At 53.2% G+C, this 140672-nt stretch overlaps 5 protein-coding genes and 1 non-coding gene across 12 annotated transcripts; 2 read left to right on the top strand and 4 right to left on the bottom strand.

Moving 5' to 3' along the window:
- Nucleotides 1-31872: 31872 nt before the first annotated feature.
- On the top strand, nt 31873-36548 carry LOC106737966 (bone marrow proteoglycan). Its single transcript, XM_059722440.1, has 4 exons — nt 31873-31949; nt 33893-34077; nt 35576-35687; nt 36263-36548. Exons 2-4 carry the CDS (start codon nt 33997-33999, stop codon nt 36319-36321), a joined length of 252 nt encoding a protein of 83 aa, XP_059578423.1. The 5' UTR covers nt 31873-31949; nt 33893-33996; the 3' UTR covers nt 36322-36548.
- A 1459-nt stretch (nt 36549-38007) lies between these two features.
- Nucleotides 38008-78182, bottom strand: SLC43A3 (solute carrier family 43 member 3). 4 transcript variants are annotated; one of them, XM_059722439.1, is made up of 13 exons: nt 78096-78182; nt 54140-54358; nt 53368-53497; nt 51079-51125; nt 50533-50609; nt 47760-47852; nt 43024-43163; nt 42594-42730; nt 41230-41391; nt 40619-40738; nt 40248-40434; nt 39869-39992; nt 38008-38577 (listed from the first exon to the last, which is right to left on the bottom strand). In XM_059722439.1, exons 2-13 carry the CDS (start codon nt 54327-54329, stop codon nt 38422-38424), a joined length of 1563 nt encoding a protein of 520 aa, XP_059578422.1. In that variant the 5' UTR covers nt 54330-54358; nt 78096-78182; the 3' UTR covers nt 38008-38421. The 4 variants fall into 4 exon arrangements, with proteins under 4 accessions (XP_059578422.1, XP_014452637.1, XP_019341341.1 ...); XM_014597151.3 differs by having other exon boundaries at nt 78013-78100; XM_019485796.2 differs by lacking the exon at nt 78096-78182 and adding an exon at nt 60667-63815.
- LOC132248966 (U1 spliceosomal RNA) lies at nt 74195-74358 on the bottom strand. Its single transcript, XR_009460434.1, has one exon. It is a non-coding gene; the product is annotated as a U1 spliceosomal RNA (small nuclear RNA).
- A 2999-nt stretch (nt 78183-81181) lies between the features above and the next one.
- Nucleotides 81182-88055, top strand: RTN4RL2 (reticulon 4 receptor like 2). Its single transcript, XM_006260338.4, has 3 exons — nt 81182-81436; nt 84967-85454; nt 86340-88055. The coding sequence occupies exons 1-3, from the start codon at nt 81406-81408 to the stop codon at nt 87135-87137; spliced, it is 1317 nt and encodes a 438-aa protein (XP_006260400.1). The 5' UTR covers nt 81182-81405; the 3' UTR covers nt 87138-88055.
- A 16173-nt stretch (nt 88056-104228) lies between these two features.
- On the bottom strand, nt 104229-119261 carry SLC43A1 (solute carrier family 43 member 1). Of its 4 annotated transcripts, XM_014597147.3 has the most exons (15): nt 119114-119229; nt 116566-116731; nt 115381-115585; nt 114182-114237; nt 113838-113914; nt 110733-110825; nt 110398-110531; nt 109992-110170; nt 108865-109011; nt 108535-108564; nt 107863-107998; nt 107586-107727; nt 107411-107484; nt 106863-106986; nt 104229-105896 (listed from the first exon to the last, which is right to left on the bottom strand). In XM_014597147.3, the coding sequence occupies exons 2-15, from the start codon at nt 116717-116719 to the stop codon at nt 105702-105704; spliced, it is 1746 nt and encodes a 581-aa protein (XP_014452633.1). In that variant the 5' UTR covers nt 116720-116731; nt 119114-119229; the 3' UTR covers nt 104229-105701. The 4 variants fall into 4 exon arrangements, with proteins under 4 accessions (XP_014452633.1, XP_059578420.1, XP_059578421.1 ...); XM_059722437.1 differs by lacking the exon at nt 116566-116731 and having other exon boundaries at nt 119114-119261; XM_059722436.1 differs by lacking the exon at nt 107411-107484 and having other exon boundaries at nt 105729-105896; nt 119114-119231.
- A 14121-nt stretch (nt 119262-133382) lies between these two features.
- On the bottom strand, nt 133383-137028 carry TIMM10 (translocase of inner mitochondrial membrane 10). The gene is made up of 3 exons (XM_006260340.4): nt 136950-137028; nt 136557-136673; nt 133383-136033 (listed from the first exon to the last, which is right to left on the bottom strand). The coding sequence occupies exons 2-3, from the start codon at nt 136625-136627 to the stop codon at nt 135832-135834; spliced, it is 273 nt and encodes a 90-aa protein (XP_006260402.1). The 5' UTR covers nt 136628-136673; nt 136950-137028; the 3' UTR covers nt 133383-135831.
- Between the last annotated feature and the right edge of the window lie 3644 nt (nt 137029-140672).

Here is a 140672-nt window from a genome sequence, read left to right as displayed (position 1 = left end):
CACCAAACTCCTCTGGGCAACACACAGGGTTTCTATTACCCTGCTGCGCACACCCAGAGTCCCCACGAGATGGATGCGGAGTCCTCTTCCGCTTGGGCGGAAACTGCTCAAGCCTCTTATACGGCTAGCAGGCCAATCGCTAGCCGCCACGTGTGAATAATTTAGCACTAGAATTGCGGGGCACGAATTTACATGCGAAGAGCGGGAACTCCTTTGCACCGTGCATTTCTGTGTTGCAAAGGAAATGCACCCTGCAAAGACTGCTGCAAAGTGGCGGGAACACTCCTCCCTGCACGCGGGTTCTCTGTGCAGCAGAACTCCTCCGTGCAATGAAGCTGTAAACCCACGGGGATAATACTTAGTGCCGAAGCACACACAAAAAATCAGACCTTTGGGTCATGACAGTAGGAAGCTGGACCCGGGCTCCATGCCAGTAAGTAGGGGTGGCTGGAAGAGGGGAAGGAGGTTATGGGGGGACCCCCACTGAACCCCTCCCTCCCACTCTGTAAGCTTGGCCCCATCCCCCACTGGCTCCTGCAGCCCGCCCCGTATAGCTGCCCCACCTGGCCCCATCGCCCGCCAGCTGCCTCCACTCCCTGTCCCCGGCCCCAGCATCCTAGCACTTAAAAGAAAAGCCCCCCAAAAATAAAGACCCGCACTCATCAGCTGTAGCAGCAGCCCTTGGGGCCTGGCAGAGACCCCCCATGCAGCACAGGGCAGCAGGAGGCAGCGGGGACTGGCCCCAGCCACCTGGCACCAACGGCGCCACTGTCAGATCCCTTGGGTGCTGTGTGCCTCAGCAGCATGCTGCATGGTGCCCCGTGCTGACAGCTCAGGTCCACTTTGGCTGCACGGGGGGCTCTGCCATGAGGCCCCTACAGCTGGTGAATGTGGGCCTGAATGCCACCCCTCCTGAGCAGCCACCCATAGTCCCCCACCCATGATCCACCACACCTACTCACACACCCCATGGCCCCCCACATCCCTCCACAGCCACCCACATCCCTCCACCCCGCTTCCTAAACCCGTCCTGCAAATCCCACATCCCCCCAGCACACACCCTGCATGCCCAGCTGCCAGACAGGATGAGACCTACTGGCAGGAGCTGTGGCTGCAGGGCCACCTGTCCCCACATCCTGGTGAGTGAAGGGGTCACAGGGAGCACTAACTGCTCTATAGTAAGAAAACCATAGGCAAAGAGCAAAACATATAGATATTTAGAAATCATTTTATTATGATGATAGAGACACTGGTAGGCTTCCAGATTGCTTCAACACTCTAGATATATCAATAAAACGTTGCCCAATGGATCACCGTCTGTTTCTGTCTCTCTCACTCTCTCTCTTTATCATAGTGGCCTTTCTTTTTAATTGTGGAGGAACTTGGATTTCGGGGTATTTTACAGAGTGACTTTGGGATTTTTTTCTCAGGGATTTTTCAGTTCTCAAATAGGGACCACCAGAATTCCTGCTAGGGAAGCCAGTGGCAGGACCCAGGCAGATGAGCCTGTTCAGAGCTGGCACCTTGGAGACAGCTGGAGGTGGCTGACCTCCTGGCCAATTGGGGCCAAGAGGACATGCTTTGACAGTTCAAAGCAGGCCTCCACACCGGGAACATCCTCAGGGCAATAGCTGCCCAGATGGCCAGACAGGGGCACACATGGCAGTAGTGCCACACAAAGGCCAACTCTGCAGCCACAGCCCACTGGCAGCTGGCACAGAGGGGCAGATGCCTCTACTGGCTCTGCAGTCCCCATCCAGGTATGGCTGGCATGCAGCCTTGGGGCACATGCTGTCGCAAGTGGCAGCAGGTCACAGCCAGGCAGCAGCCCCCACTGCCAGACAGCCACAGTGGGTAGAGGGTGTAGGTAACTCTCAGGGCTGCTTCAGCAGTTCAGCTGGCACAAGGGGTAGTGTCCCCAGGTACCAATTGGCCTGGCTGCAAAAGCTCCTGAAAGCGAGTATCCCTGAGCTACTTCCCAGGGCAGCTTTTTGTACTGATGGCGCCAGGACAGGGTGGCTTTTTACACTGCTGGGCCCAGCACAGGTGCTGGCCCCAGGCTCCAGCTCACCAGGCTGCAGATCCAGGAGGAGCCAGGCAGGGTTATTTTGCCCCAACTGGAACAACTTGCACCACACCAAAGTGCATGTCTGGGTACATGTGCTGAGGCAAAAAGCCCCTGCTCAAATTTGTTCCGCTTCCATTTGAGCTTCTGAAAACACAAGTGTCTGCATGGGTTGACGCGCCATTGTGGCTTTTCAGGAGCTCCCCAACCCTGTCCCCAACCAGTTTATCTGCCAACAGCCAGGTGTCCCTACATTCAGGCAGTATGAAAATGCCTCTCTGTGGGCCAAACACCAGAACCCATCCAAGCTCCTCTCAGCCTTAGTCACTCCCTGCCAGATCATGAGCACACTTCTGGGCCCAGCAAGCAAGGCTAATCCTCAGGCACCAACCCGCCATTCCCCCATCAGCCACTGAAACATCAGGAGCAAATAAACCACTCCCCTACCCACCACAAGATCCTCTGGACCAAACGCTACCCCCTCCCCAAAACAACGTGGAACCGTGGGCTCAGACTTTACACCCCCGATCAGCCACCACACAGTTCTTGGGCCCCAATATTCAAGTCTCCAACTACCATCAACTCAGACTCCAACAGATGACCACCTGAACATCTATGCAATCCCTGGACTCTGTAGTCCACCCCGCAAAACCATGGGTGCTTGGGTGGAAACAGTCACAGAACTCCATCTACCATGAAACCTCCTGGGTAATGATGGGCTCAGGGAGGCAGGAGAAGGAAGGAAGGGCAGAGAGAGGGATGAGCCTCTCACAGGGGTGGTGCAGGCACCTGGTTGAGAACAGCAGAGGTATAAGTGGCCATTGCTACAGTGCCCTGAGCAGTACTGTGTGCACCTCCGCACCCTGCACCTTCCCTGCTCCAGCTCCAGCAGTGGGAAGGGCAGAGAAATGCTGGCAGCATGAGGTGCAAGAGCAGCCGGGGGCTGGGAGAGTAGCTGTGTTCACTGCTGCTAGGGCAGAGGTCACCTCTTTTTTTTGGTGCAGACATGCTTGTCAAGTGACCAAAAAACACCAGGACTCCTAGTTCAAACTAGCAATTTGCATGAAATGTGAGGTGCATGACCATGCTGGGGTCCTGAAGGTCTGTGCCGGAGTAGGCAGGCAGAGAGCTGTAGAAGAAAGGAGGGCCTGCCAAATATGGCAGTCAGGGACTGGCTCTGACATGATCCTGCCTGGGGAAAGCAGGAGGCCTCTTGGGCCAAACGCAGGGCCTGGAAAGGAGAGAAAAAGTGAGTGGGCAAGAAAGGCTGGTCCCAGGTCTCTCAGGGGCCCAGACGCGAGCAAATGCCAGTAACGAGGGGAGCTGTGCCCCAGGCACTCAGAGGGCTCCTGGCCCCAGGGTCTGGTAGCCGTTGCCCAGTTGCTCAGGGCAGGGTGATAAGCATTGTGGGCAGTGGTGAAAGAGCCGGCAAGTTATCAAGATGTTCCAGTAATCGGGGTGCCTGCACAGTTGCTGCTATGTAATAACTGCGTTGTGAAAGCAGCCCTGAGCCGGGCAGGGAGGTCTTATCTGCCACAGAGGTGCCAAACCAGTGCCAAGAGAGAGAGCCAAGGCCAGGGCTGGACCAAGTTGGGGACCTGGGGCTGTGCATGCAGACATAATAGCGAGGCCCCTCGGGCTAGGCCCTCCGCCCTGCTAGTGCCCCTCAGTCCTAACCCACGGCCCAGCTGCCAGTCCAATCCTGCCAGTCCAACTGGGAGGATACAGCAGTGCCCAGGAAGCAGGGCCTGGCAGGGGGAGAGGGGCTGTGCTGGGGGCTCTAGAATTGTCCCATCCCGAATTGCATCAGCTTTGGAGGGGCAACGTCAGCTTCCTAGCCCCCACCCGGCAGTACAGAGGCAACGGTGACCTGGCGCCAATAGGTGAGACCCATAGCTGGGGGAATTTGACCATGGCTCCTTTGGATTGAATGGGTAAGATGCTTAAGTCAGGTAAAGCAGCATTGGTTGATTGAATGCTTGCCCATAAGTAGTGGAAGTGACCTAAGTAATATAACCTCAGCCTAGCAGCCTGAGACACAGTCACCCACCCACTTCACAGAGACATTTCTGAGCCCCCACAGACACATGGTAAGAGTGGCTGGCCCACCTTATGACTGGCGGTATTGAGGATTGGGAGATTGAGGACTGGGATTATTCATGTTCAGCCTCCCCTTGTAACTCAAATTCACAGCCTTGGGTTTTCCTGGATCCTCTGCTGCACTTGGATCTTCAGGTGGCAGCAGTGTCCTGGAGAACTTTTAACCCACTTCATGTGATGAAGAGGTGGTGAACTTTTTATTTTGGTTTGGTTCTGGCCACCATCATCCATGGCTTCACAACCTGAAGGCTACACTACTATAATGAACCCTGGGTGGAGTTGCGCGCGATGACTATTCAGAAGCTGCAGCTGGAAGGGAATTCAGCAGCTTGTCTTCTGACAGGGATGGGTCATCCAAAGCACAGAGCTCCAGTGTCTGCTCTGGTCCCAATAGCTTTCTGGCCAAAGTCAAGGTGCTGGTTTTGATCGATAACGCCCAAACTAGCCTGGGTCCTACATACCTGAGGGACCACCTTCTTCTTTATGTTCCGTCTAGATCCCTAAATTCAGCGGGGAGCAACTCCCTGAAAGTACTTCTGAGCACCTACACACGAGCTCTGAGGCTGCTCCGATGCACTGGAATTCCAGCATGTCAGAGCAGACCCGATTAATCAAGTCTGCCAGAGCGTAGCCATTGCCACGCTCCATCAGCCTCCTGAGTCTCGGTTATCAACGTCCCCATGCCCAAATAAGTTTTAGGTGAAGCACGCCCACTGCCATTTTCAAGCACGGGGACACTGGTACAGGAGCTGTGGCGGTGCTTTAATGAGAAGGGCTCTTGGACCACTCTAATTAAAGTGTCTCCCCACCCCCCGCACCTCCCGAGCACGTGTAAAAGTGCCCTCTGTGCCAAGTTTGCTTTGTGGGAGCGCTGCAAGGTAGTTCTCAGTAGATATTCCTCAGCATTGGAGCTCCCTCTCCCCTGAGGCCCACCAGACCCTGAGATTGGACATCTTCTGGAAGGTCTGTAGGGCCCTTTCATTTGGACAGGTTTTTCACAGCCAGGGTTAAGTTCTGGTACATTGTTTGGGGAGTTTCTATCATTATGTTCTATTTTGCCTTAAATATCTTACCTACTCCATCTTTCTTATTGTAAGCCGCCTTGAGCCTTTAGGGGAGAGCAGCATATACATTTAATCAATAAATATAGACTCATAGAAAATTAGGGTTGAAAGAGAACTCAGGAGGTCATCTAATCCACCAACCTGCTCAAAACAGGACTAGCTTCAACTACATCAGTGCAGCCCAGGATTTGTCTCACTGGGTTTTATAAACTTCTAAGGATGAAGATTCCACATCTCTCTGGGTAACCCTCCTAGTGTGAAAGTTTTTCCTAATACGTAACCTAAACTTCCCTTGCTGCAACTTGAAACTATGCTTCTTGTTCTCTCATCTGCCACTCCTGAGAACAGTCTAGCTCCATCCTCTTTGGACCCCCCCGCCATCAGGTAGTTGAAGGCTGCTATTAAATCCCACTTCAGTCTTCTCTTCTGCAGACTATATGAGCCCAGTTCCCTTGGCATCTCCTCAGAAGTCATGGTCCTCCGATATCTAATTATTTTTGTGGCCCCCTGTTAGACTCTATTTTGCCTACGTCCCCTTCTGTAGTGGGGAGCCCAAAACTGGACACAGTGCTCCCGATATGCCCTTGCCAGTGCTGAATTGAAAGGAATAATCACTTCACTTGACCTGCTGACAACACGCCTACCAATGCAGCCCAGTATGCCATTAGCCTTCTTGGCAACGATGGCACACTGCTGGCTCATATTCAGTTTACAGTCCACTGTAACCCCTAGGTCCTTTTCTGCAGAGCTGCTTCCCAACCAGTTGGCACCCAGCCTGTACCAGTGCATGGTTCTGTTCTCCTAGACTTTCCATTTGTCCCTGTTGAACCCCTTGGGATTTTGGGGGGGTCCAATCCTCCAATTTGTCAGGGTCTTGCTGAATCCCAGCTCTACCCTCCAGTGTATCTACTACTCCCCTCAGCTTGGTGTCATCTGCAAAGTTGCTGATGGTGCACTCCATCCCATAAACCTTCTGCCAAGCACTGGGCTGCAGTAACAAGGGCCAGGTTCAAATTTAGGGGCTTAACATCAACTTTTAAAATTTGGCTTAAGCCCCCACCCAGAAACCTAGGAAAATAGATTATAACTGTGTGTTTTGAAGAAACTACCCCATTCATAAGCAACATTAAATAAAAACAGGTTTATTACAGGGGAAAGGGAGACAAATACACAACTTTAAAGAAAACCATAACTATTAAACATTAACTGAAACCCCAAACATTTAGCAGTCTCTCTCAGTCACTGGCAAACCAAGACAGAGGAACTGCCAGCTAAACCTAGTACACTGAGAAGGGAGACTTACCCAGGGCTGTCATCCCAGGGCCACTTCCAACAACACCTGCCAACAGTGGCAGATGCTGGGTAGGGAAGCCCCCGCCTTTGAAAGACCCTGCTGCCAGGGGTTTTTGCTCCAGGGGTTCTGCCACCTATGCCAGATGAAGCAGCAAGTGCTAGGTAGGGAGGCCCAGACTGGAGTGATAGCCACTCTACTTCTAGGGATTGCTGCTAGGGATCACTGCTCCGGCAGGAGTCTCCATCGCTCTACCACTGCCAGGGGTGCTGCCAAGCCACTCTCAAGGGTCACTACCTCTTCAGGTTGTCTATGCAACCCCAGCTCTTGTAGACCCTGATCAACAGCAGGATCAGGGATTTCAGCTCTTTTAGATGTAGCAAGTATCAGATTTCTTGCTAAACCTAGTACAGGGATTTGTGCTCATAAGCACTTTATCTTTGAGGAATTGATGGCTCACAATGCTGTCTAGAAAAATAACTCCTGTCCAGGGTCCCTGCTGTTCCTCACACACTGTCTATGGGCTGGAATGGAGTCACCCCACTGCAGACACTTTCCACTTGCAACATTTGTGCCTACAAACTTCACAGTTTTGAAAGCATGGGCCTGTGGACACAAAGATCTGATAAACTGTGTATTTGTAAAGGCAGGTGTATCTACAAACAGTACAATATACCTCTAAACAGTAAAAAGAGGTATGAGTGGCCCCATAGGCGGCGGAAGGCTGGGGCTAACAGGGCTTAGCCCCCCTGAAACTACTTCTGCGGGGGCTAAGGTAGATGGCGCCAGCTGCTTCCCAGTGTGGGGAGAGTGGGGGCTGGGCTAGGGATGGGCTCAGAGCGGATGGGAGTGAGGCAAGCTCAGCTGCATGGGGCAGGCACATGGCAGTTGCAGCGCTAGGAGGGGTGGAGCCTCCCAGCCCAGCCGAGACCAGCCTCTCTACTGGGATAAGACTGGTGCCGCTTCGGAGTAGCCCCCACATCTCTAACATGTATACTAAGGAGCGTATGCAGAAAAAGACTACACAAAGTCACTGTAACACATAACCTTAGCAGAACATGCCTAACATAAGCAAGTTTAAAAATAAATATCCAGAGTCTATGTAATGGATGGCTGCCCCATGGATGTGGGGGCATTCAATGCAGTAGCATGAGTCCTGAGCTGCCTGGCCCTTGGGCTGAGAGCAGAGTTAAGGTGATTTGGGTGGCACCAAGCATGCCTTTTCAGTGGGGGAGGGGGAACAGGATGTTTACATAGCAACGTTTTCCTGGAAGTGTGGCAGAAGCAACATGTTAATGCCTTGGAAACCAAATAAATGTCTGACCCTTGACCTTTGATCCTAGCAAGGTTCATGGCAATGAGGGTGTGCATCCTAGTCTGCATCGGGGAATCTCTCACACTACGCTCATCTGCACTCAGTCTACCCAGGCACTCCTACTTCTGCCTGTGGAGTGACCATAAAGTCCTGGTCTCCCACATCCACTAGAGAAGCCAGATTACAACATTCACTGTGGCTGCATCGCTTCCATTACATGCTATCAGAAGTCTGATATCTCTCCCTAAGAACAAAATGGAAGTGAGAAGAGTTCTCAAATTGTCAGAGGGCAGACAGTCAGGGGAAAGATTATGTGCATTGCAGTAGGAAAGAGACAGGCTGAAATTTGTGGGGAGACATGGGAGGCCATAATGTAGATGGTGCTGCTAGAGAAGTGTCATTGTGGGAATGCAGACAGCTGGCCTCTCTGGATCAGGTTTGAGGAGTTCCAGATGGCAATGTCAGGCTTATCGTGGAAAATACAAGAATACCAGGGAAATGCCCTCATCTAAGATACAATGTAAACACAGAGCAAAAACAAGGCGTAGAAGGTCAAGAAATTTTAATAGTCCAGGAAGTGAAAGTTGTAGGCATAGCAATACATCAAGCCACCACTGGCAATATTGATAAATGTAGCATGTCGGAGATGCCACAAAAAGCGCATGTTGCAAGAGTGCATAAATCACTCAAGTAAGTGGAAATAATTCAGGAAGGGGAAGTAGCATGAGATGAAAATGAGTCTATGCTTCTAGGAACTGTATCTGTAATAGAAGTGATAACATTTTGTTACACAAATATAAATCTCAAGGGTTGAATTATTAAATTTAAAATAGATAATGGAGTTGCAGTTATTACAACCCCTGCATTATTTTACAATTGTTCCTGAGACAGCGATCTAAGAGGTCAGATAAAATTCTATGAAGGCAAATAATATTACATTACAAGTTCGTGGCCAATTCAAGTGGAAATTGGAGAGAAGAGAAAATTCTGTTACAGCCTATATATGTGATACAGGTGTTAACAGTTCCCCTACTGAGATTGCCAGGAATACAATGACTCTCTCCACCTGAACTGCTCATGGGAAGATGACTTAGGACATTATTACCTATTGCACCAATATAACTTAAACCTACATAGCCCGACCTGAAGCAATTTAAGAAACAAGATGATGAACTAAGAACTTCAGCACTAAAAATAATTTGGTACTGCACACAGAGGAAAACCACTATGGGATCTGCTGCCAGGGGGAAAGAAAATGGCTCAAAAGGTCCCGTATGTTTGGAACAGTTCAAAATATGGCAAACGCTCCTAGATCCTATTTAGTGGAGACTCCAAAGGCTTTTTCCAGAGAGATAGGATTTATCTTCAATATATTTCACCTCAACAAAAAAAACCCAAAAAACCAACATGGACAGGGTCAGAAAATGAAAATAAATCCCCTTCTCAAGGATATTTGTAGGAAAGCTCCATTAGAGAGGGTTTAGGTTGTAGCCATGTTGGTCTAAGGATATAGGCAGACAAGGTTCCTTGGGTGAATTTGATATCTTTTTTTTTTTTATATCTTTTATTAGACCAACCTAAATGGTTGGAGAATAGTTATTAAGCAAGCTTTCGGGTTCAAAAACCCTTCGTCAGGCTAAGGAAGCTGCAGCAGTTGGTGTGTGCTCTTCCATTAGAGAGGGACGTGTTACAGAATCTAGAACTGTCGGGAAAACTGAGCAGACCTTAGAGCAGGGGTAGGCAACTCCCGGCATGGGTGCCAGGCAGCAGCATACAAAGACATTTTGCTTAGCACGCACATCTCAGGGTGGACAGCAGGGAAGGGGCTGGGGGCTGCACTGCCACAACAAGGATCAGGCCCCTTGCAACTCTCCCCCCCCCGGCATACCAACCTCTAACAAGCCAAGTTTGCGGGTGTTTTCAGCACTTTGTCCAAAAACATTGCCAACCCCTGCCTTAGAGGCTTGGCTTCTAGACGTTCCATTTATACAAACGTGTATGTATTTATGCATGTATGTGGATGTGTATACATACACACACACCGTGTATGCCATATTTTCTTGCATACCACATGCCCTGGAATAAAATATCCACCTTACTTTTCAAAGGCAGAATGAATGAAATAACCATTTTTCCAGAGTTATGGCTGCATAGATCAGGGATAGAGCCTATTCTTCAGCTGACTCACCCTCCTTTTTCTGCTTGATTAAAAGCTGAAACCCTAGGGGTGCTGCTGAAGACTGGTCTCCATGGATGGACTGATGATTTTGAAAAGAGCTAATGAATCTCCAGAGCTATGAAATAGAAGAGAAACCAGGAACAGCTGCAGACAACAAAATTGCCCTAAGAAAGGTTATATTGATAGTGAAACATCAGGATCCTTAAAAAGGAGAGTGGATAGTTAACACCTGTGGAGTGAAGAACAATGACCCATTAAGTCAACTGACTCCCTCAGCTGTCTGAATAGTAATACCACAGCTGCTGCACTGTGGAGCAGGAATCAAAGTAGGTTGCTTCTATTCCTGGTAGAAAATCAGTATGCTTACCTCAGCATTGAAATATCCCCCAAAAGCCTTGCCGTACTTCAGCTGCCCCACAGCACTGCTATCAGAGGGAGAGTCTCTCATGTACGATTAATTGGGCTTAGATGCTACCCCTGCCTCTGCCCCAGATGCAGAGATAGCAGGGGGCTGCTGCTGATGGCAGAGGCACTGACAGAGCTGGGTAGAACCCAGGGCTGGACTGGCAGGGGGCTGCAGGTTGGAGAAGATAGGCACTAGCAGGGCTGTAGAGGGATCCCTGGGTCATACTGACAGTGAGAGGGGTTTGGATAGGAGTTAAGATCATTGTCCTTGGCACGGGGATCCCTATCCTGGTTCTCTCATGAACGGGCTGTCTCCCCAGGGCAGCCTGGCCAGGTGTTCTGGGCAGCTGCAGGCGCAGCAAGGTGGAACTGGCATGTTTGAAACCCTGACCTGCTTTGGGCACGTGAGAACCTGACCAGGAAAGCCATGCAGGGACCATGATAGCATCTCCAGGGTGGACGACAGCAGTGAGGAACAAGGCCCATAGGCAACTTAGCCCCACCAGCTGCAATGCCCATGCCACCACTGTTTAGGCTGCCCACTTAGCCTTTAGTCAAATTACCCCAGCTAGGGTCTGTCTCACTGATCCCAGGGCACTGCTGCCCCCATGCTGCCTGGGGTGGGACAGTTTCAGAGCCTCCAAGCCTGGGTCCCCCACGCTGTGCTCCCTGGGGACTGCTGTATATGTTCCTCATCAGGTAGCTACCTATTCCAGGGGCAGACCACTGCCCTGTTGTTCAGGGGTGGGGACTGGGCACCAACAGAGACAAGACACTGGGCTGGATGGATCTAAATGAGCTTCTATTGGGTCCTTCCCCAGCTCTTAGCATCCTTCCTCAAGTGCTGCATTCCAGAAAGGGGTCACTAATTGAGATATGAGCATCAGCAGAGCTGGGAGGGGAGAGTCCTGGCCTTGGCTGAAAGATGGTTGTGGATTAAGCATCAGGGGCACTGGTAGACAGTGGGTCTGCCCAAAGGGGCCTTGCTGTCATATCTGCTGCACAGCTCCTACTCCCCAACCTGCTCCAGCCCTAGCCCAAGCTCTTTCTTAGGCTGCACTGGTTTGGCGCCTCGATGATGATAAAGTCTCCCTGCCCGCTCAGGGCCAGTTTCACAAGGCAGATTTCACATAACAACAGCTGCATAGGAACTCCCATGCCTGAGATGTACTGATAACCTGCAGGCTCTTTCACCACTGCTCACTATGGTTATCATCACCCTGCCCGCTATGCAATGGGGCAACAACCGCCAGGCCCTGAGGCCATGGACACCCTGACTGGGGCACCCCTCACCAGTGATGGGTCCCCCTCACCACTGGCATTCGCTGGGGTGTGGGGCCTCCCATCTCCTGCTACAGCAGTCAGTGCACTGCCCAGAAGGGCTGGGATTAGAGCTAAGGGATTCCCAGTGTCAGTCCCAGACCATCTTGGGGTGCCCTCCACCGCCAGCACCTCAGAGTCAGCCAGTTGCGTGGATGCAGTATGTACCAAGTCCTTTCCCCCCTTTCACAGCTTTTTCAGGGGGCTCCCCAGCCCTGTCATTATGTAGCTGGAGTGCAGACTGGGGAGTCCAGTGAGCACCAGGCCAGGACCAATTCTAAATCAGAGGCCAGCTCAGCAAACCACCTGCCTTGCTTAGGCAAGGACTCTTGAGGTTCCTCTCCCCAGTGACCCCATGTATCTCCATGGCCTGGGCTTTCAATCAGCAGTAGTTTGGTCACACACACATTCAGGAACAAGTGCACGTGCATCTGATTTGGGTGCTTTTACGTGAACACCATCCAATTCTGGGCTCTACAATTTAAAAAGGATGTGGAAAAGCTTGAGGGAGTCCGGAGGAGAGCCACACGCATGATCAGAGGGCAGGAGAACAGGCCTTATGATGAGGGGCTGAGAGCCATGGGACTCTTCAGCCTGGAAAAGCGCAGGATCAGGGGTGACCTGGTGGCTGCATATAAGTATTTAAGGGGTGTACATCAGGATCTGGGGGAACACCTGTTCACCAGAGCGCCCCAAGGGATGACAATGCCCAACGGTCACAAACTCCTGCAAGACCATTTTAGGCTGGACATAAGGAAAAACTTCTCTACTGTCTGAGCCCCCAAGGCCTGGAATAGACTCCCTCCAGAGGTGGTGCAAGCACCTACTCTGGACTCTTTTAAGAAACAATTGGACACTTATCTTGCTGGGATCCTTTGACCCTAGCTGACTTCCTGCCCCTGGGGCAGGGGGCTGGACTTGATAATCTTCCGAGGTCCCTTCCAGCCCTAACGTCTATGAAATCTATGAAAAAATAATAATGGGTCTCACATGGAGCTCTGTCTCCTACCACGTTCATTCCCCCACCACGGCCCCCGCAGACCCTGTGTACCCACCAAGACTCATATGGGTCATGTACCAGGTCTCATTCCCCTCCTGACCTCAGGAAATTACCTTTCTCACACCTGAAGGTGGCAGCCCAGAGCAAGCCCATCACCTGAGTCCTACCTATATCCCCCTAAAAATCATTACAAATATCTCTCCAGACTCCCTGCCCCCATCCCAACAAGTAGGCTTACCTGTCTCCATAAGCCCCTCTCCCCATGGCCCCAGTAACAGGAGAGGCTTCAGGTAATCCTCACCCAGAACCCCAGGCTGAGCTAATATGGAGCTTCTGGAAATGTCCCCTTTGGTCTGAAAAGGTCCATGGATCATTGAATCCACCACATCCCTCAGGGAGGTTTCTGAGAGCCAAACCTGCTCCCTGTCACAAATTTGTACCTTTTCTCCTCAGTCTACATTGACCCAGATTCATTTTCCAGGTGCTGGGTCCTCTGCCAACTCCCAGAGGTGTCTTCTTATATGTCCTAGCATGACGTCCTTCCTCTTTTGGCCAAACACCAGAAACTATCCGAGCTCAGCTCCTCCTCAGTCTTTCCCTGAAGGATGGGGAGGGCACTTGCTGTACCCAGAGAGGCATGTTGGGTGACCCAGAGCCCACTGCTCTGGGTGAGGAAGGATAGAGGGGAAAGAGGAGGCAGGAGAAGGAAAGGAGGGCAGAAAGAGAGATGGACCTGGTGCATAGATAGTGCAGGCAACTGGTGGGGACAAGGCCTCTAAGAAAACCCCTTCCTTGGGAGTTGGATGGCTGGAGGGGTGAGGGTGGGGAATGCTGGGCACCCTGGTTCCCATCCCTAGCCTAGCCTTAGTCCTGGCCTCAGTCCTGACACTGCAGGGAGCCAGTTGCCTCCATAGGAACACAGACTGGAGGGGCCCTGTAAGCCCATTCCTGAGCTGATCAAGCTGTAGCTGAACAGGTCGGGGTTTCCCCCTACACACCCAACCTAACTGGAGGGGCACAGTGGCAGATCAGCATGCCAGAGGTGTGAATTCAAGTCTTGGTCTGGGCCTGTACCAAAGGCTACAGCCAGTTGTTGCCTGAAAGCTCAGCACCCCCCTTTCACTCCTCCCATCCCTTTGTGGGTAGCCAATGCCAGCTACATGGTGACACTAGCTGCAGAAAGCAGTATGTCTTCATTGAAGCTGGGTTCACAGCCTGTGGGCTTAGGCAGATGCCTGCCCTTGTCAGGCTGCTCCAGAGCCCAAGGGCTGGAAACCTATTTCTGTACATACATGAACCCAGCCAGCTGACCCTGGGCCAACATTGTCTTTAGAGAACTCCTCCTCCCCAGAACCAGGGCCCAGCATCAGCACTGAGGTCAGGAGCCAGGACTGCCATAAAGAAGAGGAAGAACACTGTTTTTTTCCCTATTGTTGAAGAGAGCAGGACACAAGCTATAGCTTGAAACTGGAACAAAGTGGATTTAAATTGGATACCAGAAAATACTTTTTCACTGTTAGAGCAGTGAGGCAGTGGAACAGGCTGCGTAGGGAAGCTGTGGACTCTCCGTTATTGGAGATGTTCAAGAGGTTGGATAAGCATTGGTCAGGGGTGATATATGGTAGCTATGCCTGGAATGCAATGTGAAGCGCAACAGTTGGAAGCCCAGCATCCCCCCCTCCCCCCCTTCACCCTTCATGGGGGAGCTCTCCCTGAAGCCTAGAGGGACATGCTCAGCAGCAGGGGAATGAAGCAGAGCTCTGAAACTAGCCAAGTTATATGAAAGCAGATTAAAGCAGCTGGGATAAGATTATGAAGGGGATACAGGAAGGGGAATTCTGGCTGACCAGTTCGAGGGTGTGATGTCTGCAGTTATGCTTGCTAGCCCCTGGATGCAGAGAAGAATAAAGGTAGTTTGGGTTTTTTGCCCATGCTTCTGGGTTTTGCTGGTTGCTACGTGAGGTTGTGAAGGGATTTTCCTCCCCCACTTTGCTACAGGTGGGTGGGAGTTGCCTTCAGCATTGTGTGTTGGCTACAGCCAAGGCAGGGGGGTTTTGACTGGGGTGTGCCAGTGCTCCTGCTAGGACTAAAACCTGGAGATTCCTGCTTAGAGGTTCTTGCCTCTCAGGGTCAGAACAATCACCGTATTTAATTTTGCCCTATGGTCATATTAGTGCAGATTGTGGGTGGCTTTGCCTTCGTGGGGGGAGAAGGGTGTGACCCTCTTCCTTGGCTCTTAAGTGCATTTTAACAACCTCTGAAGCTATAGGACACTGGCAGCCCTTGTCCCCTGGTTTACTTGTGCAGGTAAATATACCCTGTAGCTGTACAACAGGGTTGATTGTATAGTTTTAGGAATAGGTTAGGCAAGGACTTTGGATGGGATGATTTGGATAGGGATGATCCTGCCTCAAGCAGGGAGTTGGACTAGATGACCTCTGGAGGTCCCTTCCACCCTACTTCTCTATGATTCTATGGCGGAGATCAGAGGCAGGAATTCAGGGCTTGGCCAGGCTCGGGTAACAGGGCTGCACAGGCAGAGATGACAGCAAGGACCCTCAGTGCATACCCACAGTTCTGCCATTGCCTCTCACTCCTGAAGCACAACCTGCCAGGCCAGCCCTGAGCTCCCCACAAGATCTCCCAGTGCTCTCACACCCAACCCAAAGGCCCAGGGGAGCAATAAGGACTCAGCCAAAGCAGGGAGACAGGGCTTGGCAGCAGCCAGAGACACAAGAGGAGCCAGAGACTGCATGGCCTTGAGCCACCAACACATCATCGAGCTTGTCTCCTGAGCCCAGATGCCTGCAGCCCACTGAGCAGTCAAATCCCCTGGCACAAGGCCAGTGAAGCAGCCCTTCTGGGCTGGGTACAGGCCCTTAGCTCTCATGGGGAGTACTGTTCTGCTGCAGATCCAGCTCAGAGCTTGTTAGAAGGGGACAAAAAGTCTGTTCTTCACTATGGCCCAGGCTACAGTACCTTGCCCAGAAGTGCCTGCTCCCAACTGAACAAGAGCACAGCTGCCCCAAGGGAAGACAAGGCCTGGAGTGAGTCCTGGGGTGGGGATCCCTGCAGGGATCTGCTGCTCCTTGGGTAGCAGCTATTAGCCACTTTTTGAGCCTATCTGGATAGTTTCCATCAGGATGCGGCAGATATGGCGCTGACTCAGCCCTGTTCATTTTTTAGTGTTGTGGTATCACAGAGCATGTTCTGCCTCTGCTCCCTACAGCACTTCTAGAAACACAAGAGGGCATCTCATACATAACCCACCCTGGCCTGAGCTGGAGTCAGTCACCCTTGGGCTGTGCCAGAGGGAAGCTTGTCTAACCGGCTCTTCCCCACCCAGTAATGGGGACTCTGCAGCCTTCTTGCTCCAGGGTTGAAATGTCCTCAGGCTTGGCAAGCTTCCCTGACATCTATTTAATAAATATTTCCTGGTGAAAAATAAACCATTTGGGACAGGATCCTGTGTCACTTGGGCTACGGACAGACATTACACATAAACCGGTTTAAGTGATCAGAAACTGGTTTAAACCTGTAACAGAACAGATGTTCAGTGCATATAAACCAGTTTGAAAATGGCTGAAACTAGTTTGAGATAAACCTGGTTGAATGTAGTATCAGACTTAACTGATTTGGGTCAAACTGCTTTATGCAATGTCTGTCCCAGACCCCTTGCTGGTTTAAGATAAACCAGACACCCGCAGCATCTCGGCATGCTCTCTGGGCTGGGCAGGGCTCTCTGTTCCACAGCAGAGCTGGCCCCTCTCCTCTGCTTCCTGGCTGCAGCTCTGGCAGAGACTAGCAGGCTGCTCCCCCCCAGCTCCCCACTCCCTGCTAAGCAGGAATTCCCCACTCCACCCTGCCTTGATGAGAGGTATCTGTGTATTAGCCAGCAGACCACATGCTGGCTCCCATCCATCCGTGCTGTGACAAAGGCAGAATCAACAGGTAGCTGGTAATGTTTCATAGTTTCATAGTTGGTAGGGTCCGAAGGGACCTGAGCAGATCATCAAGTCCAACCCCCTGCCATGGCAGGAAAGAGTACTGGGGTCAAACGAGCCCGGTGAGGTGTTCATCCAGCCTCCTCTTAAAGACCCCCAGGGTAGGAGCCAGCACCACTTCTCTTGGAAGTTGGTTCCAGATCCTAGCCGCCCTGACAGTGAAGTAGCACCTCCTGATATCTAGCCTAAATCTACCCTCTGCCAGCTTGTGACCATTATTTCTTGTCACTCCTGGTAGTGCTCAGGAGAACAGGGACTCCCCCAATGCCTGCTGGTCCCCCCTGACTAGTTTGTAAACGGCCACTAGATCCTCCCTCAGCCTTCTCTTGTGGAGGCTGAACAGGTTCAGGTCCCTCAGCCTCTCCTTGTAGGGCCTACCCTGCTGACTCCTGACCATGCGGGTGGCCCTCCTCTGGACCCTCTCATGTTGTCCACATCCCTCCTGAAGTGTGGCGCCCAGAACTGGATGCAGTACTCCAACTGCAGGCCGACCAGTGTCGCATAGAGGGGGAGGATCACCTCCTTGGATCCACTTGAGATGCATCTGTGGATACATGACAAGGTGCGGTTGGCCTTCCTGACCACTTCCCCACACTGTCGGCCCATGTTCATTTTGGCATCAATAATAACTCTAAGATCCTTCTCTGCCTCTGTACTGACGAGAAGGGAGTTCCCCAGCCTGTAGGTATGCTGCTGGTTCTTCCTCCCCAGGTGCAGCACCTTGCACTTGTCAGTGTTGAAACCCATCCTGTTCTCATCCGCCCACCCCTGTAACCTGTCTAGGTCCGATTGCAGCCTATTCCTCCTTTCTAGCATACCCACTTCTCCCCACATCTTAGTGTCGTCTGCGAATTTGAACAGGGTGCTTTTTACACCCTCGTCCAAGTCACTGATGAAGATGTTGAACAGTGCGGGCCCGAGGACCGAGCCCTGCAGAACTCCACTGCCCACATCCCTCCAGGTCAAAAATGACCCATCCACCACCACTCTCTGGGTGCAGCCCTCCAACCAACTAGTGACCCATTTGACTGTGTAGGTGTTGACGCCACAGTCTCCTAGTTTTTTTAATGAGAATGGGGTGAGAGACAGTGTCGAAGGCCTTCCTAAAGTCCAGAAAGACTACGTCTACTGCTACCCCTGCGTCTAAGGATTTTGTGACCTGGTCATAGAAGGCCACCAGGTTGGTCTGGCAGGACCTGCCTCTAATGAACCCATGTCCCTCTGCTGTCTTCTTAATGGGGTAATAAACACTGAGTTGGGGGTGATAAACACTGTTATCAATTCCCTGCTGGGCTAATCAGAGTGTTGTGTTGGGGCCTGGCCATGCCCCACACCCCTCACCCCCAGCTCAGTATTGTGGAAAGGCAGGGCTGCTCTAGCACCACCCCCACCCCCACCCCAGCTTCTAGCCTGAGCCACTGCAGGCATGTGCCTGCATTTCTGGAATAAAAAGGAAATGTCTATCCACCTCCAAATTGAGTCAAACTTTGCAGGTTAGACTAACCTGCAAAGGTTAGATTAATTCAGGATCAGGCTTTTTGAAAGTTTATCCCTAGCCTTGAGGAGCCCAAATAACTGTTTTCCACCTGCATAACTGCTGGCTTTGGCAATCCTCCTCATCCATGTGCTCTGCAGCCATTATGCACTGAACAGGCACAGTAGGCTGCTCTTGGGCTGGTCAGGAGTACAGCTCTGCACATGTGCACTTGTGTAAGCACTAGCCCTGACCATGACTAGTTGGGTCTTAGACAAAGGAAGACTTGTCCATTTTTTCCTAATAGCCTTGTGCTTAAAGCACTTAGGAAGTGGAAAATCTGTTTTAGGCACCCCTACCTTGCCTAGAAAGGGTTTAACCTGTATCTTTCCTGTGTAAGTAGCATAGGCATCAACTTTTATTTTTTGCCGGGGGGCCTAAGATGATGCCCCCACCAGGGGCATGGCCAGAGCAGAGCCAAGCAAAGGCCAGGGTGGGGGGAGCAGGGGTGGGAGAAGTGTGGATATGGGCTGCCTGCTGCAGGCTCGGGGTCCCTGCCCTGCTCCCCTCCCCCTGGGAGCTCCGCACCAGCCACACTGCCATGGCAAGGTGCCCCCTGCCTGCCTGGCATCAGCAGGGGGCACAACTTTGCACCGCTGCCCTGATGCTGCTGGGCAGGCAGAGGGCACTTTGCCATGGCAGCACAGCTGGCGCAGGGCTCCCAGAGGGAAGACAGCAGGGTGGGGAGCCCCAAAGCCCACAGTGGGCAGCCTGCATCTACCCCCACCAACATGACAAACCTTGGAGGTGTCCGCCTAGTGGGGAGTGCACCACAGAAGCAACCCTCTATGGCTCTGTTATCCCACCAGTTGTTCAGCTGCTTTAGGACATTTTCATCTGAACCTTGTTTCCCTCATTGGCAAATGCCAGATCAGGCAGCATCAAACACCTTGCTGAAATCAAGATATATGGCACCAACAGTCACAGTCACCGCCACCTCTTCCTCCTCCTGCACACACCTTGCTGCCCTGCCATCAGAGGAAATTAGCTTGGCTTCTTCTCTGACAAACCCATGTAGCCTTTTCTTCCGCTTAATCTCTGAGGTGCTAATAGGTCCATGTTTTGACCTGTTCCAGGAAGTCAGGAAGACTTTTCTATAATCCTCCAGGCCCTCTGCCGTCCCCTTTTCACATATAAATGCTCTGTTTGCTTTTCTCAAATCCTTAAAACCAGTCCTACCTTACATAAGGTTGGAAAGATAACTGTCAATTGTTCAGAGGCCTTTCCAGCTGTGGGGTGAGGGAAAGTAAATTCCACCAGGACTCCACCTCATTAGCTCCTGTTCTTTAACTTGTTCTTTCCTTATCCTTTGTTGCAGTGAATGGAGGCAAGTATCCAGTCACAATTAACCTTTTAATGAAGGCAAGGCACAATAACTTTCTTCTACCCTCCTCTGAGTCACCACTTTCTGCCCAGCAAGTGATGCCCCTGCCCTTTCTCTGTTCTCCCTCTCACATCTGATGTATTTATAGAGCTGTCTCTTGCTGCATTTTGCCTCCCTATCTCCTGTCTCACTGTGACTCATTTTGTGTCCCAGCTTTTCAAATTCCCATTCCTCTATGTACTCACTGCTCCTTCAAACTCTGTTCTGCTCACCACATACATGATTTTCCTGCCCTTAAAGAAGCCCTAGTGATGCTACCCCAGGCCTGCCTTATACATTCTGCCTCTCCCCCAACCATGCATCTACGAAGGTTGCTGCTGTGCCTTTAATCATGTCTTCTGGGAAGGACAGTTCATTTGTCATGGGTGTGTACATGGCTTGCTTGGCCTTGGCAGCTCCATGTCTCACCAGCAAGTCCAAAGCAGGGGCTTTGGCCTGATCAGTACCCAGGCAGCATTTGGAGCAGCACCTGACAGTCTTTGCAAAATGAGCCAGCAATGGTGAGTCAGCCAGACTAATAACCGGGGTGAGGTTGTGCAGAGCCCCAGAAACTCACCAACCTGCTGATGCAAAGCAATTTTATTCCCCTTTGATCTGCATGTAACTATGCCAGGCCCTGATATCTGATATAGAATTTGTTCTTGTTGGCTACTGTCACAGCATCTCGGCTGCTTACTAGGTAAACCTCAGGACACTCCGTACACTAACCCAGGGGTTGTCACTAGCGCAGGTGGGTACTTGAGAAGGCCCAAGGGGGTATGCACTGGCAGGCAGGGATGGAGCACAGCCACACACCATCCTGCACTACTGCTGCCTGCCCAGCTGGATGTGGGGGTGAGGGAAGCTCGCATGCGACGGCTGCCACTCTGCGTTCAGCCATGCGACACCTCCCTCTCCTCCCCCTCCGCTCCGTGTCTGGCCACCAGGGGTACACTGCTCCATGTCTGGCTGCTGGGGATACGCTGATCCAAAAAGGTCGAAAACCCCTGCACTAGCCCTTAGCTACTAAAGGAGATTACCTGTCTTGAGCAACAGCCCAAGCATGTCCACTGCATTGTGTTTGGTCACTGTTTCCCAGTCCTCCCAGGCACTGCTGTCAAAGGGGGGGCTTCTTTGCAATACAAGGATCCCATTTCCTGCACCAACTCTGTACCTCTTACTAGAGGAAGAAGAAAGAGAGGCTTGGGTCTGTCAGGGATGGTGAGAGTTTGCTAGGCAACAAGGGCAGTATATGTTGAGGGAAGCTAAGACCCATATTTTCTCTTCCCATGTGTGTGCTGGGTGCCCACCCTTCAAAGGGGCCTCAGTTGTTTTCTTGTCCACCATGCAGATCTAGGGAAGCCTTACCTCTCTGGGAGTGGTAACCCTTCTTCCTGCCTCCCCTGGTAGCTGGGACCAGGAAGCCCTGCTGCTCTTAGGTCTGTGAAACTGCTCTTCCTGGCCCCGGTGTGGAAGCTAGCATGTGGGCAGCCTTTTCACCATGATGGGTTCACACCTCTTTCCCTGCTTCTTCATGTGATCTGACCTCTGTTTCACATACAGAGCTCTAAGCAATAATAAAGGGATTCCATCTGGGCTGTAAGAACGGGGATCTTCATTTGAAGTGCCATGTGCTCTGAGATGCTGAGCCAGGAGGCGCAGTGTGTGCACCAAACTATTATACATGGAGCTTCCTGGTGTCAACCTCCAAATCATCCCCTCTACAACATTTGCTCCAACCTGCAGGGAACTTTTCCTTGTAATAAACAAAAGAAAAAAACTAAATACAACAATTTTAAAAAAAGAAAGAAAGAAAAGAGTGGAAAAAAAGAAATGTGTATGGTTTGGTATGTGTTAGTCTTTAACTGTTTGAGGCCAGAGGTTTCTAGCATGTGGCCCACTCTGGGGGCATAGCCTTCACCACCAGTCCAATATGTGGCCTTCTGATCTCATAGTCATTCAGGTGTAATGGTAGTCAAACCACCTCCCATTCGTTGTTTGGTATACTGCTCTAGGGCCAGGATCTGGTTCCCTTCTGTTATGGCCTTCCTGTCAGTGATTGTCTTCCTGGTGGCCACAGGACAACCACCTTTTCAAAATGGAAAGGTGGTACACATGCCTGTCTCTCCCTCCCACCCCTGCACTCCCCCAGTGGCATGGCCGGAACTGAGTGGAGCAGGGGTGGATGCAGGCTGCCCACTGTGGGTTCAGGGCTCTCCACCCTGCTGCCTTTCCTCCAGGAGCCCTGTGTGGCAGGCCAGTAGGGGGTGCTCCTGCAGTGAGCCACTCACCTCACTACACCTGGCCACCTTCCAGGCTCTGAGTGCCTCCCTGGGGGCACCTCACATCTGGCTGACCCCCTTCCTGGAGCACACCTGCTAGCCTGGGGGGCAAGAATTACTGCTCTGATACCTTTAAGCAAGATTCTATTTTGTGTGCCGCCACCACCCAGGGTCTGGACTGTTCCTGGCCCTGTGCTCCCTGGGAAACATGGGCCTAGTAGTCTTCATGAGTGCTTGACTCACCGTAAGAACTTGGGGTGAAGCACAAATAGTGGTCTCCCTTAGCTGAACCAAGGGGACCCCAAGGCATAATTTAGCCCCTCTCCCAGTAAGTCTCCCACGCTGGGTACAAAGGAGAATTTTATTGGTTACAAGTTTAGGTTTGGAATAAGGTACAGGGTAGAGCAATATCAGAGAAATCCCATAGAGCAAACAGGGTGGCTGGGTAGCCTTTGATCATGCATCTGAGTTACTGCAAGCTATATATCTAGTTAGATCTCAGGTAGCTTACTCATAAATATCATCCAGAGGCAGGTGGAGATTCCCTCTGGAGGCAGGCAGTTCATTGACCATGAGTTTCAAGAGAGAGAGAAAGTTTCAGAAGGTCCAGCTTCTCTCTCTGAGTTTTCATCATGGCTACTGCTCCTCCTCCTGGGCAGTCCTTAACTTATATAGGCCTTATGACTTCATTTACCTGGTCCAATGGAGGCCAGCAACTGTTGGCTGCCAGCCAACCAATTTGAAATGCATCACTGGTTGCCAGGTAGACTGGCATTGCTCAGAACAATAGGAAGACTAAGCCCCTCACCCAGGTATGTGATGCCAGTCAGGTAGACAGAGGGAGCAGGTTACCCCCCTCCCTGAGAAATGTATCCAGCTCAGGTTACAACTCAGGCTCACATGAAGAGATGGGGCAGAGGAGTAACCATGGTAACCAAAGTGTCAGGTAACAGAGTTTTGGAGAGAGACAGGGATGGTATTCTACCACAACCTGTGCTTGCCGCACGCCCCCTGTCTGCCCTGCAGCAGCAGGGGACACAATTTCACACCGCTGTCACCCCCACTGCTGCCTGGTGGGCAGGGAGCACCTCACCATGGTGGCACAGCCAGCATGGAGCTCCCATGGGGAGGCCAGCAGGGCGGGGAGCCTCAAGGCAGCAATGGGCAGCCCACATCCATGCCTGCCTCGTGCACAAATCTGGGAGTCACGTGTCCCACATATCGCCCCAGGAATGTACACAATAGCAGGGAGCCACCCCTCCTGCCCCCTGGATGAGCCACTTGTGGCTCCATCCTGCTCCCTGCCCCAGCCCCAGACCCCATGCACTGCCCCAGCTGGGCAATACCCCAGCTTCTGCCCCATTCCCTCCCTCATCATAAGGGCCTCAATCTGCCCCCTCTTCCTCACCATGCCCCTCCCCCCAGTAGACTTACCTGCAGGGAGCTGCTCTCCATGCTGCCCAGCTGTATTCCAGACCACATGCTTGTGTAAGGGCATGCACATGCATGTGGCATCCCCTGCATCCTGCTCCCAGCAGCCCCAAGCAACCCCTTCCAGGCTGGAATGCTGTCAGCCTGCAAGGGGAAACCCGCCATTTCCTGATCCCTGCATAACACTGTGAATCTGGGACAAATGCTGTCCCAGTCACGCAGCCCAGGACCAAGACTTGATGTTCCCATTCCAGAACTGTCCCATTCAATTAGGGGCAAGTGGTCACCCTAGGTAGCCGCTCATATTCCTTGCTACATCTGACCTCTGGCCAACCGATGGTTGGAGCCCAATCAAAGTAATCTGGGAGCTGATGTCTTCTCTCTCTGATGTCTTCTGTCTCTGTTCCCTGATATTGCTACTCTGCAAGTGTCTATGATTTATTCTCAACCACTGAACCTCAGTGCTAACTATTTCATAGGATCTTGGCCCAACAAAAGCTTGAACAGCAGCCTGTTGTCATTGGTTTTTGTGGCTGCTGGATGGCTAAACCCACACTGTCTCCCCTACATGGAAAGGCTTCATGTTTCTAGCTCCTCTATTGTAATATGTTGCCTGTCTCTCTTAAACTTTTCTGAGCATCCTCTGTATGTTGTCTGCTTTCTCTCCGTCAAATTGCAGTAGACTGCCTCTTACAGGAACTAGTTTCCTAGTTCTTTGCCCCTCCTGAGAGGGGGGCATTTTAAGTCAAGTAAGGATTGTATCTAGCCTTTTTTGCCCTTTCCATGGGTCTTTTGGCTGCCTTGACAGTTGATTCTGCCTTTCCATTGCTCTGGGGGTATACAGGGGAAGAAGTTTTGTGCTTGAATTTCCATTTTGTGCTAAAATCTTTTGAATTTCTCTACTGTATATTGTGGCCGATTTTCTGCATATAAGGTACTAGGTATGCCATACATGGTAAAGTGTGCCTTTACGTTCCTGATTACTGTTCTTGTTTGAGTGTCCTCTAAGTAGTCCACTTCCCAAAAACTGGAGTACTAATCTACTGTGACCATATCACTTCTATCATTGAACAAACAGGTCTGTCCCAATCTTTTCCTGAGGTCATATTGGGATCTCATGCAGCTGCAGCATCTCCTTCTGTTGCCTGTCTCCATGCTCTTTACTTACCTCACACTGCTCCATTTTTGTTCTTATCTGGGAATTCATGCCTGGCCAGAAGACATGCTACTGAGCTAACTACAAGCATGCCTCTGTTCCCAGGTGTGAAGCATGTATTCCTTTCATGATTTCATTCCTGTCTCAGATTGGCAGGGATTACTGCTCTGATACCTTTAAACAAGATTCTATTTTGTGTGCATAGTTTATCTCTAACCTGCCAGTAGGGAATGGCTTTCTGGGGCATTTGTTCCTTGGGGTCTGGCCAGTTCTGGAATATAATTCATATCACAGTCTCTAGCCATTCACTCAGTTGTCTCTCATATTGTCTAGAGATTCCCACTGGAGATAAGGAGGTCTTGTAGTGCATTGATAGATTTGACATCCTGTTCTACAAACCCATATGTAGTATATTTCGGAAGGTAGGCCCTGCTTACATCATAGCGCTGAAGTCTTAATAGCATGTGTTATAGTTGCTTTTGTGCACTCAGGGGTGACTTCTTCACAATGCTTCATAATGCTTTCCAGTGGCTTGTGATAAGACTGCACAGTCACCTTTTGCCCAAAGGTGAACTGGTGAAGTCTCTCCATTTCAAAGAGCACAGATTTCCTTTTTCTATTTCTGCATATCCTTTTTCTGTATCTGTCAGGGCTTGGCTGGCAAAATCTATGGGTTGCTGGTTCTTCACTAATGTTTCCAGGCCTCCTTCTGAGGCATCACATTGTAGTTGTAGTTGCTTTGCTGGACTGTAATACATCAAGACTGCTTGGTGCCTCACTTATGAGTTTCTTTATCCTTTCCAATGCCTGTCCTGGGCTTCTGCCCAGTCCCAGAAAAGGTAACGGAAAAGGTTTACCTTCATTTTCTCATCCTTGTCTGCCATGGTCAGCTGGGTGTACAAGGTCAGCTCTTCCTTCCACTGCTTCCATGCTGCTGCCAGGCTCTTTGACTGTAAATCCAAATGCATAAGAGGTCTGAGTCCCTCCATGCTGCTTGCTCTCTTTGCTGTGTAGGTGACACTTTAAATCACATGCTCTTCACTGTAGTTCTCAGCTGCTGCCACCATGTTTCATGCACAGAGTTCTGTATAATAGTAAAAGGACTCCATTTGGACTGCAAAAATTTGGATTTTTATTTGAAGTGCCGTGTGTTCCATGCTGTTGCTTGCAGCCTCTGCCTGCTCCACATTGCTCCAAATACCTACAGCCTGGGAGATGGTACACTGGGCTGGGAATTAGTAGCCCTGGGTTCAGTTCCTGGATGCTACTGTTATGATGGATTACCTTGAGCATGTCACCTTACCTCTATGTGCTTTTTCCCCCATTTGTACAATAGGCCTAACATTACTGTTTCCTTTGAGATAAAAGGATGAAAAGCACTGTGTGAGAGCCAAGCTGTTTTAAGCACATGGCATACCATTATCAGTCACTTACCCATCTTTAAACCTACAGGCTAATTGTGACTGAAAATCCTTATGGGGAGCCAACCCCTGTGCTTTGGTAACAGCCCAGTGCTGGCATGAGGCATGCTTCATTTCCCATAGAGTACATGGCCCGCTTTCCTTAGACCTCCCAAACAGGAGCTGGAGCAGAGGATGAGATCTAATCTCCTGTGTCCCAGTATCTGCTCTGCCTAATTCCTCTCTCATCGGCTCCACATAACAGGTGAACATGACTAAGTCCCTACAGATCACACCTCAGTGGTTACTATTAGCTACAGAGGGCAGAGCTGAAGGTACACGTTTGCTCTGAGCTCTTTATTTCCTGGCTGGTAGAGCAGTGCGTTCTGCCTGACATTCCAGGTCACAAGACACCTGCAGGCAGAGCTCTGCATTAACTGAATCTGGGCATTGCATTAACTGAATCTTTTTTGGCCTTTGTACAGCACAGCAGAGTCATCAGCCGTGACTGTCTTAAAAACCATTCTGTGGCAAGCAAGAGAGCAGCAAGGTGAAGGGAAATTGCTTCTCCTAGCTAGATCCTTCTGCTCCGACCTCACCCAGGAACTGACCCAATGGATGGGACAGAGCTCACTGCAAGGGCAAGATAAATCCACTCTCACTATCAACAGCTGATGTGGACTACAAGGGGCAGAGGCCGTATACCTTCTGCCATGGATGCACTGACATAGAAGGCAAAGGCAGCCCAAGGGAAAGCTTTCAGGCTTTGGCTGTTTTGCCTAGTTTTGTAACTTGTACATGCTTTGAGAATAAACATCCTGGTGGGTATACAAGCATCTGTGCAAAATGCATATGCCATATGTTGCCTGCCACCTGGTCCTGAAGGAGTTAAGCTATAAAGCAGGGTTGTCAAACTCACCTGGTGCCCCAACTTAGATCCACCCCAAGGTATGAGGGCTGTCACAGTGGCCACCATGGCCGTGGATGCACAGGGTCTGGTGGCAGCAGGGGCAGTGCAGGGTCCAGTGTGGGTGGCAGGAGCACAAGGTCCAGCAGCAGGGAGCCAGGCTCACTGCCAACAGCCAAAGGGCCCAACTTCCAGTGCCTTCCCATAATCCAGTGGGCTGGATTAGGAGGTTCCATTGGCTGAATTTGGCATGGGCTATATGTTCCCCTGCTATAAAGCAAAGTGCTCATGGATAAAGGAGGAGCATGCCTGAATGGCTGGGGAGATGCTTGGGGGGTCCCAGAAGTGCTATCAGGTAAGATGCAGGGTTCTACATCCCTAGGGAGGGGGCAAGTTGAAGTTTGTGCCAGGAAGTATGCTATAGAGCAGCGTTTCTCAACTCATGTGTTGCGACCCAAAAGTGGGTCACAAGAATGTATGAAAGGGTTATGAACAAACTTTAAAAATGGATCAACAAGCTTTAATAATGGATTCTCCTTTAGGGAGAATAATGTGGGGAACCGCAGCTTTTCTCTTGCAGGCTGTCAGAGTTCCAGCCTGCAAGGGGCTGCTTGGGACCCTCCCATGCCCCACACACACACTCACACTGTGCCACACACCCATCTCCTGCCCCACACACTGGGGGGCTAGGACAGTGGGTTGGGAGTGAGGGACACTGGGTCAGGACTGCCCATCAAAGCTTACAAATGGGCCCTGGTACAAAAAAGATTGAGAACCACTGCTATAGAGGCCTTGCCACATATGAGAGCTAAGGCCTGAGTCCAGTTGCAGTACATGGGTGACAAGCTCCAAGAGGAAGATGTAGTTAGCCATGTTAGTCTGAAGTCTTTATATATATAAAATGAGAGTGAGAGAGAGCACAAGCTGTCATGATCTGCAGCTCACATTATCAAGTGTTGATGAAGACAGACTCAGTCAGTCCTGTTTCACCAGATCTTTCTGAAAACTGACTGAACATCACCCCCTGCTGTGGATGTCTGACCTTTATTTCCCTTCTTAAAATGACTTTTTCAGCTCCTTAAGCCCTTGCTGCAACTTCTCTCTGTTAGCAATTTCTGAATTGGCCAATACTTTCTTTGTCTCCCTGGGTAGAGAGAAACCTTCTGGTTCACAGTAGTCAGGTTGTTGGTCACTACATTGACTAAGCTGGCCTGCCAGACTAGGAATTTTGTAGATGTAGGCCATCTCTTAGTTCCTGAACACAGTGCATGCAAAGAGCAAGCAGCTGTCTCACTCAGAAATCCCCACCTCTGGCATTTCAGTGAGCTTTGTGCTCAAGAAGCTCTGTCTCTCTGCTCTCTCTCTCAAGGTCATGTTCATAGCAGCTTCTCCAGGGTCTTCTACATTTAAACCAGATGTGATGCAAAACCAGTATCCTAGCCACATCTGTATTCATAGGAACCCGTTCTTCATATCCCTACATTATTGCTGCTCCATCCTCCTCTATGGCCCATTGTTTTGGGCAGTAGCCTCTTCTCTAACCAAGTTTCTACCTAAACTAAAAGTCTTAATTGTCCCTTCTGTTGGGCATAATCTGAAGGCATATTTGGTTGCGCCCTTCTGATTTCAATCAGGCATGTGATTCAAAGACTCATCAGATGTCAGTCATCATTAGCTACTTCTGGTTTATTTCACCCTGAAAGACATAGCAGTTCCACTCAATGGAACCAGAAAGATTTGCAATCATTTATCAACACTGCAAGTTCATCTGCTGGGATGTTTACTGTACAAACGCTAGAGGGAAAGAAGACAGTGGCTGAGGATAAGCCACCCCTTGGTAAATACTTGAGGGAAAGGACAAAGCCCAGACATCAATTCTGAAGATTTCTACATTTACAACGCTGGTTTGGACCCCCAGAGTTAAAGCCAGCCAAGGAAATCATAAGAATAAAGGGACTCCAATCAGGTTTAAAAGGGGCCCTATCTCAAGAGAAGAGAGAGATGTTTGGAGAAACGAGATACAATCCAACAGGGATAGGTTAGAGACGTCTGAAGAAATTAGGCCTTGATTACCATCAGGGGATGACAAAACACTCTGTAAGACTGATGTGTCATTTTTCTGCCAGGTGTTGCCAGTGGCAAAAGTGGCTGGGTTCAGTTACTTAAGGATACTTACTGTCTACAAATTTAAACAGCACTCACTGGATCCCACGCTCAAAAGCCAGAGTAACTGAATTATCCCCCAGGGTATCCTGGAAAGGCAATATTTCCCCACGTAAAAGCATTTACAATCTTTCAAGTCCAAATATTTGAAACAAAGGGAACTTTATTAGTGGGAGGAGGAGGAGGAAAGGAACACCACAATAAGTTTCTGGAGAATGCCAATGAATAAATTGCCTTGTTCTCAGGGAGCATTTATAGATGTGCTCCAGGAGGGCCAGGGGGCGTTAATTAGTGAGTTGTGCTAATTTAAAGCGCCAGAGCATCATATATATCAGTGTCCCCACACTGAAAAAATAGCAGTGGAGCATTTTGAACTCTTGCTCAACTGGCCTTAGTTCAAAGCACCTCACCGCCATTTTTCAGCACAGGGATGCTGATACATGTGATGCTGGAGGCTGCTGGATCGCATTTATTTCTGCACTCCAGCAGACCCAATTAATCGAGTCTGCTCCACCACTCTGGATTTACAATGTGTTGGAGCATCCTCCCTGTATGTGTGTAAGTGCCCAGGGTGTCTTGAGAATAGCTCTAACCTTTTCCTTTCCTGAGAGTTTGGGGTGGCTAATACCTTTCAGCAATAGCCAGGTCCTTTCTCTGCTACCTCTGTTCACAGTCTGCTGCCTGAGGTTGACAGAAGCCAAAAGGTGTGCAAGTCCATCACTCACACCATAGGACAGGCTGCTTGCTTTAGCTGGGCCAGAAGCTTTTCTCAGAGCTCATCAGCCCAGTTGCTGCTTTCTTCTCTTCCTGAGAAAGCCCCTCAAGCCTGCATCTTCACTTTGTCTGCTGCCTCATGTCTATGTTTTTCAAAGGGAAAGAGTTGTATTCAGAAAGTTTGCTGTTGTCTATACCAATGTTTCTCAACCCATGGGTCACGACCCAAAAGTGGGTCACAAGAATTTAAGAAAAGGTTGTGGACAAACTTTAAAAATGGATCAACAAACTTTTCAAATGGTTTCTCCTTTAAAGGAGAAAAACGTGGGAAAGTGTGGCTTTTCCCTTGCAGGCTAGCACAGATCCAGCCTGCAAGGGGCTGCATGGGGCCCCCCTGCCTCACACGCACCCATCTCCTGCCCCACACACTGGTGGGGCTGGGGCCTGGCGGTGTGGGGCATCAGGTCAGGAGTGAGGGGCACTTGGTCAGGACTGGCCATCAACGTTTACAAATGGGTCCTGGTACAAAAAAGGTTGAGAACCACTGGTCTATACCGCCAGGGGTGAGGAGGAGGCAGAGGGCACTCCTCGGTGGAATAAGATGATGCCATCAGCTGTTTGTTTCCCCTTCACTCTCCATCTTGGCCAAGGCTCCCTCAACAGACATTGTCAAACTGTAGTTACTCAAGCCATCTCATTACTTGACAGGGACCACGGCACTTCATTACAACCAAACACAAAACCATAACTGTTTTAACCAAAATGCCCTAAACCAGGGGACTCGCTAACTAAATGCAGCCCACCAAGTGGTTGAATCCAGCTGGAACATCAGCACCAATTCTGCCGGAAGGGGGAAGCGTCACAGTAGCTCACCCCTTGGCCCCCAAACAGGTTCCCCACAGTGTCCCCCACTGCCGCTCCAGCACTCCCTGCTCTCTCTTGTGCATCACCTGGCTGCAGCGGTCACTCCTCTCACTGCTGAGAGAGCAGCAGCAACCGGGTCACAAGCAGCAGCCCCGCTTCAGACCCAGCTGCCTTATTTCAGCTCTCTGTTCCTTAAAGCTTGCCAACCCTTTCCCTAAGCAGTTACATAACAGAAATACAAATGAGGCCCAGTCCCCTCTATCAGTTTCTCTTGCTTGTCAACATCTGGGGGAGCATCCTGTCCCCTAAGAGGTCTTGGACTCTTCCATGGCTCTGGGCTGGACTTCTCCCTGCTCAGTAAGAGGCATCAGCAGTGACCTGCTTTCTAAGGCTTCAAGCTTTATCTGGCTGTGTAAACTGCTGGGTTTACACTCCTTTCTCTCTGATATGCCTTGGGCATACTGGGAAACCAGGCTACTGACTTCAGGAGTCTGTCTGGTCACTGTGCACAGCACTGGTCACAGGCTTCTAAAAGGAAGAACAGCAGACAGGTGCTGCACTCAGACCTGCCGGGTTAGCATTGTAGACCTCTTAGGGGAGACACTGCTCCCCCAGGGAACCCTAGTCTGCAGTCCGGTCTGAGAGTAGGAGAGTTATGAATTTCTGCCCTTTGATAGGGGCACAAGAGGTCTGACAGCAAAGGGGTAAGTGAGAGACCAGAGATGGGATAGGCCTGCAGTATTATCCCCATCAGCACAGCCCCTAGGAGCTGGCTCACTTGGTTCCTTTGAAAGCAGACACAACTCCTCTTCCTAAAGTACACCACTGACAGCTCTGCTGATGCTTCCTGGTTCTGCTCTCTTCCCCTCCTTCTTCCCACCCCATGCACTGTAGTGCTAGCGTCCTGAGACAGCTCTACTAATGCCCCTCAGGCCTGACTTGTAGTCCCCTGCTCCCCAGGCTTATTTCCCTGCAAGCACCCCCGTTAATGCTCCTTAATCCCAACCTACAGTCCCTGCTACCCCAGCCCTGTGCTCTGCCAGTGCCCCTCAATTGCAGCTCATAGCCTCCTCTTGCTACTATCTTCCAAACTAAAAGCCTGGCCCTGCCTTAAAAGGAGGCACCAAACAGATGAGAGCTTTGACAGGATGCTTTCAAGTTCTGCTTTACGGACATCAGGTTCAGGGACTCTCCACATGCAAGGGCGGAAAGACAGTTGATTGCTGCACAGGCTGGGGATAGATGTTGAAAGCCCTGGGGTAGCATATGAGTGCCGGGGGCTGGTAATAGCTCTTTCTCCACTGCTGACTTCTTACTCCAGTTCAGTGCAAGATGCTGCGCAGTCTGGAAAGGTCTGTCAGAGGATCCTGGCTCCCCACATTTGGAAGAGAGGTGAGAGCTGGGGATACTTCAGGGTCACCAAAAATCGGGGATGAGAGGGAAGACTTGCCCCAGAGCAGTGCTGGAGCCTTGGCTATCAGAACAGCAAGTGGTGGGTGCATTGTTGAGGGGAACACCCCTAATGCAGCTCTCTGGCTCAGGGAGAGACTCCTGCCTGGCCCCAGAGACCACTCAGCTCCTACCCTGGCACCTGCAGATCCTAGGCCAGGCCATAGGGCTGCAGAGACTGTTTCGAACCTCCCCCCCCAAACACCCTGTGGGAGGGAGTTGCACAGGCCAAAGCTATGTGCCGGGCTGTCCCACCCCCCTCTGTACCCATGCAGTGGGTGCCCTGGGCCACCTTGTCCCTGTGTGAGTGCATAGTGGCCCTGGTGCCCCCAGCCCAGCTATAGCCCTGGGTTTCTAACCACCTCTCCCTTTTCTCCTCTGAGCAAGGAGCCCCTGGGAAAGGCCCCCAGCTGAGGGTGTGATTTGGAGGGTCAGGAACTGGCAAGCAGAGCAATTATGGGCTCTAATTCTTGCAGGGATCTGTGCCTAATAATAGCAAAGAAAGGAAGGTCTGCCTTGATAGGATGGTTGGGAAACTCAGGCTAGAGGAGCTGAGGGGAGAGTCAGGGTTTGCTGGGGGAGCTCCGGTCTTGGCTGTGTGGGAATTTTGGGGTCTGCAGATAAGGAGCTGGTTTGGGCTGCGGGAGGGGTCTCCAGGCTATGGGGGTGCCAGAGCTATGCTCCCAAGAATTCTCTCCCCTAGGTCTGACTGAGATGAAGCTGCCTGTGGTCCTGGTGCGTGCCCTGCTGGGCACTGCCTCAGCCCATAGGCTCTGTAAGTCTGTCCCTCCCCAGGCCTCACCCCAGGCCCCCCCTCTAGAGAAAGAATCTCCCCACACTTTCCCTGGCTGTGTCCAAAACATACCAACCCCAGCAGGGAGCCCATATGCAGCCACTCCATGGATCTCAGTAGCATAACTGGGAGTGGGCAAAAGGGGCATCTGCCCCAGGCACCAAATTAGGAGGGGTGGCAGAATTGAACCCTCCTCTCCCCCTGCAGACTCTGCACCTCAGCAGCATTGCCCTGTTGGGAACCCCAAAACAGTGTCCAGCTGCTGATGCTTTAAGGGCAACAGAGCTGGGGTAGGGTTAGGGTTTAAAGCTCCCAACTGAGTAAGGCAGATGCACCTCCCGCCCCAGCTCTCAGAAGCATGTGCCCCCTCCTGCACTCTCCCACTGGGTTTGTCTTGGGCACCAGTTCAGCTTGTTGGACCCGGTGGACATGGAAACGGGTGCCATGCCAGAATGGGGATCATTGGGCTCCACTCCCTCAAGCCAGTGCTCCCCTCTGATCTCAGTCCAGTTCCATCCTGCGGAGTGGGGATAACCCACATAGCCAGCAGTCTCCAGTTTGCCCAGGGGAACGGCCAGTACAGGACCAGCATCCCATCCAGCTCCCAGTGGCCCCTGGCCTGCGCTGGACCCCAGACACTGCCTCAGTCTGATACCTGAAGCAGCTCCAGGAACTAGGGCTGTCCCCTTGCTGCACAGAGGTATATGGTTCTACTGGGAAGGACCTAGAACTGCTTGCTTTAAGTCTCAGTGCAAAGCCCCAGCTCCTGGAGTCCTGGGATTGGCGACAATCTCAGCAATGGGAAACCTTCTCCCCACAAATCCCCATGGGCAGTAAAAGATGGAGGAGTTTAGACCATGTCCTGAATCCCCAGCTGAGGTGCTGTGAACCCTGTAGAAGGTGCAGCATCTCCAGCTGGATAGGGTGAGGGGCCATTGAGGAGCAGAAGGACAGGCACGCAGACATGGAGGGAAGGTGACTGTCTCCTGCCCACTGCTGCTGTGCCTCCACCCGTGCAGAGCAGTCTTTCCTCCCTTGGGCCTGGGCTGTCTCCTAGTGCTGAAATGGCCCATCATTGTTTCTCCCTACCCAGTAAAAACCCTAGAGCCAGTGGTGCTGGAAGGCTCTGCTCTGGAGGAGGAAACAGAGCTGGAGCTTGGGGACCCAGAACTACAGTGCCCCTTGGAGCAGAAGAACATGATGACGGTGACAGATGAGTCTGGCAAGAAGTTTTACTATAAAATAGTGCCCAAGCCTCAGACCTTTGAAAGGGCCCAGGTAAGCACTGGCAGGAGAGTGGGGGGGCTGATGCTCCACCCCCATCCTCCAACACACAGATTCCCAGGTGGGGCATACATGAGGCCTGCTTGCTGGTACATGATGCCAGGCCTTCAGAGGAGCCTCCCCTGACCTCTGGCTGTTTGGTGCCCTACCCAGAGCTAGGTGATATGCATGGAGGTGGGAAGGAACATGAGGCACATGCTTGTGGCAGTGGCCAGCAAGCATGGCCTGGACATGGCTGGTAAGTGTGATGTCCTGGGCAGGTGTCGGGACCATGGCTGGTACCCATTGTGGTGAATGGCAGGCATGGTGTGGTGTGGCTTGGATGATACACATTGCAGGAGCCAGTGGGTACAACCATAGGTAGTTAGACCCTATGGCAGTGGATAGAAAGTATATTGTGGCTGATGGACTTGGAGAAGGATGCAGGATGCTGTGTGGATGGTTCTTATGGCAGTGGCTAGCACTGATGGCCATTGCCTGGCTAGTGGCAGCAGCCTGTGGATGCAGTTAGGCAGAGGGCTGTTGGGTACAATGTGACTTGTACTTGTGACAGTGCCTGGTGGATGTACCGTGACAGAGGGCTGTGGTGGTGACCCATGGGGGTAATGTGGCCAGACCCTGTGGCACTAGCTGGTGTATGTATTGGGACCGGTGGCTGGGGGATATAATGTGGCAGTGCCTGACAGGGCATTTCATGGTAGGCTGCTGTGGCAGTCACTCTTGAGTTTGGTGTGACCACTCCTTGATAGTGGGTATAGGCACAGGTCAGGGTGTAGTGGGTGCTGCCATCCCATGTGCCTAGGTTGCAGCTAGGATGTTGTTTCCTTACAGGAGGGCATTACATTCCCCCAACCCGTCTGACCCTCCTTTGCTGACTCCTGGTTAGAGACCTAGCTCCATGCTAGCTGGGGATCCGGGCCCCTTCCCCATCTCAGCTACGTGCCTATTCACCCCAGGCCCTCTCCCACCTGCTGGCAATTTTTGACACTGCTCTCTCCCCACGGACAGGGTGCAAGAGCTTGTACAATGGCCAGCTGGCCTCCATCCACAGCGCTGCCCTCAATAAACAGCTGTACAACCTCAGCAGAACCCATACCTTGAGGAAGGTGTGGATTGGTGGCATCACTTCTTCCTCAGTAAGGCAGACCCTGTCCCCATCACTCAGCCCAGACCTCCTGCCAAAGCATCCTCCCCAGGGCAGAGCAAGGCTGAGAAATAAGGGGAAGGGTGGGGTGGGTGGTGACTCAGCCCCTACCCCCATCCCCCTGGTCCTTTGGACCCTCCATGGCCAGGAACTGAGCATCTTCTTGTGTGCCCTAACTCAGGAAGCCTGCCAGGATGGTGCCTACTCCAGTACCACAGCAGGTCACTGGTCCCAGCAGATGCTAGATGCATTTAGAGCCTTCCCCCTCCACCCCCCTTTCTCCATATTCCCAGCAGCCCCTTGCAGACCAAGCATCACTGATCCTACCCTCACCCCCTTGCTCCACAGGGCGGGAAAATGACCTCCCACTGGGTAGATGGCACCACCTGGAATTTCTCCAACTGGGACTTTGGAAACCCCACTAAGCTTTGGAAAACATGTTCCGCCTTGAGCCCCATAGGTGAGGAGCCCCTAAGAGGCTGGGAGTCTGTGGGAGTGTGGGAGGCAGCGGGCTTGTAGAAATGTGAGACCCACGGCCCCTTTGCAACCCCACAGTTGTATCAGTGCCCCCCAGGCACGCCTAGGGTGGAGACATTTGCTACTCCCTGTCCTGCACCCCGTGCTTGTGAGGGCATAGTGGGAGATGTGCTGGTTGTGTCTGGTTTGGTGACAGGTAAAATGCATTGGAACCATTTAGGTTGGTCTAATAAAAGATATCAAATTCACCCAAGGAACCTTGTCTGCCTATATCCTTAGACCAACACAGCTACAACCTAAACCCTTGGAACCCTACTGGTCCCCAAGGAGAGGGGGCAGGTACTTGGTGAGCCCCACACCAAAACCCTCCCATCGTGCCGTGGGATAGAATGGAGCACACACAGCAGTGGGGCCTGGAGGACATGGTGGGAGCAGTGGGGTCTAAGGCAGGGGCATTTGGGCTCTGTGGGGTCTGGGGCAGGGACTTCAGGGCTACAGGGGTCTGGAGTGCCAGGCACTGACCAGGTGGATACTGATCCCTCTCCCTATTTCTGCCAGATGGTCAATGGACTGGTCTCACCTGCTACCACCTTCAGCCCTTCATCTGCAAGTACTGAGGTGGCTACTTCCAGCCATGGGGCCCACATCCACTCCACTGCCTCCACCCTCCCAAGCTCTGCTGGATGTCCCTGCTCCTAGTGCCTCCCCCCGCCCCCGGCAGTAGGTCCTGGCCCTGCCCCATCTCCTGGGTAAGGACAACGCCTCCATCCCCCTCACTCTCTCCCTTTCCCTGCCCACATAGTAATTGCCTGATGTTCCTGCAATAAAATGATGTGTCACTGGACACCTCCAGCCTCACATTGCTCCTTCTTGTCTGGAGCTGGGCACAGCAACCCCAAGGGTTCCCCATGAGTCACAGGGCCTGGGTAAGGCAGCGTAGGGGTAGTGGCCAGGCTGGGGTGGGGGATCTGGGTCCCTATAGGCTCTGGACCCACATCCCAGCACCAGTTCCAGCTGTTTCTCCACAGGCATGTGCTGATAGCACCCCGATGAGCAGGGGGTCCTGGAGCTGCAGCTTTTCCCCAGCCAGGGGTGTAGGGACAGCATAGAACACACAAGGAAGGGTGGGAGTGGGGTTACCGGACAGATGTGTAGCAGGGGCATGGGGTGGGACATGACAGATTAGGTGTTCTGAATATCAGAGCATAGGGTGTGTGAGGCTGCTCAGGCACAAGGAGTGTATGAGTGTGGACTGCAGTTGTGTGGGTCTGTAAGGGTATGTAGCTGGGCAGATTATGCCATGGGGGCTGTGGGCTGTAAGAAGTGTTGGGGGATGTATAGATTTGGGAAGATAAGAGTGTAGGTTTGGGCTGCAGGAATGGGTGTCCAGGATGGCACTGTAAAGGTGTGAGGGAGTGCAGTTATGTGGAGATGAATGGGGTGCAGGATATGTATGTGTGGGATAAGGCTCTAGGTTTGTGGGAGGATGAAAGGAAGGGGATAGGTGAGTCTGAGGGTGAAAAAGGTGTGTGAGGGGGCAGACAGAGGTGATCATCTCCCTGGGGACTCCTGGATCCTGGCATCCTCTCATGAGAGATCCAAAAGGCACTCAGAGGAAATGCATTAATGAATCAGAGCCCAGGAGTTGTTACTCTGCCCTGAAGCCTCTGGTTTCTAGGTTTCTCATTCAAATCCTGCCTGGCCAGGTAGACTTGAACTGTTACCACATGGGGGCTCTGTGGGAGCTGCTGTACGTGTGTACCTCGGCCGTGGTGGGAAGTTGGCTAGGGTGGGCTGCTCAGACACTTCTTATACCAGGCTAGAGAATCTTGTTCAAGGTCAAACTGATCTCCAGATCTGGGGTCAGGAGGGGTGTCCCCCCACCTCCCTTGGTCACATTGGTATGGATTGAGGGGGGCTTGCGTTCCTCTATTGCTGGGAGCACAGTTTTCCTCCTAGAACTCTCTGGGCATCTACTAACATAATGTATTCCCTGCCAGGGCATGGGAAGTACTCCCACCTTCTCCTCTCTTCACTCACGGTGTACTGTGTACTGTTTTCCCTTTGGTTGCTCTGTGGCTCTGGCAGGCAAGAGGGGCTGGAATGGATGAATAGTTGTCCGACAACGTAAGAGACTGAAGCATCCTGGAAATTGGGGATCAGTGTAGGAGTTATGGGGTCAAAGTCCATGTCCTGTAATTGGCAGCATATCAGACAAGAAGGTCCTTAGCAGCCTTAAATGAAACCCAGGAACCTTGGAAAAGCCCAGATGTGAGGCCAACAGGCAACAGGGCTAGGGCATATTGGGATCTCTCCATTAGTATTTATTGGGTTTCAAGTAGGAAGGAGCAAGCTAGCACTTTTACCTCCATAATTATTATGAACACACCCAACTATAGAACTGTAGTCAAGCAGAACAATACATGTAAATACAGTTAGTGCATCTTCCTAATTGTCCTGTGTGAGAACAGGGAAGAGGGAGATAAAGGACTCAGACCAACAGGGCTATAAAAATAACTATAAAATTAAGTATCTGTAAAAATAAATATCTCTCTAATACTCCTCTTTTAAATGAGTCTGAGAATGGCTTGAGATGGTAGTAAACATTCTGAGTTGGGCAAACATAGATGAAGAGGTACTAGGGGCTGGAGCACCCTGAAATTCCCTTTTCTCCTTCCCTTTTCCATGAAAAACAGTCCCCAGACAGCCCTGTGGTTTCAGATGGGAGACTCAACATCAGCCTTCTTCGGTGATGAGGACAAGGAACTGTTCCCTTCCGTGGCTCGTTCCTTCTCCCTACGTTGGCATTCCCAAAACACCATCAAGGGGTTGACGAAGCCCAGAAGGATGATGACGGTGAGGCCAATGTTCACCTGGGGATAGGACAATGAAACTGTGAACCTCATATGCACCAAGGTGTTAAACAAAATGTCCCTTGCCCCTTAGGGGCACTCCCTGTCCCTCAGTTCAGGGTGTAAATAATGTTCTTCCACAGCCTGAAGAGCCCTGTGTGGGGCACCTGCTAACTCACCTCAACAGGGTTGAAATGTTGTAGCTGTGGTGGTTCAGGAAATATGCAAGAAGCAAGGCTTTTTGATGATATCTTTTATTGGACCAACTGTATAGCTGGGAGAGATGTTAGATAAGCTTTAAGGCATAAAGTGTGCTTCCTCAGGTCTGGAGAGCTCTCCCAGCTATATAGTTGGCTTAATAAAAGACATCATCAAAAAAATCCTTGCTTCCTGCATCATTTCAGTGGTTCAATAAAGTAAAACCCCCAGCCTGGCCCTGAGGGGGACACTCCCTATCTCTCACTGTAAGAGACAAGTAGTTAATAAAGCTCACATGACCCAGACCCAGAATAGGGCCCCCTCTGTCCCTGATGCTAAGGTATAGCTAAAGGTCCCCCCAAGCCTCTCCCACCTCCAGCACTGTATGGGGCATTCCTACCTCTCACATCACAGTCCTGTGTGCAGCACTGCCCCCATCTCACTTTAGGAGTTGGTACAAATTCTCCATAAAGCCCCTGTCTAGGCCATTCCCTGGCTGTCACTCAGGAAGTCCAAACAATCCCTTTCCTTAACAATACTATACATTCATCTCTCACTCAGTGGTGTCAAAAAGCTCCACAGACCCCCAGACCCCTCTACGTCTCTCACTCTGGCCTATATGACACACTCTGTTCCTCCCTCCAGGATGTCTACCAGAGCCTCCTGCCATGAAGTCCCCACATGGACAAACTTCTGCAGAACTGTGGATAAGACTCTCCCTGACCCTCACTCTCATGGGTCAATAAACATCCCCAGGCCTTCTCTGTGGCACCCCATGCTCACTGGAGAGGATATGGAAAGCTCTCTCCTCAAGGACTACTTGTCTTCCACTCTAGAGTATCAAAAAAGTTCCTCTAGATCCATCTATGCATAATTCCTGTCTGCTTCTCTGGAGTGTCAATAAAGTTCTCCCCAAAAGACACCCGCTTCGGGGTGTCAATAAAGTTTCCCCCTCAAGAACATGCATAGCGCACTCCATTTGACCCTCAGATGTTGCAAACATGCCCCCTCGAACCAACATGGGTATCCCATGTCTCTTCCGCCAGGGTATCAATAAAGCACTCTACCGCCTGCCCAACCCTGGATGATGCTCCCTGCCAAACTGAACACTCACATAGAAAGGGTTTCCATTGAGGGGTCCCTTGACGAGTGCAAAGCAGGGATACTGAAGGAGCGATACCAAAGCTGACAGACCCATCACAAGCCCATAGAGCTTCCCAAAGTGCTCCAGGGGGAAGCTGCAGAGAGAATACATACAGGAAGTGGGGTACAACTTGGGGGGGGGGCAGGGAGGGTGCTGGGGACACTAGTGTAAGAGGGGCCAGAGGTGAACCCTCCTCCTGCCCCGACCACCACCAGGCATCTCTCAGCCCTGCTCCCCTCCCGTCCACCATTGCCTCTGCCCCCACTGCTTCTGCCCTGCCCCTTCCCAATCCTGGACCGTCTCCTTCGCCCACCCTCTGGAGCCCTGTGAACCCCATCAGATGACTCACGCAATGGCCAGAAATGCAGCGTTGCCTCCATAGAGGAAGGAACGACTCAGCACCTGCAGGATAAAGGTGGCGTACTGCACAGGCAGCACAGGCACAGTGGCACACACTGAGAACCCCACGCTCTGCACCACCGTCACTGCCAGCGACAGCACGCAGGAGCGCAGGTCAGTCAGGGAGTCTGAGGCACCTGGGACAGAAGGGAGACACAGAACTCAGCCCAGGATCAGCATAGCAGAGTCTACAGCATGGCACAGCCATAGGGAAGTCCACAGCACCAGGGGCCAGCCAGGCATTGCTGTGGAGAAGGTCACAGTATCAGGCCAGCTTGGCTCTGAGAAAGAGGATGCATCAGATTACATGGGAACTGTTACCGTGGGTGCTGCCATCCTTGCCCCTCCTGCGCTTGTGCCGATCCAAGATGAGGCCATTCCAGGGGGCACACAGAACCCCACAGAGCTGAGTGAAGGCAAAGGCGTTGGTGTAGGTGCTCACTGGGAAAAGAGGGTACAGCGGTGTGAAAGGACAGGACTGTCCAAGGGGCCTCATACCCACCCCCATCTCTGACCCCCCAGGGCTGGAGGGTTGAGCCAGATGAAACCTAGAGCAGATGATTCTTATGTTCTGCACCCCTGCCTGCCAGCAACCCACCCCCTACTTCAGTTTCCCTTCTACACACTAAGTTAACAATAAGCAAACCACCTTCATCCAGGCCTCTGAGGCTTTGAGGGTAAAGCTCCACAGCTATAGATATGCCCACCACTTCCCCATTGACACTCACCCCCCTCCCTCCATCCATCCCTGTCCCCTTCCTCCACCTTGATTCCCTCCTCTCACCTTCCACCCCCTCCTGCAAGGTCTGCCCCATTCCCTCCTCCTTCATACTCCCACCCCAGGCCACGTATACAGGGAAACCCTCGTCCCAATCCCTCCTCCCATTCTCTTGGATCACCTCTTCCGCTTCTCCCTCTATCCCATCCCATACCCAGTGCAGTGTTTTTCTCAGCCAGGTGCTCCAGCATGGGGTTGAGGGTGCCAATGAAGAAATAGTGCCGCAGCTGTATCACTGACAGCCACACCAGGTGCCAGAAAAAGAGCTTGGAGATGACACAGGACTGGAAGGACCGGACAGGAGGCTCCTTGTGGCCTGCAATGGCACCCAGGTCAGCTGGTGGGGGACTGAGTGCACAATGGCATTAGCCCCTTGGTCATGCTGGGAGGGGGGATGTAGGGGAAATCCAAGGGGCCATAATTCCCAGTTCTCATGATATCTAAACACACAGAGGTGCTATAGGGAGGGGTGACCAGAGGCCACAAAGGGCGAGGAAGGCCAGACAGAGCAAGGGAAATCAGCTCCTGCCTTCTTCATGTCCAGGAAATAATGAGACCCAAGGCCAAGTGCCAAGCCCACTGGCTTGCCCATCAGTGCTGGTGCCCAAGCCTCCCCACTCTGGGACTCTCCTGGGGCACAAGCCCTAGGCACAATCCACACGGGCCCCTCCCCCAGCAGCTCCCCTACATGGTCCACACTCTAGGGAACATGCTACTCTAGGCACAGCTCTGTGCTACCTGTGCATCCCCCAGTGCCTAAGGGGCAACATGTCCACAGGGAAAAGCAGAGCAGCCCTGGGGTGGCTGGCATATCCACCAGGCTGCAACACTCCCCCACAGAGGAAGCCTGACAGGAGGGATCCAGTCACACCCTACCCCTGGCCATGTCCCTCTATCCCCAACACATCTCCCTTTGACCACGCCCCTTCCCTGACAAAACAACCATGTGGCCATCCTACCTCCCTCCCTTTGGCTAGGCCCAGCCTCTTGACACAGCCCCACTGAGACACTTCTCCTTTGGCCATGCCTCCTCCTCTGGCCACACCCCTGCCTATACAGCAGTCATCAACCGTGCTTTCCCCGACACCTACTCCCCTTCACCAGCCATGCCCCCCACAAAACCCTCCATCTGGCCCCACGCCTGTCCCCAGTGTCCATGGGGATAGTTCTGACCTGCTTTTCTGGCCCTAGGTCAGGGAAGTCATTCCCTCTGTGTGTGGCAGGTCTCTGCTGGGGATGCCTGGTACCACCCAAACCCAGGGCAATGGCTCATTCAGGCTTGTGGAGGAGTCTCTTCAGTGGGTCCTCAGCCCACCCAGACTGGGAAGGGTATACCAGGATGCCCTGATGGGGCTCCTCTACTTCCTCTCATAGGGGCAGGCAGGGCTCCAGGGACTACCGGTGCATTGTCCTGTCCCTTGGATGGGCAGAGGGTCCCCCCCAAACCAACAAGGCAGAAGCAAGGGCCTTGGAAAGGGCCTGGGGATATGGAGCAGAGGAAGCAGGCCAAGCCCCTACCTTTGCTCAGGAAGTCGTTGGGGCTGCGGTCAGCCTCTGCAAGAACAGGCTCCGACTGCAGGTCATTGCTTCCGCCTCTGTGGGCTGGCTGCCTCTCCTCATAGGTGCGGTAGGACTGAGATTTCCTACAGGTCATACTGTGGACAGGCAGCCAGTCAGGCCCCACCCCAGGCTGGGGGACAAGACCATGCAGTTCCCACCCGGCCCCCACAGCAGGCAGGGGGTGGGGGAACCACTCTTCAGGCAGGGTCCCAGGCACCAGCCCAAGCTGAACCAACCTGCCTGCACCAGGTGTAGATGACCCCATGAGGTCCCTCCCAGCCCTGCTTCTATATGATTCTAAGCTTCTAAGGAGGTCTGAGGTTCGGGTTCAAGGGGAGAGGAAGGAGGAGCAGGAAGATTCCCACAGGAGCAGTGGAGGGGGCCTTACCCATAACTGTATCCTGGAGGCAGTGGGTAGGGGATGTGCTGCTTAGGCATCAGAAAGAAGGTGCGGATCAGGTGCCAGGCACTGCAAGCAGTGATGAAGAGGAACATGTCCCTCAAGATCAGGCCTTTCTCATACAACAGCTGTGGGCAAAAGCACGGGAAGTATAAGGGGCAAGCTAGACTTTGTGGAACATGTTAGGAGTGGAAGAGACATGTACAGAACCTGCCTGGAATCAGGGCCCCTATTGTACCAGGCACTGCACAGACCTTGCGATCAAGGCTCTGTTATACTGGGCGTTGCACAGGCCCCAGCAGAAATTAGGGCGCTAAGTACTGCACAGAAACACTGAGGAATGGGTAGCTTCTGTGTCCTGAGGAGGTCCAGACAGGTAAGGGAAAACTGAGATATGGATAAGGGAGATGACTCATCCAAGGCCACACAGTGAGTCAGTGCCAAAGCCAGGCACAGCACTCACAAGACTCCCTCTGCCATGTCTTGCTTTGCCTGTAAAACCACACTTCCTCCTACTCCTGACCACAGGAGCATGCTACCCTGATGCAGCTGGGCTCCTCTGGGCATGACAGCACAGGGCTGAGACCTCACAGCTGGTCCACCATGCTCCCTGCCAGGCAGTGCTCAAACCCCTTGATGTGAGAGGACTGATGGGCAAAGGCTGTGGGTGTGACAACTGGGGAACCTGCACAGCACCAAGCACAGCAAGGTCCTGAGCTTAGAGCCTCAAGGCAATATAGGTCCTTGGCAACAATGATGATTTGCATGCTTAGCACACTCCCTTGAGAAACTGGGCAGGGGGTCATCTCTCTACATCCCTGGGACAGATGGGGACAAAGCCAGGGGCGGCAGCACATTCACTAATGGATGTCAGGGCCCTGCAATTCAAAGGGTTTCCAGCAACAGCAGCAGGCAGTGCTGTACTGAAAGGAACAGGAGGAGGTGCTGTCTCCCCAGAAGGCAGGGCTGGCACCAATGCCCCAGCCTGGCAATAGGGGGTGCTAGTCTGCAGGGGCAAGGTGGGGGTGAGTGGGAAGCATTCTTGCCCTGGTGTCTGGGCTGACTTCAATACCCTAGTGTGGCACTAGGAGGCTCTGCACTGCAAGTGATGCCCCCCCATTTGAGCTCAATTGAAAAACTGGGGTCCTGGCAAGTGGAGTTTATGGGTTCAATAGGGACCTTCCAGTATGGCCCAACATAAAGCTTGGCAGCCCCAAAGCAAAGCAACTGACATCCTACAACCCAAGCCTGCTCCCCAGCCCATGGTGGGGACCTTTACTGGTACCAATAGCTGGCCATGTTCTGTGCTGCTGCACTCTATACCTTTTTCTCAGAGATGGCTATATTTAAGCACTGAGTTCAGCCTGACTGAACCTTCTCATGGGCAGGTATTACCAATCCCACGAGTCCAAACATCACCCCCTCCCCAAAGCTAGAGGGTTGAGCATGAGATGGTGAGTCAGGACATCCAGCCTGGGTTCTATTCCTGGCTGGGGGGCAAGGGGCATTGGGATGGGTGGGTAGAGCCCTGTGCCCTGCCCTTTGCCACCTTAACTCCACCTTTTGGGAAAGGCCAACTTGGGAGCCAGAACACAGTGCCCCAGCAGTGCAGGCACAGTATGGGCTGCCATGTGGCTTCATGCTGAAAGTGAGCCCAGGAACTAACACTCTTATCCCTCAGGGACCAGACCTCCCCAGTTGGGACCAGGCAGCACTAATGCCCTTGCCCACCCTTGCCTTCCAGGACACTCCTCATTTGCTGAGCTCTCTGACAAAGCCAGCTAGTCTGACAGATGCCAAGCTCTGAGCACGTGGGGAAATCCTGGACCCGGAGAGGAGGGGAAGAGGGATCCCCTGATTTTGCAAGTCAGGAGAGGGACACAAGCCTTAGGACTGCGCAGGTCTCTTTGCTGCTGTGGGTTCTGTTTGGTGGCCTACCCGGCTGGCCAGGAAGGCACTACTCCATTAGGCTATATTTGCTGCAGGCTTATTAACGTCTGTCCCAATCAATACCAGGCACTCATGAATGAGCATTCAGCTGCCAAGTGCAATGAGACGCTCCCTGCCCTTCTGCTGAGCTGCAAACCAAACTCTCAGCAGGTCTAACTCCTGCCAAGCTGACACCAAAATCTAGACATTCTTGCACTAACTGGGGGGCCCTACAGATATGCAGCAGGCATGTGCTGGGTACCAGCACCCAGCCAGAACTGAAGAGCTGAGCTTGGCTCAGTACTACCTAAGAAAGGGGCAGCTTCAGGCTTGCAGAGTCAATGCCTGGAAAATGATGCAGGTAAATTAACTGCAAACCAGCAGGGGGCACCGACACACCACCTGGCACAAGGCTGAGCAAGGGGCAGCAGGGGGCACTGCTCCACAGCAGGAGGCCAGACTATATCCCTAGTTGCAGACTGGTGGGCAAAGGCTGTAGGTGTGCCAGCTGAGGAACCTGCATAGCACCAAGCACAGCAAGGTCCTGTACTTAGAGCCTCAAGGCAATACAGGTCCTTGGCAACAATGATGATTCTCGTGCTTAGCACACTCCCTTGAGAAACCAGGCAGGAGGCTGTTTTTCTACATCCCTGGGACAGATAGGGACAAAGTCAGGGGTGGCAGCACATTCACTAACGGATGCCAGGGCCCTGAGATTCAAAGGGTTTCTAGCAACAGCAGCAGGCAGTGCTGTACTGAAAGGAACAGGAGGAGGTGCTCTACCCAGAAGGCAGGGCTGGCACCAATGCCCCAGCCTGGCAATAGGGGGTGCTAATCTGCAGGGGCAAGGTGGTGGTGCATGAGAAGCATTCTTGCCCTGGAGTCTTACACCTGCCAGGACCTGCCTACTCTCCTCAGCAATGGTAATGCACAGCAATACATTGCCAATACAAGGGCCAATACACAGCAAGCAGGGGCCTGCCTGACTGGGGGAAGGGGCAAGGACTGGGAGGGTCTAACAGGTATGAATCATGCCCTGGGCTGACCCCAGGGAGACAGTCCAGCCCCAGACCCAGAAGCAAGGGAAAGTCACTCTCATGTACACAAGTGAATGGAGATCCCAGGGGACAGAGGCTAAGGATGGACTGAAGGGGCCCCTACAGCCACACCAGGTGAGCTCAGCCCCTCCAGGTGGGGTTATACTGAGGTTACCATAACATCTCAGAGGCTCATAGAGATAACATCAAAAACTGCACATAGCCAATGGGATAGTGCCTACCTCAGAAAGCATGCACAAAGGGAAACTGAGGCACACAAGGGTGTAGGTGCCTTCTCCAGGTCCTCAGCAGGATGGGGATATCCCCCAGATCTAACTCAGCCCTGCTCTCAGCCACACTGCCTCCCTACAACCTCCTAATAGCCACAGCTTGGCCAGCATCAGCACAGAGTAAAGGTTGCTGGGTACAGAATTCTATCTATCCAGGCACCAGTTGTACCTGTACTTTGTTCTCTGGAACCTTTTCCTACAAAGGTTCAGCCTCCCAGGGGAGACCCTGCCAGCAAATCCTAGATGCTATGTACTCTGCAGGTCTGCCAAGGGCTCCCAAGCAGGGTGACCTCCACTCCTGAGCACAGCACTGTGCCCTACACTGTTTGGCTGGCCATACAGCTGCAGATGATGCTGATGAGAAGAGTAGAGCATACACTCTTGCAGGTGGGGACAGGCTAAGGGTCTAACTCGTCACATGTCCCATCACCAACAGGGGCAAAGAAAAGATGCTCCAGGGCAGTGATTCTCAAACAAGGCCCCACAGCACCTTAGATGCCATGAGATCCTTGCAGGGGTGCCATGGAGTCTACGTAATGTTAGCACTGTTAGGTGCACGAACATGATTCACAAGATAAACTCCAAAATTTCAAATAGGAATCCATGATGTTAAAACCATTCCACCCTGTTATGGGCATTCTGAGTTCTTAGCAACAGAAAAACATTTCTATTATTTTTCCATAATCAAAAGATAAGTGAAAACTAAGCACAAGAATTTTTTGAGGGGTGCCTCAGATCTAACAAGGTTGAGAACCACTGCTCTGAAGAAGGAATCAGGATGTGTACAGAACCATCCACCCCTGTCAGATCTTCCTTGCTGCCTCCACCATGGGGTGGGTGGGGGTGTCCTGGGCCTGAGATGACACCCCTGACATGGTGAGCTCCCAAATGCCAGTCCCCACTTGATCTACCAAACCGTTTGCTGAAGCTGGATGAACTGCCCTGTGGTGGGGTGTCCCCCAGGTGAATCGTGCTCTATGCATGGCCTGCATTTCAAAGGAGCTTTTCCATGTGGGCCAGGAGGGCTGAACAACTACCAAGACCAATCCCAAAAGGGGGTGCCTGTTTGGGGAGGAGCCCTAGATGTCAGAATAATATTTCAATGCAGATGTCACCTGATGGGGAGGAAGGAGGCGTATCCTGGGGACTTTTGCTGAAAGTTCACACCTTCACACTCTCCCTGGAGCCCCCAAATAGGGCAGCATGCTTCAGGGCACTAAAGTAGCCTTAGTGACTGCTGAGCTGTGGAGGCCTGGGACTCCAGTACAGAGGGACCTTGAGAGGCCCTGCCAGAATCCCAGGGGCTCAGAATCCTGTGAATGCCAAGCCCTGAGGGACATGTGTCCTCAGAGGAGCTGAGCAGGGTCTGTACCAGGGCAACATCTCCACTGGCAGGGACAAATCATGCCTGGATTAGTGGGTGTTTGGCCCATGTCCCTGCCCCTTCTCCCACCCTGACGGAGCTCACCTTGATGATGAGGAACACAGCAGAGGAGGAGTCGAAGGCCCCATTGTACAAAGTGATGATAGTTGACCGGTGCTTCCCAAACAGGTTCCCCACCTGCAAGAACAAGAACCCCAGTCCATGATCATTAACCCCATCAGCACTGCCCAGGGCTCAGATGACAAAAATCACAAAAAACAGGGCTGTAAAGGATGTCAAGGGGCCCCCTTGCCCAAGCCCGACCCCAGATAGACCATCCTTGAGGGAACTCTGTCCAACCTACTCTCAAAAGCCTCACAACCTCCCCAGCAATCTCACCCTGCACCATCTTTGCAGCTGGAAAGCTCTTCCTAATCTCCACCCCCAACCTTCCCTGCTGCAATCAAAGCCTGTTGCTTCTTGTTCTGCCCCTGGAAGTCATGGAGAACCTTTTATGCCCTTCATTTCTGCAGAAATGTCTGACATATTTGAGGACTGCTCTCCCAAACTCCTCGTGCTTCTCTCCTATTGACTAAGTGCACCCAGTTCTTTCAGTCTAGCCTCAGAGGTCCTGGTTTCTAGACTTTGGGTGATTCTAGTTGCTCTCTTCTGGATTCTCTACTACTTCCTGGATGTCCAACTGGCCACAGACTCTGGCCTCACCAGAGCCAAGCAGAGGGGAAGGATGATTTTCCATGCCATCGAGACAGCACTCCTGCTCCTACATTCCAACAGCGTGCTGGCTTTTTTCGCAACAGCATGAGAGCATTTGCTCATATTCAGTCCACGTGTTTCTGAGCCCTAAAATCCTTTCCTGCAGAACAGCAGCCTGGCTGGTCGTTCCCCATTTTATATTTGTACAGCTTGCGGTTCCAGCTAGCTCAGAATACCATGTCTGTCCTTACTGCATTTCCTCCCGTTCATTTCAGACCTCTTCTCCAATGGCGTTAGATTAAGCTGGACTCTAACCTAGTCCTCCAAAGTTCTCGTGACATCTTTCAACTACACTCATTGCAAATTTTCTCTGGTAGTATAAATACTGAATGGTACCAGGTCAGACCCTTGGGGACCCCACTTAATACAACCTTCCAGCCTGATGGCTGAGCCACTTATAGCTACTCTGTGAAGATAGTTTTCCTGTTAGCCATGTATCAGCTTTACAGGGGTGTCTACTAGACTGCATTTCCCTGGTTTGCCTCAGAGGATGTCAAGTGAAACAGGGTCAAAAGTTTTACTGAAGTCCAGCTGTACCACATCTGGCATCTCTCTCCTACCTACAAGACCTGTTCCTTGGTCACAGAAGGAAAGGCCTGATTGGTCCTTGATCTGGACCAATCCTGCTGGTTGGTCCATGACACTGTATTAGCTTCCAGGTACTCACAGAGAGTTTGGTTCCACGTTCCAGTGTCTTTCAAGGAATCAAGGCTCGACCGTCTGAGTTGTAATTCCCTGGGTCCTCCCTTCCCAGCCAGGGGAGCCTCGTCTGACCTCCAAGAGTCCTCACAATCTCTCAAGCATAGGTGACGTTGGGGGGGGGGGGGGAAGGGGGTGCAGGGGGAACATGCCCCCCTGCAGATTTCTGTACCAATGGTGGGGCATGGGGCTGCAGCGCAGGTGGAGCCAGCTCCAGGCAGCAGCAGGGGTGCAGAGTTGTGCCCCCCACTGTCAACACTTATGCTCAGCTGTGCCCTCAAGGCTCTGAGACTGCCTCAGCCAGCTCCCTGAGCTGGCTCTTCAAGTCCAGCTGATCAGAAAACACCTGGCTTTTCTAAGGAGTCTCTATCCTGCTCCTCCCCTCTCCCAGCTCAGTTCTTCCCCTGGTGCCAATTTTGTTAGCATCTTTCACAGTTAGTCTTCCAGTGAAAAATCAAGTAAAAAAGGCATCACAAATGTCAGTCCTCTCTGCTCTCCCCTTCCCTGAGGAGTCACCATCTCTCTTTGGACAGCTGCCTCATCCTTCTAGTGCCTAACAGAGCATTTCTCACTGTAGCCTTTACATCCCTTATAAGATTTCTTCACTGCCCCTCTGTGCCCACCATCACTACCAGTTCCAGCTTCCGTTTGCTGGGGCAATCCCTTGCTATTCCCAGGCCATGAGGAGCTCATGCCTAAACAACACTGGACCAGTGTTTTCCCCCCTGCCTTAGCCCTTGCACTCATCAGAGCTTGCACCCCAAGCAATGTTTAAGAAGCTGCCACCTCTCTTGGAAGCTCCTCCCCTAAGGCAGGTTTCCCAAGAGACCCTGTAATCTGTGTTCTCCGCAGCCCCAGGCTTTATTCTGCTGTTCTCTTTCTCACCTTGTGCAAGGAGCTAGGAGTCTTTCACCTCATGACCACCCTGCCCACCCCCATGTCCTCCCTGCCAAGCTCAAAGAGCTTCCCCTCCTGCTGCTTTCTCTATCTTCTGTATGACAAGAAAGTCCATACCCCCAGTCCCAGAACCTGTCTGGGCATCCTGGGTCCTGCTGGGCTACTCTTCCGTGAGGAACCTGAAGGAGATTAAGTATTCCCCATAGAGCAGGGTGGGTAGACTTAAAAGCCCCTAAGGGATCTCCAGAGCCAGCCCATCCCAGGTACTTTCAGCCTTCCTTCTCCAAGGGCAGCACTTTGGCCAGGGCATCTGCCCCACCAGGACACCCTCAGCCCACGGGGCTCAGCAGGGGACAGCATATCTCTACTCCCCCAGTTGAGTCTGCCCCCATGCCCAGCTGGTGTCAATTAGGCATCAACAGAGGTGATACGGTCCCCACAAAGAGACTGAAGCCCATCCCCCCCACAACTGGACCTGTCCCAGTGAGGAGTCCACATGGAGTCAGACCTGCATGTTGGTGAGGATAAGGAGAATCCCTCCAATAGAGAGCAGTGACATGGCAGGGAACAGCATCAGCGCCGTGGCTGCCAGGAACACAAAAGGCACAAGTCAGGGACTCAGTCTACACATGCACGCATACACCCTGCACAGCCAGGCCTCATCACAACTTGCAGGGGTGGAACTCCACAGGAACACAAGCACACAAGTTTGCTTGCACTTGGGTGCCCAATATGGGATCAGAGCAGTCCAAGGGTATGCTGAGTTGTCCAGCAGGTGGTGTTGTTGGGGTAGTTACCAGTCACAAGTGGGGCTGACATCACTCTGATGGGGTTTGCCTCTTCATCCCCAAAGCAGAGGATCCACCAGCATTGCTGTTGGGGGATAACCCAGCTCAGGCTTGCCAGCTGGGAGTAGGGCCCTCATCGTGGGTCAGAGAAGGGGATAGTGTCCCATCTCCAAGACATCTCCACTCCAGCAGGACTTTATGCCCACAGAACACCTGGCACAGACTACCCAGGCCCATCCTACAGCATCTACAAGGACAGCACTTACCTGCTGTGGAGAAGGAGATGAGCAGGGTACCCCCAGTGTACAGAAATCTGAAACATAGAGACACAGGGTAATCCGGAGAGAAGCTGGGGGGCAAAGAGTCTCCCAATCCTGTATCATAGAGGAGGTAAGCTGATGTCAGAAACAAAAGCAACCCTGCTAGGGGGATGGATGGATGGATGGATGGATGGATGGATGGATGGATGGATGGATGGATGGATGGATGGGACAAATGGTGGCCATGGGATGGATCAACTAGTGGAAGGATAGATGGACAGATGGACTAGATAGAGGTGCACATGGAAATGGATGGATGGATTGAATGGAAGTGCCCAGAGGGATGAATGGGCAGATGGATGAGCTGGACAGATAGATGGTGGGCACCAAATGGAATAACTCATTTGATACCAGCATGTGAAGTCTTTCAGCTCCAGGGTCTGGATCCTGATCTCAGAAGGGCAAAGATCTATGACAGAAGGCCTGGACATGGGCAGCCTTTCCCTCCAGACAGCTGGGAATACACACTGGCAGTGGAGGCATGGATAAGCCCTGGCTGGATCCTTCCCCACTGAGACCAGTGGATCCAGCCAACCCTGATTCTCTCAGCCCAGCTGGGACCTGCTCGTAAAGTCAGAGAAGGTCAGAGAAGGTCCCTTCATTGTCTGCCCTGGGCTCTGGGGCTGGACTGTCCTCCGTGCTCAGCTGGGCTGTCATAGAGAAGGGGAAGCAGTGAGTCCACTGGGAGTCAGCACACACAAACTGCCCATCCTAACAGCATGGCAGCCTGGTCCTGTTCTGGGACCAGCTCCATGTAGCGTGCCAGACAGGCATGCAGAAGGATGTGGGCAGCCAGCCCTTCCTTCCTCTTTGCAGGCGCTTGTGCAACCTGACATGGGAGGAGGTATGTCCTAGAACCCGCCGCATCAGCACCCCGTGGGGCTCATGTGAGCCGCCTGACTTTGCCCCTAGCCCATTAATAGATTAACTCAACTGAGGCGAAGTTAATGAGCTGCATCTGCAGCAGGAATAAACTCCCTGACCTGAAACCACTGGAGTCACTGACCTCCCTCAGCATCTCTCCCACACATCCTCATCGCTCCCACATATACCTGAGCCACATGCACCCATCACTCCCACTCGGCTGTCTCATACCACACACTCATCACCCTCCCACACCCCCAGCACCCCATACACACTATCACCTGATGTAGTCATTACCCCCACATGTCCCTGATACCCCCAACCCATCAAAGCAGGGTCAGGAGGGGCTTATAGCACAGATGCTAAGCATTAGCCTCAGACCCGCCAGCTGGAGCAAACCAGCCACATTGAAGCCCTTGGACTAAATTTCCAGGTGAAGTAAATCAATCAGAGATCCATAGGACCTTGTTGAAATAAGGTAACCACAGGGACAATGGAGTCAGTGGTTCTGATCCCCAGCTGGGATAAATCAGTCACAGCTGCAATGGAGCTCACACTGGATCACAGCCCTCTGTCCTTGAAGCCATGTAATCAGGATGCAGTGGGTAACCACCACAGAAGTGACCCCCTGCCCCTTTTGTTCCCCTTATGTCTCTTTCCATCAACAACCAGGGAGCCCACGCCCAGGGGACCTCTGTGACATACCCCAAATTGAAGCTTCTACTCTGCTGTGGCTCTAAGATATCCCCCTGGAACACCTCTACACTGACAGGGGAGCAGCCCAGTAACCCCTCTGCCCATAACCTCCTCCAGCCCTTGAGAAGAGCATATCACACAACCCCACCTGCCACCCCAGGCTCCTACCCAACCACTCCAGGCTAACAAAGATCAAGCTGGCTTTTATTTTCAACAGCTACACAACAAGGCACCAAGTGCCCCAACCTCACACCCAAAATATGTCCTCTCTTCCCTTCCCCATGGAAATGGACAGCAGGACAGGCCAAGAGCTCTCCAGATAAATTAAAATAACCTCCCAGCCAGAGGAACAACTTGTGCGAGTGAGGTAATGAGGCTAAGCTGGGGATGATGCTGTGTGTGGTGGGGGGAGGCTATGCTAAGGGTAGATGGGATGAGCTGGATAAAACAAGCTGGGCCCCTTCCTGATGATAATGGTGCTGTGGGGTGAGAGACAGCCCAGCTATGGAGGTGTGTATGTGCCAGAGGGAAGGGAGAAGCAGGGAACCCTGGCCCTGGCGCTGGCCATCTGCCCCCCCAGCGCCACAAAGGGTGTTAGACCCCAACAGCAGCCCACACCCCCCACCCAGGGATGAGGTCCGACTTCATGTGCACACCCACTGGCCCCCTACTCACATAGCCAGCAGTCGAGCTGCAAGGGTGCCGAAGCGGTCAAAGATGCATCCCGTGGGGAAGGTCATGAAGTTGTTCATGAAGGAGCCAATGGTAAAGATGAGTGAGAACTGTTCATCCTGCTCACTGCAGCCTGGGGGGAGTGCTCATGTCATGGGCTGTCCTGGTGGGGGGGATGCTGCCCCAAGCCCCACAAACAGCTCACCCATGCCCAAGCCCAGACCCTCCAGACCCTGAAACAGTCACTCACACCCAGCCCTCTGCCTGTAAACCCTTCTGCCTCCCCAAACCACTTACATAGACACCCCCACACAGCCCCCATTCTGGCTCCCCTGACAGAAACCCACCCACATAGCCCCTACATCCATACCCCATCTCAGTCCCAAAGCCTCCAGCCCAGAAACTGCCCAGGACAGATACAGTTCACTACTTCCCTACCCCCTCCACACTGCTTTCCAGATAACACTCTCCATCCAATATACCATCTCTCCCACCCCTCCACACAGTCCTCAGGACTTGCACTCCTCATACAGCCAAACCCAACACTCTGAAGCCAAAGATCCCCTAAATCCCTGCACCACCCCCCATCTACTAAGAGCCCAAATGGGGCTTATGGGGAAAGCACTAGGGAGCCAGGAAGAAAGGCAGAGAAGCCTTGCGGGTAGGCAAAGGAGGGCTTGTGTACCCATGAATATGCATATCTGGGCATGCTATGATTTGCACTGGCTCTGAATTCATTCCCTCTGCCACACGTGTGCTGGAAGCTCAGCCATACCTGTCTCATGTGTGGCGTTGACAGTCATGTTAGCAACAGGTTTGCACAGGTCCTCGAAATAGTGCAGACCCTTGAGCACATAGACCAGAGAGGCCCAGCCGAAGATGATGCCCGCAAAGCACATGCATTCCATGAGCCCTGAAAGCAGTGTGGCCAGGCGCTTGGCCAGCCCTGCTCCCTGGCTCTCCATGTCACCAGCCTTCTGGCCCTGGAGGAGATCTAGAACAGCAGAGACCACAGCTTGAAAAAGGGCCCTGGACTGGCACTGAAACATGGCTGCCTCATGAATGGGTCCCACACTTGGCCCGAGATGCAGCCACTTCTAGGGTGGGGCTCAGCACCAGTCCAACAGCCACACTGCCCCACCACACACGCCCCTCGTCCACCCTGGCAATAAGGCCTCCCCTGGGGTAGGTACAGAAACTGTTTACAGAGAGACCCATGTACCAGCTAGGTAAGACTGCTTCTGGGTAATTTCCCAACTCTGTCCTGCAATGCAGCCACCTCTGGGGTGGGGCATGTCCCCTCTTCAATAGCTGCTCTGCAGCATCACATATCCACCACTGCAATATAGCTACATCTGGGGTGAGGCATCACTGCTGGTTGTACAGGGGCCACTCAATGATCACTGCACAGAGGCCAGCACTGAAGCTGGGGAGAACAACTGTTTTTTTCAGAGGTTCCTTCCAAGCACAGCCAAGCAAAGTGCAGCAAAGCAGCTGTTAAACAGTTCTCTTGCATGGGAGTTTAGGATGGAAAGGGAGGAATACTGCATCCAACTAAACCAGTGCAGATATGAATCACGGCTGCTTGGAGTTAAACATGTGAGAACTGGGATGCATATGAGGCTTCTGCAAAAAGTGTCATGGGACCTTCCATGCCTGGGAGAATCCAAAGCCCTGCTGGGGACCCTGAGGCCTTGGGGCCCGCACTCTCTACCTGGATAGAGTACCCCACCCCTAGTCCTGCCCCCAACACTCCCTGCAGGCTAGTGCCCCCTGCTTGGTGCAAGTTCTGGCAGAGTCACAGTGCAACATGAGACCATGGGATAGAACTTACATCAGTCCTCCCATCTCCCCCCTCCCTTGCTTCATTATACCAAGGTAGAGGGAGCTGCTACCCTGTGTCAGCTACCCTGGGAGCCAGGAGTGCTCAGCACATGATGAGCTCAGAGGATAGGGTCCCTGGAGCGGAGGAAGGAGCAACAGCCATCTCCCCCACCATCATGTCTGTCCTGCCCCATATTTTGTCCCTTGTTCCCCTCATGCAGGCTCTCTGGTCCCTTGGGACTTAAGCTGTGCACCTTCAATACTGTGGCCTGTGCCTGGGAGAGTGGAAGGGGGCAGGTCTCTGACCCTGGTGTTGCAGATGGAGAGATAAGGCCTGGGGAGGTGCCAAGCGGGTGTCTGAGCCAGCACCTTTGGGTGTCCAAGGACAAAGGTTGCTTGTGTGCAGGATTTTAGTGCTGATGCAGAAAGGACACTGGGGTCATGAGGCAGCACTCAACCTGCTCAGGCAGCTGTGATGGATGGCATCTCCGGGGACTGTGTCCCACGGGTGCCCTGCAGGCCTGGCTGCCAGCTGACCTGCTTCCCCTTGGCAGGGTGGCCTGGGCTCAGCCACGCCTGGCTGCATTGTTCTCACCCAAGCTGTGGCTGGAGCAGGGGCTGCCAGGCACTGTGAATCTTGAGCCACATCCACCAATATCCAGGCGGTGCTGTGTGGCCTTGAGCACAGCACTGCACCCCTGCTGTGCCTCAGTTTCCCCATCTTGTCCTATAGCTCACAAGGTCAGGGACCAGCTTTGACACTAGCCTATGGGAGGGGAGGTAGGCAGCTCCAGAGGAACTGGGCTGGGGCACAGGCTCTGAGTCAGGGAACTTTTTCTGCCAGTAAAAATCCAGGGCTTGGGGAAAGAGGCCACTGAGCAGCCCTGAGCAAAGCCAGTGAAATGCACTCTACCCTGCAAGGAACAACATGGGTTCATTCCTAATCATCTTCCCAGCCTGGGAGGCTGGTAGGCAGAGACAGGTGATATCCTCAGATGTAGCAGACAGACTGACCAGTCCCTATGTGGTGGTGTTTCACCGCTTGGGGGCTGGGTAGGGAAGTTGCTCTCTGTGAATCATGAATCATACAATTCTCTAATAAAACCCTGCTCCTGCTCAACTGAGGATGGGGAAAAGTTAAAAATAGCCCCTGGCCTCCTTGTGGCAGCTCCATGTACCACTCACCAAGCAGGAGTCCCCTCAGAGCCCTACCCCAGGGGAAACCAAGGCACCAGCTACATTGTCCCCAGACAGCATGTGAGTAAAGGTCAGGCCCCTGGGATTAGAGCTGCCCAGCACCATGCATGAGATGTGCCCCTTTGTAGCATGAGTATGCAACAGTTCTCTGCACAGTATAAGCATATCATGGAGCCCCTGTGCAACACTTTTGCCACATGGCCCTATGAGGCACATATGTGCCACATCAGTGTGACACGTGCAGGATACATCCCCGTACAGCACATGTGCATGAGGCAGCTGTGAGTGCACAACACAGACCCTGACCACCCAGGTAGCACTTGCACCTGGGCCAGGCATCTCCCCTTGCTTCCCACAAGGGAGCTCCACTATGCCACTTACCCCAGCCCAGGACCTTGCCGTTGAGGACCACCCCTGAAGCCTACCCTAGCCCCAAGCCCAAGGCACCAGAACTCCAACCAGGACAAAGTAAATAGCCCCACTCCCCTCTCTGGCCTGCACCACCCGGGGGCAGGAAAGGGACCAGTTTGGCTGCAGGGCTCCCTCCTCCTCCCCCCCAATCAGGGCAGGGCTGGGGGGCACAGACATCAGAGCTCCCAGGTGAGGCACCCAGCAGGGTTAGGCAGACACAGCCCACCACTCCCCAAAGAGCCCTGGCTCACAACCAGGCAGCAAGAGCACTAACTGCCCTGCCCTGCCCTGCCCTTGCCCCAGCACAGGACTGAAGGGACACTGTCTGACCAGGGCACAGGCAGTCTGCAGGGGTGGGGAAGGGCTGGGGATTAGGGAAGGGTTCAGAGCAGGGGATGTTGAGATACAGTGCCAGCTCCCATATCCAGGACCTCTGCCACTGCCACACCTCCCCTCCCAGAGCACATCTCCCACTCTGTTTATCCTTTCCTACCTACCAACCCTCCTGCCTCTACTCCCTGGGCAGCTCCTGAGCCGTGACTCCCTCACAGCCGCTCCCCAAAAATCTACTCCTCTGGTTGGCTGATTCATTCTTTCCTAATACAGACAATGTTTCCCTATGGCTCGCCACAGCATCTGTTTTCTCTTAGCCTCCTCTAAAGGAGAAGCTTGTTTTCCGGGCTCCGCCACATGCCCAGCCTGCCCAGTCCAGAGGCCACCAGTGCCAAGGTGGGTAGCTGCAGGAAGCCAAGCAGGGGTGGGGGCAAGAGAGAAGGGGAGGACAGCAGTGCCAGGATTGTGACAACAGGCACTAGGTGCCTGCCCCCTCTCCTGTCCCCATTCCCTCCTCCTGTGCCCCAGCCCCATCCACGCTCCTCTTTCCCCTGCCAAGCTGAGGGAGAGAAAAGTCCTGGGAAAGTGGGCACAAGGACTCACCGTGGGTCACAGGCTGCAGAACTGGGAGCCGTCACTGAACCATCAACAGCATGAGAGTTACTGCCAAGAATGCTGCAAGGCACGCCCACACTACGCACACCCCCAGCCCTCCCCACACACACCCTCCCCCACCCCTGCCAGCTCTGAGCCATTCAGGAAACATCTGGGGACGTGTAGAGAAATCAGAAATGTAAGTTGCCCCCCTTCCCTGCATGCACACACATGCAACCAGGCATGCGCACTCCCCCATGCTCTTAGACACATATGCACACCAGTCTTAAAACTGCTCTGCAGTCAGCAAACATACACACACTCAAACACATGCACATGTGTATACACACATTCTCAGGTATATATACATGCGTGTGTACAAACACCTAAAATCATGTACACATGTGTACACACACATGTAAACATACATGTTATCAGGTATATACACGTGTGCACACATTTAAATGCATGCACTTGTAAACACCTATATATATATATATGCTCAAACACAAGCACACATACCCAAACATATATATATTTACATACACTCAAACATACGTATGCATGAAAAGTAATCATATACATACACCCACCAAAGAACATGATGTGCACACATACACACACCTGCCTGTTTACACGCCCCCTTCACACGGTCTATTCTAAATCCTTCCTACATATTCTCATGCAGTTTCAGATCCCTGTTGCACATGCACACACAAATATATACACACATACACATGCATGTACACACACAAACACAGACCTTTGCAGAACCTCCTTGCACACACTCGTACAATCTCTCATACACCCCATTCCAGATACTTTTTCTAAGAACAGGCAAACACATTCAGAGCACCCATTCCACATCTTTTCTACACAATATACCTACATGCATGTGCACATGCATGAGACAGACAGAGGCTCCACAGCCTTCAGCCTGGCTGCCCCAGCTCCTGTGCTGCCCCATCCAGCAGCTGAGAGTGCCTACAGCTCCATGGTGCTCCAGCAACATTTCCAAAGCTCTTGTCTCAGTCCCCTTGCCCCTGTGGACCCACCTCAGCCACGAGGCCTACACTTCCCCATCAGCCACATTAGGAGCCAAACCAAGCCTGGTTCCATGGAACTATGCCCACCACCAGCCTGTGCTTCTCTGCACCCCTAAGAGAGAGCAGAAATGAGGACGCCCTCATCTGTGCCCTTCACATGCATGCAAGCCAAGGGAGACCCTGGCCAGCCTGCTGTACAGGCTATTCCCACCCCAGCCAATCCCCAGCTGAGTGCCTCTGCAGCACGCCATGAAGCTGGGAGTCTCTGTGCCAGCATGGAAGGAAACCTGCCCATGCAGTTGCTTGCTACAAAACTATTGGTCAATGACTGCCATTCAGGGGGTACCACACTTATGGTGTCCCCTGCTTTCCTCCAGCCTGCAGAGCTGTCACCCTGGAAGCACAGCCAGCCCTCCACAAAGGCACCCCTCCCCCCACCCAAACCCTATACCAGGGGTCCGCAACCCCCAGCACACGTGCCGAGCATGGCAAGCAAGACCATTTTTCTCGGCACACCACCACCAGCCCAGGCTCTAAGCAGCTGCTGCCAGCCACAGAGCCCAGGCTGCTCCCAGCAGGCAGCTGGGAGGCTGCAAACCCTGCTGCAAGCAGACCAGGCTCTGTGGGCTGGCTGCAGCTGGGAGGCTGCAAACAGCTGCTCTGTGCTCTGGCTTGTCAGCACACCGGCACCTTCCAAGGTAGACATTGTGGTTTTTTCGGCACTCCGGCCAAAAAATGTTGTCTACCTCTGCCCTATACCCACGCAGCCATCACCCTGTAAGTGCAGTTATCCAGCAGACACACGCTATCTCCCTCCACCCACAGACTACTCCCTGGTAATCAGCACAACCAGAATGCTGCCCTGGGGCCCAGAAACAAGAGTTCTAGTCCTGGCTCCTCCACTGGGTGTCTTTCGAGGAGGCAGAAACTCATTCCCTACCTTGGTTTCCCCACCTGTGAAGGGAGATCATAATGTAGGGGTCACTTACCCAAGTCTCTGGACCTTCGGGAGCCCTGCATTGTCCCCCATCTCAGCAGCATCCAAGAAAACACTGATCACTGCCAGGCTGCCATAAATATCTGCCTGTGAGTGGCTGACCCCAGCCTGGACCCAGACCCCTATCTGCTCCCAAGGCCACTTTCTGCCACTTAACCAGAGCTAAGACTTTGCACTTTAGCACATGCGTAGTTTTCTTCCTTAATGACTTGTAATAAGGTCTCATTATCACCAGGGTTGTGAAAAGCCACAACCAAGAGGACAGTTTTAGCTATTAAAGATTAACTCCAGCCAAGAGCTCTTGCATTTCCCAGATGTCCAAGAGATGCCCACACTATATTTACGGGCATACTATGGGTCATAACCTTCTATCTTTAGATGTCCAATTAGGGATGGGGGGTGGGGGTTACTGCCTGCTGGGTCTGGACACTGTCATACACGAGTCCTCTAAATAGTTAAGTGCTCCTGTCACAATAGATTGAGCGAGCAGCATACCCCACCACGGGTAACTGATGTTGCCACCAAATATGGGCGTGCCCCATGTCAACTATCCGGTACCTTACTGAACAGTCCCTCATTTGATCAGCCCACAGTATAAAAGCTCGTTCAACTTCCGCCCAAGTCGGAGACCTCAGAGAACACCTCAGAGGCAAGTTGGTGGCCTGATCAACCTCCAACGTCTCCCCATCGTTGACCTTCCAGACGTACCCCGTTCCCGTTGCATGCTCGCTGCGTTCACGAATTGTCGACTCGCCGCGTTACGCTATCTGTTACGTTACCTGTTACCTGTTACATTGTCTGTCAAGTTGCCTGTTATCCGTTACCCATTACCCGTAACCAAACAATCGTTCACCACCTACGCCAGTGTTGTCAGAGGCATAAGTAAAATATTCTTGTTACCAATACGCTGTCTTGGCCTTCTCCATCCACTCGCCTGCCTGATGATCCCATTACCGAACCGCTCTTCTGGACCAGCTTGACCGGCTCCCAGAACAGACACCACAATATGAAGGAGTGAAAAAAGCAGGTGTTGAGGAGTCAGAAATGCCAAAGTGGAGTTTTATGATTAGCTAATCCTACGTGGCACAGGACAGGATTTTACCAAGTAAATGATTATGTTGAAGAAGGGGGTTCCTCCCCTACAGTAGCTAATCTGGATTAGCTAATTCAGATCAGAGCAGCTAGCTCTGTGACAAGGAAAAGCAAGTTAGCAGCTGTGGATGGGACCTTGAGGGTCAGCTAGTTCATCAAACCCACAGACGACTATGGCACATGCCCCCCACCCCAGATTGGCCCCCTGACTTGGCAACACTTAGGACAGCAAACCGTGGCACCACAGAGCCGAGTGGAGAGGCTGCGGCTCCTCCCTGTGTTCCAGCTGGTGGTCTCCAGTTTGCCCATCTGGCTGCATTCAGTCTGCGGTGTGCCCCACCAGACTCAGGAGGCACAAGTTACCCATGATCCAACCCCTGCAGGGATGCAGGACATGCTGTTTGTTCCTAACCCATCCCAGACAGGTACCTCTCCAGCTTTTTCTTGGAAACCTCCAAAGAAAGAGACTCCACTATGTCCCCTGGCATCCTAATCACTGTCCTGCCAATTTGGAAGCTCTTTCCAAGATCTAATCTAAATCTGTTTTGCTGCAATTTAAACCCGCTGCCTCCTATCCTGCCCTCTGTGGCAGGGATAGCAGTTTTTCTCCCTCTTCTTCCTGACAGCTTTTCAGACACTCAAAAACTGTTATCATGTCTCCATTTAATCTTTTTTTTTTCTCTAAGCTAAACATCCCTCAGCCTTGCAGGCCTATAAAGCAAGCTAGGAGCAGGAAGAGTTAAAAGCTGGTAAATCTGCAGTTCTTTAGCTGGCTGCAGAGTGCATCAGAACATTTGGAACCTGGCTGAGAACATCCTGAGATGCACAGAATCAGTATGAACTGTCAGAGTGGATAAGAGAACCACATAGGATGGTACAACCAAACCTGGTAGATATCTCAGAAGGTATGCAGGTGCAGGACGTCCTGGACCATCATGGCAGCAGTGACACCCCCTGTTGGCCAAGCTAGCCCGCTTCACCTCAGATCCTCAGGGTACCCTCCATTGTTTGTCTCTCCTGCCACACCTTGATAGATATTTTAGTCCTTAGGGAAGCTGCCCTAAGGACCTGAAATGAAAGTCAGTTCACCTATTCACCACCTTCTGTGCCTGGTTGGCACCAGGCTTGCCCCTCAGGCACTAAATTACCTTAGGGGCTTTAATCATGGCCTCCAGCCTCCCCCATAGCCACACCTATGCCTCACGGGTTGTACACTTCACCAGACTGTATAGGTTTCAGCTCTCTTGGCCTTTATCCTACTGGTTGCTCTGGCTTGGCTTCTGAGGTTCAGCCTGCTTGCGTCTCATTTTCAGGGAGCAGGCTCTGGCCCCCTCAGCCTCAGAGAGCCCTTGTCCCACTTTTGCTCTCCCTTGTGCTCCTCTCCCTGGCAGGGCTCAAAACCTGAAGCATCTCTCAGGCATCCTTGCAAGTCCACCCCTATAGCCACAGTCCAGTTTCTTATATAAAATAAAACCAAAATATCAGCAACCTGCTTCAAATACAACCCTCAAAGCCCCTCTAAGCCATCATATGGCTGCAGAAGCCCCTCTCCCTGGCTCTCTCCTAGCACATACAGTACCTCCATGCCAGCAGCTTTTGCTCCCTGACAGCTTAGGTTGGCAGGAGCTCTTCACCCTGAGTTCAGGGCAACATTGGTTCCTCTGACTCAGGGACCTAGGTTTATATTCCCTGAGCTCCTCCTCTTCTGGTCAGGTATCCTGCTTACCAGCCACAGGTATGTTCCCTAGGCCTATTGAGCAGCTTGCTGCTTTTCTCCTGGCTCAGCTGGAGTTGTTCCCTTGTACCTATCTGGAGCTCAGTTCTATTGTCCTCTTGCTTTGTAGCCTGCTACAAGTAGTTATTGGCAGCCCTTTAACTTCCTACCTGCCTATTCTCCTGCAGCTAGCCCTGGTTCTGCTGCCTGCTCCTGCCCATGGACTTTATGTATAACAGTTTCCACCTTTAAAATGAAAGGAGCCCCTGGCTACCTGTTACAAGAAGAATGCTGTGTTTAAGTAAGTTAATTGTAAGGTGCATGACATCAAATGTGTTTGATCATGTGTTTGCAATGATGCCGGCTTGATGACAGCATTTCAAATGTATAAAAAGAGCGTAACAGAAATATACCTTGAATGTTTGTTTAAACCTGCACTATCCCTTCTGTTAGCCAGTCTGATCACCTGGTTGATAGTATGAATAAAGACTATGCTGAGTTTGTACTCATTTAATAGCTGCTGTGTGCTTACTGGAACCATATTACAGTAGGATCTAGCAGGTCCTAGGAGACAACAAGAAACCTTTCCTTGTGTGCCTGCTTTCCAGCTCCTTTGTTATCTTCGTCACCGGCCTCTAGATCCTCTTCAGTTTCTCTACATCATGCTTGAACTGCAGTGCCCAGAACTGCAAGCAATACTCCAGCTGAAGCCTAAAGAGGGTAAAACTGTGCAGGGGAGGTGACGCATGACTAGTACAACAGCATACCTCCTCACTTTCTGAGCGGGGAACTCAAGCTCATAGCTGAGTTCATTATACCACTAAAAGGCTGTTCATTGTGTGTCTGCTCCAGATTTACACCAGAGCAAGGTAAAATTATCCTGATGTAAATATGTCATGTGTCCACACCCAGAGTTAATTAACAGGATTAGCCATCGGTCACCTGGAACACTTTACAGTGTAAACACTGTGAGATGAATTGTCCAGTATAAGCAGGACTGGAGCCTGCTCCACGTAGAGCAGTCCAAGAGACTCCAGTGCTTTCTACCCATTCAAAAAAGCTGTTATGGGCTACAAAGTGTGACATCATCAGCATAGGGCAGGGCTCATGTTCTCAAGCTCCATTCTGATTGGGTCTTTCAGATTATATTGTAACTGACGTCTGATTCCCAGTGGTAGAAGGCAAATTATAGGAAAATAAATCCATTAATGGGTCACAGGCTGGAGAACTGGGAGCTGCCACTGAACCATCAACAGCATGAGAGTTACTGCCAAGAATGCTGCAAGGCATGCCCACCCTATGCACATCCCCAGCCCTCCCCACACACACCCTCCCCCACCCCTGCCAGCTCTGAGTCACTCAGGAAACATCTGGGGAAGTGTAAGGAAAGCAGAAATCTAAGTTGGTCCTCTCCCCTGCATGCACAGGCTTGCACACACATGCAATCAGGCATGCGCACTCCCCCATGCTCATAGACACATACGCACACCTGCCTTAAAACTGCCCTGCAGTCGGCATACACACACACACACTCAAACACATGCACATATGTATACACACACTCTCAGGTATATATACATGTGTACACACACCTACAATCATGTACACACATGCACATATGTAAACATGCACATTATCAGGTATATATACGTGTGCACACATTCAAATGCATGCACATGTGTAAACACCTATATATCTATATCTATCTATCTATACACACACACATGCACACACACATATATATGCTCAAACACATGTACACATATATCCACCCAAGCACATGATGCACGCACATACAGAAACCTGTCCTATTCACATTGGCAATAACTCCGAATGGCAATAACTACTTCCAAGGAAGAGACGGATTGGACCAGGATACAGAATAGAGGAAACAGGGCAGGATGGGAGCTAATGGATGAAGAGTGACAGTAGACAGTGGTAACCAGTGAACAGAACACTAAGCAAAGGCTCCAGCACAGCCAATGGGCAGGTACTAGCTGACTTTAAGCAAGCCACTTTCCTCCCCATGCCTCATTTTCCCCATTTGCAAAGCAGGGGAAATGCCCCAGACCTCCTTGTGCCATGGACTTTGAAATCAAGAAGTAGGAAGTGCCATGGAAGAGCAGGGGGCACTAGTATCAGGGGAAAGGATGTAAACGAGCTGTACTCTCTACTGTGGCACTCATCTCCTTTTGGGCCACTTGCCTTGTGAGATAATGGATACCATAAGTTGGGGAAAAGCACAGAAGGAAGGACAAGAAGCTACCATGGTGCATTGTCTTCCTTCCCACATAATGAGTCTCCCAGGTAAAATCCATCCCCTGCTAGTTCTACAGCTGCCTCTGATGCCTTTGTCCTCTCAACTCCAGGCCTGGGATGGCCTCAGCCTCATCACTGCACAGGAAGTAAACACCTAGCAAAGTTCAGGTATCAGACCAGGACCTCACATCAAGCAGCCCCTACAACAGCCCCAGAATCCAGAACAAGCTTGCCAGCTTCCTTCCTTCTTAAACCATTTCCCCCAAACTCTAGTGGTGCATAGTCTGTTCTGACCACTGTACGTCCAGTTAGACAACGTCAGATCCCAACTGTGGCAAATGTGCCCTTGCTCCCCTGGAATCAAGGGGCACTTTTACACATGCTCTTCCGGTGGTGCTTTAATTAGAGCAGCTCTGAGAGCTGCTCTAATTAAAATGCCACAACATCTCGTGTATCAGCATCCTTGCACCTAGAAATGGTGGTGGGGGCTTTAGTTCAAGCATCCCCGCTGCCATTTTTAAGCGCGGGGATGCTGATACACAAAATGCAAGAGGCTGCTGGAGCACAATAATTACCATGCTCCAGCAGACTGAATTGAGTCTGCTCCAAGGCGCTGTAATTATAGCGCGTTGGAACAGCCTCTGCACTGGTGTACAAGCACCCAAAGGACCCAGTTTACACCCATCCATGCCCTGCCCTGTCACATCCCAGGCCTGAAATCCCCCAGCAGACAGACCTGGCTTAGGCAGGAACTGGGAGGATGGGGGAGAGCTGGGACAGGGACAGGGCTAGCTGCTTATACAGCCCCTGTTGATGCCTGGTGCCAGCCATGCTTCCCTCTCAGCAGGGTGCTGCAGTTAGGACAACACTGAGCGCCCAGACAGAGAGCACTCTGTTTCCACAGTGCTCAAAGCCTGCATCCTTTCCGTTACCACAGTGCCTGAAGGCTGCATCTGTCTCAAACACAGAGACACAGTTCCCCACTCTCCCCCACCTCCCTCTTCTGCACAATAGATTTCCTCTCCACAGCAGAAGCCTCTGGCCCCCAGGAATGAACAAAGCCCTCCAACTCCCTCTCTGGGGTATACAAACAGTGTTATCTGTTAAACTAGAAATACTGAGGCACACAGTGGCAGGGGGGACTCCCCTGACATCACTCAGACACTCCATGGCCAATCTCATGGGCAGCACTGAGGCCCCCTAGTCTTGCCAATAGATCACACTTGCCCCCACCCCAGATAATGACCTCAAGGTCTGTCATCTTTCCAACCCAGACAAAGACCCTCCAAGCACTGCACTTACCCTCTTACACCTGCAGTGTGGGCACAATTACTCATTAATTTACCCCAGATTTTCCTCTGATAAAGTGCGGACACACCAGCTCTCCTAAACCAGCTGTCCACAGTAGGTGTTATTACAGCATCTAGCCATTAGGTGGCAGGAGAGCCAGTTTCCATTGATCAAACACCTCCCCCTGGATGAAACTCATTAGGGCAGGGAGGGCAATTATTTTGGGCAGAGGGCCACTTACTGAGTTTTGGCAAGCCATCAAGAGCTGCATGACAGCCAGCCCAGGGCAGATAAATATTAATTTTCTAAATTTTTTAGGGGCCCCACGGACCCGATAGAATGGCCTGGTGGGCCACATCTGGCCCCGGGGCTGCATTTTGCTCACCCCCACATTAGGGGGAGGGAGGGCACATAGCCAGTACGCTGAAGTAGTTTACACCACTGCATTCCTCACTTTCCAAAGGTTCATCACCCTCCAGAGTGGAGTGAGTTATACCGGAGTAAGACTATGCACTCCCCAAAGTAAAGTCAGACTACTCCAGAGTAGCCCAGAGAGGCCTTGGGTCCTCCACGATCCACTGGCTGGAAAATTGGCTCCGGAGTTGGACCCAGAGGGTAGTAATTGATGGAAGTCACTCATCGTGGTGTCCTGTGACCAGTGGGGTCCCCCAGGGCTCTGTCCTTGGACCCATACTGTTCAACATCTTCATTAATGATGTGGACACTGGAGTCAGAAGCGGACTGACCAAGTTCGCCGATGACACCAAACTTTGGGGCAAAGCATCCACACCAGAAGACAGGCGGGTGATCCAGGCTGACCTGGACAGGCTCAGCAAGTGGGCGGATGAGAATCTGATGGTGTTCAACGCCAATAAATGCAAGGTTCTCCACCTTGGGAAGAAAAACCCGCAGCATCCTTATAGGCTCGGCACTGCTATGTTGGCTAGCACTATGCAAGAAAGAGACTTGGGGGTCATCATTGACCACAAGATGAACATGAGCCTGCAATACAATGCAGCGGCTAGTAAAGCGACCAAAACACTGGCTTGCATCCATAGATGCTTCTCAAGCAAATCCCGGGACGTCATTCTCCCCCTGTACTCGGCCTTAGTGAGGCCGCAGCTGGAGTACTGCGTCCAGTTTTGGGCTCCACAATTCAAAAAGGATGTGGAGAAGCTTGAGAGAGTCCAGAGAAGAGCCACGCGCATGATCAGAGGTCAGGGAAGCAGACCCTACGATGACAGGCTGAGAGCCCTGGGGCTCTTTAGCCTGGAAAAGCGCAGGCTCAGGGGTGATCTGATGGCCACCTACAAGTTTATCAGGGGTGACCACCAGTATCTGGGGGAACGTTTGTTCACCAGAGCGCCCCAAGGGATGATGAGGTCGAATGATCACAAACTACTTCAAGATCGTTTCAGGCTGGACATAAGGAAGAATTTCTTTACTGTCAGAGCCCCCAAGGTCTGGAACAGCCTGCCACCGGAGGTGGTTCAAGCACCTTCATTGAACACCTTCAAGATGAAACTGGATGCTTATCTTGCTGGGATCCTATGACCCCAGCTGACTTCCTGCCCTTTGGGCAGGGGGCTGGACTCGATGATCTTCCGAGGTCCCTTCCAGCCCTAATGTCTATGAAATCTATGAAATCTATGAAAAGGGCCCTTCCAGACTCTTTGTCGTATGTAGACATTCTGTTGCGAAGCAAAAGCAACTTCATGCCAGACTAACCACTCCACCTCCTGAATAAAGTCCCTGAATACAATTCCTGAACAGAGTATCCATGCACAAAACAGACATCTGGAAGGAACCATACTCTGTTGTAGCTTTGGCCATGAAGGTGAGAGCAGCTCCCTGAGCTTGCAAAAGACTGCAGGGGAAGACTAAGGTAACCAAGATCAGACAGTGACCAGGAACATGTGGGAACCAAAACTCATAAGCTCAGCAGAGCAACAGCATCCAATTTAGTTGGTGCAGACAGTGGCACTAGCACCTTGAGATGGCTGGGGAAACAAGGCAAGATGGAGGCAAAGGGGCAAAACCTACAGTGAGAGGAACGGCTGGAAGAACCAAATCACAGGGATCAGCATGACATTGAGATGGGATCATGCCATAATGGGCCTATTGCTCCAAGGATCCTGAATCTATTGACTCATGGGTCTGCTGAAGGTTGCGAGGGGCCAGGAGTGAGGGAAGGGGGAGGAGGGGGAGGGGGAGAAGCTGTGCACAGAACTGTGGGGCCAATGACAAGAGAGGGAGGTGCTCAAACAGAGCTGCGGGACCATGATAAGGGCAGCAAATATGCAGCACCAAAGGGTAGGAGAGCCAGGGACGCCCTGGAAATGTCCGGGGGTGAGGGGTGAAGCAGGGGTCCTTGGTAAATACTTAACCAGAGAGCAATCTGAAGTCTGCAAACATGTGTGACTGCACAGTGACATCGGATGGACGGAAGGATGCAAGCACTCAGGCAGATGGACAAATAGACAGGAAGACAGACAGAGGGGCAGACAGATGGAATGACAGACAGAGGGCCAGACAGGCTGACAGTAAGGAGAACTAGTAGCCCTGCCTGCAGCGGAAATAGTCCAATATGTACCTGTATTGTACCTCTGCAATTCTAACCAGCCAAACTGAAATTTCCCGTATGGGGGCTCTGCCTTGGGCTCCACTCGTTTGGCTAATGCAGCGCATCTATTTCTGAGAATCAGATTCAAGGCAGATCTGGCCAGTTACCACATTTAGAGACTTCTCTGCAAGCTTTTCCTCCAAACACCCCAGCGCTCCCAAGCCTCCAATATCACCTCAAATGTGCAAATACAGTCTTCGGATGCCTGAGGAAATGAATGTTCAAAGACGATGACATCAATTTCAAAACCAAGCTCATGTTTTATCAAGCAGTCGTGACCCCTACCTTACTGTATAGAGCTGAGACATAGACAACATACAGGAGACACCTCAAGTTGCTGGAGAAGTATCATCAATGCTGCAGAAGATACTGAATCCAGTGGAAAGACAGACACACCAGCATTAGCATCCTCTTGCAAGCAAACACCACAAGCACTGAGGTGATGATCATCCAACTTCGCTGGGCCAGCTATGTTATCTGGATGTCCTACTCCAGATTCCCAAAGCCAGTTTTTTTCTCCCAGCTCAGGCAAGGCTTATGCTCAAGAGGTGGGCAGAGAAAGCACTTCAAGGATGTCCTCAAAGGTAATTTGAAAAAATGCAACATTGGCATTAACTCATGGGAGACTATAGCCCAGGACTTCCCCAAATGGAGGAAAAGTCTATTGCAAGTACTTTGAAACTTCGCAATGACAGGAGGAGACAGAAAAGCAGGAGTGGAAGAAACAGCGTGTCATGGACCAAATCAAGAATCCAGCGTCCCTAAGTTGCAAGAGGGTCTGTTGATCCCGGATCAGCCTCATCAGTCCTCTTCAAACCCACTGGCCACATCTATATGAGACATTTAATGCCCATGGACAGTGCTAATACGCTACTGCACAATATTGTTAAGTTACTGCGCAGTAGCATCACTAAAATGGCGTTCGCTGATGATACCTGTAGTTACCACGCATTCACTTAGTACTTCATTTAGCAGGTACTAAATTAAATGCATGGTAAGTACTGCATATTAATGAGTGTGTAGACACGGCCACAGCTAAAGCAGTCATGGAAGATGAACAGCCTCGACTGCAAGGGATTGCCGATGATAATGATGATGACTCCCAAGCATCAAAGGGGTTTGAAATGGAGGCACCCTGAGGGCAGAGCTGGGCTTTCCAGGCAACAGTGCTGAAACATGGCCAAATTACAAAACCAAGGGGGGAAGAAATCAATCCAGGTGTCTCTTGATCCCGAAGCTGTTCGCTTGAGTCTGCACTGAGCATGCTTTGTTCTAGGGCTACAGGTGGACTCTGCAAATGGTCTTCCTGGTTGGGGGGGAGGGGGTTGGTGTTGGGTTGGGTTGGGTTGCTGTGGTGCTGAGCACTGGCATGGAGGGGAGAGCACCACTCTCCTCCAGCCTCTTAGTGCCCTCCCTAGCATGCAGCCAGGGGTCAGTGTGACTTCAGTGCAGGGCTTGGGGTGGGGACCAAAGGGAAGTGGGGTAGGAAGGGTCTGTAATCCAAACAGCACATGCTAAAGCACATAACCCCTCCAGAGCCTGGGGCTGAAACCAGTAGTCCTGAGTCTCAGTACTCCACTGTCAGCCAGCAGACCATTGATTGTTTCCACCTACCCCGCTAGTAGCAGGTCCTTTGGGCACAGGTGGCAGAGGTCTGTGGGGTTTTATTTTTTCCCCAATGTTTAAGGTTTTAAAAAACTTAGGAAATTACATTTTTTTTAAACCCCAATTCAATATACCATCAAGGTAGTAAGGCCAGCTGCTTAGAAATGGGGCAGAAATAGGATTCAGATTGCCTGAGAAACCATCCTTCATTCCCCACCTCTACACACATGATGCTTGCTACTGTCTTAAATTACAGGCTTATCTGTGTTTTCTCCATAGGAGCCCTACTTCATTCAGCTCACAACATGAGCTCACCCCAGAGACATGGCAGGGTTATGCAGCAAATGACACCCAAGTAGATGGTGTGCCCCACCTCCAGGGAGGCATGCTGGCAGCAAGGACTTCACACATCTGCCCAAACCCCCGAGAGCCCTGTTGGATCCTGAGGGGAAAGGGTGGAGAATGCCAAGAGATCGGGGAAACTTACCGGTGAGGGAGAGCAAGCCCAGAGTGGTGCAGTCTGCGGCGCCACAGCACTGCTTTTTAAGCAGGCTGTTGGTCCGGCTTGGTGGTGCCTAGCTGATGATGTCAGCCCCAGGCACCGCTGTGGGGGATTTAAAAGGCACATATGGTGCCAAAGAGATGGGGGAAGAGGTAGGGAGCCAACACTGGGCAGACTGAGCATGGGTGCAGGAGATGCCATGGGGCATCAAAACTGCAGGGTACCCTAAGCTGCTGAGATAGGAACAGGAGAACAGGAGATGCTCCTGTTTTACTTCTTATCCTCCCCCATGTCCCTTGCATCCACCTGGAAGGGAAACCTAGAAGGGAGGTAGTCTGCTGGGGTTTCTCTCAGCTTTTCAAAGACAGCCCCTTTCTCATTTTCTTTTTCTTTTGCCCTTGGCTTTTTGTTTGGAGCCCTGTTGGGTCAAGAAGGAAGGGCTACTTCCTGGTAGGGGAAGGCTCAGATTTGTGAGCTCAGAGATAAGGATTGATGTCAATCAATGAGGAAAACACCAGGCACACCTTTGCCATACCCTGAGTTAGCCCAGTAGAGGGCTGGACATCGGAGCTCCAGTCAGCGAGAGATGAACAGGGCTGGAGAGCCAGAGCAGTTACTGCAGATCGCAAAGAATTGACATCAACAGTTGGTGAGTGGACAGGGTGTAAGGCCAAGTCAGCCATGACTGTACCGTGAATACACCTATAGGGGCCCACTGATTATATCATGGGAACCCTCCCCCCTTTTTTTCTTTTGTATATCATTAAGACGTGGCAGGAGAGTTGGGGAAGGGCCCTGCTCAGGGCACTCACATGGTCATTCACCAGCCAAGCTGCAGAGTGACACCTCATCAGTGACTCTGTGGTTCTCAACGCCATAGGATGAGATTACTCCACAGATGCTAACAAATTTATCTTCTCATTGCCCCTGGGAGGTGACAAGGTAACCTTACCCCTGCTGGCACGGAGATCAGAGGCAAAAAGGTCACAAGTGCCCATGAATTTTTCTGTGATCTGAGGTATTTCTCAAGTCCTGTGTGTGCTAAAGCCCTAGCTCAATGGGCTTTTAAGCAACATATCCAACATCACACAGGAGCTCTGTGGCAGAGGCCAGGGGCAGAACCTGACTCTCCAAGACAGCATCAACTTCCTTCCGTGAATGAGGCGGGCAGAGACTTTCCTTCTCTCCCCGCCTCATTCACCGTACAGTCGCAGCTGACTTGGGGTTCCACCTCCCCTGGGGCTGATGTCCTCAGCCAGGAACCACCAAGCCGGACCAACAGCACGCTTAAAAAGCAGTGCTGTGGCACTACGCACTGCACTGCTCTGGGCTCACTCTCCCTCACTGGTAAGTTTCCTCTATCCCCTGGCATTCTCCACCCTTTCCCCTCAGGATCCAACAGGGCTCTCAGGGGTTTGGGCAGATGTGTGAGGTCCTTGCCGCCACATGAGGAAATTCTGATTCCTGTCTTCCAAGCAGGAAACTGAAAAGTGCACTGCACAGACTGTGGAATAAGCTCCCTCCAGAGGTGGTGCAATCACCCACCCTGGAAATCTTCAAGAGGAGACTGGATGGTCACTATGCTGGGGTCACCTGACCCCAGTTGTCTTTCCTGCCTGGTGCAGGGGGGCTGAACCTAATGATCTTGTGACATCCCTTCCAGCCCCTTACAATCTATGAATCACTCACCATGCAGACTGAATAAGCCGGGGCTCCTGCAGCGGAAGGAAGTGCTATCTGTTCCTGTGAGTAAAAGCTGTGGCAGAATAAGCACACGCACAGGGGTTCTCCCCAGCTCTCAAGTGCTTGATATTGCAACCATGATATTTTGCCCACTTTGTTCAGATGAACAGATGGACAGACAAACAGGCGTGCTTATGGATTGAAAGACCAAACAAACAAGATTTCTTCTCCCTGATAATTTGGACATTTAGCAAATAATAAAGCGCTTGTCAAAGAAACTGCTGACAAAGGATAAGGCAGAATATTTCTTGTGCAAAATATAATAACCTATTGTACTCAAACATACTCAACACTCAAACAGCCAGTGGATATACAGGGAATGTCTATCGTCAAATGTTAGAGTGTAAACACAATGTGAGTGGCCCCAGGACACAGCGTACCCATACCTTTCACATTCAAGGTCTCTCTCCCTCTCAAATGGTTTGTCCAGTAACGGATCCAGAAGTACAAAAGAGGGCATTTGTGGCTTCTAGCCAGGAGCTCACACTATGCAGTTACATTTATACAATTGAGAAGTTTTACACAATTGAGAAGAGGATGATGCTAAGTGGCTGGAAGTTTACCTTTGCGCAACACTACTCCAAATTAAGCATTGGGAAGACAGTGGCTGAGAGGTATTATAGCACAAAGCCTTGAAAACTGTCTTTGGCCAGGGGAGACAAGGATTTCTTAGTGTGATATCTTTTATTAGCCCAGCTACATAGTTGATCCAAAGTTAGACAAGCTTTCAGACGCAAGAATCAAAGCAGCAACACAAGTTCCACTGAGAGAGACTTGGGCCTAATCTACACAACAAGCTGCAGTCACTTTAACTACAGAGGGCGCATCTACATGAGACGCTCAATGTGCAGTACCCTAATAACACTGCACAGTAGCGTGCCAGGCAAAAACTCTGCTAATAGGCAACTGCTCAGTAAGCATCACTAAAAAGCGTGTGCTGGCGCTACTGCACAGTAACTGTAGTTATTGTGCATTTAGTTAATACTTCATTAAGCAAGCTTATCACTGAGCATTAATGAAGGTACAGACATGCCTAGGGGCTGCAGCAACTCCCCTAAGCAGCAGAGGTCCTCTTCTGTCTCAGAGCTGTGCCCATCTCAGTGGCACAGGGCACAATCTGTTTCCCCTGCCAGTCAGCAGATCTTCATGGGGTAGCCAAAGCCCATTTGCTGAGCTCACCACCACGTAATCACAGAAAGACAGGCCTCAGCACAATGCAAACAGGCAATCTTGAATGCACTGAACAGCACATGATAGCACAGGCAGACCTTGCAATGTAACAAAGCCCCAGTAGTCTCTTTAGCAATTACTGTACATTATGGTCACCTTCCCTAGCTTTTTTGTTTGCTTGTTTAAGGGCCAAATCAGTTCCAAATTCTATTGGGCAAAGCCCAAAAGTCAAGTTCCAGGTTTTGATTGAGCAGAGCTCAATCATTCAAGTCCGTGTGGCTCTACCACTGGGCAAGTATCCTCCTTCCCAGACTCAGTCTGGGGGCGGGAAGACATCCTATGTGCAAGCCCAGGGGCAGAGCCCCTAGAGTTCAGATGCCCCCTTGCCTTGCTTGCTCTTAGCCCAAAGGCCAGAGAGCAAGCCAGGGGGAAGCAAGAAAATCTTTGCCACAAAATTGTGCAGTCAAGTTTCCTGCATTTGGGGAAACTAGCAGGGGTCCGCACACCCAGAGTACAAGGGACAGGCCTCAACTTGGGAAAACCACCTCTACAAGAGATCTGGTGATCATGGTATTTCCCCTGCTAGGTAAGTATCTTTTCTAGGTATCTGATCTGAGCTAAAAGGCCAAGAAGCACAAACTATATGACCCCCTACTTTACAGGTGAAAGAACTGAGGCACAGGCTACTAAATACTATTGCTCCCCAAGGTTAAAGATAACAGCTGAACTGGGACTACTAGGACCCATATCTTCCGAGTCATAGCTCAGTGACCAATCCTCCACCCTACAAAGCCTTCCCATAGGATGCCGCTGATCTTCTTTGTTCTATCACTAACATAGAGTTGGGCAGGTTGGCCAGACATCTGCTCTGGCCTACAAAGGCAAAAATCATCTGTGCCCCAGGCAGCAGGTCTGTCATGTTCCTTGTCATTCTGTAACCACAACTGGGGTTGAGAGAATAAATAGCTCTGTGTCTGGTGAAGGACTTTCCTGTTTGCTGGCTCAGAAATTAGAATCCTTGTGATCCGGTGACGAAGATGTGGGGAAACAATCTGCCTGACGGGTAACCAAAAAGAAACAAAGGGCTGTGTAATGGTCCTGCCTCTCTGTGGCCTGGTGTGGGTTGACCTGCTCCTGCTTCTCAACCGTTGATTTCTGTGCCTAGTCCTGAAAGCTGTTTCAACAGTGCTACACTGAATTGCAGAGGTGGGCTGCACCCAACCCTCCCCACCTTTGTCCCACAGTCAAGTCAGGCCACATTCTGGGTCCATGAAGCCCTGTGATTCACTGCCCAGAGGCTGTGTTAATAACTGCGGCTTTGATTATGAGTGGGAACTGACACCTAGAACCAGCGGGTAGATGTTGCCTGGAGCTTATCGGAGGGGCGGGGGAATTCACAGACTGGGGGAGATGGACCCAGAGCAGCAGGGATGAAAGACAGGGGAATTCAAAGCAGTGGTGTGAACTGGGTGGAGATTCACACTGTGGGTGGCCATTGGCATGGGTTGCTAATCTGCACCCGCACAGGTGAGTGCCAACAGACACAGGTTCCTCGCAGGCTGCACTGTGCTGCCCACAAACAGCCATGGCACTTTGGAGACTGTGCATCATCTAGGGATGAGACTCATATACCTCAGTGTGTATCCAGAGAGGGGAAGACCCCTCAGAAGCCCTGGGGGATTTATACCACTGGATCTAACACGGGACTCCCCACAAGGATTGGCAGCTCTTACACCCCCTCCCCCTAGTTGTGGCCCCTCCTCTCCCATTTCAGGAGAATTCCACACCACGGGCAGCAATCGGCTCCATAGGAGCACAGAAACCCAGGCACTGCAGCTCCTAGCAAGGAAGGCAAAACCCAGGGCTGGGCACCTTGGCTCCAAAATAGGGTGTGGGGAATGCTGGGGCTCAACCCACCTGGCTGCCCCCTCAGGCACTGCCTGGAGCCAGCCAGCAGGGCACATGGAGCACAAGGCTAGGTCTTGCATCCAGGCCACCCTTTAAATGCCTTGCAAAAGGCACAGGAGCCATTGCCTTGAACCCTCTTCCAGGAAAAGCAGCTCCTTAGCCTTAGAGGCCTAACTAGAGTTCCTACAGAGGCAGCAGCCCAGTGGCTAACAGAGTCACCTATGATATCAGGGGGGTGTTGGTTCAATTCCTATCTCTACCTGAGAAGACCTTCTTCCTCCCCACATCTGAAACAGCCCTAGGGGTGAGAACAGTGCTCTGAAATAGAGAGGGGCACTAAGCTAGAAACCTCCTAGCAGAGGAAGGAAGTGATCCAGCATACCCCAGTAAAAAAACTCCACCTGTCAAGCTGCCCTGTGTGAAAGGAGAGGGGCACCACTACCACCATCCATGCTTAGGCCTAATTGTGTGCGTGTGAGCCAGATTGCCCCTGAGAATACCTGCCACCAGGCCTGGGCCCTGGAAAGAAGAGCACCTAGTTTCTGGATCTTATGCATGAGTTGAGTACTGAAGTGCTTCTGGGCAGGGAAGAAAAAAAACTTTGAAATACCTGGCAACTTTGAAGCCCATGTCTGTAGTACACAGGGATGTTATGCATCTTTAGGTTGGGCACTAGTACAGACAGCCTATGTCAGCAGCACAGCTTTGAATTTTGAGTCTGGGGTCAGGCCCAGGCATCATCTCAGCCACTCTTAAGGATGGAGAACAACTCAGCCAGCATACAGGCCTGTGACTCACCGAAGGGTGGCCTTTGGCATTGTTCAGCAGGGATACAGGGCCTTTCTGTTTTACTTTTTTTATTAGGGGTCCTTGGAATTTCAGGGTTGTGTTTGTTGGGAGGTTTGGAAAGGGCTAGCTGTTTGCTGGGGTGGGAAGTGTTAGTGCAGCCCCTCTTTAAGGCTTGGGTATGGCTTGGAGAGGACCTTAGGGAGATGGAGGGATCTTACCTGCAGAGGTAGTGGTGGTAATGGTAAGTGTGGGAGGGTCAGTGGGGCTGAGGAAGGAGGTTTTCTTCTGTCTGTATGTGAGCGGCAGCTGTGAGTGCGGTTGGGATTAGCAAGGGGGCTTGCCTGTGTGGGGGTTCAGGCAGGGAGGCAGTGGCTGGTGGGGAAGCTGGAGTTCTCAAGTGTTGGGGTGTTGTTTGGGAAATCCTGTCTATGGGTTGCTTCTTTATTATAAGCCACTCTGATAAATCCAATCAATTAATCAATCCAGGCCCTCCAGTCCTCTCCCAGACTCAGCTGCAGTAGCCAGAAGCTCTGACCATGCTCTCTGCTCAATGACCTCTGCGGGAGCAGAGCAGTGGTGCCAAGATCTGCAGGAATCAGGATGAGTAGGATAAGGCACGCAAAAGTCCTGGCCCCAACAAGTCTACCAGGCTCATGGAGGAGAAACATGGAGACAAAGGGAGTTAAGATGCTTGGATCCTAAATCTCTTTGGTTCCATGGAAAGCCGCAGGCTGGAGAAGTCCTGGGGTGTCTGTAGTGAAGCTTTACACACACACACACACACACACACACACACACACACACACACACACACACACACACACACACACACACACACACACACACACACACACCATGCTTCCAGCCTTCAGACAGGGATAAACCAGAGGAGAGATCTTAGAAGCTGCTGCCTTCCAGAGACAGACCCCTCCCCCAACCAGCGAAAAGCCACGATTGCTCAGCTCTCCTGCTTTCCCACAGCAGCCTGGGCCGCATCCTGTCCAAAGGCCTTCCACAGCTCCCTGCTCCTGGCTCCCAGGCCCTTCCCCCCAGCACGGTTACTGGGAGAGAGATGCCCTTCCCAGTGCCATGCACCCACACGCAGCTGAGCCTGGCAGGGACCTGGGGTCACAAGTGGCGTGTGATGGAGTCTGCCTCCAGATCACTTCCCTCCGCCTAAGAGCCTGGGCAGCCGCGCTTTTGGGGAAAGCTGCCCCTGGGGAACAGCCTCTGCCTGCTCCCTGGGTCGGACCCCGGCTGGCTCAGACGCCGGCACGGCGGAGGGGTCCCCCGCAACCCCCGCTGCAGAGGGCAGGGCAGGAGCCAGGACCCAGCCCCCCTCCCTCCCCCTGCTACACGGGCTGGCTGCCGGGGGTCGGGGGGAGGCTGCAGGTGAGCGCCTGCCAGCGCTCCGGGCCAGGCTCGGCTCCGGGGCACGGGCGCCCGGGCACGGCGGAGCCGTGGGAGCAGCGGCGCCCCGCCCCGCCCCGCCCCGCCCACGCGGGCTCCCCGCCACGGGGCCCGGGCACCCTCCCGCCCAGCCCCACTCACCACCCGCCTCACGCCGGGGCCGTCGCTCTTGCCATTGCCGCCCGCACAGCCTGACGTCAGGCGCCGGCCCCCACGCTTCTCACCCGGCTACAGCATCCCAGGCCGGAGGGCGAGCCGGGCTGAGCCGCCAGAGGGCGCCCCCCACCGCCTCGTGGCCGCTCCGAGGCCCCGCGCTGCTAACCTGCTCGGCCCCGCCCCGCACTGGCGTGTGATCGCGTCTTACCCCCGCGAGGTCACCTCCGCCTGCACGCCCCGGCCCGGCCCGGCCCCGCCCCGGCTGCTCCTCTCCGCGGCTCCAGCCCGTGCGCCGCCCGCCCGCTTCCTCCTGCTCACACCTCTGCCTCGCGCCCCTTGCCATTCCTCTGCTCTGTCCCCTCCCCGCGTGCTGATCCGCCGGGCTCGCCCTTCATCTCTCCCTGGAGCCCACCCCGCCAGCCTCTGTGGCCTGTCTTTCTCTCTCCCGTCAGCCCTATCAGCCCATAGACCTCTGGCCCCTGCCCCGAACCCTCTCCCAGCTCCACCCAGCTCTCTGTCTTGCTCTCTGTCTCTGCCGGGAGTGTCCCTCTACACTGCCCTCCCCGGGCCAAGTGAATAGTGCAAGGAGCTGGATTGGGTCCTCAGGCTGACCCCACGTGCCAAATCCAGTGTGCAGGGCCAGCCTGGTGTGGGCACTGCAAGCAGGTGGGGTCCCAGACTGGCCTGGCACAGGTGTGCTGTGCAGCACGTGTACTGTACTGGCCCTGTGCTGCATGCAGTACACATCCCAGACCGGCCAGAGTGGGTGCTGTCTGCAACACACGTCCCGGAGCAGCCACCATATGCACTGCATGGCATGGACTAGCTGGAGTGGGTGCCATTTGCAGCACACATCCTAGATCAGCCAGAGTGGGCACTGTATGCAGCATGTGTCCTGAATTGGCCAAATGGATAATTGTGTCCCAGGGTGTGTATGCCAGGCAGACAGATCATATGTGGTACAGACCAGGGGTATCAAAGATACAGCCAGCTCTGACCTGTGAAGTCCCATCAACTGGCCTGAAGTGGACCCACACACTGCATAAAATGATTACCTGCCTTGGCCTCACACATTACATGCAGCACACAGGGCTGATCCAGCAGGCAGCATCCCCCCCTAAGCTGGGTTGTGGAGACTGTATGAGTGTAATAAGGACATGAGCTCCTATGTCTCCCTAACCCCCTACTCTTTATGAGACGATTTAACCTAGTTTGGGAAATTTCTCACTCAGGTCCTGCATGGGATGAGTATGAGGGAAGGAGCAGAGGCTGCAAGGGGTGGGGGACACAGCAGAGGAATGGGAGAAGGAGAAGGGAGTGTGATGTTTTTTGAAGACTGATGGAGCGGACTGGGCCCTGATCTAAGGGCATGGTGGGAGGGATGGTGAAGAGTGGACAGCTCTGTGGGGTGCCCAGGGGGATGCTGGGGAGGCCACAGCTCGGCAAGGTGTGTGGCACAATGCAAGTGCTGAGGTGGGGAAACCCCTGAGCACCCTGTGTGTCCTGTGCCCACCTGGGGCTCCAGAGCCTGGTGTCCCCCCTTGCGAGGAGCACATGGCCAGCAAGCGGATGACAGCCCCCTGAGTCAGCCCGAGCTCCCGCCCCCCACCGCCCACCCGCACCCTCAGCGTCTGTCTCTCCATCTTGTGATATTTCGCTCGCCGGGAGCCGCACCGGAGGCAGCGCAGCAAACAAACCTTGCGCCAGATTGTGCCGCCGCAGCCTGGCATGGCCTGCCTCGCCCAGCCCCCCCGCCCCCCATACTGTGCCTGGGTCCCAGGAGCCATGGATCCCACCAGGCCATGATACATAGACACAGCCCTGCCACCAGGTCACACACAGGTGCAGGATCATGACTGTCCAGTCACCTAGCCTGAGCTGCTGCTGAGCTGGGGTCAGAGGTGACTGGGGGCACCAGGGTGGGAATCCTTCTGGACTGGGTGTGTGAATGGGGAACGGGGGACTCATGCCCCAGAATGTGGCTGCTTCTGCCCTGAGGACAGGACTGGGAATGTGAACAGGGCACTACCAAACCAGGCCCCAGATTGCATGGGCCTGGAGAACAAGGAGTGTGGATCCCAGAATTAAGGACCCCAGGATGGTTGCTGAAGCACTCTCAGGCCCCCAGTCCTGGCCCTTGAGCCCCCAGGCACCCATCCCACTGAGCTGGGACACTGGGGGTGTGAATTTTAATCCTCTGCCTCAGGATAGGCACCATACCAGACTGACTGAGGGGGCTCAGAGGTGAATACTGGTGGCAGGGCCAGAGAGCAGAGCCTGCTGAGCTGGGGATGCTGGTGGCCTAACTCTCAGCATGGTGCAGATCTCACTGGCTTAGTATGGGCAGACCAGGTGGGGGGTGCAGAGGGCTGGGACTGGAAGTCCCACTGGGCTGGCAGGAGCCGGGAGCGTGAATGGCAGCCAGGGCATGAATCCCTCTACACTCAGATGGGAAAGCAGTGCTCCCCTTGACCCAGAGTGGCAAGTGAAGCTGAGGGAGGGAGGGAGGGAGGGAGGGAGGGAGGGGGCCCAGTGCCAGGGCTGCTGGTTGGTTTCCTGGGAGAACAGTGCCTGCTGGCAGAGGAGTCCCTGGCAACGCCGGGGACCAGCTGGCACCTTTCCCTGGCTGTCTTCAGCAGCGGCTTCTCCTTGTTCCCCCTGCTCTGCTCCCCAGATGTGCCTGTCAGCTCTGGCTCCTGCTGGCCCGTGGACGAAAGCAGGCTTGGGGGGCTGACCCCCCAACTGGTGCCTGCGCCCCATGAAATCCATCCTCCCCTGCCAGCAGCGAGCAGCTGGGCTGTAGCAGGCGGAGGGTGCTCAGGTGGGGCAGGGGGGTGACTGCCAGGCAAGCCCCGGCTCTGTGACCTCCGGGGGCCCAGCCGGCCCCAGGGCGAGGCCCGGGGCTGACGGGCTCAGCGCAGGGGCCGGTCCCGGGCCTTTCCATGGCTCCCGTCCAGCCCCAACGCACCACTGCCGCTGCGGCGCGGGAGGGGGCCGGTACCAGGGGACTGTCCCGAGCGGGGTGTCCCCGCCCCGCGCTGCCCCGGGGCGGGCCCAGCAGGCTGCGGGAGGCGGGGGGAGGCTCCCGCGCCGCAAAGGGTTAAACGGCGGCGGCCCCGCGGCAGGGGGAGGAGCGAGCCGGCCCGGGATAAGGCGCCGCGGCGGGCAGCGCTCACTCCCGTGCGGGCGCCGCGGGGCACGGCCGCTCCGTCCGTCCCGCCCCGTCTGCCCCGCGCTATGCGGCCCGCGCCGCCGGGGGGACGGCGCCCCCGGGGGACCGCGCCGCGCCGGCCCTGAGCTCCTGTCCCGCGCCCCGCCTGGAGCTGCCGCTGCCTCGGGGCGTGCGCCGCCCGCCTGCCGCCCGCCCGCCTCGGCACCATGCTGCCCCGGAGGGCGCGCCGCCCGCCAGGTACGGGGCACGGGGCACGGGAGGTGAGATGGGGCCGCCCGGGGGGCGAGGGCAGCGCGGCGCTTGCGGGCCGGGGGGCAGCTCCTGGGAGCCGTCGAGGCCGAGGGGCGGCGTGTGCGGCGCAGGAGGGGGGCAGTGGGGTGGGCTGGGCAGCACCTGGGTGGGCCAGCTCCTGCCCCTGCCTGCTGGGGGTGCCAAGGGGCTCCCCTCCATCCCCTGTTGCCTGCGAGTCTCTGAGCGCCGGACCAAGTTTGAGTGAGGAGGTGCCACGCTTTTTCTTTTTCTTCACTTTTTTTGGGGGGGGGTTAGTTGCTTCTCCCTTCCTGGGGGCACTGGCTGGCTCCTCTCTGATGTTTCTACCCCAGCACCTGGCTTGGGAGAGGGGCAGTGCTGTGGGAAGTCGCTTCCTAGTGCCCTTCCTCTTGCTGGACCCCTTCCGGGGGGGGCGGGGGGCCACGGGGGAAGCATGCTTTTTTTGAGGGGAGGGGAGGGGGGCTTGTTGCCCAAGGGCTGGTGACTTCAACGCTGAACTGACTCAGCTCAAGAAGAGGGGGAGTGACAGATGGGGTGAGGGAGGGGGTTTAGCGGCTGCTGGGGGGGCTGAGAAGCGGGGCTGGTGTGCTGGGCAGAGCTGAGTAGCTGAGCGCAGTGGGCGTGAGGTGGGGCTGGTGACAGCCCCCTGCTGCAAGGGGTGTGGGGTGCAGGTCGAGGCACAGAGCCGGTGGTACTGGACATGGGGCACAGATCCAGGTGGGATGCCCCTGGTGTTGGGCGAGCGGATAGGACTGGCAAGGCTGCCTCTGACTTTGCCCTGGCAGGCTGGCCTAGGCCTGATGCTCTGGCAGCTCTGCCTGCTACTATTTATAGCCTGGCCCCTCTGTGTGGGGCACCCGTGCATGATTAACGCAGGCAGCGGTGGCTTATTTTGGAGGTCTTGAGTTGTGGATGAGCTTTGAGTGGCTCTCAGCAGCATGGAGCCCCCTCACCAATGTCACCCACTATGTCCCCGTAACTTCCAAGCTGGCATTTCCAGACCTCATGCCTCCTGTCCTGTTAACTGTCCCTATGGTGAATCTTGGCACTCTAGGGCTGCTGGTGTTATATATTTGCATGCCGTGCCTCCCCAAGCCCTTTCCTATGACAAGATGGCATGTACCTGGCACTGTGCTGCCCCAGCCCCACTCCATGGCTGTCTGGTATGATGGGTAGGCAGGTGCAGATGTGTGGTACACAACAGTTCTCTTGACGGTTGGTACAGCCTTTAAAGGAGGTAGCCAGAGCCAGTGCCCAGGTCATCCTTAGCCTTTCTGCAAGAACTAAATCTCCTGGCAAAGAGGGTGGCCAGGAAAGTGACTTGAGGCCTACAGGTACCGTGTTATCTTTTGCTGTGGGGAAGACCCCGTATCCCCAGGTAGACACTGGGTGTAAGCATGAGGTGTGTTGGCAACATCCCATGGTGGGTGAGCCCTTGTGCAGTGGTGGAGTGCAAGGTCATGCTTCTCCTGGAGGGGAGTAGCCATTGAACAGTGGGAGCCCTGGCTCTGAACACTCTCCTCTCCTCCCCCTGCCTTCCCCCCCAACATATGCACAGGCAGTGTCAGGTATGAAAGCTGTGCCAGGCAGCTGGAAAATGTGTGAGCAGCAGGTGGGATATAGGGCAGCGGGAGAGATGCCTGGATGGGCTAGTCTGGCTCTGCTGGAGCTGTCCTGCAGGGACCTACAGGTCCCTGGGAGCAAAGGGATAACAATCTTCCAGCCCCTTCCCCTCCCCCTGCAGCCGGCACTCAGCAAAGCCACAAGCCTGAATTATGGATGAGGCTCCTTGGGTTACAGCCGCTCAGTAGCGGGTGGTGTGGGGGGGGAACTGAGCAGCCCCACAGTCATTGGGCAACTTGGATCCACCCCTAGGGCCAATGGGGCTGTGCCCTTCCCTCTGCTGTCTGTCCCCCTCCCTATGTAGGAGACCCTTGGTGGCCTTTTAGCTGTGCTGGAGTCCTGCCAGCCTTGCCTCTCATCCCTCCCCTGCCAGGATGGCCATCCTTCTGCAAAAGGGTTAAGAGAAGCTTGGGAGTCCATCTGGGTTGGAGCAGAGGGTGGGTCTCTAATCCAGTAGGCTGGGGGGGGGGGGGGGGTTGGGGCTCAGCTGGCTGTATCTGGATCTGGACAACTGGGTGGGGCAGATCTGGATAGTGATGACATCCCTATCCGAAGGCATGTGTTGCTAGAGTCCTCCAGCTAAAGACGGCTCTGAGCAAGATTAAAAGATCAAGGAATTTGGCTCCTCAAGCCCTCCCTGGGAAGTTGGGGGGGGGGGGGGGAGCCAGGAGCACCCAGCACAGGGAGCTGCAGGTGAGACTTGCTCCACACGTGGCAGGAGGACTTGGGGGGGAGGGGGGATGGGACTGGTGCAAGGCTCTTATGGGGAAATTTTATTGATACCCCAGGGTGAGAGACTGGGTGAGCCATGAACTTTTATCAACATACTAGAGTGAGAGACGGCCTGGTGCAGAGCACTGCAGAAAGAACTTTATGAGCACCCCAGTGTGGCAGACAGGGAGACGAGCCATCCTGGGCCAAAGGAAGAAGACATTTATCAATGCCCCAAACTAGACAGAGTTGGCCAGCAGGGAGCATCCTTTCAGGGTCACCTTCTGATGGGGAATGCTGACTGTCCTGTATCTAGCTGGATGGAGGAGGAGGGGCTGAGCCCCTGGGTTGGAGGGGCTGTCCCAGGAAGTAGCAGTGACTCTCTCCCTGGTATGAAACGGAGGCCCTGCATGTTATCCCCCCTCTCTCCCACAGGGAATTGGAGGGCTGCTGGAGCCAAATGCATGGGAGGCAGAGTGGGGGGGCCGGGGGAGGGGAGCATGTGCTGAAGCAGTGAGTGGGTAACGAGAGAGGGGGGAGGCGGAGGTGGTGTGAACAACAGGAACGGCAGCAGCTTGTGTCACTTGGTCTCGCGTCAGCCTCCACCTACACACACACGCTGGGGAACACGCGCTCGCACACGGGAGCACGCACTCACATGGGGCTGCACGCTGCACACGAGCCCTCATGGGGAGTGGGTGCACATGTACCCCTGTGCATTTGCTTTGCTGAGATTAGCACGCTAGAGTGTTCCTCGTGCAGGGGGAGGAAATGTACCTGAGCTGCGCATGCATGCATTTAGCACACCTGGCCACACACATGCTCCTTTGAGGGAGAGAGAGCCATGCCCTGATTGTACAGGCTCTCTACATGTAGAGAACAGCTCCCCTGCTACCTGGGGAGTGGGGGCCTGGGCCTGTCTACATGAGTGGGTGTTGTCCTGCCTAATCTCAATGGGGAGGGGGAGCCTTCTGTTAGACAGGGGTGTATTGCGTCTGCATGGCTGGAGGAAGGGGGTCCTCATGTGCTTGAGGGAATGGGGTATGGCTCCACCTGGGTGGAAAAGCTGTTGCTCGGTCCTGGTGGGACAGAAAGACCATGATATTGTCCACTGTTGCCTGGTGGAGCTGCTTCCCACTCACCCTGCCTCTTCTTGTCTGCAGGCTGGGTCCCCACGCTCTTTGGCCTTTTTGTGCTGCTGGGGGTCCTGCCCACTGGGGCACCCACCTGCCCCATGCTCTGCACCTGCTACTTCTCGCCACCCACGGTCAGCTGCCAGGCCAACAACTTCTCGTCGGTGCCCCTGGTGCTGCCTCCTAATGCCCAGCGCCTCTTCCTGCAGAACAACCTGATCCGGTCCCTGCGGGCAGGCACCTTTGGGCCCAGCACAGTGACACTGTGGCTCTACTCCAACAACATCTCCTCCATCCAGCCTGGCACTTTCCGTCACCTGCCTGCCCTAGAGGAGCTGGATCTGGGGGACAACCGGAACCTGCGCAGTCTGGAACCAGATACCTTCCGTGGGCTGGAGCGCCTGCAATCCCTGCACCTCTACCGCTGCCAGCTCAGCAGCCTGCCCAGCACCATCTTTCGTGGCCTCTTCAGCCTCCAGTACCTCTACCTGCAGGAGAACAGCCTTATGTACCTGCAGGTGAGTGGGAAAGGGGAGCAGCAACCCCATGGACCTGAGGCAGGGAGGGGGAGGGGCTTGGCCTATAAGGCCTCCAAGGGAGAAACTTTTTTGATTCCTCTGAAGGAGGGGAAGAGATGTCCAGAATTTTGTTAACACCTTAGAGGACAGGGACATACAAGACACTCCCACAGATGGTGCACAAGTCACCCACAGCCAAGACTCATGCTGGCTTTGAGAGGAGTGAGCTGATTCTTGGGGAAGGGGGATTGACTAGCTGGGCATTAAAGAGCATCAGGAAATGAGATGGAGGGGCTTTCCCTTCTAAGTGATGCTGTTTCCAATATGGTTTTAGGCTATTGAAGAGCTGGTTGGCTCAGAGAGCTTCATAGCTGTGGAAGAAGCCCAGGGCTGGTATAGCAGGGGGCTTTTGGTTGAAAGTGAGGAGCACCAACTAGGGGGGTGGGGAGTTGGAGAGACCAGGACAAGAACAGCTTTCAGTGGGTAATAGGGGATTTTTGGGGCATGGTTTAAGGCTCCCCCCCACTTCCTCTCCAGGAGCTGGAAGCCCAGCTGCATGCTGAACACAGCTGGTGTGCCATTACCCACCCCCCCACCCCTTCCGCACTCTTCTGCAGTGGCGGGCTGCTCCGTTCTGTGCCAGCCAGCTACTCTCCGACCACAAGCCCATCCGGGCGGGCGCTGCGGCTGGCCCACTGCAGGGAGTAGCCCAGCCCTGCAGCCCACACTGGCTGGAGTGGGGAGGGGCAGGACCGGATCATCATTGCTGCAACCCTTCCACCCTATCCACTGCTTGGGGGGAGGGGAGATGCTGCTGCAGGGCTGGGGAAGTTGGCTTAACCTTAAGGGCTCTATCCCACCTGCCTGCCTGCCTCCCTCCCTCAGGATGACCTGTTTGTGGACCTGGCCAACCTGAGCCACCTCTTCCTGCATGGCAACAAGATCCGGCTGCTGTCAGAGAATGTCTTCCGAGGACTGTGGGGCCTGGACCGGCTGCTGCTGCATGTCAACCGGCTGCACTCGGTGCACCGCTGGGCCTTCCGTGACCTGGCCAAGCTCACCATCCTCTATCTCTTCAACAATAGCCTGGCTGTGCTGCCAGGGGAGACGCTGGCTGACCTGCCCTCCCTGGAGTTCCTGCGCCTCAACAATAACCCCTGGGCCTGTGACTGCCGTGCCCACTCTCTCTGGGCCTGGTTCCAGCGCACCCGGGTCTCTAGCTCGGACGTGACCTGTACCAGCCCCGCTGAGCACCGGGGCCGTGACCTGAGGCGCCTCAGCCAGGCTGATTTCAGGGCCTGCCCCCCTGCCAACCATAATCATGCCCCTGCCCGGCCTGCCCCAGGTACCAAGCCCAAGTGGGGTGGGGAGGCTGTGGCTGGACGTCCCCGAGGCAATGGTTCCTCCAACCACCTGTATGGGCTGGGGGAGGTCGGGGCACCCCCAGCTGACCCCTCCTCTTTCTACCGGGACCTGCCGGCCAATGATATCCGCAGCCCCAAGTACGACTCTCCCACTGAGGATGACTACTGGAATGGCTACGGCAATGAAGAGGGGCGCCTCAAGGAGGGTTGCACAGGTGCAGCCTGCTCCCCACTGGATTCTGGGGCCCATCGGCCGGGTGCGCTGCCCACAGCCCTGTCCTGCCTAGTGCTGCTGCTGCTGCGGGCCCTCTGGCTCTGACTGGCCCCTGGCAGACTTCTGCGGACTAAGGAGACAGTGCATGCAGGGCTGGGGCATAGGCCCCTATCAGTTGACTGAGAGAGCAGAGGGTTGGGTGCACTTGCAGAACTCATTGGGCAAACTGCTCTCCCTAGGGCACATGCTGTTGCTGCTTGGATGGGGATTGGATGAGCCAGGGAATCCTTTCCTTGCCCCTGTCCCCCATACCTGTCAGTGGGCCCTGAGATGCCTACATGCTGTGGGGCCAGCATGTTCCATCTGATACTCCCCCACATATATCCTAGGGGCCTCCCCATTTCACATCCTTACACTGGTTGTCCTCATTAATGCTGGTGCAGGCTGTACTCTTTCCCCTCCCCTCCCCCCCCCCCCCCCTGCAATGAGATGGGCAAGGGAGATAAAGGTCCCCTGCCCCAGGGGGCAGAGGCTCTAGGTTGGAGGTGAGGCAAGGTCTAGCTGCCCTCTACCATCTTTTTTCCCTGCCTGCAAAGGGTGCTAAAGCCTAATCTGTTGAGGTGAGGGGGGGATATGGGAAGAAGTAGTGTCCCTTCACCTACCCTATATGCTATCCTGCCTCTTTTTTTCCCCTTCTCCCCCACCCCCGCACATACAAAGGAGAATTCCAGACTGGCCTCCTTCTGGAGAGGGAGGGAGCATCATCCCCCTCTGATTCAACTTGCCCTACCCACCCTGGTGTGTCAGGGGGACTGGCAATGGCCTGTGAGACTTTGAGGCCCCTATCATCCTACCCCTCACTTGTCCCCAGCTCCTACACTCTGCAGCCCTGAGCCCATGGTCTCCCTGCAGGCACTCTGTTCCTGTGCTGAACATTTCTTTTTGCTTCCCCTCCCTCTTCCTAAGAAGCAAAAAAGGAGAAAAAAGGTTGGAAAATTATTTATTAAAAATTATATTATTTTAGGACAGTTTGTCAGACTTAGTCACTGGGCGGCAGATGGTCAGCAGGTGCTTTGGCAGGGACAAGGAGCTCAGCTCCTAAGAGCATTCATCTTCAGGCTATGGGTGGCTTAAAGCTGGATGACCCTTCCTTGCAGTGAAAGGGTTAAATGCACAATTCCTTCCACCCCTACCTGGGTCTCCCAAAGGTTGAGGCACAAGATAGTGGCTGGCCCATGTGGGCTGACTCCACCATCTTTCTGGCAGTAGTCTCATCATAACTCCGTCTCAGCTTTAAGTTAAAAGCCACTAAAGGCCCATACTTCTTGATGTGAACCATGGTTTGGAAAGATATGGGTTGTCTGTGTGCCCTTGCCCATGGTGACAGACCCAAGCTCTCATGTCTTTGACTTTGAAAGCCATTTGAGACCTAGGAAACTTCTCCAGGGCAGTGTGATCTGCACTTTGTCAAAACAAAGTTTTTGCTCAGGACCCTAGTGGTGGTTGTGATTTGCCTTGCTACTACAGTTTCTCCAAGAAGGCAGGACTCCCTGCTTCAGCAAAACAGTGTAACTCTAAAATCTAGTGATAGTTGGAGAACAACCCTGCCATGAACCCGTTGGCTTTTGTTTAAAACACAGGAGACACATTGAGGGGCACGCTGCACTATTTCCCATTGGGTGTGTCATTAATGTTGGTGGGGGACTGTGGCAGTGTCAGGGTTCTGGGTGCTGGGTTGTGGGGCAAGCTTGGCTGCTAGGGGCAGGTTTATGGGAAAAGTAGTGCGGGCAGGGCAGCATCAGAGGTTGAAAGTGAAAAGGGCAGGGTGGGGGAGTATGGGTAGGGACAGGCCTGAAGAGACTGTCAGGAAGGGAGGGGGAGTCATACCTGATGGTGGTTGTCTGTACTTCAGATGGGGAGACTGGATTCATTGTTGGAGGGGAGGTAGGAGTCTGTTTGTTGCTGGCATCAGCTGCAGGCCAAGGCTTAGAGCTGGCTTGGGGGAGGTGGAGATAACTGGTGCTGGAGATGAGCTCAGGTTAGGGGTTGGGATAGGCTGGGGCTGGGGCCAGTTGCTGGTATCAGGGAGTTGTCTAGGTCAGGGTTGAGGGTGAAATTAGTCACAGGCACCAGGTGTGAAGCTAGGGACGGTCAGGGTTAAAGTAGGGGCTGGGGGGGGTGGGGGTGCAGAGTCAATGACTAGAATCAGGACATGGCCAGGAAGGGGTCTAGCTCTGGAGATGAAGTAATGGTAGGGCTGGGGGCTGTGGATCAGTGGTTGATGTCAGGTTAGGGCAATATAGGAGTAGCGGGACTAAGGGACCAGTTAAAAGTGCTGTGATAAAGTCAGGGGAGCGGGGGAAGGAGAAGAGGGCCATAGGGCAGTGAGGATAGGCGGAGGGTTGTTGGGATGGAGCCTGGGATGCTGTGGCACCCCTAACTGTGAAACTGGTAGGGGTGGAGTGCATTGGGGGGGCAGCCAGCATGGAAGGACCCATGAGCATGCAGGCTGGAGCAGGGCTGTGGCTGCACCGACAGGAGGCTCAGCCTTTCCAGGTCATGTAATTCTCCTCGTGAAATATTCATGGCCACTCAGCCCAGATGCTATTTCAGAACAGCAGGGATGGAGTGCGAGGACTCACGAAGGAGACTCACCCATGACAACAAAGAGCTCAGCCGTGCACGCTTGACGCATGCATGCACACTCTCTGGGATGAGCCCTTCAATTGTACCTCCCCCCAGCCACACACCAACACCCTGGCATGGATCCAGAGCATGCCCAGACTAACCACACCTTCTGCACATTGGAAGAGGTGCAGAACAGGGCACACACTCTGCACGTGCGCGCACACATATGCCCCCCACCAAGACAGGACCCATCTCATGAAACTGCACATGTATATGGAATTCCGACCCACATACGCACCTCAGCATAAACAGATCAGTGCAAGCACCTGTATGCACAAGCCCACAGACTTTACAACAGGAATGGCCAACCTGTGCCACGCATGCCATAAGGAGGAGAAGAGGATTGGAGTGGCTCTCAGGGAGTGTGCGGGTCTAATTCATAGCATGCCTACCAAAAAGATTGGCCTCCTCTGCTCTACACAATGCACCCCCAGGCCAGTACATATAGTGAGATGCCACTTCCTCTGTTTCCTGGGTCCTCTCTTCCCTATGCCCTGGGTGGCAGGGGGTACTGTGTATCCTCTTGTACCCACAGACACCTGAGGCACAGAGAGGGGAAGTGATTTACCTGAGTTCACGGAGCAAGTCTATGACAGATCTGGGCATAGAACGAAGTGTCTCTGGCTGGTGCCTTGATGACTAGGCTGCCCTTTGGGAGCATGTTGGAACCAGGGTTGGGAAAATTCTGTACCCGGGTGCATAAGCTTAGCGCTGACCTCTCAGGGATGCTGTGTGGCAGGGGTGCACCTTATCTTCCATGCATACAAGCAACACTTATGCACAGAGCACTTCTGGAGCTCTGCTTGCAGTCCCAGGCCTTTCAGGAGACAGGATTTTTGTGGTTATTCCTCCAAATTCTAGTAGGTTGGAGGGGCCTCAATTGATTGTAAACCAGCAGGTTGCATAGGACTGGTTCTCAGCAGCTGCACAAAGCTTCAGCCTCAGTGTTACATGTGCCTGAGACTTTGCAGCCTCCACCCACAGCTCTGAGATGAGTGAGACCCACCTCTGCATATGGCATGGTTAATTCTTGAGTCTAATGATGACATCCTTGGACTATGTTTTGGCTGACTGGCAGGAGCAGAGGGCAAATGAAGAGCAGCCTGTTCTGGTGGGGGGTTGTTTCCCAATCAGGGCTTGGGTACTGAGCTGCTGTCTGCCTCCACAGCCAACCCTGATTAGGGTCCCAGGGACTACACAGGCAGGGCATGTGTAGCAAAATTGGGATTACATATTCAGCTAGGGGAAGGAGCAGTCAACTTTGGGGGATGGCACTTTAAATTCAGGTCTGGAAGGGGAGAGAAGACCAGGCCAGTAGGTCCCCATGAGCCAGCATCTGTTGGAAAGCAACAAGCTGCATTCATCAGGAGCTCTGGGCTAGCAGCCCCCCCAAACCCAAGCCCCGTGGCAGCATTATAACCCACCCTGCCCACTGTACCCACCCTGCTGTCCCCTCCAGCCTAACTATACAGAGGATGAACCCAGTTGCTCAGGAGGAGGCCATCACTGCCTGTTCTCTGTCCTGGGAACTGTATTGTCTTATGTGGCTGTGCAGTGGAGGTGGGGGCTTTAGGCACCAGGCGATGACAGTGCCTCATGGAAAGGCTTCTCACAAAAAGAATGAATGGGACACAGGCCAAGATACCTCAGGAGAGGCTGGCCACATGGCCCAGTGGCAACAGCTTCACAATACCTGAGCTCTATTCATGGAATTGGTACTGAAGTCACTTCACTGCTCCAGGCCTCAGTCCCAACAGCTGCCCCGGCAGATTCTGTGCTCTTGGAGCTGGGGGGGGTCTGTGCAGCACCTAACACACTGGTGGGGACCTGGTTCAGGAGGGGTCTGTACAGTATCTGACACAATGTGAAAAACCCAGCTCTATGGAGGCCCTGATCCCAGTCAGAGGCTGTGCACTGCCAAGCAGGATGGGAAAGGGAGCCAGGAAATGGCTCAGATCTCAGCCAGGAGCCTGCCATGGCTGCTTTAATGGGCCACTCCTGATATAAGGGCAGTGGAGTCCTGGCTGGACAAGGGGTCCACAAAGATGTTTAATGCACAGAGCAGATGGGCACAGATTGGACATCAGCACAGTCCAACTCAGAAGGAACAACCTGGGCAATAACAGGATACTGTTGTGAGGAAGCTTGTAGCACTGTGGCTAGACTGGCTATGCCGTGGGGAAGTTTGCAGCCTGGTGGCCAAGCTGGTACTGCCATTGGGGAAGCTCACAGCACTGGCACTAGGCTGGCATTGCCATGGGGGAGCTCTGATCTTTCGGCCCACACTGATCTGCTGTGGGATGCCATCTCCCTCCTCCTGCCAGCATAGGACCCACTGACCTCTCCTGACCCCTGGAGAGGTCAGGGTGCCATTCACTGCTGGAGGGGCTGCAGGGTGCTGTGTCATGAGCTCCACACTGCCTTAGCAGATGGAGATTCTCAAGTGGCTCTGTGGCAGAAGGGGGTGTTGGTGGATCAGGGGGGCTGGCACCCTGTGGGGGTTGGGGAGCATGTGAGTTTTCAGGGGGCTGAGAAGTGGAGGTGCATGTGGACACTGACAGTGGGCTGTTTCATGCCAGCTGGAACTGCTTCACTAGGGGCTGCTTCAACCCACAGGAAAACTCCTCCAGCCCAGCTGGGGATATCACTGGGGGAGGTCCTGCCCAGCCCCCCAGCCTGGCTGGCTGGGGTGCTCTCCCCAGGCAGAGCCAGGCTTATGCCCCTAGTACTCTGCCTGGCACTGCTCCAGCTCCCACCCCTTCCCAGCCCTGCATATAGCAGTGTGGAGCCCCAGGCTGACATCACAGCACTCACTGACCCACTTTCCAGCCACTCAGCCCCAGAGATAATGCCGGGCTGGAGGCAAGGGAGCCACACACACGCACAGGGCATGCCCAGCACCACACAGCATACAAACACACACACTCACCAATACCATTCAGCACTACACAGCACATTACACATGCATGGAGTGCATGCATCACTACACACACATCACCAGCACCATACAGAGCACAACACATAGCACTACATACCTCCATGCATAGGGCAAGGGGCATGGGGCAAGGGGGCGCACAAAGCACCACATACACAGGGTATGAACAAGACTATGCAGAGACACACACCACCACTTATGCAGCAACACACACACATGCAACAAGTTATTTGCAGCATGCACTACACACACACATACACACATACACACACACACATACACACACACACAGCACCATACAGCACAGCTGCACACACAGGGTATATATAGCACCACACAGAAAGACATACACAGAGCACAACAGATGCATGAGGCTCTCACAGCATCGCATAGCAGCATGCCCATACATGGATCACATAGCACATCACACGCGCACATAGAGCACAACACACAGACAAATACATGGGTCATGCACAATACAATACAATACAATACAATACTACACACAAACAGCACAGTAACATACACATGCACAGGGCACTAAGCACACACAAGCACATTGACCTGGGGCATGCATACCAGGGGCATGCACAGCACAATGAACACAGCAGAACAAAGCACCATGAAGCACACATCACAACACAGCAACACACACATGTAGACAGCACAATGCAGCAAAGCACCCACGCAGCACAACAAAGCACCACATATACACACATAGCACACGACACAATGCTGCACACAGCACAGTATAGCCAGACATACAGCACAACAATGATATATGCCCTCACAGCAAAATGACACATGCATGTCCACACCTATGCATGCAGCATGATATGGCACCATGTGCACCACGTGCATGTGTACAACACAATTCAGCCATATGCACGCAGCACAATAGAAACACACAGCACAACACATCAGACTGCCACACACACCACAAAGCACCATGCCACACACGTGCACACACAAAACATGCTGCCCAGCACCACATACTGGCACATATATGTGCATGCAATACATAACACCAAACCTGTATACTAGGCATATGCAGTTACATGCATACAGAAATACATCCGAGGCAACACACACGTGCATAGATACATAAAGCAATAGGCACCAAGTGCTACATATGCTGATACATTGACATACTCACACCTCACAGATTGATACACATTTACAACTAGTGTACACTAAGATACACTGACACACATGCACATAGACATGTGTATCCACACACATCAGTATACTGACCGTACCTGTCAATACAAAATTTGATACAAAAATTGATACATACAGATGAACACAAACACAATGAAAAGACAACACACAAATATATTCATGTTGATACACATATACACATGCTGACACACACTCCCCATTCCCGACCCCCATATACCCACTGATGTACTGACACCCCTCCCGACCCCCCCCCCCCCCCAACACACACTTCCAGGTCACTGCTGTAAAGAAGAAACTGGGTGCAACCTGGACTCTGCTAGGTCACATTTGCTGGTAAACTCACAATAGGGTTCAACCTGGACACTAACGGCACTGCCATAGGGAAGCTCACAGTGCTGGGGCCAAGCCAGCGCTGCTATGGGGAAGCTTGTGGCGCCAGGCAGGGCTGCCGGCCATTAAGGTGACCTGTGTGGCATTCTGAGCGGACTGTGCCACGTGCGGGGAGTGTCCAGTTACCATAAATGTTTAATGTCCTGCAGTCCATCAGACCTTCTGAAACACAAAAGGCAGCGCTCACCTTGGCATGTCCCTCCCCATCCCCCATTGGACCTGCAGCTGGTACCTGCACCCAGGGCCACACACCCCTGTCCCTGTGTGCCACCCCTCTGCCCACCCAACCAGGGCACCCCCTTACTTCACATCTGGGCAGCCCTGGGCCATGCAGTCCCATCCCCACCCAGCTAACCCCGCTTTGGCAGGGGCTGCAGAGAGAGCTGCCTGGCGTAAACATGTCCCAGTCCCAGGATGACCTGCACTCTCCAGCTCCGCGCTTTCTACTCCCTGAGGACACCTCCTCCATCATCCTGCCCCGATCTGCACACCCAGCCAGCTGCCCACACCCAGGAAGGCACCTACCCCTGCCAGCCCCTCTAGGCAGGGACAGAGCTCTGTCCCCCTCCCTCCATCCCATGCAACCCCTACTTGGGGCTGGGAGCCAGGGTAACCCTTCCTGTGTTGGGGGAAGCTGAGGGCGGAGCTGGCTTAGAGATGGGACTCCCCCCACCATGGAGCAACAAAGGCACAGGCCTGAGGGGGAGCTAAGCGAAAGTGGGGAGGGGAGGCAGGTTGAGGTGGAAGGGAGGAGGTGTTAGAGGGGATGCAGGCAGGCCCTGAGGCAGGGGAGTCAACCCCCACTGGAGCATATGGAGCAGTCCTCCTCCCCATGACCCCACCCCCCACAAATGACAGTCCCAGATTTTCTGTACACTCCAGCAGCTTTGCTGTGTTGCTCACATTCCTGCCTTGCATTCCCCTCCTACTAGATCCACCAAGTTATTTCTCTCTGCAGGTTGAACCTGCCGTCATCCCAGGACTCCTGGCTCTGGAGCCTGAGGCTTGGCTCCCTCGCACCAACAAGGCTTGAGTTGTGCTCCAGCAGCCAATTATGGGGTATGTGTGGAGGAGTTGTCTTCTCACTCCCCAACCCCAGCCTGGAGGGTGCTGGCTAAGCAGCCCAGAACTGTGTGTGTGCACGTGTGTGTGTGTGTGTGTGTGAGCACCCCCAGCTACCTGAGGGGCAAGGGACCTGGCGATGGCAGGAGCACACGTTCAGAAGACAGATGCTCACCTATGCACACATACAGCACCAGGTACACTCACCTTGAGGACACCAGTCAAGACTTTGAGTAAGCTTCTGGAGCGTACTTTGCACACAAGTCTAGGAAGAGGATATGGAAGTAGGCAAAGGGGCAGGGCTGTACAGCACATCAGCTGCTCTGTGGTAATCACCTGTACACAACACAGGTGAAGGAAAAGCCACACGGCAGTAGTTTAGCCATGGAAGGAGATAAAACCCTGGTTTAGCTTCTGTCATGGGATAAAAGCATATACATGGGCACCTACTGTGGAGTAGCTGACACTCCAAAGACAATTGTTCATATGTCCATATACACACACATGCACACCCACACGTGTGCACACACGCACACAAAGAATACCTGCACGTAGGCATGCACACAAAGCACTCCCACTGTGTGTTCAAAGAGGCACACCATAGACAGGTGAAAATGTGTGCATCTTGCACGTATGCACACACATAGCACAACCTGAGTGTGTGCACATCAACAGCAAACCCCTCCCACACACACAAACACACACAGGTATACACACACACACACACACACACACACACACACACACACACACACACACGATCTCTCTTTCTTGCTCTCTCCCTGGTCACCTAAGTGTGAGAATGCAGTTGGGAGTGACACACAGGGCCTGGACCATTGCCCTGGCCCCTCCCCAGCACCCCCCCCCCCCAGCCTGCTGCAACACCCTTCTCCCCACCCCTCCCATCTCCACACCCCTCCCACCCCAGTTAGCACCTTCTCCCCCCAGTTACAGGAATTGGCAGTGCTGACTAAGTGGGAACCTCCCACTCTAGCACAGAGCTGGTGTTAACCCTTTCCTGCCACAGGCCCAGCGGGGACCCCTCTTCTGTACTGTAGCCTGAGGTCTGAGGCTGGGGGTTGAAAAGTGCTGTAAAGGCTTGGGGAGCATGGCAGATCCAAGACCCCACATCTCTATGTTCCTGGCCACCCTCCCCAGGCCTCTCTGGGTAGTGTACTAGCCTCCCCCTCAACTTACATCTATCTTCTCCACTGCCCTCTGCTGTGCCCACTTCCACCCCACTCCAATGCAAAAAGCAGATGCCCCCCCCCCCCCAACCTTCCAGCTTCAGGGCAGGGTGGGGGAGATGCCCCCCACCAACTTCAGCAGCCTCTTCCCCCACACCTCCCACATCAACCCTCCACCCCCTCGCCCCCCCCCCCACCCCCATCACAGGTTTGGGGAGGCAGGTCAGGGGACTGGGGGCATTTTGCTGTGGAGAAACCCACTTCCAGGTCTAGTCTGTCCCCCTGAGCCCAGCACTGCCCTAGCCTGGCCTGGCCTGGCAGGGGTAAGGGGAAATCTGTCTCTGCCACGTCCATATGAATGCCTGTCTCCCCTGCCATCTCTGCTCTGGATGCCCAGGGCTGCTGGGCCTGGTGCCTAAGGGGACCCCAGCCTCAGGGCCTCATCCATGCTCTGTGGTGGGGCACAGTGCTCAGGGAGCAGGCTGGGGTCCTGCATGTGGAGACCTCAGGCCAGGCTCCCTGTCCTGGAGTGGGGGGCAGTGCCTGGAGAGAGACTGTGAGGTACAGGGTTCTTCCACGCTCAGGCCAAGATGCTGGGAGCCACAAAATTCTTCCCTTTCCCTGGCTAAAATGGGCTGAGTGCCCCCCCACCCCCTCTGGGATTACAAGGAGCTCAGAGCAGCTTCTGATAATCTCCCCGGGGTGGATTATTTGGGGGAGGGGGATTAACGTGGGCTGAGAGGGAGGCCAAGTTTCATAGGGAAGAGGAGAGGGCTTGGCTGAGTGGGAGCAGCTGAGAGAAGCTCTGGCAATTTCCCAGGCCTGTTGTTTTACACCCAGTTAGGGCTGAAGTGGAGGCATGGTGTAGGGCAGGGGTGTCTCACCCACGGGGTGGAGCCCAACACCCTGCACTGCCACCTGGGATCACATGGGTTGGTGAGTGTGAGATTTCCCCACTCCACACACCCATACCCTAGTATGGGCCTATGGCCAACCTGGGCATGACACTGCAGTGCCACTTGCTGGGCTTGAGCCCCACTGCACCGCTGCCCACTGGGTAGAGAAGAGTTAAAGAGCACTGAGCAAGCTCTCTCTCAGTGGATTTGGGGGTGGGGTAGAGGAGAGGCAAAGACCACTGCTTCTCCCCCCTGACCTCTTCTGCTCTGTGCTCCTGGGACAACTGGATCCCTGAGCCCGAGAGACCCTATAGACAAGCACCCTGGGGAAGACTTGGAATTAGATGACTACCCCCTAGAATGGGCTCTCTGGGCACACTGACTTTCAGAAGACCTGGAACTTGATCCTTCAGTTCCTTTACATACACAATTTTTTGGGTAGATACCCTTTGTTAGACCAACTAAATAGTTGGAAAATTTGTTCTTTGCAAGCTTTCTGGCACAAATACCCTTCTTCAGGCATAGGGAAAGCCTGTTGGTGTTTGTGTGCTTTCCTGCGCAGAATAGAAGCCAAAATGCAAAATGCAGGTCAGCTCCTTTACAGCATTGTGGAGGCTCTTCCAAAGAAGAAAGAAAATCTGGAGGCAAGTTGTAACTATCGTCCACCATCAGAATTGACTCTCAGCACTAAGCTGCCACCTCCTACCCCCTTTCTCCTGACTAAGCCCAGGGGTACCATGCTGGGTTGCAATGCAGTAACACTTGTGGGGCTCCCACAGCAGGATGTGTTGTGCACCTGTGCCAACGTTGTGCACAGATTTGGCAGTGGGTATGTGCAAAGCATGGGCTGGGGGGAGGGTCAAGGCACAGTTGAAAGAGAGGCAAGAAGGTGCCAGGGCTGCAGAATTTGTTTTGGGAGGGGGAAACCAGCAAGTGTAATAGCCACTTGAGCAAGAGCACCCCAGTGGCACCACCGAGGTGGGAAAACCTGGGCTTTTGTGGTCCAGATAAGTGGTTCTCAACCTTTTTTTGTACCAGGACCCATTTGTAAACATTGATGGCCAACACAGTGTCCCTCACTCCCAATCCACTGTTCCCCATGGGTCACAACCCAAAAGTGGGTCGCAGGAATATATGAAAGGGTCACAAACAAACTTTAAAAATTGATTCTCCTTTAAAGGAGAAAAACATGGGAAACTGTGGCTTTTCCCTTGCAGGCTGGAACTCTGATGTTTTTCTCCTTTAAAAGAGATTCCATTTTTAAAGTTTGTTGATCCATTTTTTAAGTTTGTTCACGACCCTTTCATACATTCCTGCACAACCCACTTATGGGTCATGGCCCACGGGTTGAGAAGTGCTGGTTTAGATAGTACCTAGAGAGATCTACTCACTCTCTCTCTCTTTCTCCCTTTGTCTCTCTCTTTACACTGCCCCCCCGCCAATCTTTGAAAACAAAAATCTAATTTATGATATTTTGCATATATTTGCATAATTGTGCATAACTATACATATGCTTGCTGATATTCCTGCTCCAACCCAGCCTGGGAACATGGCCAGGCATATCTGATATGCAAAAGAAGCAGTGGGCCTAGGCCCACTAGGAAACTATAAGCCTTCCTCAATTACAGGGTGCATATAAAGTGATTACTGGGGACACCAAATGATAAAATGGAGGAAAGTGAAGGTTACAGGTTGATAATGAGGGTCCTGAAGGGTCACCAAGCATAAAACTGTAGCCAGCACCAACTGGCCCCCCAACATAGCCAAGGAGTCTGTGGTCACTGCCCAATGAAACTGAGCAGAAACATGCACAGAGTGACAGGAAAACAGCCCCACAGATGCCTGGGTTCCCCCCTGGCCAGGGCCTCCTTCCTGGTCTAGTAGATGATGAATATGGCCAGAGTCAGGAAGAAATTCACCAGGTGGTCCTGGGACTTGGGACCATGGATGAGAAGTACACACATGAAAAGTTGCTGGGAGAAGTGCAGCCAGAACCTCAAGAGGTTCCTGAGGAAGCAGTAGAGGGGCTACAGCCTGGTGCATTCAAGGTCTCTCCTTCTGCTTACAGAACTGGCAGGTATTGGGGGAGTTGATGAAGCATGCCAGATTCATGTCCATGCTGACAGCTCTGCACAGGAGCCCTGGGAGCATTGCCAGGCTGCAGGAGGTGCTGTAGGAATGAGAACAGCTTGGATTACCCCCTCTGAGGCCTTCCAGAGTCCTGTGAATATTGGAAGGCAGAAATGACCATGAAGAACCCGCAAATGCTAGACATCAGTGCCGTGGCAGTGTGGGGGAGAAAGAGGGGCAACTGCTCCAGGCGCCAAAGCAAGGGGTCGCCAACAGGCACTGCCCAGCCAGGGCAGGACGTGGGATGGAATTACAAGCAGCTCATTTGTGGGGGGGGCGGCACAGGAACAGGGGAAAGCTGCTGTGTGCACTCCCGGGCAAGCATGGGGGGAGGGGGGCATGTACCCCACCCCCCTGGATCTGTGCGAGGGGCTAGGGTGGGCTGCCACTGCAGGCTTTGCCCCAGGCACCAAACTTCATTGCTATGGCACTGCTAGAAATGGATAGGGTGGCCAATAACTCTCTGAGGGGGGTTCCCAGCTGGAAGGCCAGGGGTTGTAGGGGGAGCTCTGCCAGAAACACTGGGCAGTGCTGTCCCTCAGCATGACTGTCTGCCCTCTTATACACACACTCACACCTCATCTCTATCCCTAGCCCAGTGAACATGCATGCATGCATACCCCTCTTCTCTCCATGCTATTCCCTGGCCTGCCCCAGTGAGGTGTGTGATAGGGATGTGTGTGTGTGTGGGGCGGGGGGACAGGGGAGCACCTCTTGGCCTGTCATGCCTGTGATAGGTATGCCTGGCCTGGCCTTTGCCTAGCCCCAAAACAGTCCTGTGCAAGTGTGCAGGGGAGCAATGATAGGGTGACATGTGGAGGATGTCACCATGGGAAGCCAGAAAACATCTTTGCAGGGGCATAAGGATTCCAAAACTTGCCAGGTCCACAAGGCTGAGGGGGACAGCGGGAGGTTTGCCCTCAAACTGTGTCTGGCCCTGGACCTTACCCTCTTGTGTGGGCAGCCGTTTGGTACTTACAGAGGTGTGACTCCTGTAGTGGTCAAGGTAAGATGCACAGCCCTCCATGGACTCCTGCTGTGACTCCCCACCCAGCTCACCTGCTGGCCACCTGCTTGTCCTGCTCCTGGTCACCAAGAGCCTCCCTATGGCACTGCCCTGGTGGTGGGTACAACCTTGGGGCTAAGGAAGAGTTATGCCCCACCTGAATATGTGCCAGTGGTAGAAGTTTTAACCCACATGTCATGTGCTGATAAGAGCAGACACTTCCCCACAAGTAGGCTGGCATGACCTCAGCTCTCTGGAATATCTGTGAGTATAAGGGGGGTTTATTCAGGGGTATCTCCTACTCCCCCCATCCCCCAAGACAAACCCCTCTGCCTGTTCTTTTGGCTGATGCAGAAATAGTGGTAAAGGGTCCCCAGTCTCTGCCTGCTAGGTTCCCCAGCACTGTTGCATCATCCCACACTGACAGACTTGACAAAATTGTGGGAGCTACCCTTCCAAGCCTCCACCCAGTGGTGGTCCTGGGCTTCCTACCACCCTTGTACTTAAGTCCACGTGGGCCAACTGGAAAAGGTGCTGTGAATAATAGGTGCCCACCTGGGACAGTAGTGTTGCTACATATTTAGATAAGTCATTTAGATAGGAAGTCCAATCTGCTGGGCTGGAGTGGGGCAGAACGGGGAGGAGCTGGAAGCCAGGACTCCTGAGTTGTGTCTCAGCTTGGGGAGATGAGAAGGATCTGGTGAGCTGGAACAGGGGGTCTGGGAGCCAGGACTTCTCAATGCTATTCCTATTTTTGCCATTGCCTTGCTCTGTGGCAGTCTCTTTGGAGAGTTTTTGCCTCTCAGCACCTCACAGGGGAGCTTTGCCCCTCAGTGGGATGCAGAAGCTCATGGGCTAGATTCACTTTCAGACACTCAGCTGGAATTATTGCCCCACTTTTTCTCTCCCTCCCCCTGCACATGGAGCTGTAGTGCACCTAGGGGCCCTCACAAGGAATTACGCCTCAGGCTCTGCCAGCAGGAAGCAGGCAGGACATGGGAAAGGCAACTTCCTGACACTTTTTTGCGTATGCAGTCTGTGAGCTGGGAAACGTAGCTACTTAGCACAATAGATTAGAAATCCAGGCCTGCCCCTGGCCTGCTGCAAGTCTCCCATACTTTAACTGGGGAAACTGAGGCACTGAGAGGTAATGTGCCTTGTTCAAGATCACCCAGCAGGACAGCACCAGAGCCAGGGATCTCCCCAGCCAACCCAGTGCTTTCATCTAGTGCTGCGTGTCACCTCTAATCTCTCAGCCTCCCCTCCTGCCCTGCCCTTCAGCCCACTGCTAGCAGCCTATCCCTACCTTTCCTGTTCTGCACTTGCACAAGGATTTGGTCCCAGGTGTGGGAGGAAGATCTCCCTCCATGGCTGCAGGGTGCGGCAGTCCCTGGCCTGGCTGTTCACTTGCCCATTTGCCTTGCCAAAATTTGTTTCAGTTAAAGCATTAGGCAATTTCCTCAAGCAAAAGCCTTCATTAATTTCCACCCCCCCTCTGTTCTCAGGTCCCCTGGCCTGATGGGACAGGACGTTTGAAGAGAGAGAGAGAGAGTGTGTGTGTGTGTGTGTGTGTGTGTGTGTGTGCGCGCGCACGCACAACCTCTGCCTGTGTGATCTGCCTCGTGTGTGTGTCTTTCTCTTCAATTCCACTCTATGTGTGTGCGTGCGCACGTGCACATCAAAACCTCCCTCCCCAAAGAATAAATGCTGACTCAAACACCCTGCCACCCAACCACAGGTGCATTTTCATCTAATGCCTGAGATCCAATATGTAGTAAGGTCTAAGGGGTCCAGAGACATCCCTTCCCTCAGCCCTGTAGGTGGACAGGCTACTACTGTATATTGCCCCTTCTCTGTTGTCATACTAATCCAGCCCTGCTGAGGCTGGCTCTGCTGGTCTTGGGAATGCAGGACTGAAAAGGATCTGCTGGGTCACTGAGCCCACTCCCACAGAGGTGAATGGCTACACCTGGTACACCCCATAAGGGCCATAATGCCAGGTCTAAAGCTTCAGGGAAGGTGCTGGGCTGTGCTAGATCAGGGGATACAGATCCCTTATCCCAGCAAAAACAGGGCACTAGCAGGAACACAGCCAACCTTTATACAAGGCCTGTCAGCCCTGCAAGGCTGCTTGCCCTGGCACTGAAATGCAGCTACTTCAGGAGTGGAGCACAGCAGCTGCTGTTAATGCCACCCCCTCACACATAGCAATTGAGAAGTGCAGGACGTGGTTGTGCCCAAATTACTTTTTACCAGCAACTGAGGGAAGGTGGAATGAAAGTACTAGCAAGGTCAGCTTGCTGGGACATTGGGATGATTAGTCTTTCCCTACTAAAAACCCACCCACCCAAACGTAAGCATCCTCTGACAGGCAGAGCTAACAGCAGCACAGTAGCCCTTGAGAACTGTACTGGGGCCCAGTGCCCCCTGGTGCTACTGACTGGGCTGGCACTGTCTGCCAGGAGATAGCACATCCTGCTGGAGGCAGCAGAAGGAATGTAACCAATATCCTACAGCCAGGTCTACTTTGTCCTGACACACCATCACAAGCTGTAACTTGGATGAAGACAGCAGCACTGAGGATGATGTCCATCTAATCTAGATAACAACCAATGAGCAACAACCCTAAGGTCCTGGTCCTCAGGGGCTGTAGGTCAGAGCTGGTTGTGCCTCCCTGAAGCATGAGAACAGCCTGTTCCCATTACCAAGGGGGGCACCTGCTGGTCCAGCCCCTGGCTTGCAGTGCCCCACTTGGTCCTACCAGTGCCTCTATGAACTCCTCATTCTGCCACTTCAGCGTGGAGTTGGGGTGCCCAGTACTGCACCTAGCACTCAGATGAAGCCGCACAAAGGGGTAACATAGGCATCATGATCCCATTTGCACATCTTCCTTTCCAGGGGGTGCCCATCTACATGTCTAGCACTGACTTTCCTTTGACAGCTCACTACCCACTCCATTCCCTTTGGAGCCCCTTGCTGCAACATCAACTTGACCAACCAACCTATCTGCTCGATCCCTCCAGCTGCCTCACTGTATCTGTCCTCCTTCAGACCATCCATGGAGTCAATAGGGGACCTTGTGCATAAACTAATTTCTGCCACAGTGAAAAGGGGTGGTTGCAACGTACTTGCCAGATGTGGACAAAGAATGGATGTTGGGTTCACTGGTAATTCAAAAGGATAAAGCAAAGCAAGCTGGATTCTGGTCTGCCCAAAATGTAATTGTTTTTGACATTTTTTAGTAAAACAGAAATTATTTTGGGTCAAATGAAGTATTTCCTAGTCAAGCTTTTAAATTTTTTTTTAAAAAATATATAAAATGGAAGGAAATTTCAAAACACAAAATCATCTCGCATGCAAAAAAATCAAAACACTGCATTTCACAAATGTCAAAACAAAATGTTTCAACTTTTCTCTCCTATTTTTTCCCCTCTCCAATGTGACAATTTGGCAAAAATAATAAAGGAGAGATTCATTTATTAAATGTTTCTGTGCTGCAGTTTTTACTGACAAAATGTTTCAAGCAAAAAAAAAATCTCCTCAGCTCTGTCCCTTGGTCCCTGTTTATTGGCTAGTTTTTCATCTTTTCCTTCTGACCCCAGTTTTTTTAATAATCTCTTTTGAGGGGCCCTGCTATTGGATTTTGGGAAGTCCCCAGTGAAGTATGACATGGTCTGGAGTGAAACAACAGGTTTTCCAAGGTACAATCAAAACCAAGCCTCATGTTTGCCATTTTATTTCCTATGAAATATACAAGCAGAACAATAAATTAAATCCCTTGCAGGCTAAGGAACACCAGTGATTCTGGACGGGACAGACAAGGGAGCTTACAGAGAAGGGGAAGGGGTCATGGACCCATTCCCACCATTGCCCAGCCAATCCCATTTCTGGCTACCATAGGGTGGCAATATTGCAGAAACAGGCAGGGACTTGCCTGCCACAGTGTCACTGGAAGGTAAACAGTTGCCATGGATGCTGGTGACATTGTTCTCCAAAAGAGTCAAGACTAACCTGGATTATGACTCACTTGGCTAGACCTTCAGTCCTTCCTTTTCTCCCCTCTCAGGAAGCCCTAGGGGAGCTCAGAACCCACTGGCCCGTTATCAGATCTGGTCCACCCTTACCAAGTGATAGTTCTGAATGTAGGAATTTGTTTCTCTATCCCAACCAAGTGAAACACATGAAAAATACGTCCATGTTCTACAGGCATACTGAGCCCCATCCCAGTGGCAGTGGTAGCCCTGTTCTAGAGAGGTGGCTTAAGAAAAATGAGGGGGAAGAGGAGGCACTTGATCAACAATCCAGGCAGGCAGGATGTTGTGGGGTTCCTAAAATAAAGGGAACTTTAGTCACACCTCACTGTTAGCATAACATGACCTACAAGAAAAGGAAACTTTATTGACACCCCAGACAGAGAATGACATTGTACTTCTAAAGAAAAGGGAGACCTTTATCAACACCTCCCTATAAGAAGCACATGGTAACCTATAAGAGGAAACTTTATGGACACCCCTGTGCTGTCTGACAAGGGTAGCCTGCCTTGTCCCTTTTTGAAGTGAAAAATTCACTGATACCTCAGTTGGCAGAGAAGGGGTGTTTAGCAAGGAGTAAGTGCCAATGACAGCACTTTGGGGCATAAAAGACAGAAATGAACTTTATCCCACCCCAGATTTTGGCTAGGAAGAAAGTTTCTCCATCTACGATGTGGGGGAATCACAACCCTTACCCAGCACCTTGCAGTCAACTCCTGGTAAGTGTTACAGGTTATCATCAATATGATTAACATCCAGACCAGAGCTCCTTTCCAATGTGGAGAACTTCATAAGCGAGGCATCCTCTGCGTTGGGGCTCACAGGCTCACCCCATTCTTTGGTTAGCTATTTAAGGCCACGGAGCTTTTTAAAGTACCCTGCAAAAATATATAGATCTCTCTCTCTCTAGATATAGATATATATATATATATATATATATATATATATATATATATATATATATATATAATGGTTAGAAATCTGACGCAGCCTGACTATTTCCATGGCTCCCGTGTACAGAAACCTACAAGTGTTTCTTTTTCCTGCTCTGGGTGTCTCATCCCATCTGCTTGGCAATCGGTTGATGAGCGGATCTGGCATTTTGTTTGCTGTCACCCACGCTCCCCCCCCCCCCCCCCCTTTCCCATCCCCTTTCCTCGGACTATGCTGCAGTGTCGTCAGTGCTCAGCTTGCCATTGGTGGCCACGCTGTCCTTGAGCTTCACTTGAGCCCCTTCGGCCTGGTCTGTGGGGCCTCCTGGAGCAGCCTGGTCACAGAGCAGGGTCCGGCGGAAGTAGCAAAGGTAGCAAGGGAGCAGGAAGCCCAGGAATGAGAAGATGAGGAGACTTAAATTGACCTGAGGAGGGGGAAAGACATGTGGGAGGGATTTTGGAGGGGGGGTAAGGAAAGCAATGATTTCATCTTGCAGCTGAGCTACCCACTCCGTGATTCAACCACCAAAATATGTTTGTTCCCCACCCCTGTTTGATGTGCACAGCATGCTGGGAAAGGGGCCAGCGCAGCAGCCATGTTCTCCTTCCCAGCAGAGCCAGCCCCTCCCAAGTTATGTGGCCTGGCTGGCAAAGCTGCCAGTTGGAGCTGGATGGCAGGCAGGCAGGCAGCCATGATCACTGGAAACTGAGGCGAGGGGGAAGAGTGATGGGGGGAAAGCCCTTCGCCACCCCAGTCCAGCCATTCCTCCACCTGTGCACCCTGTTCCTTCCCCCAGTAAACCATGAGCAGGCAGGTGAGGCTGGGGGCAATCCAGTACAAATCACACACCCTGCCCCTGGCACTGAACATGATCCTCTCCAGTGCAAAGTAATCAATCAACTGGGTGCCACTCCCAGGGCAAATTCTGGGGGCTCTGCAAAGCACCTGCCCCATTAGGGCTAAGGCCATGAGGTGATGACCCACCCCCACCCTGTCCTAGTCCCTGCTCCCATTAGGAAAGGAGTCTGGGCCAAGCAAAGCTCCCCAAAGGCACTGTATGTCTCCACATGACATCTCCACAGGGTGCACATGTGTAAATGTGTCCGTGAGTGCGTGTCAGGGGGTGCGTAAATGTGTTTATGTTGGGGGAGCGGATGTGAGTGTGTGAGATGAATGAATGTGTGGATGCTGGGGATGCATAGGATTGTGTGTATGTGTGTGATTATGTAAAGAGGGAATGTGTATGTGTGGGGGGTGTGCAACTGGCTGTGAGGAGGTATATGTGTGGGGGTTCAGGTATGTGTGTGAAGTCTCCTCCAGCAGGGAACATGAGGAGGACATGAGGTATAGGGGGGTCCCAGGAGGTGCCCAGCTCCAGCCCCTGGCTTACCCAGAAGGGGTTGCCTTGCAGTGGCCCCACCATTGCCATGAACAGTGGCTGCTGGAGCAAGGCAAAGACGGCACTGATGAGTGACTGCAGGCCCGTCAGGGTGCCGAAGTGATTGGATGGATACCTGTCACCAAAGGCCAAGCAGTTAATGAGGGCTCTGCACAGTGGGCATTGTCTCACCCCCTGCGTGAGCCCTAGGAACACCCCTCAACCGATTTCAATGACCCCCTCCAATCCTGCACATGAATGTTTGCATGAGGGAGTGAATATGTGAAAGCATGCAGAGGTGAGGGGAGAAAGACTAGGATAAGGGGGACTGCTACAGGGGCTCGGAAGGGGAAGCTGATTCTGTCCCCTTTCCTTCCCGTGTGACCATCAGTCCTGCCCAATGAAGCTTCCCACCCCAACTTCCATGGCCTACACCACCGGGGGGGGGGGGAGGGGGGGGAAGCAGTACAGGGCAGGCCCCTACGTACAGGGCAGGCCCCAAAACCAGATGCTAGGTGCAATGGGGGAGGAGGGCTGGGCATGGGTGCAGAACAACTCACACAGCAGCATAGAGGCCCCCACAGGCAGAGTGGAAGAACCCTCGCACCATGGTGTGCAGCACAAAGGTCAGGAACTGTTGGGAGAGGATGGGTCAGAGTAGGTGGAGGGGGAGAAGGGCAGACCAGGGGCATGGCTGCAAGCAGGGGGAGGCATGGGGAGCATGACAGGAGTTACCTGCAAAGGCAGATTGTCAATGAGACAGGTGACACCGAAGCCCACAAGTAGTATGTTGGTGAAAGTGAAAGCACGGATGGCATTGGTGAGCTTCTGCACCTTACAGTACCGGGGCTTGGCCGCTGGCTTTTTCGGCCCGGCCCTGTGAACAGCAGGAAATATGTCAACCCACAGCTCGCAGAGGCTGTGCACCCAAGGCACAATGGCCAGGACCACCCAGTGAGACCCATGCCCAGCACCAGGGTGCCCACATACAGGTGCATACGTGTGTTCTCACCCTGATGCTCTGTCCCCAGAGCCCAGCGGGCTGTCCACACAGTCCTTTATGTGCCAGTCCATCACGTAGCCAATGAAGGGGCAGGTGAAGAGGCAGAGCAACTGCATGACCCCAAAGATGGAGGAGTAGATGGCCACTGCTCAGAAGGGAAAGCGGGGAGAGTGTGAGAGCCCTACACCAGGGCCTGCCCCATGGTGAGGGAGGCATACCCCACTCTACCCAGATGGAGACAGCTCTGCCCACTACAGAGAGCACTGCCCCACAAGGAGAGCACTGCCCATATGGGTATCCCCAAATTCATACCCCATCCCACTGGGGCGAGCCCACATGCATACTCCACCTACAGCGCAAGGGAGGAAAGCTGGTGCCTCATCCTGCCCCACAGTGGAATCCTGTGCCCAGGCCTCACTTCCCCAGGGCTGGATCCACCCCACAAGGAGACACTTTCCTTGCCAACATGGTGCAAAGGGGGACAACCTGTCCACCACCCCGCAGGGGAGACCCTACTTCAGCCCCTCCTTCTCATCTCTCAAAGGCTCTGTGCTGGGCCAGGGGCTCCCCCAGGGCTGCTCACATAACCACCTGTCCTGCCCCCTCAAGGGGGAGCCAGCAGCCCAGAAGTACAGGGTGCAGACCTCTCCCCCCACTCCGTGCTCACGCCCAGGGTCCTACCTATGTGCTCCGCCTCCTCCTGCAGGTTTTCTGACACCGCAGCATCCAGAAAAGAGACACGGGGTAAGTGGAGGGTCACTCCCCTGCTCCCATCTGCCACCCCTCCCCGCGCGCAACACCCACCCAAGATCTAGACCCCTGTGCCCCTGTACACACTGGAGAGAGGTGGGCCCCTTCCCCAAACACACCCAAGCCCCTACCCCCAAAAGTAACACAGGATGCAGGAGCCCTCCACAGCCCCTCCAGCAACCCCCCATCTATCTTGTCAAATGCCCCAATAACTCCTTACCCACAAGGCCCAGCCCCCCCCCCCCCGGCTCATACTCTCACCATCTTTGCTGCCACCGGTGACCTGGAACTCTAGCATCTTGTTCATGGCGGCCATGTAGAAGATGATGCGCAGCTGGGTCATGCCCATGGTGATCAGGCTCCACAGGAAGATGGGGGAACAGACGCTGCGGCGGAAGGGGACTGAGCCTACAGCACAGACGAGAGCTATTAACATGGTATCTGCCCCTGCCCCCAGATGCCCCAGTTCCACCCCATGGGGTGACTCCCTTCACCCCCACTTCTTCCTATCTGTGGGAGCTCACTACTCCGGCTGGACTCATGAGTTCTGTCCCAGTGCTGAGAAAGGGGTGCAGTGTGTTGGGTTATAGTGTAGGGGGCTCGAAGACAGGACCCCTGCGGGTGTCCATGGGCTGGCCCTGCCTCCCCAAGTAGCTCAGCTCCTCCTGTGGGTCAAGACCTCCTGGGGAAAGGGCAGCATGATCCAGCCCAGGAACTGTAGGTCCATGCCATGGGAAGTGCAGCTTCAGGCACCTGTCAGCAGGTGGAGCCAGAGCCCAAACAGAGCCACCAGCCTGGGCAGCCAGACTGATGCAAGAGTTACTTGGGCTTACAGGGTGCAGCTGCTGAAGCAGGGGCTACAGCTGACATGGGACACTCCCCACCCCTGCCCTCAGACACACTGCGGCACCCTCCCACCCTGCAGCCCTGGGGCTGACAATCCTCAAACAAACATGGGTACAGACACCTCTCCCTCATGCCCCGTTTCCCCAGGGAAACCCAGAACCTCTTACACCCCATCCCAACAGGGGGGACCCTGACACACTGCACCCCACACACCTGCCCCCCCCATCCTGCCCCCGTGTGCCATCTAGTGGTGCTCTGGACACCCAAAGCCCCCCACACTGCCCTCCATTGCTGGCCTGGCTTGCCTGGGCACTCTGCACCCATCATGCCCACTGTGGGATACTGACCCACACACCCTGCTGGGGAGTGTTCCTCCCCACACACCCTGCTACTCAAACCCTGCCCTGGACACACAGAGCCCAGCAGGGGCTCTGCTGGATGCTCTGGATGCTGTGGTATCACTGCTGCAGGGCACCTCAACCAGAGCTGCCCTGATCCCCCAGCCCTGATGCGGTTTCTCTAAGGTCCAGCCAGGCACATACGTTCAGTAGGTGCCGTGTCCCCGTGGCACAGGTCCTGCGTGGAGGGATACAGTGCCTTGCCCTCCTTCAGTGATGTCTCCTTCTGGCTGAGGCGGTGCCCTACAGTGGTGACATGGGTGTAGAAGCGGTCACCAGTCACTTTGTGGTCCAGCGCCAGCCCACTCAGCTTGATCTTCTTTCTGTTTGGGGGCAGGGTGGGGTGAAGACAGCTAATGCCTCCACCCATCTCAGCCAACCCACAACCCGCCCCCCCACTAGGGACACCAACCATGGCCACCCCACAGCACCCTCTTCCCCACTGGGGACATTGGTCCCTGTTGGAAGAGCCTGGGACTAGAGTATGGAGAACTTCCACATAGCCACTGTTCCTGCCCTGCTCCCCACAGCACCCCTTGTGCTCACGCACGTGTAGCTGGCCTCCTCAGGTGCTGGGAAGGACTCCTTGGGCCAGTTGAGGAAGCAGTTGAGGAAGATGAGACAGGCCAGGCCTGCCCAGGTCAGCATGATGGAAATGAAGGAGATGCCCACATCATAAATCAGCTGGAGGGGGCAGAGCAGGGGGTCAGGGGCATGGGCACAGCCAACCGGGTGGGGCTGGCTGGCATCCTGGGCCTTGTTTGCCTGGCGCAGCCCTGCCCCTGAAGGGAGGGCTTTCTGACCCCTCCATCAGCTGCCTGGGGTGTGGGAGTTGGGAGTAGGATCTGACCCTGCGTCCCCTCCCCCCATCTCACTGCTCTGTACCTTGACTCCAGGGAAGGTGACAGCCGAGGAGGCATAGGAGCCGATCATGAGAGCCATGAAGGTGGAGCGCAGGTTCCCAAACATATTGGGCAGCTGGGGAGGATGCAGAGGTTAGGGTAGTGCTGGGGAGGGGAGAAGACCCAGCAAGGGAACAGCCCCTGCCCATCCCCCACCCCATCCTGAGCCCATCTGCATTACCCCCTTCCCCCAATGGCCTTCCCCCAACCAAGCCCAGGCAAGGCCTGAGGGATACGAAACTCCAGCTAAGGGGGCCCAGACCCACTCAGGTGTGGGGAGGGGGTCACCCAGGGGGGAGGGGATGCTTTGGAGCGGGGTCCCAGGAAGGAAGCACTTTTGAGAGGGGTGGAAAGATGCAGAACCATGTCTCCTCCTGCCCAAAGAAGGTGTCCTGGATACAGTCTGGGTCCCATTAGGGCAGTAACAGAGCAGTGGGGGCAGATTTGGGCTCCCATCTGCTCCAGCCCAGCCACTCTTCCATAAAACCAGAGCCACAGTCCACCTGTGGAGCAGTGTATGGGGTGGAGGAAGGACCGTAGCTGAAATCTAGCATCTCCTCAGGATCCCAGCACTGAGCAGAGCCAGGGCCACAGTGTGAGGGTAGTGTGGGGGATAAGACAATCATGGCAGGGACCCCACCCCCAGCAGTCAGGCTGTGTTGTGGATAGGGTGGCCATCGCAGAGGACAGTCTAGGTGTCCTCTGTTCTCTATTGATATGAAACCGGACACCTTTATGTCCTCTATTTTCCTCTTGAAGAGAAAAATAGAGGACATAAAGGTGTGGGGTTTCATAGCAATAGAGGACAGAGTAGCAGAAAACCAGAACATCCTCTATGATGGCCACCCTAGTTGTGGGAGTGGTCCCCTGTGTGGGAGAAGCAAAGCCAGCTCCTCTCCCCCTGTGATCCCCCCTGCAGGGCACCTTGGCTTAGTAAACAAACACTGCAGCACTGGTGCACAGCCAGAATCAGCACCTGCCCTGGCAGGGAGGCTGGTAGGGGCGTGGCACACCCCCTGCCTTCCTGTTGGCTGTCCCTAGCCTGCATCATAGGCAGGGGGAGGGCTGCCTGGGTGCCCTGTAACCCCTTGTGCACTGGGAGGAGAAATCACCTCCTCAGAGGTGAACCCAACCCTGCCCCTCCCACACCTGCTCTGCAGGCCCAGCACAGCTCTCCCCTCCCTGAGCCCCCAGCCCTGTGCTATGGCCCCTGCTCCTTTTCCAGCCCCAGGCTCCAAGGGGTATACCAATCTCAATGCCAAGGTCACCTGCTGCTCTGGCACAAGTCCCCTTTTGGAACCCAGAACAGTCTGTGACACGCATGCAGTCCTACACACCCATCCCTCTACCCCTTCAGGGAGCCAGCCGCACACATGCCCATGCGCCTTCCACTGGACGTGACCTCTGCATGACACCCCTGCCAGCAATTCCAGACAGACTGGCCTGGCCCAACCTGCTCTGGGGAGTCACTGAGGACTAGCCCCTCCAACCACCCCCTCCACCCCCATGGAAATGTCATCCCTGTCAACCGCCCTCTTTGCCATGTGCCCAAGGCAGCAGCATCGACAGGTGCACCCCCTGCCCCAGCTCTGAAGTCAGTGTCCAGACCCAAGCACTTAGCAAAAGGTCTCTCCTGTAAGGGGCTTTGCAATGCAGGCCACTGCCCAGCCATGCGAACAGGACCATGCAGGGTCCACAAGCACTGACTATGCCAGTGCAGCACCCAAAGCAGCACAAACCATGGAAGGGAAAAAAGCAGCTTCCAGCTGGGCACAGGGCAAGTGCCCAGGCTGGGCCGTGGCCATGGGGAAATGTATATATGATGATGGGGCACCCCCATTCCCAGGGTGAGACCATGCTGCATTATGCTGAAGGGAGAGACAGTCACACCCCCAGCAAGACCAAGCACTGATATATGCGGTAGAGATTTCACCATCCCCTGCCACACACTCCCACAATCCCTCCCCTAGGTACACACACACAAAGCAGACTCCATTCCCCCACCACATGCACAGAAGAGACTTCTTCACTTGACACACAGCTCCCGCAAATACACACACATGCAGGCACGCAGAAGACTGCCACCACACACATCGGCAGAACAGACTCTCTCAACATATACAGAACTCCCTCTAAAACATACCATTTCCTCATAAATACGCATATGCAATCATGCGCAGAGGACGCCCTCCATCACACATGCGTGAGACTCTCCACGCAGACACACACACAAAGAGTCCAACCCCCAGAGCAAAGGGACTCGATGTACAGCCTAGAGACACAAAGATACCCAGGAAGGAGACCTCTTCCCACACAAAGGTCCAGAGACACCCCTACTCCAAAACCCTAGGCTGACAGTCCACACCAGCACACTCAGAACAACACTTCCTTACACACACAGACCCCCAAGGATGGGGCTGTGCCACTCAGGCAAGAGGGTCCCATACCTCCCCCATACCTACCTCTGGCCAATCTCCACAGCCCAGTGATGTGCAGCCTGTCTCCCTCCCTCTCCCTACCTCAATGGCAGCTTCTCTTTACACCTCTGCCCAGGCTGCCTTGGACAGACAGACACAGCAAGCCCATTGGAAGCCCAAAAAGGAGTCATGGGGTCAGAAAAATGAGCAGAGAAGGTCAAGCCAGCAAAGCTTAAATCCCACAGGAGCCAGGCCTTCCCCAGCTTGGACTAGGCAGACATCCCGGTCTTCTCCTTCTAGTGCACAGACTTAAACTGCCCTGGGCTGTTACAGGGGAGTCATATGTCTGGATTGGCCCGTTACGGCATGCCAAGGGTTAAGTGCTCCCTCCCCACCTTGATCCCCCTGTTTTGCAGCAGGGACAAACTAGCCCTAAACCGCCTGACCAAGTCCTGCCCATGTCAGGCCTCTGCCCCCAATATCCTACTAGTGGGTGCTGGTCACTGCTTGCAGGGATGGAGGTAAAACTCTGCCACCAGACTCAGGGCCTGGAAATCACTAGCCCAGGGTAGGACAGGAATGAGGAGGCCATCACCAAACCCAGGGCATGGAGAGACCCAGCCTCCTGCCACACTGCCACCCATCCCCCCAGGGCACAAAAAGCCACTCACCGTGAGGGAGGTGAAGGTCAGGCAGATACCCCCGAACCCATTCAGGGAGAGGCCCAGGAAAATCAGTGGGGACAGAACTGGGGGGAGAATGGGAAAGTGGGAGGTGAGGATGAGCAGTAGGGGTGGTGGTGATGAAAACAGCTGGAGGTAACAGCTGAGTGAGGCAGGGCAATGCACATAGGTGGTCTCCCTGGGAGAACCAATGGCACAGGAAAGGGAGAAGGTGAGGAATGGGGAAGGAAGACTTCAACCCAGGTGGCTGAGCAGTAGCAGGGGAAGGGGTGGGTGGCCAGGGCTGCAGGGGCTGGTAGGCACTGGGGGATGGGGCATTCACCTAACCTCACCTTGGGGCTTGTAGGCAGCCAGGGCCATCAGGGCACAGGAGATAGCAAAGCTGGAGCTGCAGAGACACAGAACAATCAGACACCCAGAGACTCCCCAGCCTACCTCAGACCTGGGCACCTCTCTGCAGCCCTGGGCTTGGTGCTCCTGAGACAGGGACCAGCAGCCTGAAACTCCCACACAGGTGGTAGTGACACCTGCCTTCTGCCCAGTAGCCCAGCAGTGAGTGCACCAGCCCAGGAAGTGGGAGACCTGGGCTCTAGATCCCCTCAGGCTGAGGGCCTTTAAACCCTCATCTCACACCTCTAAAGGAAGCACTCTCACCCCAAGCTATGGTACAGGCTGGCTGAGGCCTCAGCTCACCATCCTGCTGATGTTTGGCTAGGGGCAGGTACGAATGCAAGAGCCTGGGGCCAAAATGAGCTAGCAAATAGGAGCCTGATTGGGTAGCTCAGGGAGGGGGCCCTACCCTGGATGAGGGGAGACTTGGGTCATTGCATAAAATGCACGAACAATTGCAAAGCAGAAGCAGAGTCCTGACCTCCCCTTCCCAGGGCCACAAAGCTAGGCCCCTGCTTGCTTGCTGTTCTGGCCCATAGCTCATAGCTGCCCAACTACAGCAGGAGGGGCAGGGGAGAGCCCCCAGTTTAACCTAGCCCATGGCCAGGAGGTCAGAGCACTTTCTTGGAAGCGGGAGTTGAGGGTTGGGTCCCCTCAGGCAGACAGGACCTACAACCCAGGTTTCCTGCTCCCTGGGTGACTGCTCCAAGCACTGAGCTACCAGGCACAAAGTGGGTAATCCCTTCCCCAGTGCTGTCAGTCAGCATTGGGAGGGCTCAAAGGCCCCTGCCATCAGCCAGTAGGCTCAGGCACAAAGAAGCCTGGTCTATAAATCCCAAAGAGGCATACTTGGGATGTTTGCACCCAGACCTCAGCTAGGTCAGGTGGGTATCCTGGGAGCAGAATGCAGATGCCTGAGCTAGCTGCCCCAGAAGCCCCGGTGACCACAGGGTCTCCGTAAGTGGGGGCACTTGGATTCCACCTCAGTGTCTGGGGGTCGTGGAAATCCTGCCCTGCACCCAGGGGACCTCCCACCCCACAGGCACCTGCTCTACACCTCACTCCCTCCCAGGCACCAACAATCCCTGCCCTCTCCCCTACCCCCCACCCAGCAGCTTTGCCGTCCCCCACTGTGCGATACCTGCCAAGGAGACGCAGGGGCCGTGGGCCCAGTTTGTCCATGAGTACCCCCAGTGGCAGGGTGGCTGCGCTGAGCAGGAAGGAGCCAATGGTGAAGCCCAGGTTCAGCATCTCCTCCTGCTCCACACAGCTGGGCCAGTGGAAGGCAAGTGGCCTGGCCCTGGACCCTGTGCTGAGGTTGGCGTGGGCCTCGGTGGCATTCTCATCTGCATAAGACCCGCACAGTCATGCACTCCAGCACCAAACAGCACTGTCCCACCACCCCTCCAAGATGGCACTTTCACAGCCCTGGGGTGGGGCCTGCTGGGGAGGGTGACATTCTGGGGTGGACTGATGGGTGACGGGACCTGGGTATGGCAGGGCTGGGGTCCTGCTAGGGAACAGGGCAAGAAGATTTTTGGGATGGGGCAGGGGGAGAAGGGGCTGTCAGCTGTGCTGGAGTCTCCTGAAGGGACAAAAGGGTTTTGGAAGGGTAGGCAAGTGCTGTCAGAAAAGGGGTAAGGGTCTCTTGAGAGGGGTAGTGGGTGAGCAAAAGACTCCAGCCCCCCAATTCCCTTGGCTGAAAGGGCTTGGCCTGATCCCCATCCTCATGGGCCGGCATCCAGACCCATAGGGTCAGTGCAGCTTCCCTGGGGCAAGTCACCACACACAGGGTCCCTTCTGGGGACATGCCCCAGGGCAGTCCTGAATTGATATGGCGGGGGAGGGGGGGAGAGGAAGGGGTGGGGGAGGAAGGAGGCTTTCCTGAAAGAGAGGGAGACTCATGACGCAAAGGAAGAAACTTTCTGGCCCCACAGACCTGTCTGTCTGCCCCTCCCTCTGTTGGTGTGTCTGTCTTTAATCTGGGCAGAGTAGCTTGGGCTCCAACAAACATACCCATTCCCTAGCAGGCTCCCTGCTGCCCCGCCTGGGATGAGGGAGGAAGAGGCCTAAAGTAGCCTGGGTGGTCTGGGGAGGTGCATGGCTTGCAGGGCCCTAGCTGTGCCAGCCCCCCTGAAGGAGGTGGGAACCAAAGAGTCATATGCAGTGCAAGGAGGGCGCAGCCAGGGTCCCCCAGCACTGTTCCTTCAGCCCCACCCCTGCAACCAGCTCCTCCCCATCCCAGTTGCCCTTCTTGCTTTTCTTGTTAGCCCTACCCTTCTCTGGCAGGGCACTGCCCGCTTTCCCATGGGCCTGGGGCTCTCACCTGTGCAGAGGTGGGAGTAGAAGCCCTCGTGTTTGAGCATGATGAGCAAGGAGCCCCAGCCCAGCAGCACGGCAGAGAAGAAGAGATTCTCCAGCACAGCGGTGCATGCCATCCACCAACGCCGGTGGTATGCCTGCTGTAGTGTTGGCGCCATCCTGCACACCGCCTGGCAACACATAGCACTGTATCACCACCTGGGGAAAGCCCCTGGCACTGAGCACCCACCCTCATTCCAGGCACTGCCCTGCAGCAGGGGGAGGGCTGGGGTGCCACAGCCCTGCAATACTGCAGGCCTGTGAGGGAAGCAGGACCAGGGTGGGACTCCTCCCAGTAAGAAGCAGAGCTCCAGTGCTAGCCATTCCTGCCTTGGAATGTTGTGGGTGATCATGTCAGCCCCAGGAAGAGCCCAGGATGGGAGAGAACAGGTTTCACCAAGCAAAGCTAAGGACAGCCTTCAAGGCTGCCAACCTGGCAGCCTGGAGGAAAGCTGGGCAGATTGACATCTGAACTGGACACAACTGGAGGCAGAGCATTATCTGTGCATGGCCCCCACCTAAGAAAACAGAGGAAGGGAAGCCCTTGCCTAGGCCCTGGCTCTCAACACAGTTAGAGCAAAACTGGTTCTTTAGCCGGTGAAACCCTCTTCCTCCCCGCCTTTCTCAGCCCCACCACTTCCACTCCTGCACACTCTTCCTTCATTTTACCCCTCTCCCTACCCGTGTGTGAGCCTCCTCCAATGTCACTTTGGCTCTACCATTTTCATGCCAGTCCCTATCCATCCCACATGACCCCTCTCACCTTCTGTCCTTGGTCCCATCCACCCTCCTGCTTCCAAACAAAGGTCAGGTGCTGCAAGGCCCCCTTGTGCTCTCTCCCCACTGGAGTGGCCAAGCAGTACCCCATTGCCTCAGTGTCTGAGCACTAAACTATCACTAGTGCCTGGGGCTGAGGAGGGCTCAGAGTAGGTGGGCCCAGGAGTAGCTAAGTGAGTTATCCAAGGTCACTCAAGGAGGTGGTGGCAGAGCAAGGGCTGAGCCCTATGCTACCCACCAGACCATTCTCCCTCTCCTCCTTCCCGATACACAGGGATCGGGAGGAATCACAGGTAACGGGGCAAAGCCACACTTGGGTGATGTTCTACAGGACCTGCCCTGTCCTGTCCAAACAGGAGTTGGGAGGAGGTCCCCAGGCAGGCAGCTTCATGAGCCTGCATGTCTGCCAACCACACACAACACCTGTACAGGATCCAACAGGCCCAAGGACAGCCAGGGACACACCAGCCAGGGAGAGGGACAGCCACTGTGACACTGCTCAGCTCCTCCTACAATAGGACAGGCTGGTACGAGGAACACTGGGTTCTTCATGGTGTATTCCAGCCAGGCCCTGGCAGGGGAAACGCCACGTATCTGGGTCCATGATGGCAGTTTTCCTTAGGCGCTCCTGGGGATAACTGTTTTTCTGGCATGGTTTAGTACCTGCCGAGGTGTTGAGGCTTAATGACCATTTTATGGAAATAGGAGGCTCCCCCCTAGCTCACTCCTGCAGCCATATGGCTGAGGGCAGGAGAAACTTGGGGGCATCTGAACCCCAAGCCTCCAGGGTGCCTGCCAAAAGATGCTGAAAATATCTGAAGCCCCTGGTGGGGGTGGAGGATGTTTGCTGATTGTAGGGCCATTTATGGTTCTGGACTGACTCATGGATTTGGACTTAATTTGGCTGGAAACACAAAAAACTTCTTTTAAAAAAGTATCCCAGCCAGGTCCAACCCAGGGCACTGCCAGCTGTGGGAAACAGGTGCCTGGAGACAGGACCTGCAGCACTGAGAAGGGGGGGGGGGCATGTGACACTGGTGATAAGGGAGGCTGAGGGGAAGTGGCAGGGGACTTTGGCAGGGACGCATCCTCAGTGAGAGCCGGATCTGGGGAGGACAACAGCATGGGGTGGAGCCAGGACCCCTTCTCCCAGGATGTTTGCTGCAATGTGGCCACAGCCTGCCCCACACAGGCTGGCTCCCACCTCCCCTTTCCACAGCTGCCACTTTTCCCAGCTGGTGTCTGCCAGTGGGTCCCACACAGCTGTGCAGCACTCTGGAGAACCCCCAGGACCGTCCCTATGTGCCCTTCTCCCCACAGTGCCCCCAGGGCCGCCAATGCTTGGCTCCCCCCACCTCCCTGCACCGCCTGCCCCGCGCCAGGAATAGTCCTGCACGGCTCCGCCGGTGCCTGCCAGGCCGAGCAGCCCTGCCACGTGGACTCTCGGCAGGGCGCAGCCCACCCGGGGCCCTGCACATCACATACACAGGGACACGCGCGCGCACACACACGGGTGCGCGTGTGACACTCCAGTCCGACCCGCCTGCTGCTGCCCCAGAAACTCCCTCCCCCCACACACACACTTCTAGACACGTCCGGTGCGCGGGTGCTCTCTTGGCGCGAGCGAGTGCGCGGGCCGCCCGGATCCCGGCCCTGCGGGCACGTTACACGCGCGCTGCCCTCCCCTTACACGCGCACCCCTCGCACGCCGACGGCCCCCGGCCCCTCACACTCACCCTGCGCCCCGCTGGGGGCCAGGAGCAGGCGGGCGGGGCCGGGCGCGGGGGTCTGGCCGGGCGCTCGGGCGTGTGCGCGGGGCCGGCCGCGTGTGAGGAAGCGCCGGCGGCGGCGCTTTATAAGGACTTTCCTCCGCGCGCCGGGGCGTGTGCGCGGACGGGGGGGGGGCAGCGCTGGGGCCCGCCCCCTGCCCCGGGCTACCCCATGCCGCGCCGCGCCGCGCCTCGCCGGGCCGGGCCGGGCCGGGGCAGGTGCGGGTCCGTGGGCACCCGGCAGCTCTGTCCCGGCGCTGGCCCCCAGGATCAAAGCTGCCGGGAAGGGGTCCTGAGACAAGGGGTGGAGGGGGGCTCAGGTAGCATGCAGGCCAGGACGCCACAGAGCCAGGCCCTGGCACCGTCAGGCTAATAGAGGGGGCTGTTATGAGCAGAGCCTCTTGCATGGGAGACGGGGTCGCCACCCCGCTCCCCAAATGAAAGGTTGTTACCAAGGAATAAGACAAGCTAAAGAGACCGGGTTTCACTGGAAATGTCTCAAAGTGGCACGTCGTCTCGTGTCTCGAGTACATCGCCCTGAATAAGGAGCTGGAGTGAGGCTGGGATGATGGGGCACAATCCTTTTTGGGTCACCCCAGACCAGTCTCCACCACCAGAGGACTTTGTTGAAAACTTCGGAGAAGGGCGGTGCCTCACCAGAAGCTTGGTTTTTGCATGCCAACCTGCCAACCGACAGCCACCCAGGCCCGTGTGCTAGCTACGTAGCACCGAATAAGGAACTGATCTGGGGATGGGGTTGTGGATGCACAGTCTTTTGGGGCTGCCACAAAACATGCATCTCTGCTACTGGGAGACTCTCCCAAGGAAGCCTGATCAAGGCGCTGCCCCACTCAAAGCTTGGCTTTTGGTTGCCAGCCTGCCTGTAATGTACAGTGCCCTGAATAAGGAACTGTGTTTGGGCTGGGATTGGGGGTGAAAATCCTTTTCGGGTCACCCCAAACCACACATCACCACCACCAACAGGCTCCTGAAGAAGCCTGGGCATAGATTCATAGATGTTAGGGTGGGAAGGAACCTCAATAGATCATCGAGTCCGACCCCCTGCATAGGCAGGAAAGAGTGCTGGGTCTAGATGACCCCAGCTAGATGCTTATCTAACCTCGTCTTGAAGACCCCCAGGGTAGGCAAGAGCACCACCTCCCTTGGGAGCCCATTCCAGACCTTGGCCACTGCAGTGCGTCCTTGACTAATCGCCTGAGTTCATTGAAATCAGCTTTCCTAAAGTCTAGCACTTTCACCATACTAGTTACCTTACCCACTCGACGTCTTATGGTGAATTCTATTATTAGGTGATCACTGTCCCCCAGATGGCTACTAATCTGTAGGTCCCCTACCATGTCATCCCCCATTGCCAATACCAGATCCAGTAAGGCATTCCCCCTAATGGGACTGTGTACCTCCTGTGTCAGGTGGAGGTCCTGTACACAGGTTAGAAACCTGTGTGAACAGTGGGACTTTGCCGTCTGCGTCTCCCAGCAGATGTCTGGGTAGTTTAGGTCCCCCATAACTACCGCCTCCTTAGCTTTTATGGTCTCCAAGAGCTGCCTCAGGAGCCCCGAATCTATTTCTTCCCCTTGGTGTGGGGGTCTGTAGCAGACCCCTACCACCAAATCCCTTTCTCCTTGCCCCCCATGTAGCCTAACCCACAATCCTTCTACTTCCTCATCCTTGGATTCCGTCTTGATGAGGGTTGATGTATATCGCTCATTGACATAGAGCACAACCCCTCCCCCTTTTTTCCCCACCCTGTCCTTTCTGTACAATCTATAACCCTCAATATGTACTGCCCAGTCGTGGGACGAATCCCACCAGGTTTCTGTTAGCCCTACTAAGTCATAGCTGTTTTGTGCAAGCAGGAGCGCTAGTTCATCCTGCTTGTTCCCCATGCTCCTAGCATTAGTATAGATGTTAGGGTCAGAAGGGACCTCAATAGATCATCGAGTCTGACCCCCTGCATAGGCAGGAAAGAGTTCTGGGTCTAGATGACCCCAGCTAGATGCCTATCTAACCTCCTCTTGAAGACCCCAGGGTAGGGGAGAGCACCACCTCCCTTGGGAGCCCATTCTAGACCTTGGCCACTCAAACTGTGAAGAAGTTCTTCCTAATGTCCAGTCTAAATCTGCTCTCTGCTAGCTTGTGGCCATTATTTCTTGTAACCCTCGGGGGTGCCTTGGTGAATAAAACCTCACCAATTCCCTTCTGTGCCCCCGCGATGAACTTATAGGCAGCCACAAGGTCGCCTCTCAACCTTCTCTTGTGGAGGCTGAAGAGGTCCAGGTGCCCCAGTCTCTCCTCATAGGGCTTGGCCTGCAAGCCCTTAACCATATGAGTGGCCCTTCTCTGGGCCCTCTTCAAGTTATCCACATCCCTCTTGAAGTGCGGTGCCCAAATTGCACACAGTATTCCAACTGTGGTCTGACCAGCACCTGATAGAGGGGAAGTATCACCTCCTTGGATCTGTTCGTCATGCATCTGCTGATGCATGATAAAGTGCCATTAGCTTTTCTGATGGCTTCGTCACACTGACGACTCATGTTCATCTTGGAGTCCACTTGGAGTCCACTAGGACTCCAAGATCCCTTTCCGCTTCCGTGTGACCAAGCAGGTCATTTCCTAGGCAGTAGATATGCTGGACATTCTTCCTCCCTAGGTGCAGTACTTTGCATTTCTCCTTGTTGAATTGCATTCTGTTGTTTTCTGCCCATTTGTCCAACCGCATGGTGCGGCCTGACATGAAGTTCAGTGTTCATGTGCCAGACTGCCAACTGACAGCCCTCCACCCAGGCCTGTGTTAGGTACAAAGCCCCAAATAAGAAGCTGTGTTTGGGCTGGGATTGAAAATCCTTCTTGGATCACTCCCCAACAGATGTTTCCATCACTGGCGACCTGTTCTAAAGAAGTCTGGGCTGCGTGTTGCCCAACCCAAAGCACCATTTTCACATGCAGTCCTGCTAACCGACAGCCCCACAGGTCTGTGTGCTAAGTTGCCACGAATAAGGAGTTGAGTATGGCCTGGGATTAGCGGGCAAAAACTAGTTTGGTCACCCCAAGCCACATGTTGCCGCCATTGGGGAACTGTCCTGGAAATGTCTGGGTAGAGTCTTGCCTGACTTGAAGCTCAGTTGTGGTGGGCTTGCCACACCCATTGTAAAAGTTCAAAAGTGATTGGTGGGGACTTCCCTTTCCCCACCTATTCAGGGCAAGGTGAAGAACCTGGATGGGAGACAGAACTCACCATCTCTCCCTGGATTGGCCCATTTACCAGCTGGGGGCAGAGCCCCTGGAAGGAATAAAAAATGCAGCACGACAGGAGCACGGGCACTGCCGACAAGCAACAAAGGAGACGGGGCCACGAAAAGCTGGTAAGAGCTGACCAGCAGGGCAGAGTGGTTGCCCCAGAAGAGCCCTGAAGCCGTGGGTGGAACTGGGTGCACAGGCAGCATGGAGGGTCCCAGCTGGGATTGAAGCCTTGGAGGAGGCAGCTCAGCACACAGGATGGGGGTCCCCAGCTGGGACTGAAGCCATGGACCTGCGGGTGGTGGCTCAGCTCAGTGCACAGAGCAGTACACAGAAGGTCCATGGCAGGGATCCCCAGCCCCAGAGTTGCAAGTGGCAGCTCAGGTCCTCTGCCCCTCCTGACAGGAGGCCCCATTCAGCACACAGGGCAGTGCACAGAGCGTCCTGGACCAAGGCAGAGCCCTGGAGCCACAGGCAGTGGCTTGAGATCCCCCACCACTACTTCCCCCTTGCACGTGGCCAGGGCCCCAGCGTACAGGAGGGACCAGGACCCTTAGCCCGCACAAGGTGACTGGGGTCCCCAACCCCGAGCAGAAGGCAGGGCCCCAGTGGGGGAGGAAGCCCAGGAACCCTGAGTGGGACTAGGACAGGACGGTTCCTCAGTGGTTGTGTCCCCCCCCCCCCCCTTCCCCTGTCCTAGGAAGGATGCCAAGCTTCTGGGAATTTAGGATGCCCCCCACCAGCCCCCTGGTGAGGGGGTAAGTCATTGGGAGAAGGGTTATAGATTGATAGATGCTAGGGTTGGAAGGGACCTCAATAGATTATCGACTCTGACCCCCTGCCCTGGGCAGGAAAGAGTGTTGGGATCAGATGTCCCCAGCCAGATGCCTATCCAGCCTTCTCTTAAAGACCCCCAAGATAGGGAAGAGCACCACCTCCCTTGGAAGCTCATTCCAAATTCTGGCCACCTTTAGTATGAAGAAGTTCTTCCTGACGTCCAGCCTAAATCTGCTCTCTGTCATGTTTGTGACCATTGTTCCGTGTTACCCCAAGAGGTGCCCTAGTGAACAGAGCATCTCTGATTCCTTGTTGCGCCCCCCTAATGAATTTGTAGGCAACCACAAGATCGCCCCTCAGCCTTCTCTTGCAGAGGCTGAAGAGATTCAGTTCCCTTAGTCTCTCCTCATAGGGCTTAGCCTGCAAACCCTTAACCATACGAGTGGCCCTCCTCTGAACCCTCTCGAGTTTATCCACATCCTTCTTAAAGTACGGCGCCCAAAACTGGACTCAGTACTCGAACTGCAGTCTGACCAGTGCTGCATAGACAGGAAGTAACATCTCCTTGGATCTATTCGTCATGCATCTGCTAATGCGTGATAAATTGTGGTTAACTTTGCTGATGATTTTGTCACACTGCCAACTTATGTGCATCTTGGAGTCCACTAGGACTCTGAGATCCCTTTCTACTTCTGTGCTGCTGAGAGGGTCATTCCCCAGCCAGTAGGTGCGCTGGATATTTTTACACCCTAGGTGCAGCACTCTGCATTTGTCCTTGTTGTATGCATCCTATTGTGTACTGCTCACTTTACCAACCTGTCCAGGTCCACCTGCAATCATTTCCTACCCTCTGGTGTGTTCACTTCACCCCACAATTTAGTATCATTTGCAAACTTGGACAGAATACACTTCACGCCCCCATCCAAGTCACTGATGAAGACATTGAAGAGTACAGGTCCAAGGACCAAGCCCTGTGGGACCCCATTGCCCACATCCTTCCAGGTCAATACTGACCAGTCCACCATCACTTCTGTCTGCAACCCCCAAGCCAATTTACAACCCAGCGGACAGTGTAATCATCTAAGTCACAGCCTCTTAATTTATTTATGAGAATGGGATGAGATACCATATTGAAGGACTTCCTAAAATCCAAGTAAACGACATCCACCTCTACTCCTGTGTCTAAGCGTTTTGTGACCTGGTCATAAAAGAAACAAGATTAGTTTGGCATGATCTACCATGCTCATTGCCCTGCTGCATTATTTTTCCCACTGGACTCCTACAAATGTGATCCTTAATAATTTTTTCAAAGACTTTTCCAAGGAGAGAGTTGAGACTAACTGGCCTATAATTACTTGGATCCTCCTTCCTCCTCTTCTTGAACATAGGGACCACACTGGCTCTTTTCCAGTCCTCTGGGACCTGACCCAAGCTCCATGAGCACTCAAACAGCTGTGCCACTGGTTCTGCTATGACACTGGCCAATTCCTTCAGTACCCTTGGGTGAAGCTCAGCCAGGCCTGCTGACTTAAACACATCCAGTCCATCCAAGTGACTCTGCACCAAGTCAACGTCAACAGTTGGTGGTTCCCTTACTCAACCCCCCCCCCCCCCACTGTGGTGACCTGGGATTGGAGTATCTGAGTGGGCTAAAGGGGCTGCAGGGGCTCAAGGACCCTAGGGCTTCAGGACCCTCCACTCTTTTCCCTTCTTGCTGGTGGTTGGGTAGCTGCACCTTACATTTTGGAAATCTGTGCCTCATGCTTTGTAATTCAACATCTGGCTTTAGAGTATAAGTCTGCATACCAGTTACTGAGCCCTTTTGCTCTCCGGATTTCCTCACAGGCATTCAGAGGGCGTGCACCAAATTGTATCCCTAATACTTATAGTGCTTAATCCCCCCTGTCCTTATGTTATATTTCAATCTTGTTCTGTATCATTAAAATTGTGTATAGTTAAGCTTCAACAGGTGTCCTGACTTTGCTCTATAGGGAGAGGAGGGGAGCTGCTTGCTCTAAGCAGCCCCACCTCCCACAGTGCATCCGCACCCGCTATAATCCCTTCAATTGGAGAGGGGGTATCTCATCTGAGTACCACCCGGGTTACATGTTTGGGGGTTCATCCGGGATTCTGTTGGCATGCGTTTGAGCCTTTGAGGAAAGCTGTGTACCCCTACAGAGAGAAAGCCAAAAGAAACATGTCTGAGCCTCCCAGCTCCTTGGGACTGTCAGGGTGTACTGAACTGCCCCTAGGACAGAAGGAGGAGGGTTGACAAACCATGTTGATACTACCCCAGAGTAGGTTGCAGTGTTGCACCAGGTCATCAGGGTGGTGGCTGAATCCTCTAGTGACCTTGTGGCATACAAAAGGCTAAGAAGCTTTTCAGGAAACTTTCCAGTCCCCCCAGGGGAGGAAGGATTTGATTCCTGGCTTTCTCACATCCAGGAGACTTTGTTAACCTGGCAAATACCCAATGAGGAGAAGCAGCGTCACTTGTTAGACGTGTTGAAAGAACCCGCTTTTGGGATTGAGGACTGCCAAGCTGCAAAACTCTGCCATCACCACCCAGCAATGCTTACAGGTTCTACAGGATGTATTTGGGTGATCCACCTGGGGTAGAGGTGCTTACTACAAGCTGCTGAGCACTTTCCAAAGTAAAGGCGAGACTCTTTCAGCTTATATCCTGCAGCTGGAACAGGTGCTATGAGTGGCAGGGCAAGGGGCTCTCAGTGTAGCTGAAGTCGATCACTTGAGTTTCTGGCAGGTTCAGATTGTGGTGTGATATAGCTCAGCCCTAATCAGGAACCTCAATCTGGTGGGCAGTAGGAGTAGCCTACCCGGATTTAGGCAACTCATCAGAGAAATCTGGAAAGAGGAAGAGATCTTCAACTTAAGGGACACTATGTGGGTCTGGGAGGATGTCCTCCCCCAGAGAGGACCTGTTAGCTGGGTATTAACAGTGGCTCTGCAAGAGGAAGTTCCCTTAGGAGTGGGAGAAGAACCCCTGGCCCCATCACTGGCAATCGCTGTGGTTGGGACCCCCTCTAGGGTACCACCCCTGCCCAGTTGTTGTACCCTGGGTAGACCTCAGACAGGTGCCCGCTCTAGGACCCCGGGGTTCTGCTATAGATGTGGGGAGTATGGGCACATGGCCCAGGAAGGTACCCAGCCAGATAACCCAGAGTTGGTATTCCAATGACTAAAAGGCCAGTGGGAGGTGGGAAATGGGGAAGGGGCAGAGCAAAGAAGTCAGCTCCAACCAGGACCCAGGCAGGCTCCTGAGCATTACCTTCCTACCAAGGGGCTAGGGAGACCCTGAGCAGAGGTCCCTGTGGCCGTGAATGGTCGCATATGCCAGGCCATTCTAAACAGTGGGTCCCAGGTCACCATACTATTTGAATCCTTTTATGGGGAGCATTTGAAACACTGTTCCCCCTTATGGAGCTAGGACTTTGTGGTTTGAGCCAGGAGCAATACACCTATAGGGGTTACGTGAAATAAGAATAAAATTCCCTGCTCCAATAGCTGGAGTGGAGAGACTGGTGTCAACCATCGCTCTAGTGTGCCCTGATTCAGGGTGGATAAATGGGGCCTCTATCATTTTAGGGACAAATTCCAGTATCTTCCAGGTTCTTGCTCAGTATTGCAAACAGCAGGTAGGCCCAGACTATCAACAGGGGTTAAAGATGCATGCTTTGTGTTCAGAGGTGTATGGCCGGTGGGAGCACAGAGGAAATTGGGCTCCCCCTAAGGTTCTGGGGGCTTTACATTTCTCTAGGGTCCAACCCCAATGGGTCCCTGTGCAGGGCCAGTGGGTTTTGTCCATTGTGTGTAAATGGGTAAGGGGGGAGGAAAGGAGCAAACTAGTGGTGGTAGAGACTCCCACCAGGGGAGAGAGCTCTGGGGCATTGGAAGTCACAGATGGGGCAATCGAAATGAAAGGGGTTGACCAGGAAATTGTCACTATGATAGTGGTCAACCCGACTATGAAAGATATTATAGTCCACCACAGATAAAAGGTGGTGGAGATGGGGAGGCTGAAGTGGTGAGCCCCAAGCTGGGAGACAGCTCCTCCCCAGTTGACCCTCAAAAGCTTTTTTCGGAGGACTCCCCTGTGCTCAAGGCCTGGAAGGCCTGCTTCAGGGATAAACTCAAGGCTCGATCCCATGTCTTTTTGATGCATGAGTGGGATGTTGGAGAGGCCAAAGGGATGGAGACCAAATCTGCCTCAGTGATCCACGGCCTTTCTGAGAAAGGTCACGGTGCAATCCCCTAGTGGAAATGCACCAACTGAGATGCCATCTACAGGAGCTCATGGACCACTGCATCATGACAGAATCTAGGAGTCCTTATGCCTCTCCCATCGTGATCGTATGAAAGAAGAGCGGCCAGCTTTGTATATGTATTGACTACTGCACATTGAATGCTCATACCATCTCTAACCAATACACTGTCTCCTGGGTACAGGAGGCCTTGGACTGTTTAGTGGGGAGCAAGTGGTTTTTGGTATTTGACCTTTGCAGTGGCTCCTACCAAATACCTCTGCATGAAGAGAATAAGGAGAAAACAGCTTTTATTTGTCCCCTTGGATTCTACCAGCTTGAGTGGGTGCCCCAAGGAATATCTGGGGCTCCTGCCACCTTCCAGAAACTAATGGAGAAAGTAGGTGGGGATATGCATATGATCCAAGTATTAATTCATCTAGATTGTATTATTGTTTTTGGTAAGACCCTGGAGGAGCATGCAGAGCGATTACTCCAGGTACTGAACTGGCTAGAGGCCACCAGGCTCAAGCTGGCCATTAATAAGTGCAAATTCTGCCAAGCCTCTGTGAAACATGTAGAGGAGGGAGAGGAGGGGAGCTGCTCACTCTAAGCAGCCCCACCTCCCACAGCACATTCTCACCCACTAGAATCCCTTCAATTGGAGAGGGGGTACCTCATCTGAGTACAACAAATGTTTCCATCACTGGCAGACTATTCTAAAGAAGTCTGGGCTGTGTGTTGCCCAACCCAAAGCACAGTTTTCACATGTAGGCCTGCTAACTGACAGCCCCCCAGGTCTGTGCGCTAAGTACATTGCCACAAATAAGGAGTTGAGTTTGGCCTGGAATTATCAGGCAGAAACCACTAGGGTCACCCCAAACCACACGTTGCCACCATTGGGGTACTGTCCTGGAAAAGTCTGGGCAGAGTGAGTCTTGCTTGACTTGAAGCTCAGTTTTTGCATGCCACCCTGCCAATTAATACCTCTCCACCCAGGCCAGTATGCTATGTAATAGCCTTGAAAAGGAGCTGAGTTTGGATCCAGATTGTTGGGCAAAATCCAGCTAGTCACCCCAAAACACACATCTCTTCCACAGAGGGACTGCTCCGAAGAAGTCTGGGCAGGCTCCTGCCCAACCCAAAGCTTGGCTTCCGAGTCCCAGTGTTTCAACTGACAGCCCCTAAACCTGTTGCTAAACATTGACCTGAACAAGGAGCTGAGTTTGGGCTGGGATTATAAAGAAATATCCACTCTGGGTCACCCCAGACCATACATCACTGACACCAGAGGACTCTCCTGAAGAAATCTGAGCATGGCATTGCCTGACCCATAGCTCGGCTTTCAAGTGCCAGCCTTCCAAGTGCCAGCCCCTGAGGGCTGTGCGCTAATAAAGAGCTGCATTTGGGCTGGGACTATGTGGCAAAACCCACAGGGGGTCACCACAAAAAACATGTTTCTGCCATCGGAGGACTCTCCCTAAAAATACTAAGCAGAGTTCTGCCTGACCCAAAGCCCAGTTTTGAGTGCCAACATGACAACTGACAGCCCCTCAAACCATAAATACATTGCCCTGAATAAGGAGCTGGGTTTTGTATAGGATTATCAGGTCACCCCAAAACAGATGTCACCAACTCTGACAGACTCTTGTGAAAAATCCTGGGCACAGCATTTCCTGACCCAAATCTTGTTTTTCACATGCCAGCCTGCCAACTGCCAGCCCCCAGACCTATGTGCTATTTACATTGCTACAAATAAGGAACTGATTTTAGGCTGGGATCATGGGGGAAAACCCACTTTGAATCACCCCAAAACACATCACCACCACCACCAAGGGACTCTTCTGAAGAAACCCAAATAGGTCTCTACTTGACCCAAAGTTCAGTTTTTGAGTGGCAGCCTGTCAATTGACATCAACACTGGAAGGCCTGTATATTGCTGTTCTGCCAGGCACTGGAGGGCAGTAAGAATGGCTGCATACAAATATAGGGGGCATTTATACACATATTTTTTTCCAGCGATGCGCCAGAAATCTGCCACTTTGGAGCAGACTCAATTAATCAAGCCTACTTTGCACATGAGCTGCGGCAAATTGCACTGCGCCATGTGCAGTTGTATAAGCGGTGAAATGCGCATCAGCGTGCAGAAAATGGTAGCGATGTGCTTTTGAACTAAAGCACCTCCAAAGTGTTTTAGTTCAAAAGCATGCTGCTGCCTTTTTTGCAGCGCTAACGTGCAAGTTGCCACTTATACAACTACATACATTGCGGCACCAGGTGCTTTTCAAAGCACTCGGCACTGCAACACATGCATATGTAAAAATGCCTAGGGGTTTTACACCAACTTTTCAAATTTACCTCGAGCCCCTACCCAGAAACTTAGTAAAGTAAATTTGAACTGGATGTTCTAATGTGAACAAACCTGACCACTCACAAGCTAACATTGAATTAAAACAAGTTTATTACAAGGCAAAAGGGGAGCAAGGGTACACCCTAAGTAAAACCTTAACTATTAACCTTTAATGGCAGCTCAGAATTTGATCACAGTCATAGTCAGTGGCAAACCAACCTGGAGAACTACCATCTAGCCCAGTCACTTGGGAAGGGGGTTTCACCCAGGACTACCATCCAGGGGCTCTACCACCTGCATCAGCGTAGTAGTAAGTGCTGGGCAGGAAGGCCCACCCTGGAGGCCCTGTTGCTCCCCCTGCCAGGTGTTGCCACCCTTCTCCTGGGGTCTGCCACCTATGCCAGTCAAAATAGCAAGTACTGGATAGGAAGGCACACACAGGAGTCATTGTCACTTTGATGCTGTTGAGTGGTGGTAGGGTGCAATGCTAGGGCATGCTGCTGTGGATGCCACCACCAAAGGGTCTCCACTGCTCTGCCAGGAGTTTCTGTTGCTCCACTGGGAGGTCTCAGCTGCTTCTCCACTCCATCAGGGTATCTATCACTCCTCCATCCTGCCAGGGGTTTCTGCTGGTCCTCTTCAGGTTGTCATGAAACCCCAGATCTTTTAGGTCCTGCCCTATATCAGTGGTAGGTTCTGGGATTTTTTTCAGCTGTTTTTACTATAACGAATCACCTAAACTTACTACATAGTACTGTGTTCAGAAGCACTTTTAATCCAAGGGATTGAGTGAAAATGTCCAGGGAGTGACTCCTGCTTGGAATATCTCCCCCTTTGCCAACACCTGTGCTTTGTGCCAAAAGTAAGGGCCACACACTGCAGACTATGGCATGGATTACAACGGAGCTGACCTTTTCGTCACCTTTGTATAACTTGGCATCAGCATCAGACTTCACAAATATGGAAGGGAGGGCTGATAAACACAAAATTTCATTTACCTTTTAACCTGCCTCTCACCTTACTGCTTCTCTCCTGCCTTTACCATTGTGTACGTCAAACAGTATAACCCAAGACTACAAAGAGTGAAAACAGGCTTGAGGAGCTCTTCAAACCTATGTACCTACTGCATACTAATACAGGTGTGCAGATAAGGAATTATAGAAAGTTTTCACTATGGAACATAACCTTAATCAAAGATGCAGAACATAATTGGGGTACACATATATAGAAAACTAAATTTTTTAATACATATCACTATGAACATGGAACCTACTTGAATGACTTGGGACATCATTGCATTACTTAACTTTTTGGTTCAGGTTTAAACCATGCTAAAAATTATGCCATGGTTATCCTTCTTTGTTTTTTCTTATTAAATATGCAACAGTCTTCTCAGACAGAAATTTTGGCCAATATGAGAATTTTTGGATAGGCACCTGTCATATCATTGCATTATGAATGTGTGATGTTATTCATTTAGAACTATTGTTTCTACTCTTTGTCTGTTATTATTTTTATTTATTATTTATTAAGGTAAAATAAAGCACATTTATTTAAATTGCTTTCTGGCAGGAAATACCACATTATACATTTTCTCTCCTTCATTTTTTCTCATGGAAACATATGGTGTGTGTGTGTAAACTCACACTGATTTTTCCAAACTTAATATTTATTACCATATTTACTCAAATCCAAGACAAGTTTTTGTCCCTCATTCAACATGAGGAAAAACATGCCTCTTCTTGGATGCGAGTACCAGCACTCTTGTCTCCAGCTAGGTCCTGAATTAGGCAGTAGTACAGGTCAGGGATCAGGCAGAGGATGGGGCAGCAGTTTTCATAAAGATCAGGAAGAAGCGCATGTGAGGATCAGGTGGGGAATGGGGCATTAGTGTGGGTAGGGAAGGGCAGCAGTATATACTCAAGATTGGGCAGGAGATCAGGAAACAGCATGTGTTGGGGGATTGGGCAATAGCTTGCATGGGGGTTTGGGAAGCAGCAGGGATCACAGGTTGGAGCAGCAGTGCACACAGGGAAGCAGATGGGGAACTGGGCAGCAGCACGCATTGGGATTGGGCAGATGTTGGTGATTGGGCAGCAGCAGGGGTGGACAGCACCACGTGATGGGGATTAGGTGGCAGTATGGGTTGGGAATGTGGGGCCAGTGGTGGGTTCTGGGTCAGAGGACAAGTGACAGGGCACAGGCATGGGGCAGGAGAGCAAGGGGCAGGGGTCAGGGCTGCCTGCCTCCCCCATTCCATGGTTGAGGACAGATTTAAGACAACCCTCCAATAACTAGATTCCATACATGGAAAATTACAGCAGATTATAGAATTATAATATGTTATAATTTTCCATGTATGGAATCTACCTATTTGGGATAGTTATCCTACATTCAAAGCCATTTTGGATTTAGGTAAATATGGTATTAATTACAAAATAAATTATCATAATCAACACACACTATTCCATTCAATAACAGAACATAGAAAACAGATGAGAACATAAAATCACAGTATTAGTATCAGTAGTAGTAGTAGTAGGCATCTATCCATCTCACAAGACAATAGAATTACTCCAAGTGAAACATCAGCTCACTGAACATAAGCCTCCCTTGAAAGATAACACGAAGCTGGAGTGACCTCTCTAGGGCACAAAAGCCTGAGTAGTGTATATGGAGACGCTGAGCTCTCCATACCCTAGCATCCCTCTCTTGGCTTTGCAGGTTTAATCTAAAGGAAAGGCAGATACCAATATATTTGGAACCAGCCTGACTGCAAAAGGTGTCAGGTCAAAGATCACCCATTTGTCCATCTATTAGAGCTCCACTCCTAGCCTGGGTGCCAACCAGGGTTCAAGAGCCCAGTCTACGCAGTCAGTGGATTTCAGTTCCTCAACTTTTTGGTGGCATTTCCTCTGCCAGGGGTAAAACTAGTATCCCCTCTAAGGTGTTCTTCTGCACAAAGCCACCAGTACCCTAGAGATTGCCAGGTTATTTAACCGCTGCTCAGCACTCAGTGTTAGCAGGTAGTTCCAAACCTGACCTGACCTATATTAGCACCAGTACTGTGTTCTTAATTCCCCAAGTGAGAGTTTAGTATGTATTTATCTATCTGTGCGTGTCCTTGCTGATGTCAGAAACAATAAAGACATTCATAAAGAAACAACAAGACTTGGCATGCTTTCCTAAGAGCTCTTGAGAACTCTTCTTCAGCTGCTGGTGTATCTCCACATCCTACCTTTTTTAATTCTAAAATTCCATCATAGTAACACCAGCTCCAAGTCTCACCAAGTCTGTGGAAACACACAAAATGGTTGCTAGTATTGCATGTTACCTCAACTACCTTGTACCTGCAATGAGAAAACCTTTGAACGCTGATGAATTTGCAAATAGGTCTGTTGTCCTCTGTTGAATTGATCAGGACTGGCAAGATGTTTTATCTAGAAACATTCCATCTACTTAAATACAAAAGACCTAAATACAGGATACAAGAAAGGCATTTGGGGGGCAAGAAAACAAGGTCCTACCATCTCTGAGAAGTCAGTGATAGACATTTGAGAAAGCATGGTTCAGTAATTTGATATAGAACTAGGTATGCATATATTTTTATTTTGATGTACTTAATGTCATCACAGCTACAACACAACTCTTATACTATCAGTTTATTTCATGTCATATATAGAAATCTGTGGTGGACAAAGCCAAGAATTAAATGCAACCTGAAAAGGCTTTTTTGGGAAGAGTCCCCCAATGACTGAGTGGTGCGGTTTGGGGTGACCTGTAATGCCAGTCCAAAATCAGCTCCTTATTTGGTGCTATGTACATAGCACAAAACTGGGGGGGGGGCAATAGTCAAGAGAGAAGCACACAAAAACCAAGCTTTGGGTTGAGCAAGGGCCTATCCAGGCTTCCTCAGGAGAATATTCCAGTGGCAGAGACATATGGTTTGGAGTGACCCAAAAAGGCTTTTCATCCATAATCCCAGCCCAAAATCACCTCCTTATTTAGTACCATGTAAATACATGGCCCAGGGAACCATTAGTTGGCAGGCTGGCACGCAAAAACCAAGCTTTAAGTCAGGAGGAGCTACCCAAATTTCTTCAGGACAGTCCCCCCGGGCATGGAGATGTATGGTTTGTGGTGACCCAAAGTGGATCTTGCCCCATAATCCCAACCCAAATTAAGCTCATTTGGGGAAATGTACACCACACACATACCCAAGGGGCTGTCAGTTGGCAGACTAGCAGTGAAAACCAAACTTCAGTTCAGCCAGTGCCCTGCTCAGACTTATTCAGAAGAAACAGCTGAAAATGTGTCGTTTGGGAAGACCTGAAAATGATTTTGCTTCATAATCCCAGCCTAATCTCATCTCCTTATTCAAGGCTATGTACTTGATACGTGGTATAATTTTACAACTTTAAATTATTTAAAGTTAGCTTTGAAAAACCAGCCATGAACCAGGAATAAGGAACTAGAGACTGAGACTAAAGAACTGGGAATTAGGAATCTTTAGCCTCACCCAAGGGGCACACACAGACCCATCCTCCCCACTAAACTTGGCTGCCCTTTTGGGGAGCTGCCAAAAAATCATGCTCCTTACATCAACTCCTATCCCCTAGAGGATTAATTCCCACTAGGCTTTGAGGGTCCTGCTCCTCCCCACCCCCAAGGAGCTTAGTCCATATAGTCTTCAATGTCCGTCTCTCTAACCTCCAAACACTTCTATCCCTATTTCCATTCCACCCCTGCTGTGCTCCCTCTCGGCTCTCTCGCCCTAACAATCAAAGGCTAGAGCTAGACAAAGCCAGGCCAGTAAGGCCTTCCCCCTGCTGTTTGCTATCCCTAGCCTCATGCAACCCCCTCTCAGTCTCCTCCAACACAGCCCCTACCCTCACTTGCTGCTACAGCCTTGCTATAGCTGTCCGTACCCCCAAGCCAACCTCAAAATCCCCCTCCCAGGTGCCTGCATAGTCCCCAGTGCAAACAAAAGCTGCTGTACACATAGTTTTTCCTGCCAGCGAATTCTGAGGAAATCATCATGCAGCATCTTCCAGGAAAACCAGACTGAGCCCCAAGAGGACTGAATTGCATGCAGTAAAAATAACTCCTAGCCACTCCCTGGAGGTCACTGGGATTAGAAGCTTCACCCTCAGGCTAAATGGAGCTGCCGTGTAATTAACCACAAATCAGAAACTGGGATGAGAGAAAGGAGGAAAACACCAATTAGGAGCCAGGCTTGTAAAAATATTTACTAAAGCCATGAACTGAAAGCCAAGTGAAACTCCCATGTGCTTTCCCCAGCAGCAGCATGCCCCCTGCTGGCCACACATAGCAGCTACAGCCATCAAGGATTGCAAGGAAATTCTTCAGATTACAGCCAGCAGTTTGCCTCCCCGAACAAAAATGCAGCCATCTCTGGGGGGAGGGGGGAAAAGGACAAGGGTTGCCCAACAGAAAATAGGAACAGGCTCTGTCACAGAGTTTGGAGCTGAAAGTGAAAGGCAAACTGCAGCCAGGAGGGGATTACTCAAATCTGACAGGGGCATGCTGCTCTGTGAGAGTACCATGGAGATTTGATGAGCACAATACCATAGGGAATATACATCCACCTGGAGGCAGTGCCCCCTGCAGCCAATCCATCATGCTATCAAAGGGGTAAAAGAGCTGGGACGAGGGTTCTAGCCCGACCTCCTGCAAGAGGACACTTCATCACAAACTACCCTGGATCAAGCCTTTGCTCCATTAGTCAATAAAGAGACACCACTAGGATAGGATTGGGACCTCATCCCTATTTGGGACAATGCTGCTCACTAGGAGCATCATCTGGGAAGGGCAGAGATAGGACCTCATCCACTCAGCAGGAAACAGCTAAACAGCGAATCTCAGCACAGGATCCCCTTGTTGGAAGGCAGAGGCCCAGTGCTGCTCATACAAAACTATCAAGGCTTTATTGACAGGGGACCCAGGGCTGAATCTAGGCGGCAGTCCAGTGCACTCAGGGCCTATCACACTTGCTGTCCAAAGCTGAAGAGGGATTCTTAAACCGCCCCAGCCCCCTGCTGAATCCGCTTCATCAGCTCCTCATCTTGCATGGAGAGCTCTGTCAATTTCTTGCCCATGCGTTCATGAATGTCCAGGTACTTGGAGACACAGCGGTCCAGGCATACAGACTCCCCTTTGGAGAGCTCAGCCTCCTTGTAGTGGGGGGGGACACACTTCCGGTGGCAGGCATTGGTCATCCTGGGGTACAAAGGAGGGAGACATTATGAGAATCTCTACACGCCCCTGCTCACCAGGCCAGTCTCCTTCACACACAGCACAGCAACCATTCCAGACATTAGTTCTTCCCCCGCCCCGCTCTGTGGATACCTTAAATGGCCACTGCACCTCCCCTGCTACTGCATCCTAGGCTTTCCTTTCCATATGCACACAGCCTTGCTCACACTCCGCAGCCCCATCCCCTTGCCATCACAGATCCATACACCCCACATAGCTCGACCAGTGTATTTCCATCCATTCACAGGCTCTCTGACATTTCAACTCCAGGAACCTGCTCACATACACACAGCTTTGGTGATGCATCCTGCAGGGGCCCCCCAGCAAGGAAATGGACACATGAGATATTCCTGCACTTGAAAGTAGGAGTCCTGTGGCCTGCAACAGCCCACAGGCAGATATTTCCCTCTCTCTTCCTCCCCCCAGGCGCTTAGGAGCACGGAGTAAAGCCCAGAGCCCTGCAGGGGTCTTTGGACGGGGTCATGACCTGTTGTACATGTCAGCCATCATCTCCACCTCCAGCTCCGCTGCCAGCCGCTGCGCCTGCACAGGATCCATCGCCTAAGCTCCGCGTCCCGTGCAGCTGAGGCAGGGCCGGGATCTCCTGGAAAGGCACAAAAACTGTCAGTGCTGCCCCAGCCCCGGGCAGCGCCCAGCTACACCCGAGGCGGCGTCAACGACGACCCCAGCGCACCCGAGGCCGCGGGGACCCCGAGGAGCTGGCGGCGCCTCCCTACGGGGCAGCCCCTGCACCCTCTGCACGGAGCGCGGTCAGACCCCAGCAGGGGAGCAGCCTTGGCACCGTGCTCCCCTCCCGCCTCGGCCGCCCCATGCCCGTGCGCAGGGGCCGGGCGAGGGCAGGAGGCCACCTCCACCCCACCTGCCAGCCGGAACCACGTGGGGCCACCAGCACTTCCGGGAAGGAGGCACCCCCCTCCCCGGCTCAAAGAGCGGGGAGAACGTCATTTCCGGCAGCGCAGCGATTGGGCGGGATCGGGAGGCCCGGCCTGCCAACCACAGAGACGCGCGGGGGCGGGGTTGGGAGGGAGCAGGAGCGGGAGCGGGCACGGGCAGGGGGTGGGACTCCAGGGGCGTGGAGGGCTAGCCGGGAGTGGGGCGGGGCATGTTGCCATGGGGACGCGGGGGCTGGGGTTGACGTGCCTCTGGGGGCCGGGGAGAGCTGGCGGGATGTGCGTGCTGCAAGCCGTCTGGGCCTCGGCGTGGATGTGACCGCTTCACTGAACAGCTGGAAGCATTGTCCTCTGCGAGAGCACACAGCCGTCCCCGCCCTGCGCTCCCCAGCCCCAAAAGCAACCGGGGAGGGAGCCTGCATTTCCTGCAGGGCCCCTGCTCGGAGCAGCCTGGAGGCGCCACGTGCAGCATCTCTCCTCGTGCGGGTCCCCAGGGGCGAGGGGGCGCTTTCCTGCCCTGAGCCGCTCTTGCTCCTCGTGCAAGACGTGGCGGCCGCTGCAGTCCAAGGGCGGCCCCCAGCTGCACGGGGGTGTTGGCAGGGGAGGCAGGTGCTCCGATGTGGTTCAGCGTGATGCTAGGTGATGAGTCGGGGTTGGAGTTTAAGTCAGACAAGCTAGTTGTGTGACTTTGGGGGCAGGAGTTGGCACGACCGGGGGACCCGGGATCACAAGGGTCGTGGATCCCTCGCACAGGCCATGGAAGAAGCACAGCGATGACTTGGACGTCAGGGAGCTAACGAGAGACTTCCCTTATGCTACGGCCGGCAGCACGGCCAGCCTGTCTGCAAATACAGCAAAGAAGTCAGTTTAGCTTAGCATGGCTGTGGGTTGGGAGCAAGGGGCACTGGCAGGGTGGGGGGGAAGGTGCTGTGGCTTTTAGTTTTGTTTTACATTTAATTTCTGAGGCAATAACACTTGTTATTTACTGTAACAGTTACAAAGTGCCTCCCCTCTCCACAATCATATACAGTTGTCCTCTTTAGGACTAATGCCCAAGCTTTCTATGGTCAAGGTTGCTGCCTAGCAGCCTGCTGTGCTCACTCATAGCAGTCCCCAAAAGGTTTCCAGGCTTCCTCAAGCTTTGACTCTGCTCAAGGAGGAGTGACTGGAGAAAGGTTAAGGAAAAGGCTTTATAGTGTTTATGATATGTGGAGGGAAGTGGGTCTTTTCCTTCACTGGACAGATGGTGGCTGGACTTTACCTTCAGCTAAAAGCCTGCAGGCCTGCCCCCTTCATGCCAATAGTCCCTGTTGAGGAGAGTGACAGCCACATCTGAAAAAAATGGCTAGAAAATTGAAGTATCCATCAGTTTTGAAGGCAAAAGGGACACGGATAGGAATTAGGTCTGATTTCCTGCAAAATGGGCCAGAACGTTCATTATGCTCCTCGTATTCTCATTGTTGGCACTGCACAGGATCTGTGTGCCTCGCCCATCTCGAGGTCTTTATAGGTACATGGTGGGTGCCAGACCATCTCCCAAGGAGCTCCCAGTGAGAACAAACAGGGTTCAACACTGTTGTTCTGTGGCATAATGAAATGCCCAGGCTGTTTAGAAAGGAAAGGTAGGGTTACAATATTTCCAGTTCCAAAAAAGAGAACAACTGTATATGATTGTGGAGAGGGGGGGACACTTTCTAACTGTTACAGTAACTAGCAAGTGTTATTGCCTCAGAAATTAAATGTAAAACAAAACTATAAGCCACAGCACCACCCTCCCCCTGCCCTACCAGTGCCTCTTGCTCCCAACCCACAGTCCCCCATTCCTCGGCTATGCTGGTACCCCTCACTCCCAACCCTTAGCCCCCTGTCCCTGCTGCTGCCCCTCACTCCTGACCTGCAGACCCCTGGCCCTGCCAATGCCCTTCACTTCCAACAGCACCCTGACCTCTGGGCCACGCTGGTGCCCCTTCCTCCTCACCCACAGCTCCCCCCCATCCCTGCTGGTGCCCCACACTCCCCACATCCCCCTAGTGCAGACAGTGCCCCGCACTCCTGACTCAGTCTCCCATCCCCCACAAGCCACAGCCTCCCCAGCTCTGCCAGTGCTCCTCCTGACACACATCCCCCTGTTCCCACCAGCCCTGCTGGAGGGGGCCCCAGCTGCCCCTGTCCCTGATTTATGCAGGCAGCTACACAGAGAGTCTGCCCCTGGTGGAGGGAAGAGGAGGGGAGGTCTGTGGCACGCCATTTAACAGCTCCCTGGGCCTGTCTTGTGTGAATGTGGATAGTCCCTTTCTGGGTATGGTAGTAGTATTTCAAATTGATTAGCTCTGATGGGACTTGAATCCACAACTTTTGAATGCCTGGTAATTGCTAGGAAGCTAATGCACCAGCCAGGGCACCACAGGGTTACTTGTGCCTTAAAATAGTGCAGCTTCCCAATCCAAGTGAATACATGAACTCAGCAAACCATCACAGTCACAACAGTTAAACTGTATGTGATTCAATTTCAGTTTAAGGAAGGTAGGAACTGTTTTCAAAACCACTTCTCTATCTGCCTGGTTAACACAGGTAGTACATTTTCTGTGCAGGGGAATAAGAGAGTCAGTACCCCGAGTGTGAGGCTCTTGCAAAGGAAAAACACAGGCTGTCTTGTGCTGATGTTGCTCTTCAGCCAGTGCGAGGTTGAAGAGTTGTGTTCATAGCAGCCCTAGTTTTTGGTTCAAATTGGTGCCCTCCCTCCTTCATAGCCCAGTCTGTGATCTGGGCTGCAGTGAAACTGATATTTTCAGATGGTTGAGGAAAGGCTGACGGGCATCAGGTTGCTTGGGTCATCAAAATCACCTGTTTTATGAAAGAGTACAGTAACAGTCTTCAAACTCCTGGCACCCATTGAAGAGCACTGCCAATACAAAACAGCCTGGGTCATTCCTGTACAAGAGCCCCATGCTTCAGGCATTGGCCTCTCACACTCACCACCCTTCATTACAAACCCTTTAAAGATAAAATTATGCCCAGGGTGTTTGGGAGGTATTTCAAGAGGCAGAAACTGGACACAGTGGGATACCACAGGGCCTGTAGCTGGAGAGAAAAGTCCCAAGAAAGTGCCTCTTTGGAGAATGTGGGGCCTGTGTGAAGGGGAGGTACCCTGAGGGGGCTGGGGCAGCTCATAAAGATTTTTTTTATTCCACATTCTCCATTTGCACATCATTCAGGTAAGCACTGGTGAAATGCTCATGCTTCTTTGGGCAAACTCTGGATGATGATCTCAGACTCTCAGGCCAGGCTTTCTGCTTCTCTTTCATTGCTTCAGGTATGGCCACGAGGGAATAGCCAAACTCCACAATGTTACAGGATTTGCTTCTTGTTCACATATTTATACCCTACATCATGTGTGGACACCAGCTGGCCAGCCACATCAAACAGTGGGGGGCCAGAAGACACTCCCTCAACACCCAGAAGAAGCAGGTGTTTTAAGTGACAACATTGAGGTTGTTGACTACCTTGTGGAGATTAGAACTTCTCTGGGTGAACATGTGGGTGCACTCCCAGAACCTAGAGCCAAAACTGTCATCATTGCACATTTTGTCATGCTGCACATGATCATGACATACCTGGTCACACACAAACTACAGTACAGCTGTCAACTGATTTTTCCTGCCCATCTACATAGCCAAAAATAGATTGGACTG

Source organism: Alligator mississippiensis, chromosome 2 (genome assembly GCF_030867095.1).
Source record: "Alligator mississippiensis isolate rAllMis1 chromosome 2, rAllMis1, whole genome shotgun sequence".
NCBI classification, from domain to species: Eukaryota; Metazoa; Chordata; order Crocodylia; family Alligatoridae; genus Alligator; species Alligator mississippiensis.
Note: the sequence above shows the minus strand (reverse complement) of the source record. Positions and strands in the feature narration are given on the sequence as shown.

Coding starts and splice junctions, on each gene's coding strand:
- LOC106737966 (XM_059722440.1), top strand. CDS start 33,997: ATGATGACGGTGACAGATGAGTCTGGCAAGAAGTTTTACTATAAAATA. Junction 34,078..35,575: donor AGACCTTTGAAAGGGCCCAG/GTAAGCACTGGC, acceptor CTTGCTCCACAG/GGCGGGAAAATGACCTCCCA. Junction 35,688..36,262: donor TTCCGCCTTGAGCCCCATAG/GTGAGGAGCCCC, acceptor TATTTCTGCCAG/ATGGTCAATGGACTGGTCTC.
- TIMM10 (XM_006260340.4), bottom strand. CDS start 136,627: ATGGATCCTGTGCAGGCGCAGCGGCTGGCAGCGGAGCTGGAGGTGGAG. Junction 136,034..136,556: donor ATGGCTGACATGTACAACAG/GTCATGACCCCG, acceptor TTTGTACCCCAG/GATGACCAATGCCTGCCACC.
- RTN4RL2 (XM_006260338.4), top strand. CDS start 81,406: ATGCTGCCCCGGAGGGCGCGCCGCCCGCCAG. Junction 81,437..84,966: donor GAGGGCGCGCCGCCCGCCAG/GTACGGGGCACG, acceptor TCTTGTCTGCAG/GCTGGGTCCCCACGCTCTTT. Junction 85,455..86,339: donor ACAGCCTTATGTACCTGCAG/GTGAGTGGGAAA, acceptor TCCCTCCCTCAG/GATGACCTGTTTGTGGACCT.
- SLC43A3 (XM_059722439.1), bottom strand. CDS start 54,329: ATGGAGAGCCAGGGAGCAGGGCTGGCCAAGCGCCTGGCCACACTGCTT. Junction 50,610..51,078: donor CATCTCCTTCTCCACAGCAG/GTAAGTGCTGTC, acceptor TGTTCCTGGCAG/CCACGGCGCTGATGCTGTTC. Junction 41,392..42,593: donor CAACGACTTCCTGAGCAAAG/GTAGGGGCTTGG, acceptor GTGCCATTGCAG/GCCACAAGGAGCCTCCTGTC.
- SLC43A1 (XM_014597147.3), bottom strand. CDS start 116,719: ATGGCGCCAACACTACAGCAGGCATACCACCGGCGTTGGTGGATGGCA. Junction 115,586..116,565: donor CTACTCCCACCTCTGCACAG/GTGAGAGCCCCA, acceptor GGTCTTATGCAG/ATGAGAATGCCACCGAGGCC. Junction 108,565..108,864: donor CACCGGTGGCAGCAAAGATG/GTGAGAGTATGA, acceptor CTGCGGTGTCAG/AAAACCTGCAGGAGGAGGCG.